A 144,179-nucleotide genomic window follows, 5' to 3' on the forward strand; every position below is an offset into this window, starting at 1 on the left:
CATCTTATCACTGACCTGTATGAGTCAAGATAAGAATTCTCTGTTGAGGTCTAGCTTTGGGGGCTGTAATTATCACAGTCCCAAGGCAGATTCCCAAGTGTTGCATAATTATTGCAACAACTAGCCTTTAAAAAGTAAGAAAATTGGGTCTAAGTATGAACATTTGTATTTTAGTCCTTCTTTCCTCTAAGAATGAAGAAAGCCCTGGGACCCTTGATTTTCACCCTTTTCTAACAACCTTTAGCTAGGATTTTTCCAGTAGTCATGTATGGGTGTGAGATTTGGACTATAAACAAAGCTGAGTGCCAAAGGATTGATGCTTTTGAACTGTGGTTTGGAGAAGACTCTTGAGAGTCCCTTGGACTTCGAGGAGATCCGCCCAGTCAATCCCAAAGGAAACCAGTCCTGAATGTTCATTGGAAGGACTGATGCTGAAGCTGAAACTCCAATACTTTGGCCATCTGATGAGATGAACTGACTCATTTGAAAAGTCCCTGATGCTGGGAAAGATTGAAGGCAGGAGGAGAAGGGGACAGCAGAGGATGAGATGGTTGGATGGCCTCACTGACTCGATGGACATGAGTTTGAGTAAGCTCCAGGAGTTGGTGATGAACAGGGAGGCCTGGCATGCTGTGGTCCATGGGGTCACAAAGAGTCGGACATGACTGAGCGACTGAACTGAACTGATTAATTGTTTTTGATTAACTGCCATTAAAAAATTATTTACTTTAGAAAAGAAAGTGTTTGCCTTGAACAAATTTACACATAAGTCTTGTAGATAAGAAATATCTTTGGTTTTACTGAATTTAAATATTCATCTGTATAAATGGTTTCTAGCCTGGGAATGATTCCCTTGCTCCCAAATACTTTGTCTTCAGTATTTGAAATCTGCAAAAAACAGTAATTCTATGATCCATCAAGATTTGAACATTGAGTTTTGTTATTCAAACATGGAGGGTTGTGTGTGTGTATATGTGTGTGTGTGTATTTGTGGTGGGAATGGGGCTGTGCAGTTCACTTTGAATGTAAATTATATCTTGGGGACTTCCCTGGAAGTCCAGTGGTTAAGACCACAGCTCTCAATGCAGGGGATATAGGTTCGATCCCTAGGCAGGGAATTAAGATCCTGCATGCCCCACAGTGTGGCAAAACAACAACAACAAAAAGATGTCCATGGTATATTCTTACGTTAAAAAAAAAAAAGTAAATTATGTCCTGGGTAGAGCTATGGGATTTACAGGAAGAGGGACTCTTGTTTAGTTCAACACATAATTCCAAGTCAAGGTGACTCATTCGGGCATCTGAAGGTCAGTGTACCCCTGGAAGGAGGCTGACTCCTCCCTGGCTATTTTTCTACAAGTTAGGATGTGAAAACTCTAAATTTCTTCTTAAATGTCTTTTAGTACTTGTCACTTTTGAAGTCATGAAAGTGAAAGCTGAATTTTAAGCATAAAGGAAAAAGCATCTTATACAGTGAGAAAAAACTGGCACAAGAAATTCTCAGAAAGAACTTAGTGAATTTTTATAAATCCTTTGAAGTTATTCTCGAATGACTGAATTCATTGTCCAAAGACTCAAAGTAAGGAGTTGGAATTTCCCACTCTTTGCCACACTCCTGGATCCCAGGCATAGTTTTCAAAATAAATGGGAATAGCCAGGCCCCGGCGCCAGAACGAGGCCGAGGTTTTGTATAGTTTCTCCCTCATGAAGTACAATTTTAGCTGTTTTTGTTTTGAACGAAATTCTCTTGGTTAGTCCAGTTGGTTAAAGCTGGTGCTAGCTAACTTGAATAAGTGCCAGACATCGAGAGGGAGACAAGCTTAGTCTCTCTCTGTGTTGGGGGGAGAGTCTTGTTGATCACTGCCTACCCTCCTCTGCCTCCTCAGCCTGGCTGACAAAGCTCCTTTTTGTTGATGTGCTTGCCCTCTTGTATATGAGCACAGGGTTTAAAATGATCTACCCCCTAAGGCAGGTGGGGGTGGAGGTCATGGGGAGAATTCTCATCAGTCTCTAGGAGCAAGAATCCGCCTGCCAATGCAGGACAAGCAGGAGATGCAGATTCTATCCTTGGGTTGGAAAGATTCCTTGGAAGAGGAAATGGCAACCCACTCTAATATTCTTGACCGGATAATCCCATGGACAGAGGAGCCTGGCAGACTACAGTCCATGGGGTCGCAGAGTTGGACAGAAGTGAAGCGACCAAGCATGCATGCACCAGGACCTATACCAGCCACCTTTTTTTTTTTTTTTTTCACACAATCCCCACTAGATCTTTCCTTTCATTCTGCAAGGCCAGACATGTCCCGATGATGAACATCGGGCAGGGAGCACTTTAGGAAAATCCCTTCACCGTCACGTTCCGGCAGGAAAACCCCACACGAAAGAATAAAGCAGACACAAACCTGGGGAGAGGAAACCAGGGAACCAGATGCAAAGCCAGAAGAGTCAGAACAAAGCTCTGGCCACTTTTATTTCCAGTGTCTTTATGTCTTTATAGCTGTGAGTCTAAGGGCCCAGCTAGAATCCTCTCCATCAAAGAAAGTATTCAAAGGAAACTGACTTGATTCTTTATCTCTGAGAAACTCGGGTAGCTGCTAGTACCCTTTGCTGCCGTGCTGTTCGACTCTTCGTGGCCCAATGGACTGTAGTCCACCAGGCTCCTCTGTCCGTGAGATTTTTCAGGCAAGAATACTGGAGTGGGTTGCCATTTCCTCCTCCAGGGGATCTCCCCAGCCCAGGGATTGAACCCAAGTTTCCTTTGTCTCCTGCATTGGCAGCCAGATTCTTTACCACTGAGCCACCTTGAGAAGTGTCCAGTAGCATTTAAAAGAATTTTGTACAAAGTTTGTACTTATGTTTGAGTATCTTTATGATTTCTTTCAATGGTCTGAACAGAAATGTATTGTTATGACCGATACCACATAAATATATGTCTCCCAATAATTTTATACACACACACACACAGTTTTCTGCTTATAACTTCTGCTCCATCTCCTTGCCCTAAACTTTATAAGAAACGCATTCATTTATAACTTTTCCTGACTGTATAGCTTGGTCATAACTTTCCTTCCTGACCAACCTAGACAGCGTATTTAAAAACAGAGACATTGCTTTGTCAACAAAGGTCCATCTAGTCAAGGCTATGGTTTTTCCAGTGGTCATGTATGGATGTGAGAGCTGGACTATAAAGAATGCTGAGCGCAGAAGAATTGATGCTTTTGAACTGTGGTGTTGGAGAAGACTCTTGAGAGTCCCTTGGACTGCAAGCATGTCCAACCAGTCCATCCTAAAGGAGATCAGTCCTGGGTGTTCATTGGAAGGACTGATGTTGAAGCTGAAACTCCAATACTTTGGCCACCTGATGTGAAGAGACTCATTTGAAAAGACCCTGATGCTGGAAAAGATTGAGGGCGGGAGGAGAAGGGGACGACAGAGGATGAGATGGTTGGATGGCATCACCGACTCGATGGACATGGGTTTGGGCGGACTCCAGGAGCTGGTGATGGACAGGGAGGCCTGGCGTGCTGCGGTTCATGGGGTTGCAAAGAGTCGGACACGATTGAGCGACTGAACTGAACTGAACTGGCTGCATAAAGTTTTAAAAGTAGTCTCAGCTGTTATTTTCCTAGCTAAAAAGAGGTTGTTTGGCAATGGTATTGAGAGAGGAAAGGTGGCCAGCAGGGAATACTACAATGCCAGAAATGGAAGACCGGGAACCAGCAGGGGCTCACAGAGAAAGATCTGCGTCCCCAGTCTTTGCCCAAGAGACAGCGAGTCTTCTGCCCTTTAGATATAAAGATACCTTCATGCCCTGCCTATGAAGAAACGAGACACGGTGTAAGAGGAGAAAAACTGGTCTGGAGAGTATTTTTCAGGCGCGGGATTGCCTCATGGCACTAACATCGCCTAGTCAATTTTCTCACAAACCCTGGGAGAAAGCGGCTTGAACAGGGATGGGTGTTTGGAGCGGTGGGGTGGGGCCAGGAGGGGAGGAGACAGGTCCCCGCCCTCCCAGGAGGCGGGAGGGAGAGGAAAAACCTTTGCCGGGGACCTGCGGCTCCGTCCCTTCCAGCGTCGCCTGCCCCCTCCCCCGGCGGTCGCCAGCGCCCGCCCCCAGCGCTGGCCAAGGCCGCGGGCGGCGGTGGGCTTCCTGCGCTTCGGGACGGCGGGAGAAGAGCAATCCTTGTGTCCCGGGGGACAGAACACGGTCATCCGCGCAGAGGACCATCCCTGGCAGCAGACCCTCGCCAGTCCTCCCGGTGTCCACACCCCGGCGCCCGCGTCGTCTGCGCGCCCACATTCGCTCCGCCGCGCGCAGCTCCCACGCCCCTGGCTGCTGCCTGCCGGGCGCCGGATCCGCCTCCCCGGTTGGACCGAGAGGGTCGTCGGCGGCGTCTTTAAGGCTGGGTCCCCGCCCCTGCCTCCTCCCCGCTCTCCCCCGCCCGTGCTCCTCCAGACCTCCCCGGAGCGGGCGGCGGCGAGGAGCAGGTGCCGGCGAAGCCCTCGCATGCCGCTGCCCGGCCCGAGGTGGTAGCGGCGCCTGGCGCTCCGCCTGTCCTCCTCCGGGCCGCACTCCGGCTCCTACGCGCGCGGGGACATGTCGGTGGCGACGGGCAGCAGCGAGGCGGCCGGCGGGGCCGGGGGCGGCGGCGCGCGGGTTTTCTTCCAGAGTCCCCGGGGCGGCGCCGGCGGCAGCCCCGGCTCGAGCAGCGGCTCGGGCTCCTCCCGGGAGGACTCGGCGCCCGTGGCCACCGCGGCTGCCGCCGGGCACGCTCAGCAGCAGCAGCAACAGCGGCGCCACCAGCAGGGAAAAGTGACGGTGAAATACGACCGCAAGGAGCTTCGGAAACGGCTGGTGCTGGAGGAGTGGATCGTGGAGCAGCTGGGACAGCTGTATGGCTGCGAGGTACCTGGGCGCGGGGCCGGGAGGGTCGGGGTGGGGGGCCTCGCGCACCCGGCTGTGCCAACACAGGAATTCTCCAGGGCTCCGACTCCCGGCTGCGCGCCGCCCTGGTTCCTGGGGACCCAGGGCTGGGAGCGAGACGCGGCGCGTTCTCTCCCCAGGGTGCCCTCTGGTGCCGGGGCGCATCCTGCTTGGGTTCAGCTGCCGGGTGTCCGGAGAGCTGGGGGCCCGTGATGGTCGTGGGGAGGGCCGGGTCTTGCTCAGCGCACTGCCTTTTTCCCACCCCTGGGCTCTCCTCGGCTTCAGCTGCAGCTTCCCAAAGTGGGGTTCGGAGGGGCTCACCCAGCTGCGCGCAAGAACAGGACTCCCTGCTCTGGGGATCCTGGCAACCCCGAGTTTCGTGGAGAGGGAGCAGGGAAGAGACTGAAAGCCGCTTCACCGAGAGGAGAGGTTCTGGGGATCCCAGAGGCCCCTTGCGTTCTTGAAATAACATCACAAAACCATAAGCTGAACGCGTTCCCTGTTCCAGCCAGCCCCGACGCGTGTCCCCACGATTCGTCCTTGCCTTACCAAAGCTGCACGCGTTGGGCTTTGTTGAAGCAGGTCTCTTTCTTCCTGCCCAGTTTGAGTTACTCGCGTTGATGGGCGCAGAATGAGAGCCTTGGGCAACCTGGAAGGGTGCTGGGTGGAGGAAGGGAGCCTGCGGGTGAGCTGGGAATTCCCCAGCTCCCCCTCCGCCGCGACATTTACTTCCCACAGTTCGGGGGCTAAGCCTGTAGCAAGTCTGCCGCGTAAGGAGAAAGGATTGGTGTGTTTTTGGAGAAATATTAAGAACAAACTGTAACAAAACTGTGGTTACCGAAAAATGACCGAAGCTAAAATGCTCTCGCAGGAGAGTCTTTTTAATGGCAGTAGTTGTAAATGAAGTATTCTACTTCTCTTAAGGGAGTGGAGTTTGGAAAGGGTGGAAGGATGAAGAGGGTTAATAATTAAGGATATGGCTTCTGAGTTAAAGCTGGGTTTGCTTTCATCCGGCTGTTACCCTCTTCAGCAAAAATGAAAGCCAGATGAACCCACTGGCTTTTCCTCTGGTTTGGATTTCACACGTTTTATGGCCTATTGTGAATACATATTTTCCTTAATATTCTCATGGCGCGAGGAAACAGCATTCTCATTACGGACTCCTGATGAATGATTATGATATAATGAAGCTTGACTATATGACTAATGGGCTTGTAAAAATATATTGTTCCTCCAGCCCAGCTCTTATAAAAGCATTTTAATTGCGTAAATAAAAACTAGCCCAAAACGAAAGTGTTTATGGTGTTTTTAAAGTAGGAAGTTGGCAAAACTCTTTAAAGAAACAATATATTTGATTTCGATGGGGTTACTGTGGGGGTGGATGGAAGACTCAGTCTTGCCTCTGTAGAATCCAGTTAGTTTTCATTTATTTCATACTAGTCTTTATGCTCCATTTTGGGTTTAGAGAAGATTTGGGTTAATAGAGAAACTGCTGTTGAAATTAACTATGCTTTAGTAATGCTCCTTTTATGGCAGACCAATTACATGTAGCTTGGGAAAGAGTTCCAGCATCTTAGCAAGGTTGGTAAATCATGTCTTTTCAAAAATCTTCAGAGTAACTGGTAAAAAAAAAATGGAAGATTGAATGCTCATTGTATTAAACATGTAAATTAGGTACCTATTTTAAAGGGTAAATATGACCTTGCAGCTTTTCCTTGTGCTTCTCATATTGCAGACCTCCACATATAGCAAACAGCTAAAGATCTGAGAGGTTTTGTGGTAAAATGACACAAGATGCTATATGCTGCTAGCTTGTTATTAAAATGTGGCAGGTATTTCTAGATTCGAGTTGCTTGTTCTGTCATGTTAGGTTGAAGAGCTATAAGTCATGTTGGCAATTTATAAATACTATGCTGATGCTACACCTTCACTGAATAATAAAAAGCCTGTGGACTAATAAGTAGCCATATAAAGGACTGTCTTCTTCCATCTCTTTCTCCACTAGTAGGGCTCTATTTTTAGCTTCAGCTCTCTGGTCTGGTAGCCTTTCCTTGCTGATAGTTTCAAGTATTTCAGCCTCTGGTGTGTAAATTGAGAAGGACCTAGCTGGTTTGTAGCTCTGAATCTCCTGAATATGAAGGTTCGGAAATGTCCAAATGGTGTGTGTATGAAATTGACATGGAAAGCCAACTTGCCAGACTTCAGCTCAGCCAAAGGCTTGAGCTGTCTGCCAGGTTGGGTGCTTTCTAGATGAACACATATGTAATTTCAGAAGAACTTGCATCAGGAAGGTCAGCAGTTAGGTGCCCTGTCCTTCTCAGAATAGGAAATAGTGGTCTTTTAGGGTGCCATAAAGTGCGATATTTTAAATTAGAAAGGAGTCAGGGAAGGGGGGGAGAAATACACAGAATAACTTCCTGGCTGTGGTTTTATCTAGAAGTTTGCAGTGGCCAATCAGTTTTGTATAGAGAATAACACAAAGAGAATTTATGGAGTACTTGTATTAGGTCCCAGATGTTGTTCTAGGCCCTTTGTGTACACTGATTCATTAGTCTTTACAACAACCCATATGGACAGGGTGCTGTTATCCTCTCTGTTTTATAGACGAGGAAACTGGAAGACATAGCTGAAGTAAGAGGCTTTCCCAAGATCCATAGCTGGTGGATGGCACTGGGTAGATGGCATGGACTCTGAGTCCATGTTCTAACCACCAAGCCTGCTTCTAACTCTGCAGGGTCCTGTGTAAGAGAACAGATGGAGGCCTCACAGTATGTGTCTGAATATTTAAAAGTCATGAATCAAGGTATTGAGTGTTTCTTTAAAATGTGGTTCCTCCTACCTTGACAACTGTATCTTCATAATGACCCAGAAAGCAAGGTTTGAACCGTGAATTCCCAGATCTCCCAGAGCTCAGAACTGATCCAAAGAACCTTTTTCTCTGGCCCAGGGCCTGCTTCCTTTGGCTGTTCACCTGTGATACCATCCTACCTGGTGTATTGTGTCCACTTGCACGTCCAGTCTGTCCACACCCTCTGCCATCCCCTAACCATGCCTCTGGCTCCAACCAAGGACCTGGAAGGACCTGGTTCATGCTTTGGAAGTGTCTGCGTATTTGATCAGGGGATGCTGGTGACTTGAAGTGTAGCCTAAAACCAGATAGAGGCTTACCGGTCCTGGATGGGTAAATCCACCTGGTACTCTGCAGGAAAATGCCTGTGGCAGGAGTGGCCCGGGGCTGTGACCCCTCTTACACAGTCTAAACATAGTATCGTTAAACAGCACAGCCTTTTGGATATAAACATAAATGTCTTTATAGATTCTAAAATGGTTATGTTTATAGTTATTTTCCATTTCGTCTACTTGTACAGGTAGTTACATTTTCACCTAGGAATTTGATTATCCTGGAACTGCGAGGTTAACTCTATATCAACATGTCAGGATTTCTGTTTTAAGACATTTTCATATCTCTCCCAAACCCTGATGGTTTTAAAGAGCATTTGATATCTGGCATAATGTCTACTTTGACAAGTATTGCAAGAGGACTTACTGGATAAGTCATGTCAATTTTTTTCATCTTGCTCAGCATCAAGATAACATCAGTACTTCCAGTTTTGCAATTTGATTTGCTTTGGAAATAAAAGCCTATTGTTAATCTCGGATTACTGAAACCCTCGCAGCAGCCTAGGCGTAAACAGACTTGTACACGGAGGGCATCCCCTGGTGATCCTGACTGTCCATTCAGAAGGACTTTCCTTTTCCAGCATCAGTCTGCATTTTTAAAAAATTTATTTATTTTTTTAATTGAAGGATAATGGCTTTACAGAATTTTGTTGTTTTCTGTCAAACCTCAACATGATGTCTGCATTTTAAAAAGTGGTTTCTAGCACATTACACTTTTTCATCTTCCCTTTCTCCCTACCATCTTCATTCTGTAAATCAGTGGTTCTCAAAATATTTTGATTGTGGCCCTTGAAAGAAATTCCCTTGCTTCCTGATACCTACACTGACACATGGATGGATACAGAGATTCACAAAGACCAGTTAATGTTACCATGTACGCAAAAGAAAAATTACCAAGTTAATATAAAATGCATGCATGTATGCATGCCAACTCGCTTCAGTTGTGTCTGACTCTTTGCGACCCCATGGACTGTAGCCTGCCAGGCTCCTCTGTCCATGGGATTCTCCAAGCAAGAGTACTAGACTGGGTTGCCGTGTCCTCTTCCAGGAGATCTACCTGACCTAGGAATCGAACCCATGTCTCTTAAGTCTCCTGCATTGGCAGGCAGGTTCTTTACCACTAGCACCATCTGGGAAGCCCCTAATATAAAATATGACTTTATTAATATTTAAATACAATATTCTGTTCTATTTAATTTACCAGAATTGCTGGCTCTGATCCTCTAAATTGATTTCATCACACATTTGGGGGTTGTGACCTGCCATTAAAAAAGTACTGCTGCAGAAAGGGAAACACTTAAACATATTTAAGAGACAAAGCTAAAATTTATTAAGTACTTTCTGTATCAGGTATGGTTCATGTACTCCTAGTAACAACCTTTGATAGTCCCATTTCATGGATGTGGAAACTGAGGCTCAGAGAAGTCTAGAAGTTGCCTGAGGCCCCTCAGCTGGAACACAGCAGAGCAGGGCTGTGTCCAGAAAGCCAGACGTACCCCAACCACTGCTTCCTGCGATGGGACAGTACCTGGCACTCTCTGTGAACCCCTGTAGGTTGCCTGCTCCCGGATACAGCTGTGGTAACTTCTGGGTTGACTGATGTTGCATGCGGAGGGACACAGGTGTCTGTGGGTTTGTTCCTGGATCAGGCCTCTTCTTTTCAGTTCAGGTCCTTACTTTGTTCTCAACTCCCAGTCTACTACATCAAGTTAGCTTGCTTTGCTGGAAGGTAGAAACTGCTGTCTAGAAGATGATGTGCGGATAATGTGGTGAATCCCCACTTATGTAGCTATTTGAGAATGAATTGACTTTTCAACAAAACTGCTTAACATGGATACCAAGGAGGAAGGGGGGATGGGATGAATTGGGAGATTGGGATTGACAAATATACCCTGCTATGACGTGGATTGCCATTCCCTTCTCCAGTGGATCTTCCTGACCCAGGGCTCAAACCCGGGTCTCCTGTGTTGCAGGTAGATTCTTTCCTGTGTGAGCCTCCAGGGAAGCCCCTAACGTACAAAATAGACAACTAATGAGCACCTACTGTATAGCACGGGGAACTCTACTCACAGGGAACGATAGCTCTGTGATCACCTAAATGGGAAGGAAGTCCAAGGACATGGGATGTATGTATCTATGTCCCTGGTTTCCCTTTGCTGTGCAGTGGAAACACACAGCGTTGTAATGCAACTATACTCCAATTAAAAAAAAAAAAACTGCTTAAAGAAAACACCATAAACTCAATCTGTAAAATATTATGGACTAAATTAAACATGTTTAAAAGTCTATGAATAAAAGAATTCGAAATTGCCAAAGGCTGAAAAGAAAACTGTGCTTAACAAGTTCCCTTTGGAACAATGGTTGGGGAAATCTGACGTGGAGGCAGTGGTTAAGAGAGTCAATGCTTTGAAGTGAGGTGAACCTGAAAGCTACATTGGCCCCTGCATTGAGTAGTGCTGAGATGAGGCAACTTCCTTATTAACTTCGCTGAGTGCCACTTTACCCTGTGTTTAAGGGAATCATCCTGGCCCCTTGGCGGGGTGGTTAGAAGTTCTGAGTGGGTCAGAGCATGGAGCTGGAACTTAGTTGGTGTAGTTTGAACCACGCATGCATGCGTGCTCGGTCAGTTAGTTGTGTCCGACTCTCTGTGACCCCATGGATTGTAGCCCATCAGGCTCCTCTGTCCATGGGATTTTCCAGGCAAGAATACTGGGGTGGGTTGCCATTTCCTCTTCCAGGGGATCTTCCCGCTGCATCTCCTGCATTGGCAGACAGATTCTTTACCACTGAGCCTCCTGGGAAGCCCCAGTTGGAACCATAACCAGCCACTAACTGTTGATCATTCTCTATGATATAGGAGGGCAGGAGTGGGGAAGAAAATGAAGTATTCATACCTAGTTAGTGGTAGAGTTTGGAGATGTATATGGGGTCACAGTTGTTGATGTGTCTTTGAACTTGAACATGAGCAAGTATCATCCCCCCCTTTTTTTCTAGCACCTTCCTTATTCTGGAAGTCCTTGTGAATTTTCATTTATGTGGAGAGAAGTTGCTATTGTTCAGTCACTAAGTTGTGTTTGACTCTTTGCGACCCCATGGACTGCAGCATGCCAGGATCCTCTGTCCTCCACTATCTCTCTGAGTTTGCTCAAATTCATGTCCATTAAGTTGGTGATGCTACCTAGCCATCTCATCCTCTGCCACCCCGATCTCCTTTTGCCTTCAGTCTTCCCCAGCATTGGGGTCTTTAGGCATCAACAGTTTGAAGGCAGCGTTGATTTTAATTTTCTTCATCTGTGTCCCTAGGAGGGCTCAGTTCTTCAACCATTAAGCATTCGCGTGAATGAATGAAAAAGGAACAACCTTCAGAAAACTTCTGAAAAGTCATTGTTGTTTTAGTCCTGGATTATTTAGCGATGCTCCTTTATCATACTTCTGGCTATGGAAAAATACTAATTTAGGGTTTTGTTAAACAGCCATCCATATCAAGCTCTTGCATCTTTACTGTTTGATTTCAACATTTTTGGATATACACCTACCTTCCTTGACTTATTTGTCTGAAATAGGAACTTAAAGACGGTAGCTGCAGCTGATTGATTTTTAAGCTTAGATTGAGAGAATTCATTTGAAAATTGAACTTCTTCCTCCAGTGTCCTGTTCACTCTTTTCCTTTGCTTCTACTGTGCCCCCCACCACACTAACCTACCTGCCCTTCTCATCTCTGGCAGCTGTTTGCTTCCAGTATCTTCTGTTTTTCTCCCATCATTGAAACAACTTGGCTTCCTAGGGTACCCTTGTTCACCTCAGAGCTGTCCTCTCTTTCTAGATGGAGGGAGCAGTGAAGTCTGTTTCATTTTCCTTGTGGTCTGCACACCATGTGCATAATTGCATTTTGTAGTCTACTTTCCTATCTCTTGTCTCCTGCACTTGGCTATTTCACACCTTCACCTGGGTTTGCAAGATACCTTTCTTGTTACCTGAACTGCCCCTCGCAGCCTCCCGTGTTCAAGCCAGGCCAGCTGCCCTCCCAAGTAGGCTCTTAATTTCTCTCCTATCTGGGCTGCTTTTTCAGCCTCCCCTTTTCACCCCAGCACACACACAAGTTGCAGTGTTTCTTTTTGTTACCAACAACCCACTACCACAAAAATGCTTTCCTTTTTCAATCCTGTACTTCCTTTGATTGTGGCCCTATCTTCTCCTTCCCTTACTATTTTTCCAGATCTCTCTTCTCCATGACGCCACTGTTGATCCATTACAATCTGATGTCGGCTTCTGCCACGGTTTCCCTGAGGATCTCCTTGCTTCTCAATCCAGTGGGTTTGTTTGGGTCTCTATTTCATTGACCTTCTGAGGCCTTCGGTGCCCTTCTGCATTTCCTTGGAAGCCTTTTGCTCTAAGCAGATCTCTCCTGGGTCTCATCCTAATCATTAACGGCTCTTCCAGCCTCCTCTCTGCATTTTCTTCCTCTGCCTTCCTCTTCAGTGATATCACACCAGCCCTGTCTTTGGGTCCCTACTCTATTCTCTCTATTTTTCTTCCCACTGCTACATCCTCTTTCTGAGTGATATGAATATTCCTGTGGCTTCAGTCACTGTTCACACACTGACAACTCTTCAATCTCCATTTTTAGCCCTGATCTGTTTTCGGAGTACCAGACATATTCAGATGCCTGGTGGGAGCCTCATCTTCAGCTGCTCTGAAGCTGAGTTTCCTGTCATCCTCTGCAAACCTGCCCGCTTCCTCGGTTCCCTCGGTGGATGGTGGGCATGCTGTCTGCAGGTGTCCTAGCCAAAATTACACTGGCTCCCTTGTCTGACCTCTCCCTGCGGGTCACACCCAGCAGTCAGGAGACTTTGTTGATGCCTGCTCCTTCGAGCCCTGGACTCTGACTGCGTGGCTTCTCACTGCCACCACTTTGGTCCAGCGCCTTACAACGTCTCACCTGTATTATAGCACGAGACACTTGGGTCTCTTGCCCCTCAAATTCCTGCTACTAAGAGTACTAGTACTACTGCAATCCTTCTACTAGAGCTGCTGGTATTACTACTTCTGCTACTCAGATAGATCTCGGTCAAGGGCCAGGTGATGTATACATTTTATCTCCGACAGCCGATCCTGGCAGTGACTTTACGGGGTGGGAAGTATTATCTTCATTGCTTCGCATTATAGAGGAAGAAACTGAGGTCAGAGAAGTTGCTCCTTGTCCCTGTCCAGGGTCACGGTGACCAGAGTCACATGGCCTCCATGCTGCCGTTGCTCCCATCAGCTGCTTGTCTCAAGTTCTTACTGCACACCCGATCCTTGCTGAGCGCGAGTTCTGTCCTCGCAGTAACTCAGGAAGGGAGGTCGAGAGACTGCGGTACAGAGGCCTTGAGCCACAGGTCTCAGTCAGAGGCAACATCGGCTCCAGTGGGGAGGCTGGAGCGAAGCCCTGTCTCCGGTTCCTGGGCTGGGGCCTTCTTCTCTGATCCCTCACCTCCAGCTCTCCCTCCCCACCGGAGCTTCAGAGCCCCGTCCACATGGCTGTAGTGTTTCCAAAATCCTGACCCGATCTAGCCTTCAGGGTACAGCTTGAGACAAAACTCGGGGTCCCCTCTCTGGTCCCATCTCTTGTCCCCACCCCACCCCTGCTTCCCGTCCCCCTTGCTTTCTCCCTCTGCCAGGGTCACCTCTCCCTCCCTCCTCCTCCTCACCTGTCTACCTCTTACCTGTTCTCCTCCAGGAAGCCTCTGTGACAGGTGCTGTCCCCAGCAAGCTGGCCGACCGGTCTTTGCTGGCTTGTGCTTACCCATGTCTCAGCACCTTTCTGTAATCCTGTCCCCTGGCCTTGCTGCCAGCTTCGTAAAGGTGGAATCTTGTGGTCCCTGCAGCCTGGGTGGCCTCTTCATCCTGTCTGCACTCAGGGGCCCAGGACCTGGCTGTCAAGTGAGTGACGCAAAAACTGGCCCAGTAGACCAGTTGGCAGCATCTTCTGGTGCCATGCATTTCAGAAGTACAGCTCCCAAATTAAGTGCATTGATGTAGTATGACTCTGCCTGTATTAAAAACCTGCTCTTCTTGGGACTTCCTTGGTGGTCCAGTGATTAAGACTCCACGCTTCCAGTGCAGGGGACTCGGGTTCAATTCTTGGTCAGGAAACTAAGATCCCACATACAGCATGCAGCATGGCCAAAAGAAAAAAAAAAAAAAAACCCAAAAACTTCTCCTTTATCCTTGATGAAGTTTTGGTTCTTTTTCATGGTTAGGAATTATATCCATGCAGTTTTTTTTTTTTGCCTGGAAAATTCCATGGGCAGAGGAGCCTGGCAGGCTACAGTCCATGGGGCCACAAAGAGTGGGACATGACTGAGCAACCCAGCACACAGTTTTTTGAAACTGTGAATTAAAAGAGTATTATGATGGAATAAGGCATTGATGCCCGGGTCATAAAAGTCTTCAAAGGGAGTAATCACACATTACTGCCATTCTTCTCTGTAATTTTAATTTTTCATTATGTACAAGAATATTACTTTGTTTGCACAGTAATTGTTCACTTCTTTGGGAGTGGAGATGCTTGCTGTACTGGGAAGAGGTGAGGGCTTTTCCAGCAGCAGATAAGATTCAGAGCAACAGGCTCACACATGTCTTGATGGAACAAGGAATGAAAGCCAGGATTCCTGCCTCTGCTTAAAAGTTCAGGCCAATAAATTCTCACCAGGTTTTTCTTAGTCAGCATTGGCATTTTGGAAATCTGTTCCACTGCATAAAAGCTGAGAAACAAGGAGACCAGAGTGTGATTTAGTCTCTAAAGCATCACTCTATGGTTGAGGATAAAATGATCACAGAAGGGCTTTTCCTTTTTGAAAGAACCCTTGGGGCAAACTGTGGAAAGACTTGTGAAGGGCAAGAATATTCATTTATTCATTCATTCCAACAGACATTTGCATAGATGGGGAAAGAGGAATAAGACGCCAACATCCATTTAAATTAGGTAAGAGAAAAAGAGAAAGTAAAGGAACCCTGTCCATTATAGGAGGAGAATGGAGGCATCTACATCTTTGGAAGTCCTTTGATGGCAGCAACTCTCTCCTGTTTGTAGTTGCATTTCTTTATTGCCTTTTCATACTGCTCATAGGGTTCTTGAGGCATGAATACTGAAATGGTTTGCCATTCCCTTTTCCAGTGGACCACATTTTGTCAGAACTCTCCACCCATCCATCTTGGGTGGCCCTACACAGCATGGCTCATAGCTTCATTGAGTTACACAAGGCTGTGATCCATGGGATGATTTTGATCAGTTTCTGTGATTGTGGTTTTCATTCTGGAGGTTGTAGAATTACAGTTCTTGCTTCTTCTGTCTGTCATAAGGGTGGTGTCATCTGCATATCTGAGATTATTGATATTTCTCCTGGCAGTCTTGATTCCAGCTTGTATTTCATCCAGCCCGGCATTTCCCACGATGTACTCTGCATATAAGTTAAATAAGCAGGGTGACAACATACAGCCTTGACATACTCCTTTCCCAATTTTGAACCAGTTTTCTGCCACCCTTTTGGCAGAAAGTGAAGAGAAACTAAAGAGCTTCTTGATGAAGGTGAAAGAGGAGAGTAAAAAAGCTGGCTTAAAATGCAACATTCAAAAAACCAAGATCATGGCATCCGATCCGATCACTTCATAGCAAATAGATGGGGAAACGATGAAAACAGTGCAGACTATTTTCTTGGGCTCCAAAATCACTGCATATGGTGACTGCAGCCATGCAATGAGAAGACACTTGCCCTTTGGAAGGAAAGCTATGACAAACCTAGACAGCATATTAAAAAGCAGAGACACTACTTTGCTGACAAAGGTCTGTCTAGTCAGAGCTATGTTTTTTCCAGTAGTCATGTATAGATGTGAGAGCTGGACCATAAAGAAAGCTGAGTGCTGAAGAATTGATGCTTTTGAACTGTGGTGTTGGAGAAGAGTCTTGAGAGTCCCTTGGACTGCAAGGAGATCAAACCAGTCAATCCTAAAATAAATTAGTCCTGATTATTCATTGGAAGGACTGATGCTGAAGCTGAAGTTTCAATACTTTGGCCATCTGATGTGAAGAACTGACTTATTGGAGAAGACTCTGATGCTGGGAAAGATTGAAGGCAGGAGGAGAAGGGGACTACAGAGGATGAGATGGTTAAAAAGCATCACCAACTCAATGGACATGAGTTTGACCAAGCTTCAGGAGTTGGTGATGGAAATGGAAGCCTGGTGTGCTGCAGTCCATGAGGTCACAAAGAGTCAGACATGACTGAGAGACTGAACTGAACTGAATAAAACACATCAATCACTTCCCATACACCCATCTTCCGATACCATCACATTCAGGGCCAAAGTTACAACAGACGAATTTTGCAATTTTGCAGTCCCTTGGACTGCATGAAGATCCAACCAGTCAATCCTGAATACTCATTGGAAGGACTGATGCTGAAGCTAAAGCTCCAATATTTTGACCACCTGATACAAAGAGCTGACTCATTGGAAAAGACCCTGATGATGGGAAAGATTGATGGTAGGAAGAGAAGGGGACAGCAGAGGATGAGAATGGTTGGATGGCATCACTGCCTCAATGGACATGAGAGCAAACTCTGGGAGATAGTGAAAGACAGGGAAGCCTGACGTGCTGCAGTTCATGGGATCGCAAAGAGTCAGACACAACTTAACGACTGAACAACAACAACAAATTTACTGCCTACTGGTCGTGTCCTTCTTCCTTTGCTCTAAGCCTGCTTTCAGGAAGATTATCTTAAATTCATTGACATTCATTATAATGCAAATGATTAAAAACATGTTATCTTTCATTTTAATAGAAAGTAAGGTCTTAAGTAAGAGAAAGTCATCATTTAATAACTGAACTTCAGGAATGAATAAACAGGGCAGGCTCTATCATTTATGGGCTGTGGGACCTTGCTGGTGTCTATGAAATCTATGACTCAAAATATGTTTCTAATATGATGTTGTGGGAATGACCTGGCCTCTGTTCTAATGGGCAGCCCGCTTACCAGCCAGACGACCTTGGCAAGTCATATTCATGATAGGCTTTTGTTTTCAGGTTTTCTTTCCTCATCTTAAAAAAAAAGGGGGGGGGAAGTCTAGGACTTCCTTGACTGATCTTTAGAGGTTCTATAATAAATCCAGATGGTGCACTGGAGAAAAGGAGATTTATTAAAGGGCGGGTGATGCTGGAAGCAGTACTAGAGGGTCTTTCCTTTCAAGGCAAACCTGAGACAATTAGACTAGTTCACCCAAAGATCATCTGATTTCCATAGTCACTTCAGTAGTTAAAGTGTGTCTCCACCCTTCCTTTGCATAATCTCTTGTGTGATGCCACTTGAATGGGAAGGATCAAATTGAGAAGGCTTTTAAAAAAAGAGAAACCCTCTTTCCCCCTCCAGTACTTTCCCCCTACCATTGACTTCCAAGTTGAATTTGAAATCTAACAGTGCAGATACTCAGAGCTAGTCTTATCTGCCTTTTTTTTTTTTTTTTTTTGCATTTAATTGGGCTAACCTTTAAGAAGAGCTGATGTATCTGACTTAAAGCTTTTAGGCATATAATTTTTAATATTGGCTGTTGGGGACTTTTCCAGTTCTAATTATTTGTCCTTTATCTTGGCAGCTCATAATTAACTAATGGTGGTATTTATTTTAACTTGAGGAGGATTTGTGTTGAGATCTAAAATGAGCATTCGAGAGAGAAAGTGCAGCAGATTTAGGAAATAAATTTTTAAAAAGGCGAGGAGCATAAATTAGCCTAAATAAGAGGCTGAAGAAATCTGTACTCAACAAATTAATTTTCACTGGGGAATTTATTCCTGGAATGTCACTTTATAGTTAGATTTAGAACTAACATGACAGGATAGAAAAATGAAATTAAGATTTTTTTTCATAGACACTTCTGGTAGAAAGTGGAAAGCAGAATTGATTGCTCTTTATAATATTGGTTTATTTTGTTTTACGATAGAATCCATAAAGTCCCATCAGATAATCCCATTCAATCCATGCAAAAGCTCTGTGATGTAAGTGGTCATCCTATTTCTAAATGAGAAAATTGAGTCTCAGAGGGGCTTAGTAACATGCCCAAGTTTAAATTGCCAGTAAGAAGAACAAGACTCAGAAGCAATTCTTGGAAACTGTGAACATCAGTTTCACCTTCACCCACTGATCATTTCCATGTGTTCTAGCATTTTTGACCAATACATCAGGTAAAACTTTCCTGCTTAATTTATTTTATTTATTTTCAAATATTCTGCATCTTAGTTGAACAATTTATAGCATTCTGTTATTTTTCAGAAGAATCATTTACCGGATTCAGCTGTTTCTTTAGAAAAATTCAAATCCATTTGTTTTCAAGTACATATCACAGTTAAGCATATTACTTATTTTGTTTTGCCAGGTTTGCATGCGCAGTTAGCATTGGGGTTCTTATGTTCTCCATTTATCCACTTACATGGAGTTTGGAAGTAAAAAGTTGGAAATTCACTTTAAATAAGCCATAAGATACAGAGTAGGTATTTTATCCTTCATATTTGAAAATTCTAAATATTACCTTTGACATGAAGTAAAGAAATAATGCTTCTTCCAAATAAAATGTGAAAAATCCTAAACAACATCTTTTGCTTCTGCTAAGGAATATTTTTGTCCTGAGCTGCTGTGGTCAACCATCTGTTAATATCTTTTATGTTTTCTTTGTCAGTAGTACTACTGACAGAGCTGCTTTATTCATTTCTGCAAATATTAATTGAATTGAGTCTGTTTCAAGGCAAGCAGGTAAGGTGTTGCATTTTCAGACAGGTAAAGATGACTTTCCTGTTCTCATGAGCTAATATTGCACATAACAGATCTAATTAGTCAACTGGTTTTTCTCCTGCTTGTGATGGGGTGTGGCAGGTCTTTAGCAAGTCGAAAGAAAATGAGTCATTGATTTGGTGCTAAAACATGATTATGCTTGCTATAATGATAACAATCTACAAATATTACAACTAAAAAGAAAATAGCATGTACTATCTCTGGTAGACAAGTGCCTTTTGTTAAGCTAAAATATTCCATTTCTTCATCAAACCCAGATGGTTCAATATTTAGTAATCTTATGCCAGAAGCAGTTTCTATGGATGAATGTTTAGATAATGAAAGGACGTGTGTGTGCATGTGTGTGTGTGTGTGTGTATGTGTGTGTATCTAGGTAAACAGACCATCACCCAAACTAGCCTGAGACTTTAAAAGCATTTAGTTGACAGTCACATCTCAAACTTCTGGAATATTCCCATATTAAACTTCAGAGAGGGATAGTAGGCTGCCTTTAATACGTGGAAGATCTGTCAGTTGAGTTCACTCATTATTCTAAAGAGGAACTAGTTTATTTATCCTTGACACCGTACTATAAATTGCCTTGCTTAAAGCAATTTAGAATAGTCAAGGAGGGCAAAGAATGAGATACAGAGAACATACAAAACAGCAAAGTGCAATCCAAATTCTCAAGCCAACTGTTATGACTAAGACACTATCCTTCTCAGCTGCCTCTACGGTGCCAGCTTGAGTTCTGAGCAGACCTGGTGGGTGTGAGTGTGAGTGAGCAACCCCTTCATCTTCTCTCAGGAGCCTCCATCCTGCTGCTCAAGGAGGGAATTACTTCTTCATCTTCAGCCTTTCCTTCAAAAGTCACAGAGCTAGACACTGAAAATCTGTGCATTTCATGGTGTGAAATTGATGCCTCAGTAAAGTGCCAGACATGCATACACAGAAGACTCTCCCTATTTCTTCTTCTTTTTGCCCAGATCAAAGGTCCCCTGGTAAAGGGCATGGCTACCCACTCCAGTATTATTGCCTGGAGAATTCCATGGACAGAGGAGCTTGGCGGATTACAGTTCAAGAAGTTGCATAGAATCAGACACACACACAACAGGGAGCTTGTCTGCTCCCTTCTGCTCACCCGCAGCCCACTGCTGTGCGGCTGTCTCTCCTCTCTACCAATGGGGCTCATGCCCTCCAGGGAGCTGAGACCCTCATGCCCATCTCATTTCTCGTCTTCTGTGCTCTCAGCAGTGGTTGTCTGCCCTGCTTTCTGGAGCCACTCAACCCATTTTCCATCCATCAGCCATCCTGCCCATCCTCCCATCAGTCATTTTGCCATCCATCTCTCTCTCTTTCCAATATCCATCCACCAGTCCTGCAATCACCTTCTGCTGGGCCCACTTAAAAATAAAAAGTTTATAGATTTACAGAAAAATTATGAATGTAGTATTCCAAACTAAGTTGACAGACTTTATTATCTTGGTCTCCAAAATCACTGCAGAGATCCACAGCCATGAAATTAAAAGATGCTTGCTCCTTAGAATAAAAGCTATGGCAAACCAAAAGAGCACATTAAAAAGCAGAGACATTACTTTGCTGAAAAAGGTCCGTCTAGTCAAAGCTATGATTTTTGCAGTAGTCATGTATGGATGTGAGAGTTGGACCATAAAGAAGGCTGAGCACGGAAGAATTGATGCTTTTGAACTGTGGTGTTAGAGAAGACTCTTGGAGAGTCCCTTGGACTGCAAGGAGATTAAACCAGTCAATCCTAAAGGAAAACAACCCTGAATATTCACTGGAAGGACTGACGCTAAAGCTCCAATACTTTGGCCACCTGATGTGAAGAGTCAAGTATTTGGAAAAGACCCTGATGCTGGGAAAGATTGAGGGCAGGAGGAGAAGGGGATGACAGAGGAGGAGACAGTTGGATGGTATCACTGACTCAATGGACATGAGTCTGAGCAAACTCTGGGAGATGGTGAAGGACAGGGAGGCCTGGTTTGCTGCAGTCCATGGGGTCGCAAAGAGTCAGATATGACAGTGACTGAACTGAGCTGAACTCCATATACTCTGCAAGCAGTTTTACCTGTTAGCAACATCTTAAATTAGTATGGTACATTTGTTACAATTAATGAACCAATATCAATACATTATTTTAACTAGAATTCATACTTTATTCAGGTTCCTTAGTTTTTATCCAGAGTCTTTTTTTCTGTTCCAGAATTCACCCAAGATACCATGTTACATTTAGTTGTCGTGTCTCCTTAGATTCCTCTTAACTATGGTAGTTTCTCAGGTGCTTCTCATTTTTCATGACTTTGACAGTTGTGTGAAGTACTGTTAGGCATTTTGTAGAATGCCCCTCAAATGAGACTTGTGTGATGTTTTTCTCATAATTAGACTGGGATTATGGGTTTGGGGGAGGAAAATCGCAGAGTTGAAGGGTAGTTCTCATCACATCCTGTCAAGGGACTTCTTATCAACAGGACTTATCACTGTTGCTGTTGATCTTGATCAACTGGCTGGTATAGTGTCTGCCAGGTTCCTTCACACCTAAGGAGAGGGACTTATGCTCCAACTCCTAAGATTTCTACATAAGTTATATGGAATTCTTCTGCATGGGACATTTGTCTCCTCTCTCCCACTTGTTTATTTAGCCAAAATTTATTTAAATCTATGTGGGCTGTGGGTATTTATTATGTACTTTGGGTTAAAATTCATTCCTTCTGTATTTATTTTATTGTCTGAATTGTTCCAACTTTGGAAGCTGTTTCAATTGGCTCCTTTGTATGTTTGACATACTCCCATCATTGTATGTGTGTGCGTGTGTGTTTGTGTGTGTTTAATACTTCTTTACTCTCTGGTGCTACAAGATATTCCAAGTTCATCTTGTGTATTTTTTGCCCTAGGCATAGAATCAGCCATTTCTACAAGGAGATTTAGTTCTTTTTGTAGAAGAATGGTATTAGAAACCAAGACATGGATGCTAGGTGTGGCTACTGGAGTCATTGTTTCTAGGGTCTGTCAGCTGTCAGAGTGAAGAAAGGTATGTGTGAATAACTATTGTATATACATATATCTGTAAATATTTCTAGAGGTAACCAACCATCACTCTCTATATTAAGCCAAACATGAGTTCAAGGTGATGTCTCCCACTCTAATCCATTACCACGTGCATTAGTCTAGCCTCTTTCTCTTGCTCATCTGTAAATTTTGATTCCATCAGTGAGAAACTTGAGGTTCCCACCACCTGCCATCCATTCACTTAATTGTGCAGTTGTGGCGTACATGTATAGCAGTTATCAGAATTGTTAACCCATACCCCTGTGGGAAATAACTTTATCAACTGGAGTACAGTGTTTGTGCACAGTTCACTTTGCATTTGGTGTTATAGACTCTACTCATTTCCAGGTATTTAGGTCAGCACCTCTTTCCCACACCTCTTTCAGTGAGGTTGTTTCATACATTTGTAATATAGTTAGATTGATTTTGCCATATTCTGCATTCTATTTTGGGATCACCCAAACTCTTAAGTGATTATTTATTTTGTTATTATTATTTTGGCCACACCATGCAACTTGTGGGATCTTAGTCCCCTGACCAGGGATTGAACTTGTGCTTCCTGCAGTGGAAGCATGGAGTCCTAACCACTGGACCATCAAGGAATTCCCTTAAAATTTTTTCCTGAAATTTGCACATCCTAAATTGTCCTTTGTGCTGTAAAGTATTTTGTGCTGTAAAGTACTTTGTGTTTTGACAAATACATGATGTCATGTATTCATCCTTACAGTATCCTATAGAATGGCTTCATCATGCTGAAAAATCTCACGTAATTTACTCCTTCAACCTTTCCTATGCCCCCTGAGCTCCTGACAACCACTGATGCTTTCACCATTGCCATAGTTTTGTCTTTCCTAGATGTCACTTAATTGGAACCATGTAGTATGTAGCCTTTTCAATCTGGCTTGTTCCACTTCAGTTCAGTCACTCAGTCATGTCTGACTCTTTGCAACCCCATGGACTGCGGCATGCCAGGCTTCCTTGTCCTTCACCAACTTCTGGAGCTTGCTCAAACTCATGTCCATCAAGTTGGTGATGCCATCCAACCAGCTCATCATCTGTCATCCCATTCTCCTCCTGCCTTCAATCTTTCCCAGCATCAGGGTCTTCAATGAGTCAGTTCTTTGCATCAGGTGGCCAACAGATGGGAGCTTCAGCTTCAGCATCAGTCCTTCCAATAAATATTCAAGACTGATTTCCTTTAGGATTGACTGATTTGATCTCCTTGCTGTCCAAGGGGATCTCAAGAGTCTTCTCTAATGCCACAATTCAGAAGCATCAACTCTTTGGCACTCAGTTTTCTTTATGGTTAGCAACATGTATTTAAGATTCATTTACATCTTTTCATTACTTGATAGTTCATTTCTTTTTATAGTTAAATAATATTCCTTTGTGTACCACAATTTGTCCATTCAACTATTGAAGGGTATCTTGGTTGCTTCAAGTTTAGGGGCAATTATAAATAAACCTGGCATAGACATTTGCTCACAGGCTCTTGAGTGGATATAAACTTAAAACCATTTGGGTAAATAAGCCAGATGTAGTTTTGAATGCTAGAGATACGGGTGGTAGGGACACAGCAATGAACCAGAGAGACAAAGTCCTTGTGCTCTGGAACCAAATACCCAAGAGTAGAACAAAATGGTTTCAGCCCGTGAGAAGTGCTGTGGAAGAAATAAAACAGACTAATGGAATAAAGAATGAATAAGTGTGCCTAGCTTGCTGGTACCAGGGGTGGCCTCTCTGAGGAAGCCCATTGCATTTGAACCAGGACCTACACAATGAGAGTTGACATCAGCTGTGCAAAGACAGGAGAGGATGAGTTTTTCTGCAGTAGGATTCAGTTAATGCTGAGACCCCGAGGCAGGATGGACCTTGACATAATCAAGGGACTAGAGACAGAAAAAATTGTGAGATGAGATCATGAGTGAGAGCATTTTTTTTTTTTTAACTTTTTCTTGTAGTATAACAGACAGGGTACACAAATCCTAAGTGTATGGGTTGATGAACTGTCTCAAATTGAATCTACCACGATTCATCCAGATCAAGAAACAGAACATTGCTAGTGCCACACGCGTCCCTGTTCTACCCTCTTTCCATCGTTAGTATACCCCCTACCCTCACTTGCAAGGGTGATTGCCTTTTTAAATAACTGACTGCCTTTTTAAATAACTTTTATGTCTTTTGTTCAGCATTGTGCTAAATACATCCAAGTCATTGCACGCCATTGAGGTTTATCCATTTGAGTTGCTGTACAGTGTTTGATGTATGAATGCATCACAGTTGTTTTTTAATGTGTTCTGCATTTGATGGGCATTGGGGAGGTTTCCAGTTTGGAATTATTCTGAAGTGAACTGCTGTGAACATTATTGCATGTGTCTTTTGGTGAACATATGTCTGCATTTTTGTTGGGTGGTATACACGGCAGTGAAATTGCTGGCTTACAGGGCATACATATGCTCAGCTTTGCTAGATATTCCGAGACAATTTTCCAAAGTAATGACAGTGACTTACATTCCCACTAGAGTATCTGAAAGTTCCAGTTGTTTCACATCCTTGCCATCACTTGGTATTTTCTCTCTTTCATTTTAACTATCTGTTAGGTGTACAGTGTTTTCACATTGTGGTTTTATCTGCATTTATCATGAAGTTCAGTCCTTTTTTATGTTTATTGACCCTCAGGGTATTCTCTTTGTGAAATACTTGTTCAACTCTTTCGCCCATTAAAAAATAAACTTTTGATTGAGTTGTCTTACTGATTTTTATATATCCTGGATACTAATCTTTTATGCATCCTAAATGTCAGTCATTTGTCAGAAATATGTAGTGTATGTATTTTCTCCCACTTTGTAAGTTGCCTTTTCCAGTCTTGTAATGTCTAAGTGTTTTTTGATGAACAGAAGTTCTTAATGTTGATATTGTCCTGTTTACCAGTTTTTTCATTTATACTTAGTGTATTTTGCATCCTGTTTAAGAAATCTTTGTCTGGTCTAAGGTCATGAAGATATTCTCCAGTGTTATCTTTTGGATCCTTCATTGTTTTAGTTTTTATAATTAGATCTATAATCTACCTGAAATTGATGGTATACTATAGACCTCAAGATTCATTTTTTTTCCCTTTGGGACATCCAGTTGACCCAGCACCATTCATTGAAAAGCTCATCCTCTTCCCTACTGTGCTATAGTCAAGAAACAAGGACCTTGTGTGTGGGGGAGGAGGGGGCACTATTTTAGATTCTGATGGTGTGTTTTCTTGCTGGGTTGGATCTTCCCATTGTGCTTACTATACTCTATCTTCCATTCCTGGCACAATGGCCTACACACTGGAAATGGTCAGTAGGTATCAGCTGGTTGATAGTCAGCTCTGAACTTGCCTTTTCAGTAAGAGTATGTAAAATCCCTAAGTTCAGACTCAAACAGAAGGTTCTCAGATTTGATTTTAGAGAAGACTTGCCTTGACAACTTGATTATATTTCTTCAACAGGTCCAAATATGGTTTTAGATAAGTCCTATTGGCCACAGTCCTAGGGAAGGCCAGTTAGCTTCAGACTAGTCAATAGGACTTCGTCTATTCAACCATCCAGTCATCTACCTAATTAATATTTGTTATGGGCCTACTGTGTGTCAGGCCTGAAGTAGAACTATGAAATTAAAGGATTATTTCCAGAGTTTCTGTTTTTGATTTTAGAGCATTTGTTGTTTCTTTCTTTATAAGTTAAATGTTCCAGTGTGAGGAGGGTAATTTTTGGAATTTTCTATTTCTGGGGTAGCTTTGTTGTTCTATTATAGTTATTTTAAAATGTTTTGTATGTGCGACAGTTTGGGTAAACAGGCCACAAGCCTATGAATTAGAGCTTTTATGTTGCTATCAGAATATTTTAAAACAAAACCGTACAGAAGAAAAGAGAGTAAACAAAAACGTTTTAAAGCACATTATTTCATCCCGTGAATTTAGTGAGCGGTGAAATATATTTCTTATTTTGAGAATTCAGTGCCGGTGTAAAGACCACGTTCAGAGGAGCAGAGACGTGCCTTTCCAGGAGGTTGGCATTGTGCGTGGCGGGGGCAGTTGGTGTTGCATAGCAGGCGGGTCTCAGGCTGGTGCCGCCCCTCACACCAATCCGCGGGCGACCGTCAACTGACGGCTTCTCGTGGCCGCCATCTTGCTCCGTTATGCTGGGGCCGCGGTTCATGTCCCAGGGCCTCTCAGCCCCTTGCCTCCCTCCTCCAGGGATGTGAACGAGGTGGGGTGTGTTCAGCAGATGCTGGAAGCTGGGGCCAGTTCCCTCCCCGCACCCGCCCCGCCCCGCAGTAGCTGCTGGAAGGTGGGGCCGCCTCTGCCAGCATTTTCTTGGCCACCGCCGCCTGTTTCTGGTGGTTTCCAGTTCCAGCCGCTCAGAGCCCTTTGTGGACACTGGGACAGGCAGCCCTGGGGCAGGGCCAGGGCTGGCTCTGTCCTCTGCTTCAGGAAAGAGAGACTGGCAGAGAACTGGGTGTCCCTGCTCTCCATTATCGCTTACAGACAGGGCTTTGGTTCCCTCTCTTATTTAGTGAACGCTGGCTTTTTATTTTTGTTTTCTTTTTTTAGTTTGTCTCCATGGAATGTTTTCACCTACTGAGTGAAACCTTACCTCTCTGGGGGTCACTCATTTGGAATACAGAGATGGACCTGGAAGAAAGCAGAAGGAGTAGATTTGGGAAGCGAAGGAGCCACCCTGGAGAATCTGTTCTTCCTTCTTTGGAGGAGCTCATTTCCTCTTCCTTTAGCCAGGGTTCTAACAAGCTTGATTTCTTAGTTCATTCTGGTTTAGAAGCCACAAAGAAGGCTGCTAGATGTAAGTACTGGGATAACGTCTCGAAGTGACAGCTGACAGCCTGACAGTAGGGGGTTGACAGGGAAGCTATAAAAAGCTCAGGAGATTGGCGCCATCTTCCCAGAAGACAAAGAACTGTGTGCGTGCTGGTGGCCTGGAGGGTGGCAGCGCAACGCATACGACGTCTGACCCGAGTTACCGAGAAAATGGTCAATGCTATCGATAGCCTCTGCTTCAGAAGGCACATTTAGGGCAAATTTTAGAGTGTCAGTATTGGTTATCTGAAATAATTTGCTTACACATGTAGAGCCACTGTTTTCCTCTGGACACTAAAGAGAAGAAATGCTCCTCTTTCCCTCTCTGTCTTCTGGTCTCTCCCTCTCGGTTCTCCCCTCTTCCTTAGCCCCCTTCTTGCCTTCTTCCCACCCTTTCTCTGCCCCCTTCCTCTCTCCTTGTCTTCCTCCTCCCATCTACTCTTTCTGCTTCCTCTTCCCTTCCACACTCTCTGTCTCCCCATCAGCTTACCCCAACCCCCAACACAATTTGGATGGAGAGAACTGCAAACATAGTGTTAATTTTTCTCATATCTGTATTCGCTCAGCTTCCTCTGATGCTAACATCTTGTAGTCTAGTGAAAGTGAAGTCGCTCAGTCGTGTCCTACTCTTCTCCGTGATCCCATGGACTGTAGCCTACCAGGCTTCTCCATCCATGGGATGTTCCAGGCAAGAGTACTGCAGTGGGCTGCCATTTCCTCCTCCAGGAGATCTTCCCGACCCAGGGATTGAACCCAGGTCTCCCGCATTGTAGGCAGACACTTTACCATCTGAGCCACCAGGGAAGTCCATAGAGGATGTAATCTAGTACATATAGCCAAACTAAGAAATCAACCTCAGTGTAATATTAATTCTGTTAGCTAAACTACAGTCTTTTTTCGGATTTTCTTGTTGTTGTTATTGTTTCCCCCCTAGATTAGGTCCTTTTTCTCTTCCAAGACCTAATCTAGAATATTTCACTGTATTTAGTGGAGTTTGTTTTTGACTTCTTCCCTCATATTCCTCTCTCTGAGCCACCAGGGAAGCCCACAGAGGATGAGATGGTTGGATGGCATCACCAACTCAATGGACATGAGTTTGAGCAAACTCTGGGAGATAATAAAGGACAGGGGAGCTTGGTGTGCTTCAGTCATGGGGTCGCAAAGAGTCGGACACAACCAAGCGAGTAACACACACACACACACACACACAGCCTACCCAACACATCTTAGTATTTATAGCTATGAAAGTGAAGTCACTCAGTCCTGTCCGACTCTTTGCAACCCCATGGACTGTAGCCTACCAGGCTTCTCTGTCCATGGGATTTTCCAGGCAAGAATACTGGAGTGGGTTGCCATTTCCTTCTCTAGGAGATCTTCCTGACCGAGGGATTGAACCCAGGTCTCCCGCATTGTAGGCAGACGCTTTACCATCTGAGCCACCAGGGAATCAAAAATGAATGTGATAGCATTGCTCAACTGGCTCTTCCCATCTGCTGCCTGTGGTGTGGTTTCTTATGTATATGTATCTTATCTTCCTAATTCGTCTCTAAGCTCCTAGAGGGTAGTAACATTGGTTCATAAGATATTTTGTCCTCCAAAAAGTCCAGCAAATGTTCTCTGTTGAATAGATGTGTTTTAATAAGTAAGTGTGATTTCCTGGAATGTCACATGATGGTAAATAATGAAGGATTTGTCTTTTTGGTCTCATGCTACTTGAAACATACCATGAATGGTTTGAATGTTGCTAATGGTGCTGCTGTGGCACTTAATCTCTATTGAGCAAATAATAAAACCCAAACAACACTGAGCCTTCTTCATATTAACTCTTTATCCTCTTAACAAACCTATGAGGTGTGTGAGCATGCTAAGTCACTTCAGTTGTGTCCGACTCTGCGACCCCATGGATTGTGGCCCACCAGGCTCCTTTGTCCTTGGGATTCTCCAAACAAGAATAGTGGAGTGGGTTGCCATGCCCTCCTACATGGGATCTTTCCAGCCCAGGGATGGAACTTGTGTCTCTTATGCCTCCTGCATTGGGAGGCAGGTTTTTTTTTTTTTTTTTTTTACCACTAGCACCACCTGGGAAGCCCCTGGATACTATCACTGGTCCCGTTTTTCAAAAGGTGGAAACTAGGCACAGAGAGGTTCAGCAACTTACCGAGGGCTGCAGAACAGCTGGTGGGGTGGGAAGGATTGTTCCCTGTGGATCTCTTGGTTCTGATTCACTGGGGTCCTTGCCAGCAGGTGTCACAGAACCCACCTCCTCTTTTCGTGAGAGCAGAGTGATCCTGTGCTAAGGATACAGAAACTTGATACATTGAGCATATTTTGGAGAAAGTGAGTTTGTTTATATTGTGGGTCTTCATAAATATTTAACTCCTCTCTCTTCATGACTGCACAGTAATTTCCTTGTAAAATATTACTTCAACCATAAAAAGCACAAATAAAGTTAAGCTTCCTAGCTTGGCATTTATGGGCATTTCTCACTGCAAGGTCTCGTGGGGACCTGTCTTGGAAGTCACTCTGACATTTCCCGAGTGGTGGTTTGGTTCCCCCAGTAGGAATGTAGCCAATTACCAGAACTCTTACTTTGTCCAGTTTGTTTGTTCTAACGCTTAATCATTTTACAGCATTCAACCCTGCATTACTGGGTAACCATAACACACAGCTTTTGACTCTACGAGGTTTCAGGCTGATTGTTTATTTCAGCAGAAACAGTTAAAGTAAAACTCAGATGTCTTACCACCGGTGTGTTTGGGAAAAGCAGGTTGTACCACAGGTTCAAAAAAGAAAAAAATACTTGTGGTATTTTAATCACCATTTGGTTTGCTCCAGTGGGTCCTGAACTTTCTGAAGTTCTCCCTTTAATAACAGGATTTCTAAACCATCCACACATAAGTCACTAGTTACTCTAAGAAAGAATTTAAAGCCCCTCTGGAAATATTTGCAGCTCTAGCCTGTCATGGCCTGTGGGGATCCCACCCTTTCTTGTGGGTTTATCCTTTGGTTGGGTTACCTGGTTTGAGGTGGGGGGAAAGAGTTCTCATGATTGGGATGAACAAGAGGGTCCTTGTTGGTCACCACTAGGTGACAGAGTGTGGGGCTGGGGTACGACGCTGACAGTCACCTGCTGACCAGTCTGGATAAGCCACCCTGGATGCTTCCGTCTCTAAGGGACACCCATGCTAAGTCGCTTCAGTCGTGTCTGAGTCTTTGTGACCCCAAGGTCTGCAACCTGCCAGGCTCCTCTGTCCCTGGAATTCTCCAGGCAAGAATACAGGAATAGGTTGCCATTTCCTTCTCCAGGGTATCTTCCTGACCCAGGGATCGAACCTGGGTCTCCTGCATTGCAGGCAGATTCTTTACCATCTGAGCCACCTTGGGAAGTCCCAAGGGGCACCCATGGCCTCCTTGAGTTACCCCAAACCAGGAATGGTTCCTAAAAATCAAGCTTGGGAAATTCCCTGGAAACCTTGTAGTTAGGATTCTGTGCTTCCACTATTGCAGGGTGCCCAGGTTTGATCCCTTGTCAGAGAACTAAGATCTCACATGCCACTTGGGGTGGCGCTCCCCAACCCCCCCCCCCCCAAAAAAAATCAAGGATGAAGAAGGATGATTATGGTACAGTGTGTATCTGACTCCCTTGGGGCAAGTACCTCTTGTCTTGTTTCCTGTTTCAAGACAGTATCTTGTGGTTTAAACTGAACTTTCCCCTTGATTAGCAGTCTTAGTGCCAAAGGGATGACAGAAAAGCAGCATCCTGTTTCCGTCGGTGCAGACACTTAAAGTACCAAGTTCAGGCTCCATAAATGCGAGAACTTCCTTAGCTCATGTGAAGGAGTTGTTCCTTGTCTAATTTGTGCTCTGCTTCTTTCTATGGATATTTCAGAGGATTAGTGGGTTGGTGTCGTGGGAGCCAGTAGAGCTCTTATGATCGTCTTCAACTAGTCCGCATTCAAACAAAAGCTTTTTGGGTCACAGAAGTGAGAGTTTTCTTTCAAGATGTTCCTGGTGGTGAGGCACGTGTCAGGCAGGTCCCTGCCATTGTGCAGGTGTCTGGGTTCAGCAGAGGACTTGGAGGGGAGTCTGACTCAGGAGAATCCTGTTTGCTGTGTGGGGGACCCAGGAAGTGGGATGAGAGAGCTGCAGGAATTATTTCAGGCAAGTGCCACCTCAGGCAAGTGACCCAGCCGTACCGTGTGTCAGCTGCCCTGTCTCTCTACTGTCTGGTTTCCCAAGTTCCTGACTCCACGTCCTGTTTGCTGCCTTCCTTTTTACCAGGAATTCTAATATCCGTGTTCCCAGCCTGCAAACGTGACCTCAGTTCCTGACAGATGACTTGCTGAGTTTTCTTGTGGATGTTTCGGGTACCCTCTGAACACAGTTAAGCCCTGTCTTGATGGTCAGCAGAGAGAACTCAGGCTGTGTCCTTGCACTGTGGATTGGCTGAGGGGGAAGTGCTTTTAGGAGAAGCATCTGGACAGTTCTAGAGAAACTAAGATGCACCGCTCTGTACCCGTTGTTTCTGCAAAGGGATCCGGGGAGAAGAGAAGGAAACCGAAGTGATAGTTCGGGTCCATGTGTGGGTCTTACTCAGTGGCGCTTTCAGGTCAAGTCTATATTGGGAAGGGAAGTATCTTGGTAGATAAGAGGTAAAAATCCTTGCCAGTGTGACCAAGGCCTGGACCCTGTCTGCTGACAGCAAAGAAGGGAAACAGGGTCATGTGTAATTGGACCAATTGGACCTACATCCACCCACCAGCAGCCAGGGTGGCCCAGTGACCCTCCCAGCAGGTAGATGGGATGGACCTCATTGTCAAGACCCTGTCTCAGGTGAGGAAGATGGACTTCTCTTGGCTGTCTGTGTCCTTCCTCTTTGCTCCTGGCCTTGGTTGTGGGACAAACTTTGTTCAGTTGCTCATTGGTTTAAGGTTTTATCTTGGTCATGAACACACTTTCCCCTCAAGGCTGTGGGTTGTGACATCATCTCCCAGCAGGGTTCCTGTGTGTGCCCTGAGCTCCATACCACCACCCGCTATGGGAATTATTTAAGGTAGGTGCCACCCCAGGCCAGTGATCGGGCCACACCCCATGTGTCATTTGCTCTGTCCCTCTGCCTTCTGGTTTCCCAAGTTCCTGATTTCACGTCCTGTTTGCTGCCTTCCTTTCACCAGAAATTCTGATATCTGTGCTCCCAGCCTGTAAACTTCATCCTCGTTCCTGGCAGATGACTTGCTGGGTTTTGTTGTAGATGTTTTGGGCCCTCTAGTGCCCTCCAAACACAGGTACCCTGAGGAGGCTCTGTGCCCTCCAAGTCTGGCACCCTCCTGGGAAGGCTCGTGGGGACCTGTCTTGGGCACATCTGGGAACAGCAATGGGAAGTCGGGATGAAGGGTCTGGTCTGTCTGATAACGCACCCCATGGGGGAGACTGGAGGAAAACCCAAGTGTGGGCAGAGGAGCGTGTTGGGGGCCATGAGGACAGTGAAGCCCTTAAGGGGGCTGACAGAGAGGGGCAAGGCCTGCTGGAGAAATCTCAGGAGACTCGGGCTCTGATTTGGGGGGAAGGGGGTGCAGCAGCTGGGGATTTGTCGTTCTCCTTTTATGCCCAACCAGCCCTTGAAGTTCAGTTCTTCAGTGTTACCACAGTCAGTGTGACAGGTGGATAGACCTGCTGGAAGAGTGTCTCAACCCAAGAGATGACAGCGTGTCTGAGGAAAGCCCAGTCATAGACTCATTACCATGATGGCTTGGTTTCTGCTTTCATTTTTTGGAATCGAAGTTACACCTGGCTGTCAGAACAGTCACGATGCCACAAAATCCTGGGTCAGGAACACTGAAGAGGTTCTTTATGCTATTGGTTGTTGTGTTACTATGCGTGGAAGCGATAATATGAGATGAAGGTCTGGCTAACTCTGACCCAGCCTGAAGAGATTCGGAGGCTTCTAGGCCTGCCCTGCTCCCTGATATGTGGGTTTTCAGCTCTCACAGCTGACTCATCTCTCCATCCACAGAGAAGGATTGAAGAGCAGATCTGTGTACCCATTGCATGCTGCAGGCACAGCACATTCTCCAGAGAAAGCCCACCAACTCTGCTCCTTGACTTCTAAAACCGTCTCCATCACTTTGAGTGGACAAGTCCCCTTCAAAGCCCTGTTCTACTTCCTAAGTTACTCTCCCAGCCCACTTCCTCTGAGGAGGAAGGGAGGCCTGTGGTGTCTGCTGTCCTCAGAGTGGGAAGACCTGGGGAGGGGCCGGGGGAGGGAAGAGACTTCCGGCCTTGGGGCCTTCATCCTCAGTGAGGGAAATGGCCCCCAGGGGCCTGAAGAGCCCAGTAAGGAGGCCTAAGTACTGGCCTATCTTCTTAAATGGGAACTAACCCAGCAGATTTACCCTTAATTAGAATCTGAATCCCCAAATACGCATCTTGTGTTAAAGTTCAGTTGTTGGTTCATGAGCTATTAAAATAATTGCCATTATTCATGATGATGATTTTATATTTGGGTGAAGAAACATCCGTCTGATTATTTTTAGTGTGCTTGTGGTGAAACTGAAGGGTAATATCATACGTAGAATGAGTGAGGAAGAGGAAAGTTTGAGTCCCAGCTGGGCCACATAGTGACTGTACAACCTCTGGGAAATTAGCCTCCCTGCTCCTTGGTTTCCTCATCTGTAAAACTGGGAGTCATGAAAGGGATATTGTGAGAATGAAGTGAGATGATTTAGGTGATAAAGCAACCAGGTGGCTCAGTGGTAAAGAAATCTACCTGCCAATGCAGGAGATGCAAGAGACATGGGTTCAATCCCTGGGTTGGGAAGATTCCCTGGAGGAGGAAATGGCAGCCCACTCCAATATTCTTGCCTGGAAAACCCCATGGACAGAGGAGCCTGGCGGGCTACAGTCCATAGGGTTGCACAGAGTCAGATCTGACTTAGCGACTGAGCATTCATGGCATCTGGTAGATACTAGGCTTTCGGTAAATGTCAGCTATTATTATATTTGAGGTTGAATAGCATAAACTGATACAAGGTTCTGGTTGTGTGACTGCAGCAAATAACCTCTTTCTCTGAGCCTCAGTTTCTTCATCATGAATGGGGAAATTAGTTCCCACTTATATGAAAGAGCTATCACTAGAGCAATGCATAATAGCATTTGGGGAAAGTGCTTTAATGACATGTAAGTACTTGGCACTGTCAGGTCTGGTAGTTTAATATTTCATCCAGAATTGCAGAAAGGAAGCCACACATGCAGGAAAATCTCAAGAGCTACTCGTTTTGCCTTTGGTTTTCGCTGATGTAAACCTTGCCACAGCCATACAAACCCTTCTCGGAAGTGATGCTTTGAGTGCGTGTCTGGAGGACCTCCCTGGGGTCACTTCAGTGGGAGATGCAGGAGGAAGCATCAGTATGAGCTCCTAAAGCACGTGTGACGTGGAGATCAGAGTGCCATTGGGTGATTTTGCAGAGATTTGGGGCTGTCGCCAAACAGTGTGACTGGCAGGAAGGGCAGATGAGTGTGAAAACCACAGGCTTGATTGAACTTGAAGGCAGTCTGTGTGCTGTTTGAAGGGCTGAGTGCTGACACTGATCTGTGCCATCCGGTCTCAGACGGGTTCTGCTTGAAATAACAAATGACTCAGTGCCAATCTGCATCGTCACTAGAAAAATTAATGTCCACATTCTTGTCACAGTGCCTCTGAAATAAGGATAGACTGTCAAAGTTTAGGTTTACTTGAGGGAGAGGAAGGTCGACCAACTATAGCTTCTCCCTTAGGAACTCATAGTCACATTTAAATTTAGTAGTAAGTGATATGTATCTTTTAAAAAGTGAAATCAATGAGGCCTGTCTTCAGAAGTGCAGTTTTTCTTCTCTCTGCTTGGGTCTGTTTATCAGTGAGTGGCCGACTGCTTCCGGTGAGGCTGGCTGTTGAGGAGATGGTTTTGATAAGGATCGCTCAGCCTGGTGGGCCATCCGCTCCTCTCCCGAACATTTGAGGGTACTTTTCAGTGAGGGGAGGCACTGGTGGGCATTTTCCCTTCCTTTCTGCTACAGGATTTAGACTGTCCTTAGAGGAGAAATGTTAATAGTATGGTTGAACCTTTAAACAATCTTGACTTGAATATGTAACTGTTAGTTATTCATGTTCTTCTCTGTTACCCTGGCTTGTCACTTTTGCTGTTTCCTGTTTCCCCAGATGTGGCACTTCTCAAATTAAAAAAAAAAATGGTTTCTTGCACATAATGGTTTCCTGGGCTATGCCTTAATTAGGAAAAAATGTCACATAGGAGCCTAGCCTTCTTGTATCTAAACATAATAAGATGCTTTGTCCTTTGCCTTAACTGGAGCTCTCTGGAGAGAGAGGTTGCTCTGAGTCTGTGTGAGCCAGCTACCTGACAAACACGGCACCTTTTGTGGGTATCTTTGTTAAGATCTTTCTTTAATGTGATGATTTATTTTTGAGTTGGGGCTCTGACAGGTTTTCTTTTTCATTGCTCCTCTAATTTGAGACTCGAAATAAAATTACCTTGTGCAGTAAATAGTTTGCAGTATGTTTACCCCTTTCTTCTTTTTCTTCTGTAGCAGCTGCTAGAGGAAGTGGGAAATTGGATGCAAGAGGTAGAATAAGAATCCATTTTTTTGGAAATGCTGGGCTTGACATGGACCATGCAGCTAACTAGCTTGGGAGTAAACGACATTAAAGAAAAATAAAACTTAGTCTTGTCTTTTGACTAAACTGAGCCATTTTTATCAAATTGGTTAGGGTCAGTAACAGAGCACTTTTAGTTTGGTATGGCCAAGGGAGCATACTCAACATTCAGACCTCCTGGATTTGAATCTGGCTGTCATTTTCAAGCTGTGTGCCTTGGGGCCAGTTACTCAGTCTCTCTGTTTGCTTAACTATAAAGTGAGGATAATCAAGGTGTATGCCTACTTTATAGGATCAGTGTGAGGATTAAATGAGATGATATATGTAGAAAGGAAAGTGAAAGTGAAAGTCAAGTCGCTCAGTCGTGTCCGACTCTTTGCGACCCCTTGGACTGTAGCCTACCAGGCTCCTCTGTCCATGGGATTCTCCAGGCATGAATACTGGAGTGGGTTGCCATTTCCTTCTCCAGGGGATCTTCCCAACGCAGGGATCGAACCCGGGTCTCCCACATTGGAGGCAGACGCTTTAACCTCTGAGCCACCAGGGAAGACTTCTATGATATATGTAAGGTACACTGTATAGTGCCTGTCACCAAGTAAGCAAGCCATCACTGCAGAAATTCATAAATGCCCATTTAACGTGCAAATATTCTGCTGGTCTGTGGATTATCCTTTTCATAACTGCTGTATAGTTGAGACTTTTCACATTTCAGTGGGAGTGATTTTTTTAAAATGAGTTATCTTGGATTATTAGCAAGCAACTCTAGCTAATGTTAGTCATAAATTTCACTTGAATTTTCTATAGTACAGCTAGCTCCAGAATTAGAAAAAAGAAAACAAGTTGGTGAAAATGGGTTTATAAATTCTGTCTTTCTCCACAGAATGGAAATAGAATGAAAAATAAAATGTATTTTGTCTTAGGACTTCAGGGAAGTTCAGTGTTCAGAAAAATCCTTCCAAATGTCATAGGACATGGAGAGTTATTACAAACCTATGACTGAGCATCTCAGTGTTGGTTTTTACCTGTGTCACTAAACTGGGAAATTTCTTGAGATGAGTGAGTAAAAGGTAGAAAATTTCAGTGATGTATGTAAAATCTCACACCGATGTAGACGTTACTAAGTCTGTTTACTTTGAACATCTGAGAAAAGCAGGAGAGACGTGCTGTGGTGTAAGGCTCTCCTTTGGACCGTTCACAGGTTTCTCAAGTTCTGAGTAATCACTTAGAGTGTCAGGTTGGTGATTCATCCAGCTTTTGAAGAAGGATTGGTTGTCAAAACTTGATGCGCCACTAAATCGGGCAGGTTAAATATCATTGTCTTCTTTGTCGTAGACGGATCAGAAGTGAGTGTCTGGGCTCTGCATGAGCTAATCTGCAGGTGTCGTCACGTGTCTGAGTTCAGTAAACGCTGCACCTGGGAACATCTTTCCCAGGTAGAATGTGATGTTCTTTCTTGCAAGAGGGACTTAGCACTGGGCCTGTCACGACTTTGAGCTTCGGTGACTCTCGTGTGGGGCCCAGAGGGGCTCTTGCACTCACTGACACCTCCTCCTGCTAGCAGGCCAGCTGCCTTCTCCTGGCTGGGCAGATCCACCCTCCTCCAGGGAAACGTGGATGCCCGGTTCTTTGTCCCCACCCCCACCGCATTCCCTTTAAGGCCATGTTTGTGATTTGCCATCGCTTGCAATTTGGGGGACGTTACTTTTTGGCACGTTTAGAACTTCTCTTTGCCAAAGATCTGGATAAGTGACCTCTGTTTTGCCCAGGGGAGTCCTCACTCCTAGTTTGTCTTCTTCTTTGGAGGAAAGGCCTTTGGAGTGCAGCCACTACATGGGTCACTCATGATTGTATATTTGAATGTCCAACAGTTCCTTGCGCATGGCAGGTGCCCCAAAAGATTTGTGAATGAGTCGGTGAATGAATGAACTCTTTGAGCAGACCTCAGCTGGCTCACAAGGCCTGGCTGAGATACAATCAAGAGAGGTTTTGGTTGTGACTCATCCTTTGGGGGAGAGGATGACTCATTCTCCCTTCTTGCCCTTGATTCCTGGGTGAGCTGCCAGGGCCTTCTCTTGGCTAACCATACCCTCTGTGGTTGGATCTTAGCTGTCACATTCTGTTACGGATCTCTTCCCCTTTTAATTTCAGATTATTATTAAGATAACTAATTTCTCATGTCTGCATTCCCACATCCCTACCTCTCAGCCTCGCTGGATTGCAAGAATCCAAAGAAGTTGTTGAACTTCTTTCCTTATCACTTTCCTTATCTGTGAAATGACAACTGTGGTTTCTGCCTATCTGATAGGCTGGCTGTGAGGTTGAGAGGAGTTAATGGTGTGAAGTACTTAGAAAGTGCCTGGTCATAGTCAGCTCTGATCACCCCCAAGTCATCTCAATGTCATGGACCCATGCTGAGCTGCTCTGACTGAGGTCCCAGGCTTCTGTCCTTTGCTCTTGGCCCTGCCAGATACGTCACTGGTCTCCCAACTTTGTTCAACTTGCCACGGGGACCCTCCTCACAGCCACCAGAACAGTTTTCCAGCAACAGTCAACAGTATCCCTCGAATTTAGCCCCGGGTCTGACGATGTGTATCAGTAAGTAATTGTTGATTGGAGGAAGCTGAGGTTCCCTGCCGAGTCCCCTGCTGGGTGTGGGGCTCAGGGCTCCCCAATCTGAAGGCTGCTACTGCATAACAGTTCTGCAGGCTCCTAGTCTGTAATAGGAAACTGATGACGATTTTAAATTCCAACAATCAGTGACGAATCAGCATTATCCGTCAAGATAGGTTAGGTTATGTTGCAATCAGCTTGCCTGTGCTGCTGTAATCAGCCGTGTCTGACTCTTTGCAACCCCATGGACTGTAGTCCGCCTGGCTCCTCTGTCCATGAGGTTCTCCAGGCAAGAGTACTGGAGTGGTTTGCCATGCCCTCTTCCAGGGGAATCTTCCCGACCCAGGGATTGAACCCATGTTTCTTATGTCTCCTGCATGGGCAGGCGGGTTCTTCATCATGAACGCCACCCAAGAAGCAATCAGATGTGACCCCAAATTTCAGTGATCTGAAACAACAAATCATAGCTCTCACTCGTGAGATGTATCCAGTGTTGGCTGATGTGGGGGTTCTGTTCCTCGTTGTCACTCGGGCCCAAGCCGATGGGGCTCCTTCTTGGACACGATTAACAAAGCAGATCCAGTGGCATGTGAGTCATCCATGGCTCTTAGAGCTTCTAGCAGACAGGGTGCATAGCACTTCCCCGCCCAGTTTATTAGCCCTAACAAGCCACTCCCCATCGCCAACCTCAGAGGGAGCAGCAAAGTGCAGACCCGCCCTATACCAGAAAGGAGCTACCAGAACGTTTGCAACCAGAGAGATTTTGCTGATACATGGAGTGTTACAGTCATTCTTCAAATGGATTGCTCCTGCTACATCTCTACCCTCATATTAAGTCATTATTTAATGTAGTCAAGGAGAAAAATTAATCCCAGGAAGCTTCACTCGTGGGGTTTTCCTTTGTGAGGATCTTCCAGGGCTCTCGGAACAACCTTCCCGTCCTTGTTGAAGGAAGTCACTCTGCAGTCTGAAGAGCACGTGTCCTATATAATCTAGAACTGGGCTTCAGAGGGGAGTGTTTTACAGGAAAAGCCACTTAGAGGGTTGCAAAAGAGTCAGACACTACTGAGCGACTGAACTGAACTAACTCAGCTGTTTCATCAGGCTTTTGCCAGGGGTTTATATGGCCTTTCCTCATGACGACTAGGTGGGCTTGTCATTGTATGGATAAACGCCACGTCAAGTAAGCCTGCTTTAACAGTCTCATGGTATTCTGTGGTTATGTGATTAATAAACACAACAGCGGCGGCTGGGAGAAGCAGCTGAGGGAAGCCCTGGGCTGATGAATAAAGGGAGGGTTGGGTCCCCGGAGGCAGTGGGCAGATCAGACCTCTCCCAGGCGCTGATTGGGAGGCTGTGAAGCCAGCTGGCCTGCAGTGAAACGGGGACTGGCCCTCCGGAAAGTGCTCAGTGGCCTGCACAGCTGCCTCAGGCATAAAATGAAGCTGGTGGAGTCAGACCAGGAGAGCATTGGGGGCAAGTCAAGGAGGCAGAATTTTGAGTTTAGTCAGACACTGAAGCAAGGGAGTGAGATGGTCAGGTTGGATTTTTTTTAAAGTTGTTCTAAATGTATTCATGATTTTTTGCTTCACATGCTTTACTTCTTGGTATGATTTATATTTCCACAACTAATGACTCTTCACAATATTGCTGTCTTAAACCTAAAGTTTTATTTTACATTGAGTGTGTGTGTGTGTGTGTGTGTGTTAAGTCACTTCAGTGGTGTCTGATGCTTTGTGGCCCTATGGACTGTAGCACACCAGGCTCCTCTGTCCATGGGATTTCCCAAGCAAGTATACTAGAATAGGTTGCCATTCTCTTTTCAGGGGATCTTCCTGACCCAGGGATCCAACCCATGTCTCTTGTATCTCCCACATTGGCAAGTGGGTTCTTTACCGCTAGCGCCACCTGGGAACACATTTAAATATCATCTTTTCCAGTATTTTTCACTCACACAGAAAATTCAACTATGTGAAAAAACCAAGGGAGAATATTATATTCTCAGATTCAATTACAGGGGAGAGAGATCTGTTTATTATCAAGGTTTATTTATCTTATTAGGTGATGGCTACCATTTGTTGTCTTATGAAAATTTAACTTTGTATGTTCTTAAAGCATTAAGTGTTTCTAATTTAGAACAGATTAATCTACTTCTGGTTTTATGATGGGATAATCTACTTGAATCTTTCTTCTTTTGGTTAAGAGTTTAATTAGATGGCCAGACAAATATTTATCCAACGCACTCTTAAATGGTAAGTTCTGTTTCTAAATGTTTGAAGGCAAATTCGAATTTAGAGAAAACCCGGTGTGGTTGCTGTGGGGAGAACAGGCCGAGTATACAGGGCTGAAGGTCGGAGAGAGTTAGGAGGCTGGAGGGGGTGTGTGGCCTGGACCAAGGGGATGGAAGTGGGGGAGGGGAGTGGGTACAGATGCTCCCTGGAGGTGGGATTGACAGGACTCGCCCGCCTGTGGATGGCTGATGTGTAGCAGGAAGACGACAGTGGTCATCTGCTCAGGGCAGCTGTCCAGGAGGGCAGGGGTGCCTGGGGACTGAGGAGGGACATCAGAAAACTGGTATTGAACAGAACAAAGGGAACTACCTTCCCTTTGTAGGAGGTGTTTTCATTACCCCTGTTCACTCTCTTAGTTCTCCCTCCTTTGAGTTATTTTTTATGGATGTAACTGAAATCAGTCCTTGAGAGTCAGTGCCATCCCTTTCCCTCCAGAATGCCAGATGAAGAATGATACAGTTAGCATGCCTGTGTCCCCATTCACCACCTCTGTGCTTCTTAATGTATTTCCTTCTGTTTACACAGTGCCAGCTCAGATGGAGGTCAGAATGCAATAGAGCAGAACACAGTGTTCTTTGATGACTTAATTGACATCCTTGTCCCATTTTTCATGGTCACTGTTATTGGATTTGAGGGAGACTCTGGTCTCTCGATTGGATAAGGAAGATACCTGTGTGTCCCTGATCGAATTTGGCAGTTCTGGTATCCTTGTGGGGGACTGAGGAAATGCCCGAGTCTCATCTGCAATGTATCATCAAGCCGTCTTTTACCTGGGAGGGATTTCTGGGGATGGCCAAGCTCATCATGTGGATGTTGATTGTTTTAGCTTTTTTTTTCTCCAGAGGGAACATTTTCTCACCTTACTTTCTAGGGCTGCTCCCATTGGAAGCGTTAAAAACTGATGTTTACATATTTGTTGTTGATGTTCAATCACTCAGTCATGTCCAACTCATTGTGACCCCATGGGCTGCAGCACGCCAGGCTTCCCTGTCTTCACCATCTCCTGGAGCTTGCTCAAACTCATGTCCATCGAGTCAGTGATGCCATCCAACCATCTCATCCTCTGTCATCCCCTTCTCCTCCTGCCTTCAGTTTTCCCCAGCATCAGGGTCTTTTCCAATGAGTTAGTTCTTTGCATCAGGTGGCCAACATATTGGAGTTTCAGCTTCAGCATCAGTCCTTCCAATGAATATTCAGGATTGATTTTCTTGAGGATTGACTGGTTTGATCTCCTCGCAGTCTAAGGGACTCTCAAGATGTTTACATATGGAATGCTTTGTCATCAAGCACACCTCTACCTCTGGGTAGAGTTTAAAAGTTGTAGACATCTTAATACCAACAACCACAGTTTGGAATCTTAATCCTGGCTGATTCTGTACTGAATTTTATCCCCTTCCTGCTCATCTTCGGAATCTGTGGAGTCACACAGTTCTGTTCTGGATTGTAACCTCCCACTGCCCCCCAGTACCGACCACCTCCAGGAAGGTGAAGGCCAAGTAGGTGACTGCCCAGCAAGGCCTTCTCACCTCTTGCTTTGAGTCCTCATCCCACTTGCAGGTTACAAGGGGTAAAGGATATTTTTGGTCAAATCACCTTTGGGCCAAGCTGCCTGACCCAGGACAAATCATGTAACCCCTAGAAGTCTTCATTTCCTCACTTGTCATATGAGCACCTACAATTAGGTTGAGATGAGAAGTAATTAAACTCTTGATTGTAAAAGTTATAGGCACAGTGCCTGGCACAAAGGTGTTGGTAAATATTAGCTATTATTCTTTTGAAGAAAAAAGAAAAAGAGAGGACCACCTTATTTAGTTTTGCACTATTCAACCAGACCCAGGACTATGCTTTGTGATGGTTTGTGCTTTACCCAAATTTCTTGAAGAAAATAAACACGTAGGTTCTAAGTCACTGATTCATAGCTGATTTGTGGTTCAGGACTTTGCCTTTTTATTATTAATCAGTGGATCTAACACTCTGTACTCTGGGATTCTCAGAGGCTATAGACGTAGTGTTTGCTAAGCGGTCTTCTGGACAGAGGCCAGTCTCCCTGTAAAGCTGCATAATAAAATGTTTTGAACTCTGTAAACAAAGGCATCACTCAGATATGATAAAGAATTTGAATCGAGACTAATCTTTTCTCTGGCCTGGGTCCATGGTTGACTTCCTCAGACTCACAGAAGCTCTTACTGGAGAAGCACCTACTAAACAGCAGGCACTGTGTTAAGCCAAGGACATGCCATTTAATCCTTAAAATGGCCCAGTGAGGTAGGCTCTCTCATCCTTATTCCCATTTTATGGATGAGGAAACTAAGGTGCAGAGAGCTTAAGTTTCACAGCCTGTAACTGGCAAAGCTAGGGCCCAAACCTTGGTCTGCTTGGCTCTACTGTCTGTTCTGAAATGCCGTTATGGCTTGAAGGTGCAGGTAATGTTGAGTTTGAGAATATTCTCTTGGGAGCAAATATTGAATGGAGTGTCAGCAGTGCGCCAAGTGATGTATGAGGTCCACTGAAAAGGAGCCTGCTTCACTTGTGTTCAGCTGGGGCTTCTGCCTCCAGCACTGCACCAAGGCCGTTCTTGTCAGGGAGCTGTCACGTCCATGGAGCTCAGAGCAGTGGCCTAGTCTCACTTGCGGGGTCTGATGCAGCTGATCAGCCCCTCCTCCTTAAAACTTGTTCCCCTCCATTGGTTTTCCAGACACTGTACTCTTCCCACTCCCTTTGCTGGTCCTCTGACATCTTTCTAATTTCTACACACTCGAGGCCTTGGGGATTAGCCCTCAGACCTCTTCTCTTTCTACATCCCATCTCTTGGGGTTCTAGTTTGGTCTCATGGCTTAAAATATTATCTATACACTTGTGAATCCCAAGTTTATGTCTCTAGCCTGGACCTCTCCATCAGAGTTTATCCTTCCATATCCAATAGCATCCTACATCAACGCTTAGATGCCTAGAAGGTGGTTCAGCCTCAGTGTATCCAAAACCAAGCTCCCATCTGCAGCTCCATCGCCCCCCCACCCCCACCTGCCCTTCTAGCCCATCTCACCCAGCTAAGACATGGCAGCCCATCCAAATGGCTCTTCAAGTCAGAAACATTAGAGCCATTCTCTCCTTGCATCCTGTATTCTGTCAGTCAGCAGATCCCGTTGGCTCTGCCTTCCAAGTATCCCAGATCTGACCTCCTCCTCCATGATCTGTGTTACCCACCTTTCTTGCCTGGATTACTTCAGCTCTGTTGCTCTCCTTTCTTCCTCCTTTGCCTCCTCCCCCTTCATCCTCAACACAGGAGCTAGAGCGATCTCATTACTGTAATTCAGATTATGTGTATGTCCTTATACTGATCTATGAGATCTGTGATCTGACCCCCAAGCCTTACCTCTCCCATCTTCCCCTTCTTTTCCCTGCACTGACTCTGCTCTCCCACACTGGTGTCCTCATTTCCAAGCCATTTGTGTCTCCTCTTTAGGGTTTTGCAACTTGCTTTTCCTCTGCCTGAAACATTCTTCCCCTGGACATCGTCACAGTTTAATCCCTCACCACCTTCAGAGCTTTACTCGCAATGAACCCTCAACATTTGAGGAATTGCAATACCTCAACCATTCCTGCCTCCCTTGCCTGCTCTAATTTTCCTTATGGCACTTATATCCATTCAACATTATTTTGCATACCTATGTTCCAGGAGGGTAGCATTTTGTAAATTTTGTTTCCTGCTCTCTTCCCAGCACCTAGAACAAGGCCTTGCATATAGCAGGCACTCAATGATTATATGTGGAATGAATTTATCTGCCAAATATTTAGTTATTATCATTATGTGCAAAGAACAGTGCTTAGAATTGGGAGGGACACAAAAATAAATTAGGCATGTATAATGCTCTCAGAGTGTTCCCAACAACATGACAGAAAAGACATGTGCCTAACATCTACTTTTAGAATCATTATTTAAGTCCCATTCTGATTGTTGTTGTTGAGTTGCTAAGTCATGTCCAGCTCTTTGCACCCCCATGGCCTGCAGCACAGCCAGGCTCCTCTGTCCTCCACTAGCTCCCAGAGTTTGCTCAGATTCATGTCCATTGAGTCAGTGATGCTATCTCTAACAGTTTTATCCTCTGTCGTCCCCTTCTCCTTTTCTCTTCAGCTTTCCCAGCATCAGGTTCTTTTCCAATGGCTTGGCTCTTCACATCAGGTGGCATAAGTACTGGGGCTTCAGATTCAGCATCAGTCTTTCCAAAGAATATTAAGGGTTGATTTCCTTTAGGATTGACTGGTTTGATCTCCTTGCAGACCAAAAGACTTTCAAGAGTCTTCTCCAGCACCATAATTTGAAAGCATTAACACTCAGTGTTTTTTTATGATCCAGCTCTCACATCCATACACAATTATTGGAAGAACCATAGCTTTGACTAGATGGACCTTTGTCAGCAAAGTGATGTCTCTGCTTTTTAATACACTGTCTAGATTTGTCATGGCTTTCCTTCTGAGGAGTGAATGTCTTTTAATTTCATGGCTGCAGTCACCTTCCAAGTAATTTTAGAGCCCAAGAAAAGAAAATCTTTCACTGTTTCCACTTTTCCTCCTTCTATTTGCCATGAAGTGATGGGACTGGATGCCATGATCTGTGTTCTTTGAATGTTGAGTTTTAAGCCAGCTTTTTCACTCTCCTCTTTCACCCTCATCAAGAGGCTCTTTAGTTCCTCTTCACTTTTAGCCATCCTGATATGAGACTTTAAAAGAGACCTTACCCTGCCAGCTATGCTAGAAGGAAGTGGTTTCAGGCACTACAGTGATCTTAAGCTGGGAGTGGGGTTTAGATGGGGAGAGAGGAGCATTCCAGGTGTGGACATTCACGTGCATAGAGATGGGAGGTTTCAGACTCGGTGTGTAGAATGAGTCACTGGGTTTGCGGTTTCACTTGGTCTGTTTCTAAGCTTCCTGTTTGGAAGGTACAGTGTCTCCTTGGAGAGGTCCTGAATACTTTCCCTAAGGTCCACCCAAAGCATAGAAACTCAGTGCTTTAGATCTGATTGACTAAGTTTGGACTGGTCCATTTTGACTTTGCCTATCCATTCTGTGGACTTGATCTGGATGCCAGCCTCTCTGTGTGGTAATTTACATGTCTCTAAGTCCTGGCCTGAATTGTTCGTGTTGTACTTGAGTGTTACTTGAGTATCCTAGAGGATGCCATGGGCACAGTTATACACCTAGTTGGCCTTTTAGTGGGAAGGAGAAAGATCCTGAAATATTCTGAGTGCTCACTTCTCTTTTCTGCATGTCTCCTTTCTTAATGCCCTATTTTACTGCAAAGTAAAAGTCATTTGTGTAGGCTGCCACTGGACAACAGGTAAGGGCCAGGCTTTGATTCATGGAGAGAAGAGCTTAGAGGTTACCAAGTCCTGTATTTCCCAAACTTGTTGCTTATCAGAGTCATCAGGGGAGCTTTCTTTTCAAAATACTTTATTTTTTTATTGGAATATTTGCTTTCTAATGTTATGTTGTGCTGTGATTCATGGGGTCACAAAGAGTTGGACACGACTGAGCAACTGAACTGAACTGAACTGAATGTTTTGTGAGTTTCTGCTATACGGCCAAGTGAATCAGCTATACATACACATATATTTCCTCTTCTTTTGGATTTCCTTCACATTTAGGTCACCACAGAGTGCTGAGTAGAGTTCCCTGTGCTGTGCAACAGGTTCTCACTGTCTATTTTGTACAGAGTAGTCTCCCATTTCATCCCACCCATCCCAGGGGAGCTTTCTAAAGCTGCTTTAGTCACATTGCGAGCAAAAGGGCACAAGAATCAACATTAATAAACACAAGGAGACTGTAATCTGGAGGAAGAATGGCACCCTCCATCAGCCTCTGCTGATTCAGGTCTGGAATACCTTCCAAGTCATCTCATTCTGATTTTGAACAGTTCTTCTTGATAATAACTCATTCCTCTTTTCCTTCAACTGTTGTTCCAGTGATGGAGCCCCTGAACCCACTGTCCTACGCCTCCTTACCCGGCCTCTCACCCTGGCAGACATTCACTGAATGCCTGATGTGGGCATGGTTTCCTTATCTCTTTTCCCTCAAAATCCCTCTTCCATTTTGACTGCCCTTCTCTTATCCCAAGAAACAGTTACTCAACTGATCCATAGGCCTGCTGAGGATTTGGACCGCAGCCTGAGCCAAGATTTGTCTTTGTATTGCACACCTCTGTTTTTCCTTTAAAGAATGTGTACAAAAGGATACGGTTGACCGGATCTTTAAGTGGTATGTGTAACTTAGTGACTGAGAACCACATAATGTCCCACTACAATTTGTATGTCAATTACATATCAATTTCTTTTCCATTAATTAAAGGCAGAACCCTCCAACTGTCTACCAAGTAATACTTTATTATCCTAGAATGGTTTTTTGAATGTTACTTTGAAATGATAAAAAAAAACAAACAACTTTTCATTTAAAGTATTTTGGGGCTTCCCTGATGGTCTAGTGGTTAAGAATCTGCCTTGCAGTACAGGGGACGTGGGTTCAATCCCTTGTCGGAGAAGATCCCGCATGCCGCAGAGCAACTAAGCCTGTACACCACAACTTCTGAAGCCTGCCTGCCCTGGAGCCCATGCTCTGCAACAGAAGCCACCGCAATGAGAAGACCAGGCACCACAACTAGAGAGCAGCCCCTGCTTGATGCAACTAGAGAAGAGCCCCTGCAGCAGCAAAGACCCAGCATAGCAACAAATAAATATTTTATATTTTATTAAGTTACATTGGCCTCCCCTCACTCTGAAATGACTAACCCTTTTACTCAGTAGGAGGCTGGCTACTCTTGCTTCATTTCAAACAGCAAGAGTTTCCAGACATTTCAGACAGTTCTGGCATTTGTTAACCTGATAAAATATCTGCCTTGGCGAATTGCAAGATATAAAAGATGCTCTTATATAATTTGTTCCATAACTGAAAACCCTGTTTCATTTAATTAAGCTCCTTGGTGGTAGATATTTTCTGTTCTTTAACATCTCAGTGAGTCAAGGGGAAATCCTCTTGTTTAAGCACTGATGCTTGTTGAATTTAATTATTGACACAAAATTTAAAGGTGAGACAGAGCCAGTTCATAAATATAACAATTGATCCAAGAGGTTCTCTGTCTGGGTTGAATCATTCAACAAAGGCAAGAGTTATAAAAAGAATATATGCCCACTTTCCCTTTGGACTAGCTTTACTTACATACCTAGAGCAGTTACTATTTATAGCCTCTCTTATATAACCTGCATGATTATCTTATCTCCAATTCTGGGTCAATTTCAAGAGGAAATTAAGTACCCATGCAATTATATAGGTTCCTCGTTAACTTGAATCGTTTAGAAAATGTGTTTAATGGTAAAGTTTTAGGCCTGATCATTTTATTTGGAAGAGGGCTTCAATTTATTCACTGACAATAAAAAGGTCACTGTGTGTGTGTGTGTGTGTGTGTGTGTGTGTGAGTTGAATACCGTGCTCTGTATAGGCAGGGGAGGAAATTACAAGAATAAGGAAAGCACAGTCCCGCCTTCCCAGGGCTCTGAGTTTGCTGGTGGAGACAGCAGGTATACATCTTGGTGGGTTTTGACATGCTACTGACTATCGGGAGATGGAATCTACCAAGGACCACAGTGTGTGGGCAACCAGAGAACGGGAGACTCTGGATGGTAACACAGTGTCCGGTCATGGGCAGTGGTTGGCCTGAATGGGTTGCACCCATCTCTTCATGTGCACTGGGTACCAAGGGGAGAAGACCTGAGACCCTTTGGCTTGGTCACTCTCTGGGCAGAAGAACCCGTCTCAGGGAGTGGAGAAACGGGGTTCTCCCGTCCCGTGTCATAGACCCTGAGAACTGTCATCCTCGTAGACCCTCCTTTTCTAAGTAGGAGTAACAATGGGACTTTCAGAAGGGAATCATCACATTATGCTGTCTTTATGCCTGCCGAATACTAGCTGGATTGCTTCAAGCAGCCTAGAGGCTGGCAAAGACTTATGGTCCTGGAGGCAACTGGGCTATCATAAATCTTCATCCCTGCTTGCCTTTATAACAGCGGAGTTAGCTTGCTAGAGCAAAGACCCACTGGGACTCAGAATAAATCATTCAGGCAGTCACTCAACAGATAATTATGGAGTGGCCACTAGGTGTGAGGCCTTCTGGTCCCTCTTTCATTTATGTCAATATTTAGCAGAGTAGGAGCAAGGCATTGGATTCTTCAATCTCATTTCTGTTCTAAGCACTTAAAAAAAAAAAATCGATAAGGTGCACTGAGGGGAGAGGCTTCCAGAATTGATCTCTGCACATGCAGGTGTCTTCCATGGCCAGGGCAAGTGCCAGGATGTGGGTGCTGAGATGCACAGCATGGATCAGGCTTAATGATATATGGCATTTGTTAGTATTTATGCAGAAAAGAAGGGGCTTTCTTGGTGGCACAGTGGAAGAGAATCCACTTGCCACTGCAGGAGATGTGAGTTCGATCCCTGGGCTGGGGAGAGAACCCCTGGAGGAGGAAATGGCAACCCACTCCAATATCCTTGCCTGGAAAATCCCATGGACAGAGGAGCCCAGCAAGCTACAGCCCATGGGGTCACAAAAAGCTGAACATGACTGAGCGACTGGGCACACCAGGTGGCCTTGAATATATCATCCTCAATCAAAACTGTTCCCTGCTCACGACAAAATAAATGAAGCTCTGGGGAAAAAACTGCGCATTCAGTAGCTTTCTAGGAATAAAATCAGAGTAAGTGTGAGAAATTTGTCCCCCCTGTTATTTATCACCATTTTTTCTCCTCTGAAAAATAAATCTGTTGTTCAGTCAATTCTTTTGTTAAAATTAAAGTATGAAGCCCCTACTCCTTTTCCATCTGCCACTATTTGTGATCTCTGATGAGTATCTGTCCTAGGAGCAGAAGTCACAGATGGAGGTCAGGCAGCAACCTACTGCCTCACTAGCGGAAGTTAGCTTTGTGGTTGAATCAGAATAACAGAATCAGAATTTTGACAATTACTGGAATTGTGTGTGACTCGCCTAGGGTCTAAGTCCCAGAGCTGTTACTGTAAAGGGGAAACTGTATCATAATCAGGGCTGACAGCATTTATGGAAGACAGATGAGAGTTCCCAGGTTTCAGGAAGGCCTGGGCGCCCTCCCCTCCCCTCCCAGCAGCACCATATAAACCTAGAAACTCTCTACTCGCCACCCACTAAGCCTTGAACTTCTCTGCTTGCTTCACCCCTTTAGCTCCCCGACAGGTATCCTGGGGGAATTATTCAGCTGCAGAGGGTTACAAGGATCATCAGCTAGACTTGCCTTCCTCTGGCCATGCACAAGTAGAGGGTGGGGGAGTATCTTTGTGGGAAAAAGTCAGGAGTGCAGCCCAGACTGAGACCTCAGCCCCACCTGAGAATTTAATCTGCAGGTTCAACTCAGGTGAAGACTGCTTTCTGCTTCCTGTTGTTTGTCTAGGAAGTTCCACTCTGGACCTCTTCTCGCCAGCACTCGCTTCTAGAGGCCGTTCCAGCAGTGGCTCAGGGGGGCACTTGGCTTACATGTAAAAGGCATCAAGTGTTTGAATTGCATTTAATGTTTACAGTGTCCCCAGGATCTGTGAAATTAGGGAAAAGGTGGCTCCCAAATTAAAGGGATGCTTTGTAGGTTGGCAAATTGCTGAATTCCAGGCTGTTATGGGCTGACTGTCCAATGTGATGGCAATCTGCCTATGACATCTGTCCCCTCATTGATTGCTGTGGTCAGTGAAGAGGAGGACGTGGGTTGGATCCTGCTCTGGCTGCACTGTTGCCAGATGACCTCTGACTGCTGGGGGAGGAGGGCTGCTCCTCGGTGAGGGCTGTGTGATAGCTCAGGTCCCCTGCCACAGCTTCCTTCATCCTGGGCTTTTGACTGAGCGTGCATCAGTGTGTGTGTGCAAGACCTGCACAATTACAAAAGCTAAGGAAGATTTTGTTTTTTATGGGCAGGGAGACTCATTTTCAAAACAGGGTTACCAGCGGGCGGTGAGGAACACTCAGATGATGTCTTCACCGAGGGTCCCAGAGGGGAGGGAAGTTGAGCGATAGTAGAGCGATGGTGGCCTTGGGCCTGGAGACAACCTCCCGGGCCGGATTTGGTGGGGACAGTGTGGCCGCACTCACTCAGCTGAGCCTCAGTGCCTGGCCAAGCAGCAGTGTGCCTTGGGTCATGGCCATCTGCCTCCATTAGCATCATCTCTGCACGGGTGTGGGTCTCCTGTCTTGTTGATGGTTGTTTTCAGCACCTAGCCCCTGGCCAGCCCCCAGTAGGCAGCCAGTGCAGAATGAAGTTTCTACCATGGCTGTGGAAATCAGTGATCACGCATAAGAAATGGCTTTTCCCTTTTTTGTTGTCACTGTCTTAAGTTACACTCAGAACCTCCTGAGGCAGGATTTGCAAGCTTTTGTTGTTGTTGTTGTTAGTTGCTCAGTCATGTCCTACTCTTTGCCGCCCCAGGGACTGTAACCTGCCAGGCTCCTCTGTCCATGGGATCCTCCAGGCAAGAATACTAGAGTGGGTTGCCAATTTCCTTCTCCAGGGGGGTCTTCCTGACCCAGGGATCAAACCCAAGTCTTCTACACTTCAGGCAGATCTTTACTGTTGAGCTACTGGGGAAGGGAAGCTCTGCGAGCTTTAACTGACTTTAAATCCCCTGGGCTCCAGTTCCCTGTGGGGGTCCTGACTTCCTCCCTACATGTCAGGGTCCAGTGACCCTGAGGGGGGTGCCCAGGAATCTGCATCTTCACAAGGGGCTTCTCAGGCAGGTATTCCATGAATCAGCACTTGAGAAAGAGCCCTTCAAGCTTCTAGCTGGGAAGCACTCTGGAAAAATCTCTCTGGACTTCCCTGGCAGTCCAGCGGTGGACTGGACTCTGAGCTTCCACTGTAGGGGGCATGAGTTCGATCCCTGGTTGGGGGAACTAAGATTCCACATGCTGTGTGGTGTAGCCAAAAAAAGTATTAAATTTAAAAAAGTGAAAAATGTCTCCAAGTGCGGAATCAAGAGTTGGAGAAGGGAGTTCTGGCCCTTGCTCTTCTTTCATCTTGCACCTGGGGTTTCCCAAACTTCGATATCTTGTGCTGCCCCACATTGAGCTCCCGAGGCATACTTTAAAATTCTCTCCAAGTGCACTTTAAATTTTCAATGACATTGTTGAAACCAGTTGACATTTTAAAAATTGAGTGCTTTTATAGGAGAACAGTAGTAAAAAATTACTGGACATACATTAAAAAAAAAAAAAATAGTTAAGTATCCAAATATCAGATCTTAAAGAAATTTGATTTTAGCCCTGGGAGACTTGGCAATACCTTACAGCCACCCACCCCTTATGGCATCAAGGTTATAATTATGTTTCTATGGAACAGTTGCTCTTTTTTTCCTCTGTAACCTTGAACCCCTCTCTTCCCAGGTCTCCAGACTTAAGCTTATCTTTTGCACTGTAAGGAAATCCATCCAGTACCAGCTTCCAGCCTGGGGGAGATGATTAGCTTAGACTTGGGAAGTAGTCAAAGTGCGGGTTCAGGAGACACTTAAGCTGTAGAATTGATAGACTTGGTGATGATTTGATGGTGGGGACAGAGGGGGAGGAGGCTTCAGGGGCAAGGCCTCTCTGAATAGTCACATGGCCTGCACAGAGCAAGCCCTCATTAAATGCAGATTATTATGGTAATTGTTCGCAAAGCAGCTCTCTCTCCCTTTGGTCTGCTCTCACAGAAGTGCTCTCACAGAACTGCTCTCACCAGTTCCCACAGAAGCTCTGGTTAAATGGCTTTTGGGGGTGAAGAGGAGACTGGCCGGTTCCCTCAGCCTGGCAGTTGACCCACGGCAGTCAGGACCTTTCGTAGTTGTTCGGTCGCTCAGTTGTGTCCGACTCTTTGCGACCCCATGGACTGCAGCACACTAGGCTTCTCTGTCCTCCACTGTCTCCTGGAGCTTGCTCAAACTCAAGTCCATTGAGTCGGTGATGCCATCTCATCTCCTGTCTCCCCCTTTTCCTCCTGCCTTCAATCTTTCCCTGCATCAGGATGTTTTACACTTCCGTATGTTATAATAAGGATTCTCAAGGCTATTAGCGAGAGGGTCAGCCTGTCACATTGCTATGTGTTGTCACCATACGACAGTAGTCATTTTTTAAAATTATAAGCACATTTTAAAATTGAAGTTTAGTTGACATCCCTTATGTTTCAGGTGTAGAGCATAATGATTTGATATATATACTGAAAAATGATCACCAAAATAAGCCTAGCTTTCATCACCATACATAGTTAACAGAATTTTTTTCTTGTGATGAGAATTTCTAAACTTAGCAACTTTCAAATATGCAGTACAGTTTGCTAACTGTAGTAGCTATGCTGTGACATTATATCCCCATGACTTATTTATTCTATAATTGGAAGTTTCCAAGTTTTGACTCCCTCCCCCCATTTTACCCCTCTCACCCCACCCCACCCAATCACCAGTCTATTCTCTGTGTCTGATAGTCATTTTAAAAAAAGTCAATAGGCTGTACTTTTAGAACAGCTTTATATTAGTTGAAAAACTGACTGGAAATTACAGAGCGCCCCTACACCCCCTCACCAACCCCACCGCTCCCTGTTTTCCCTGTTATTAACCCAGTTGTGCTTATTGCAGTTGATGAGTCACTATTGATACATTATTATTAACTGAAGTCCATAGTTTCTATTAGGGTTCAATGTGTGTACATTCTATGGGATTTGACAGTAATGGTGTGGATCCATCATGACAATTTCAGAATGATTTCTCTGCTCCAAAAATGCCCGTGCTCAGCCATTCATCCCCCCTTTCCTGTGAGCCTTTGATGCCCACTGATCTTTTTACTGTCTCCATAGTTTTGGCTTTTCCAGCATGTCCTGTATGTAGTTGGACTTGTACAGTATATAGTCTTTTCAGATGGGCTTCTTTCACTTACCATGAAGGCTCCTCCATGCCTTCTCATTACTTGATAGCTCATTTCACCAAGTCTTTGGAATTCCATCTGCACGGTGCCTATCAGTTTGCACCTGGAGGTCTCCATATGGGAATTACAGTTTCTTTTCGGTGCCTGGCCTCTCTTCCAAGTGCGTTTCCACATCGTTTTCTCCACCATCTTGTTCTTCTGTGCACCTTCAGTCCTGGAGACATCTGGCCATAGCTGATTTAGGAAGCTTCCCGAGATAGGAACTGGAAAATGATTGGATTCAGTGTTCGTGTTCAGGAAATAAGACACCACAGTGACTCCATATTCCCAATGAACCATTCAGTGAAAGTTCTGGTAGCATGGGAGAGCTGCCTTTTCTCTAAGAATGGGGTTGTACCAGACTTAGAGTTATTATTGCCTTTGTGACACCCTGGGGGTAAATTGATGGTTTCTAGCCAAAGGAGTTTGGCTTGGCACCTATGTAGTTTTATTGCAAGGGGGAGTGTATGCCATCTTTCATCAGAAGACAGCTCTGGCCAGGTCACTGAAGATGGGAAATGGGACACAGACAAGTATGACTTCCTTGAGACAGGCTGCACGGCTGTGGGCTCTTGCTCTGTTTGGACACCACCAGCCCTGTTCTAGAACACTCCTTTATTCTTCCCCAGGGTCCTCAGTCATTGCCTGCAGTCCAGGACTGATTTGAGGTCACTGCTGAGTTGCCTTGCTCATGGTTTGCAGCTGCCCGGTACCCCCTGTCTTTTTATCGTGTCCTAAAGTCTGGGTCTTCCACCTCCCTCAGGACCCGCTTACGTGTGGTGTTCCTCGTGATGTAGGTGCTGCCATGGAGAGTGAGGGTCAGAGGTGAGACATTGCTGTCAATCAGCATGGGGGCATGAGGATGGTGGCCATCCACCTCCTGTATCTGGAGCCTTTAGGACGTCCTGTCCTCACCATCCTCAGATATGCCACAGCTGAGAAGGTTATCCCTGCCATCCTTGCCATGTGCCTCAGCCATCACTGGTTTCAAATCCCTTATTAGGAGCCATCTCCCCCTCTTCTTGTCAGTTTGGTACTGTTAACGGCCAGCCGTGCATCTTTAATGTTCACATGCAGAAATGCAGAACCAAGTGTTATTGTTTTGAGAAAGTGCTGCATCTGGAGATTCTTGCCTATATTTCCTTTCTTTTTTCCTCCTTTGAGTCCTTGTGCTTTTGAACAAGTTGGTAATGTGTTAGGTCTTCACTTGCCCTTTTCAGGCATCAGAAATGAAGGATTCCTTGGAAGAGACTTTCACATTGAACTTTATTTATTGAAGAGAAATCCAGCCATCAGAAGCACCCAGTCAACTGAGCACCCTCTGAGGTCATGTTATCATCTGCTAGTTTGTACTGCCCAGCCGGGCACCTTCAGGCCAGCGTCTTATTCAACCCTGAGGATTATGGGCGTGGGGGGCCCGGGTTGGGAGATAAATTATCTTGCCTGATTTGCAGGTTGTAAGGGACAGGGACAGAATTTAAACCTAGGCCTGGCTCTTTCCAAACTTGGTGCCCTGTGCCACTTCCTGCCCGCTGCTGGAGGGGTCTCATCTGTACTGAGAAGCAGGGCCACCTGGGCCTTTGTGGAAAGAAGCAGCTTTTGAGCCCTGGTCTCCCAGATTCCCCTGGTGTCCTTTCATCACCATTGAGACCAAGGATGGGACACATAGCATCATTTCTGCCCTGACTCTGAACCTTTTTGTAACCGTGTTTGGAGAGCTATGATTATCTCTCCAAGGACAATCGTTTGTTAAAAACGAATTGCTAAATTTTTTAGGGAGGGCAGAGATTTGGGGGTGGGAAAGACCAGCTCCTCAGAGTCCTGTGGAGGGGGAACAACATGCTAAGAGGGGAGGGAAGGGAACTGAGGTGCAACCCCTCGGCTGACTCCACACTGGCTTGCTGCTTTTCTGGGCGGCTCCTAGCTTCTAGGTCGCCTCTGGCCTGGGCGCCCACACCAAGTGTCCTGCATTGCCAGTGGCTTACACCCACCATCTCACCCACCCAAGCTCAATAGGGTGCCTTTATGCATGCACCTAGAAAAGCGCTCAGGCTCAGCCCACCTTGTTAACCCATGCAGCTGCTTTTAGAAGCTTGTATAGAAGCTCGTATAGAACCAAACCCCTTGAGGTTTGGATTCAAAGTGAAAGTGTTAGTCGCTCAGTCATATCCGACTCTTTGCGACCCCATGGACTGTCGCCAACCAGGCTCCTCTGTCCTTTGGATTCTCCAGGCAAGAATACTGGAGTGGGTTGCCATTTTCTTCTCCAGGGGATCTTCCCTACCCAGGGAATGAACCCAGGTCTCCTGCATTGCAGGCAGATTCTTTACCGTCTGAGCCACCAGGGAAGCCCCTTTATCACCATTTGTGCATGTTGTACTTAGGTGTTTATTGTCTGTCTTCCCCATCAGGGCTTAATCTCCTTGAGAGCAAGTATTTTTGCCCGTAATTCATTCTTTAACCCCGGCATCTAGAAAGTTTTAGAAAATAGCAGGTCCTCAGTAAATGTTAATGGTTGTCACGTGGATTTGCCTGGGGTGTTTAGATCCCAGTGTAGATGTGCCTAGATCTGGAGTATGCTCATGTGACCTGTACTGTGAATCTTTATATCTCTGAGCTAGCATTTGTATTGTATTGTTTTATTTTTTAATTATTATTATTATCTTTTGGCCATCTTGTGCTGCATGTCAGATCTTAGTTTCCTGATCAAGAATGGAACCTGCGCCCCTCTCAGTGAAACTTGTTGTTCAGTCGCTCAGTCATATCCGACTCTTCCTGACCCCATGGACTGCAGCATACCAGGCTTCCCTGTCCCTCACTGTCTCCTGGAGTTGGCCCAAGTTCATGTCCATTGAATTGGGGATGCCATCCAACTGTATCTGCCCTCTTCTCCTTCTGCCTTCAATCTTTCCCAGCATCAGGATCTTTTCCAAGGAGTCAGCTGTCAGGTGGCCAAAATATTGGAGCTTCAGCTTTAGCATCAGTCCTTCCAAAGAGAATTCAGGGCTGATTTCCTTTAGGATTGACTGGTTTTATCTCCTTGCTTTCCAGGAGACTCTCAAAAGTCTTCTCCAGCGCCACAATTTGAAAGTATCAATTCTTTGGTGCTCAGCCTTCTTTATGGTCCAGCTCTCACATTCATACATGACTACTGGAAAGACCGGAAGCGCAGAGTCTTAACCACTGGACCGCCAGGGAAGCCCCTGTTTTGTATGTTGACTGGGCTTCCCTGGTGGCTCAGATGGTAAACAATCCTCCTGCAATGCAGGAGACCTAGGTTTGATCCCTAGATGGGGAAAATCCCTTGGAGGAGGGCATGGCAACCCATGCCCTGTAGAATCTTGCCTGGAGAATCCCCATGGACAGAGGAACCTGGTGGGCTACAGTCCATGGGGTCGCAAAGAGTCACACACGACAGAGTGACTGAGAACAGAACAAGGTGACAGTTCTCAACTGGATTGCTGTGACACAAGGATGCATCTCAAATAATTTATTCAATGATGATAGTGAAAGTACCAAATAAAACTGGTGAACTATCAGAAAGTTAAAATATATTCTAGGTGTTTGTGAGATGATGTCAGTCTTGCTCGCTATGCAGGATAGTGGGGTGTCCGACCTGGGAGGCAAGGAGGGCAGCCTCTCTGCCTGTTATTTAAAACATCCCTTCACTTTATCACAGGGTGAAGCTCAGTCAGGCTGTCCTAATCTTTTTAAAGGAGGAGTTGGACGGATTTTGCTGTTTGGCTCGGAGGATGCTTCAACCTTTGAAGGTTATTTACCTTTCAAAACAAGAATTGGGAAATTGGGACTGACATATATATGCTATCAATAGTATGTGTAAAATAGGTAACTAATGAGAACCTACTGTATAGAACAGGAAACTCGATTCAGTGCTCAGTGGTGGCCTAAATGGAAAGGCAATCCAAGAAAAAGAGGGGGATATAAACAAACAAACTAAAATAAAATAAAATAAGTGTGTATTAGATATGTGCTAGTGACATGGGGTTGTACCATTTGTCAGTGTTGAATTTGGAATGGTGTATGCTTGTTTAACCCTTTGAGTTCTGTTACAGGACTCTCCTATGCCAGCTCCTCTAAAGCGCCTGGCGGATGTGGGCCCATCAGGGACTGGACCTGGTGCCCATATTAAAAAGAAGCTCATCACCTCTCCTTTCACTCAGCTTTCCAGCTCTTTACACCTCCCCACTCAGTCTTGATTCCTTCCCAATTCTTCATGCCCCCCTCTTCAGTCCTGATCCTTCTACGCCCTCTGGCCTCCATGGTCCACAGTGACAGATGACTCTCCTAGTTTATTTGTTTCACTGGAGCACTTCTTCCTGAAATGGGAGATAAACATATTAAGATATAAAACCTGATGTGTCATAAAATGTCTGTGATTTTTCCCTACCTCTTAGTTGACAGTCCAGGGGGATGTAGGTGTCCAGGTTAGAAGTCGTTTCCCCTTAAGGATCTTGGCATGTTTGTTCTCTTGGTTTCCAGCTCACAGCACTGTTGTTGAGAAGCCTGGTGACATTGATTTTCTGTCCTTGTGTGTGTGACCTGTTTTCTTTCTGAAAGCTTCCCAGATCTCCGCTTCATCTCCAGTGTTCTGATATTTCACAGTGATGTGCCTTAGGGTAGGCTGGGCTCCTTTTTAAGTAGAAAAATTTCTTACAAATCCCAGAGCTTTAAAGGTTTACTATGATGTGATTTAAAGGTTTAATATGATAATATTTAGATGTATACTGCTCAAAACCAAGCATGAACGTTTTATGCTTATGGTTCTTCTGATTACAAAATCAAAATTGCAAATTAAACATAAAGTACCCATAAAGTACCCAAAGTACATTTGTACAACTCAAATGTACAATGTGAATTGACTGGGATGGCTGATGTCATTCTTTCCGTCAGAGGAATTAGGCACAGTTGCCTTCCCTGCTGGCTCAAATGGTAAATAATCTGCCTGCAATACAGGAGACATGGGTTTGATACCTGGGTCAGGAAGATTCCCTGGAGAAGGGAATGGCTACCCACTCTAGTATTCTTGCCTGGAGAATTCCATGGACAGAGGAGCCTGGTGGGCTACAGGCCATGGGGTCACAAAGAGTCTGACACGACTGAACAATTAACACAACGGCAAGGCACAGTTGTGGGCAGCAGCTTGGTGTGAATAACTCAGTATTAAATCTGCCTTTTGGCCTTTTTCTCATTAGGCCATTAACATAATTCTGCTTGATGATAAACACAGAGCTGGATCTGGTTATGGGATGGTCATCCAGACAATTCTTAGAAGAAATGTGCTTGCTTACAGAAATGGTTTTGGGTTGTCATTAATGAAAACTTGGAATGTAAATATTTTCAGAGAAAATAATAACACTCACGACTCACGTAGTCCCTGGGTGTGGGGACCTTCTTTGGGTTTTCCCACTCCAGTTTCCCCGTAAACCTGTGGAGGGCAGCTCTGGGGAGTGTGGGTATCAGAGTAGGCGAGTGCCCACCCGGCCCTGCTGCCCGAGTTTCTCCCTTGCTGGCTCCGTGCTCACAACACTCTAATCTCACGGTCCTTCACGTCCTTATTTTGGGACGGAGACTGCGGAGAACAATGAGCCACTGTCACTTTCGGGAAGCCCTTGGCTGTGTGGTGGAACCTTAAAAACCATCCTCCGTTTTCAAACTGTTTGAGGGTTTTCAAGCTGCTTTCGCATCTTCATTCCTGCCACCTTCCCTGTTGCGGAGGGAGGCGAGCATTTGTACTTTTTAACGGCTGACACCACTCTTGTCGGGGTTCATGGTGTAAAATTCCTGGTTAGCAGTGTATGAGTGTGTGTGTGTGTGTGTGTTCCCCACAGGCTGTCTGTGTTTCAGGAACACAATACGAGGTTGCCTCACTGTGTCCTGGTGCGTGAGTCGGGGGTGGTCACAGGCCCTGCGGAGTCCTGCCTACAGGGGGAAATGGCAGCGTGGGGGTCCCCCTTTTGCTTAGGGATGGGGCTGCTGGAGATGGCTGCCCTCCGAACTGCCTTTTGATTTGTGAGGTGTCCTCAGGGTCCGAGGCGTGCTCTGTCTTTGCGTGTTTCTTCCAAACCGCGCAGGCTTGGGACTTCCCTGGTGGTCCAGTGGCTGAGATCCTGAGCTACCAATGCAGAGAACTCAGGTTCAATCCCTGATTAGGGAACTAGATCCCACATGCTGCAACTGCAGATCCTGCATGCCACAACAAAGACCTGGCCTAGCACCAAATAATAAAATAAATTAAAAAAAAAAAAAAAAAAGAAATTGTAAGCAAGACAAAACAAAAAACCTCTCAGGCTGGCAACCTGCATCTTCTCTTTCCCTCTTCCAACTTCCAGTTCATCTCCAAATTCCATCTCTTTTCCCTTCCTATTTATCACTTTTGAAATCTTTCCGTTCTTGCCTCAATTGGCATCCAGGCCCTGTTACCTCCCACGGATGAACGCAGCAGGCTCTCAGCAGCACCCCCACCCCCTACCCTGGGCCCCCGGGCCGGGACTGTGCAGCTGGGCCAGCTCTCCCAGCATCATTCCCCACCCTTGCTCTGGAGCCCTCCGTTGCTACAGTCTCTGCAGGGAAAGACTGGCAACATGAAGGGGATGGATTTTGTTTGTCTTTCACAATATTTTAAGGACTTGTAAACCAACTGGAAAAAAAAAAAAATCGGGATATTTTAACATTAAAAAATCCATCTTTTCAACTTTTCTGAAAACTTGGAAAATCTGGCAGCACTGAGCATTTGTTCCTAAAAGGTTACAGTAGTCGGGAATGGAGGGTTTGGGGGGTTTTTTTTTTTTGGTTGTTTTTTTTGGCTGCTTTTCCATGGGGCATGTTTTCTCTTGTTTGCTTCACTCATACTCCTTACAGCCTCCCACCTGCCTCTGCTCTCATTTCTGGCTTTCATAGGCATTAGTATTAATATTTGCAGCCCAGAGCAGTCTGACTCCCAGGCCAAGATCTTTCTGTATCCTGTGTTTAGAACACTTCTTGTATTTTGCCTCCTGTGTACCATCCTGTCTCTTTTGGGTGCTCTCTGTCCCCCTCTAAGCCTGTCCAAATCCTGCCATTCCCCAAGGCCAGCTTCTCCTCGGTGAAACCGTCCCCGCCTGCCCAGGTGGAAGCAATCCCCTTCCTTCATCATAAAGCCCTTTGGTTTGTCTGTCTTTCGGTGCCTCTCAGTAGCATTTCGTGTTTGTGCGTTGGCTGCCTCTCCAGGGCAGGGCCTCCCAGGGTTGACACAGAGAGCCTCACGTGTGGTGAATGCTCAATGGATACTTTCTTCACCAGCAGGATCCAGGGCCTCGTTCTGTGGGTACCAACAGGAAGATCTCTGTTTCAGTGGGGGATGATGTTAGCTGGTGGCTTACCCAGCCACTCTGAAGAGGTTGTTTGATGTCTTGTCACCTGAGCCCCTGTTGGCAGATCTATTTTTAGTGTGGGGAAGTCCCCGAACACAACTAAATTCTGGCAAACCAGAGTAGGTCATGGGTGGAGCTACTTCCTTGTAAGTGACTTGATCTGTCCCCAAGGTTATTCAGTGATACAGCTTTATACAGAAGATAGAGCTCAAGAGAACATCAATTGAATTTGGACTATGTCCATACTCCTCGTTAAAATGATTAAACCCAAATATATGCAGGATTCTATGCTTGATGCTAGATCTGTTTTTTCTTTTCACATGTACCTCCATGGCCCCATCTCTCTGTCCTCCCCGGGGCTTTGGTTTCAGTATCACTGACCTTCAGAATCCACCCTGCTGTGTGCTCCACGCCCTGCTCTGGTCCACACACTCAGCCTGACCTCCTCCTGGCCTCTGAGAGAAGAAGGTGGGGGTCCTGAGAAGCCCATAGGTTGGTAGAAAATGCTGATGCCTAGTGATTCACTATAATTACTCAGCGAGTGAATACTTAGTTTGCATCAACCTTCCCACTTAGAAAGCCAAGCCCAGGATTGCTCAGCTACCTGCCCTTGGGGCATGGCGGTGACCTTGGGATGCTGGCTGTTTTCTTTGGGGCTTTGCTTTGTCTGGGCCAGAGGATGAGTGGACCCTAGGGCTGTGGTGTCCAGTGAAATGAAAAACCCCATGTCACTTGCCACGTGTGGCAGCTGAGCCCTGAAATGTGGCTGAGATGTCCAGGGAACCAGATTTTTAATTCTATTTCATCTTAGTGAATTTAAACATAAATACCACATGTGGTGACCACGTTGGATGGCCCAGACCTCAAGGGTGGGGGAAATGGGTCACATAAGGTCAGAACCTTTGGGGAGCCCAGTACAGTCGTGGTGACAGGAGACCTAATTGCAGACGCTGCCGTGTGGGCGAGACTCTGCCGCTGAGCAAGTAAAAGCTTGTTTGACCAAATTTGGCCTCAAAGCTGAACGATGTTTGCGGGGAAACCTGTGCTGTGCTATGCTGACGAGGGCATTGTTCACTTCTTCTTTTATTTCCTTTCAGAAGAGCAGACACGGAGCTTCCCTCAGCTGTGATTACTTGAACGAGTCTCTATATCCTGTTTCCTCTACTTGATTTCATTAAACCGTGACATAAATGCATACTTTGCACCCAAACCACTGAACCCAAATGACTGCTTTGAGAGAGGAGTCAGGGAACTTAGAGCAAGGCTGTATAGACTGTTACACAGATGGAAACTTGTGGGGTTATCACGTTTACTTGGTTTTTCTTGAATAGCATCAGCTGAAATGGGCTCTGGGTGTTTTGCCCTTACATGGTGGTTATTAAAGTCGTGCTGAGCTGCGGGCATAGGTGAATTAATCTTGCACCACATTTGCTAGAATATCCTCACCGTGTGTGCCATGACTTCAGTATTCACTGGCCCCAGGGAGGGTCCATGTGTTCAGGCGTCATTTGTTCCACGCTGCGGCTTCCCAGCTGCAATCCGTGTTCATGGGCTGCCAGTTGTTCCGTCATCTAGTGAGTTTCTTTGTTGGTGTTTCGGTTCCCACCGGTCCTTTCACTCTGGAAAGTCTGGCAGCCCCTTGAGAGCCACACCGCTCTTTGGGGCTCTCCCCAAATGGCTCCCCTCTCCACCCACAGCCTTCCTTTCAGCCACAATGTCAAATATACACAATATAGGAAGTCAGCGCAGGCAGCCCTGGAGCAAGAAAATACCAGCGTGAAAGGTAGATGATGAACAGGGAGGCTGCCACCCACAGAGGGGAGCATCAGTGTGGTCCTCCCCAGCATCCTGACTGAGTGGAGTGCAGCCTCGGGGTCCTCCGGCATCCTCCCCCTGGTGGAGGCCACGTCCGTCCCCATCTCTCTGCTCTGCCCTTTATTCAGTTGCTCAGTCATGTCCGAATCTTTGCGACCCCATGAACTGCAGCACGCCTGGCTTCCCTGTCCTTCCCCATCTTCCGGAGTTTGCTCAAACTCATGTCCATTGCGTCAGTGATGCCATCCAACCATCTCATCCTCTGTCACCCCCTTCTCCTCTTGCCTTCAGTCTTTCCCAGCATCAGGGTCTTTTCCAAGGAGTCTGTTCTCTTCACATCAGGTGGCCAAAGTAGTGGAGTTTCAGCTTCAGCATCAGTCCTGCCGATGAATATTCAGGACTGATCTCCTTTAGGATGGACTGGTTTTATCTCTGTGCAGTCCAAGGGACTCTCCAGAGTCTTCTCCAGCACCACAGTTCCAAAGCCCTGGGGAGAGCTTAAAAATGGTATCTCATTTGAAAGAGTGGCTCTGTACCACTCTGAGAGACAGACTGGCTCGATAAAAATGTGGGCTGGATGGCTTCCAGGGAAGGAGGGAAAAGGCACGGCAACCTAGCCAGCTCTAAGTGGAGCACAGTGATGCTGTGTTCATTGCCTCATGTAGCCTGAGTCTTAGGGCCGGGAAGGTACTGTCACATATTCCTATAGGCAGATGCACACCTCCAACCCTGTACTGCTTTTCTGATGCCCTGAAAGGCCAGGTGATTATGTTTTAATTTTATTCCTACCACTACTCTCCAGCAAGAATCCTTCTTCCCCACTTCTGAGGTCATTTGACTTCTCTAGGGAGACTTGCTTTTTCCTTCCCATTTTTTGTTAGTATTATTAAAAAATTTTAAAGAGATTTTAACTTTAATAAGACTAACCTCCCTCTATTTTGGGTTCAGCTTTCCTTCTGCTTTATCTGAACTTTCCAATATCGACTTCATATCTTATAATAGTAAAAAAAACCCCACAATAGTCAGCACCCCTATTTACAAGGATTTACAAGGATTTCCCTGGTGGCTCAGACGGTAAAGCATATGCCTACAATGTGGGAGTCCTGGGTTCAATCCCAGGGTTGGGAAGATCCAGGGCAGTCCACTGCCTGGCAACCCACTCCAGTACTCTTGCCTGGAGAATCCCATGGATGGAGGAGCCTGGTGGGGGACAGTCCATGGGGTTGCAAAGAGTCAGATGTGACTTCACTTTCACTTTCACTGTTTATAAGGGTTTGAAGAGCTCTGTGTCAGGAAATGGGATACAGACAGCAATAAACATTTTCTTATTATTTCACAGTAGTATATCATCTGCCTCAGTTTCCTCAAAACACGTGGGTCCTCACTTTTGTGTAGGACCAGGAAAAAGAACGGTTGAGCACCATTACCTAGTAGATGCGCTTTGCTAGAAAGGAAATTCTCAGAAAGTCAGCCTTGCCTCTGAGGACCAGACAAGGTGGCTGGCACAGAGCAGCAAAACCCAGGTGGATGCACAGGTGTCCCCACACAGGTTTCTCTCTGACTTCTGTAAATACTCCTCGCCATCCCTGAGGCTGGGACGAGTTGGCAGGCAGGTGACTCCTCATGGCAAGTGCAAAATTAAAGCACTCTTCTAAATGCGATCTTTCTCTCCGCTTTCTCAGACCAAGACGTGGGGAAGAGGTAGACGAGAGGATACCGGGATTAACCAGGCACTGGAGGTCAGATTCCAGATCAGGAGGTCTCTCACCGCATTGCTGCTGGACTTCCTCGCCCTCTGTTGTGGACAGGATGTCCTTGGCTGCAGGAATTTTAAACTTGACTCCCAATAATAGGGCTCTACTGGGATGTCGGTGGGCTTCAGAGGTGGTTCGACTCGGCGACATTTTTTAGAACCCTCTTTCCTTACTTCTCCCATCTGCCCACCATGAGTCAGACTCTCCCTTCACGGTTGCACAATGGTTGCAGCAGTTTCTAGGTAACAGGCTCCCTCAGCCCACTCTCCAGCCGGGATGCCGCTGTTGAAAGAACTTCTTTTCCCCCTGATCTGAGTTGAGTCTATAACTGGGGCTGGGGTGACATTGACCCAAGAGCCCTGGCTCAGAAACCCCTGGACTCAGGTTTTTCCAGACCCAGAGCTGGGAAGGGAGATGCAGATCCATGTCCCCCCGCCCCCACTCTCCAAAAAAAAAAGACCAAGTAGTCGCCAAAGTAGGAAACTGCAAGTCACACTACTCTTCCTGTAATTGATCAAACCCCCCCCCACCACCATTAAATACTCAGAAAGGCAATTTCCTCCCAGAAAGTAGAAAATCATCATTGTTGAGGTAGCATTAGTGTCTATGCTTTGTGACTCTAATGTCTCCTTTGCTCCCACTCCTCCTTCTGTTCCTTTTCCCTCCTTCCCCTTCCCACCTCTTCTTCCTTTTTCTTCTCTTTCCTACTTCCCCTTCCTTCTTCTTTCCCTCCTCTTCCTCCTAGTCTCTTCCCTGTGCCCCCACCCCCATTAATTGTCAGCACATCTATATGATTCAACAACATTGGTTGGATAAAGTGCAGTATCTCACTAAATAGAATGTTTCCATATTTGTTCCCCAGGAAGAAGAAATGCCAGATGTGGAAATTGACATTGATGATCTTCTTGATGCAGACAGTGAAGAAGAGAGGGCTTTAAAATTACGGGTAAGTAGTATTCAAAATCTAGATCCTTTGATGAATGCTTGAATCCACTTGGGTCTCCAGAGCATGGCTCTCACTCATCCTGCCCTGGGGTGGTGGTGGCACCAGCGCTTGGGCAGTGGCAGGTTGCAGAGGGAATCAGTAGGATGCTGAGTATTCACCCACATAAACTGCATATCTGGAGATAAAACAGCCCAAAGGACCTGACTATAGTCAGATCTTAAATCACGTTATGGATGTGAGTTTCTCCAGCTCCAGCTTCTTGGGAGAAAGATGGTTCTGCCTGCAGAGATCCATTTGCCAGAGAAGAAAGGCATGTCCCACAGTTGTATGAGAAGGAGAGGGACTGAGCTAGAACTGGAATACCTAAGCCCAGGATTCTGGTCTTGCAGTTGTGGATTATAGCATTCATGAAATTCATTCCTAGATAAGATTGCTTGCAACATAATTCTAATAAAATATCTTTTATTGGAGCATGCTCACCTAATACAATGGATATTGAGATACCGCCCCCCCACTTCCTTTGTCCAGAGCAAAAAAAATACTTATTTCCCTTTCCACAGGAAGTCAAATCTATCATTTTAAAATCTGCATTTGGGAGTTTCTAAAACCAATTAACCTTTGACCTCCCATGGTTCTCACTGTTCATTGATAATTACTATTAATGGCTGTTAGTTATCACTGATGGCAAATGATCACTAGGGGCAAGCAAAGGACACGTTTGAATGTGTTAATGTGTTTAGTGTGTTAATAATTACTGGTGCCCCTTGAGTGGTGAGCAGTCTCAGTTTAATGATTATTTCTTGTTGTTAAATTTAGTTGGGAGATGATAGCATCCCGGTTATGAAAGTTACAAAAAGCAAAACAAAAACAAACAAAAAACCCCAGGTACCAGTTCTATAGAAAATGTAATGACATAAAATTTTTTTCTAAAAAATAATTACTTGAAAGAGGCTTTAACTGCCATCAGATCACCCTGGCTGGTTCTCAGGGGAGGACAACCAAAGCCTGCAGAGGTGAGACAAGCTACTTTGTGGTTGAATCACAGCCAGGTTCTCATTCCCCACGTCCAGTGTGACTGTCACCATCTCTCACAGGCTGTCTCAACTTAAGTGTATCCAGATTATTATGAACCACATAGGCAGCCCGAAGGACAGATGTATATGTGTGTATTCTGAAGAGTGCAAATGAAAGGTACAACGTTGTGTCTTCAGAGGGCTAACAGATACTGAAATACAGTATGATTCTTGGTAGTCAGTATGAAATATTGATTTACCCTATTAAGAATAATGTTATAAAAATGAGATGATTTCACTTAAATGATGTTGAATTTTAAAATAAAACTTCTGTGTATTTTCTTCTAGGAAGCTCTTGTAGACTGCTACAAACCAACAGAGGTAAGCAAATCACTTTCCCTAAATGTCAAGTTTGAGCTGGCTTTTTTCTTCTTTTTTTTTTTAATTAAATCAATTTCTCTATTTTTAAAGTGGAACCACAATAAGTAGTTTTGATTATGTGTACACTAAGTAGCCATTATATCTATAAGTGAAGTGCATGTGTTTGAATAACACTGACTTCCTTATTTGTAAACCTAAACGTGTCTGGTTCTAGAAGACTTAAAACTAATAGAATTGGGTGTGTTGCATGCTTTTATATCATATAAAAGCCAAACTTCAAAGGAAATTATAAGAAGGTTTGGAATCATTTTAGTAAAAATTTTAGATTTATAACTGGAGAATACATTCTATTAGTGTAGAGGTATGTATTTTTAAAAAGCTTAAAGCTGATTCTGTCATTTATAATTGAATGGTTGCCTATATTGGAAGGATAAATTTTATGCTTCGTGTGGATATTTGTCAAGAACATAAGCATTAATGTAAAACACTGATATTAGTTTGATCAGACCAAAACATTTAATGAATACTCTAGTGACCCATGTACAAATTAAGGATTTGATCATTTAGGAAAATATTTGTAAAAGAAGTATTTTCACTTTGCTCCTATGATAAATGAGAGAAATTAGAAGATCTATCAGATGTTTTCAAGTTAATTTACAGTATCAAAGCAATAATGAGAGGACTTCTGTTTTTGAAGTGGCATAACTACAAAGTGAGAGGAAAGCATGTTTTAAAGAGTATGTAAAATTTAAATGAATGGGAAATTTTAGGATCATTTGGCTTGAGGTCAGTTACTTATTTGAACTTTATTCTTACAATCTCCATTTTCCCTTATATTTATTACATACTGTATTCATAGAGATTTTAAATTTTTAGGTATCAAAACATATATATATATATGTATACACATATATATTTTAATCAATGCGATATATATATTCATAATTTTGAAAACCCAAAACAGGCTTATGGTGAAAAAGTAGCCATGTCTTTCACATTCCTTGGTTCCCCTCCCTAGAGGTATATATTTTATATTTATGTATCTTTGTATAACAACAATTTTGGCTGTTTCCCTGCTGTTTACTCTTATATTGCTAAGTATGCATTTACCACTTTTTTTCACTCCTTGACTTAAGAAGAATATGATAGATCTCTTACTCGCCACACAATTCATTTCCTTCCATCCCCTCAATAAAATTATTTAACAGTATTGTTTTAACTCAGTAGTCAAGATTAACAGTACCATGATTTAAATAAATGTTTTTCACTGATAAGTCAAACAGTGAAATATTGCCAATGTTTCTCTCTTGCATAGCCATTTGTTTTTCCTGGAGTTGATAAGTACCTTGTCATTTATTTTTGTCTAGTGCCTATTGGTATTTTTTTTTGTTGAACTCTCCGGAATCTTTGTCTATGTAGTATATTTTTTATATGCTCAAACACATCATTACTGTCACTCCACACCAGGCTTTCCTCCTGGAATCCCTTTGCAACAATATGGAGAAGTTATTCTCTGGGTCTGCTGAGTAGTTATTGTGTTGAGACTTCTGTTCACTGCTGTCCCCTGTCAGATGCTTTGTTTCTTAAATCTGTCTTCCTCATTTAAATTTGAGTACATCATCCTACAATAGCTTTTTGGGAAAGGATGTATAAAAGGTAAATTTTTTGAATCCCTGCATATATGAAAATATATCTTGATTGATAGTTTGGATGGTATACAATTCTAGATAAAATTCATTTCTAAAACTCAATTTTAAGGGCATTATTCTATTGTATTACTTTAGTTGTTAAGAATTCAGAAGCCTTTTCCATTCTCAGAATCTAGGTGACCTATTCTTTTCCCTTCAGTTAACCTGGATTATCTCTATATTTTGGAATTTTACAATGATATGCTCTAGTGTGGGTCCTTTTCTGTTCATATGCTGGGTACTTTGTAAACTCTTTTAGTCTGAAGATTTATGTCTTTCAGCTCTTCAAAACTAATTTTTTTAATATTTATTATTTTTATAAATTTTTCCCCTCGGTATTCTATATTTTTGGCTCTCTTATTATTTAGATGTTACCTCTTCTAGATGGAGCCTCTAACTTCTTATCTTTTTTCCTTTTGTTTTTCACCTCTTTGATCTTTTGTTCTACTTTCTGAAAGATTTCCCTGACTTTATCTTCTATACTTTTAATTGATATTTTAAAATTTCAGCTATCTTATTTTTAATATTCAAGAACTCTTTCTTGTTCACTGTTCACTATTTTGTTTGAGTATTTCTTCTCATATTATGGATGCATTTATTTCTTTTTCCTCCTTGAGGATATCAGTCAATGTTTTGTTTCCTTTTGAAGATTATGCTGCTCTCTTCATTTTCCCTTTTTTCTCTGAATCACATTTTTTCTCTGTCTGTTTTTGTCCATCCTTGCTAATTCTGGGCAGTGTATTCATGTTTGAATGTTAGGACTCAGTAAGCTGATTGGAATCTGTGTGTATGAGCACAACTTGTCCATTGGTGGGTCTCAGTGTGGAGTGACCAGGTTGCAAATCAGATTTTTTTTTTTCATTGTATGTGGGTATGGAGAGGGGGGTGCATTCTAGGTGGTTCAGTGGTAAAGAATATGCCTGCCAATGCAGGAGATGCAGAAGACGCAGGTTCTATCCCTAGCTCAGGAAGATCCCCTGGAGGAGAAAATGGCAACCCAATCCAGTATTCTTGTCTGGAGAATCCCATGGACATAGGAACCTGGTAGACTATAGTCCATAATGTTGCAGAGAGTCAGACACGACTGAGCGCATATACATACACACACACATATTTGGAACAGGGGGCTTCTCAAACTATTGCTGTTTGACATCTCTTTTCTGGAGAGGTTTTTCTATTTGTCTGTTTTGTTTATTTTTTTTTTTTTTTAAGATTTGACCCAGTAAACTCCTATCTGAGGGTTGATAATCTGACTTTAGGCTTTGTTGAAGTAAGGACAGAAAGGCAGCAGGTGACCTCACCCTTTAGCTCTTTGGGGACTAGAACTCCTTTATTTATACATAGTTGGGAAATTAAGAGTTAAAACAATTAGATATTTGGAGAGCAGTATCGAATTGTTGCGAAGGGTTGGACAAGCTTAGTGGAATCTTAGTCAGGAAAAGTGATGAATTATGCCGATGAATTAACATGTGATGTGGGGGTGGGGGGTGGCTGCTGAGAGTAGATGCAGGCTGGTGGGTGTAGACATGCCCCTTACTCACTTATCATTCCTTTTTCCTTCAGTTCTTCTGGGTGGGGAAGTGCATCTTTTGGTATTTAGGTAAGAAAGGTTGGATATGCATGAGAGCCCTCCGCCTCTTTCCCTCAGGTTTTGCAATGTTCAGGGAGAAAAGTATTTACACTCCTCATAATTAAATGAGATGGAGGGTCTTTTCCTCCTGCAATAATTGTATTCCTTAAAGCAGAAACATTACTTTACTGACAAAGGTCCGTATCGTCAAAGTTATGGGTTTTCCAGTAGTCATGTATGGATGTGAGAGTTGGACCATAATGAAAGCTGAGTACTGATGAATTGATGCCTTTGAACTGTGGTGTTGGAGAAGACTCTTGAGAGTCCCTTGGACTGCAAGGAGATCAAGCCAGTCCATCCTAAAGGAAATCAATCCTGAATGTTCATTGGAAGGATTGATGCTGAAGCTGAAACTCCAATACTTTGGCTACCTGATGTGAAGAACTGACTCACTGGAAAAGACCCTGATGCTGGGAAAGGTTATAGGCAGGAGGAGAAGAGAATGACAGAGGATGAGATGGTTGGATGGCGTCACCAACTTGAGATGGACATGAGTTTGAGCTAGCTCTGGGAGTTGGTGATGGGAACTCCACATCAGGGAACTCCAACTTCCACACCAAGGAAGCCTGGCATGCTGCAGTCCATGGGGTCGCAAAGAGTCATACATGCTAAGCAGCTGAACTGAGCTGGTCTCTTTGAAGAGGCTTATGAGATGAGAGGATGTGGTATTTGAATGTTCCTCAGAGTCCCAAAGGAAGAAGGAAGGAAAAGGTGCTGTAGTTTATGATGGAGCCTATCTTGCCCGCTTTTTTAGCTCATGGTTCCTAGGAATGGAAATGGTGTAAAACACTGGGGAATTTCAGTCAAGGTCATTGATGTATTAAAGGATCATTTCAGAAAAGTTTGGATAGTTTTGTCTTTAAGCTTATGTGCATAAGAAACAGATTTTACTGGCACCTGGATTGTGATAATAAAATTAATAGCTTGTGTTTCCCCCGAGCTCTAGAGTTCATACTGAGGGAACAAGTATTATCTTATTTAATCCTCACAACCATCACTTGAAGCAGAGAATTTGGGTGACTTGTCTAAGATCTCGCAGCAGTGAGCAGAGAGACAGCAACTTATCCTTGAGTTTCTGACACCTGATCTTGTGCTCTTTCTTTCCATCCTGCCAGTCTTCCTAAGCTGCTTGACACAGCAAGACATGTAGGACATTAAAGGACTTTGACTTATCTCAGCTAAATGCCTCACAATTAATGATGTTCCTTTTCAAGTCGCCTTCTCTGGAGGTACTATTTTTTGATCAAAAGAATTTTACATACAATTATTATGCCTCTTTGAAGTTAGAAATGTAAGGAAGCCGTCTTTGCTGAATCAGACAGATCTATTTATAGTCTCATTGCAGAAGATGAGTTGGCAGTGGCGGGGCTGGGGGGCAGGGAGTGGAAAGAAGACTGGACTTTGAATCTAGAGTCTTATACCAGCACCAAACTTGTGTGACTTATAGCAATTTTCTCAACCTCTCTGAGCCTCCTTTTCCTCCTTTATGAAAATGGAGGTAGTAATAACCACCTCCTTAGATTTTAGTAAGGGCTATTTGCAATGAAAATATTATTAGTGATAGCAACAATATTAATAGCTTAGTCATCTCTGAGCACATGCCAGGCACTGATCTAATGCATGTATTAATCATTTCATCTTCACAGCAGAGTTATGAGGTTGGCACTATGATCCTCAGTTGAGACACAGAACAGCCTGTGTAAATTGCCTCAGGTGACATAGTTAATAAGTAGAGAAGTCAGGGTACGTAGGAAAGCACGTAACATGAAGCTTGCCACATGCTGGTTGAATCTGGCTCCATATAAGGCAATACTTCTCCATTACATATTAATCGCATAAAATGCCCAAATTCACTGATAATGATATTCTTGCATTATTTAATTTGAAGAGCAGGTTTGAAAGAATCTTCTGATTTCACAGAAGTGATATTGTTCTGTCACAGACTTTGGGTCCGTGGTTTCATCCCGTGTGGGTCCCTGGCTAGGAAGAAAGAGACTTGTGTTTCCCCATTTTGATTCATATGCCAAACTGTGGACTCTTGACATTTAAATCTTTCCTGACTTGGGCCCTTTAGAAAGCACAGCAGTGTAATTGAAGTCCCCACACTAATGGATTAGTGATTGACTAGTCAGAATGGTGCTTTCATTTTTTCCACTTCAATAAATGCCATTTCTGATGTAGTTGATACTAAAATAGAGCTGATAGGTAGAAAATAGGATAGAAAATAGGTAGAAAAAGGATATTTCTATATAAAACATGAAGAAAATGAGTAATTTTGCTTTGGTTATTACTTGGATTTGAAGGATGCAAGTGGAGTTTGTAGGGCTTCCCAAGTGGCTCAGAGGTAAAGAATCCACCTGCCAATGCAGGAGACACAGGAGACACATGTTCAATCTCTGGTTTAGGAAGATCCTTTGGAGTAGGAAATGGCAACCCACTCCAGTATTCTTGCCTGGAAAATCCTACAGACAGAGGAGCCTGGCGGGCTACAGTCCATGTGGTTGCAAAGAGTTGAACATGACTGAGTCACTGACCATGCACGCAGTGGGCTTTGTAGAAATCAAGGATGGGGATGTCTTGGCCAACTAGCCAGGCTAGGGGGAAGCTTCTTCTCCTGTTGCTCAGTGTCACTTTGGATGGTTTTCAAATCTCAGGATCACAGAGGAACACTTCCATTGACTGGGATGGTGGAAAGAAATTGCATTTAATATGGGCTGGAGGGCGTCTCTCTTACCATCTGTTAAGAGAATTGCCAGTTGGACTTACGGACTTTTAGAAATCTCTTTTTTATAGTTAAAGGTGGCTGTGCCATTGCTATCTAATAAACATCAGATTTTTCTTTCTGGATTTATTTCTTTTTTGTGAAATAGAGGTTGAGGTATTACCTATCATCTTAGCCATCAGAGTCTGTCCATTGATACGCATGAGAAGTTCACGCAGGATGACTCAGTCTGTGAGGAGGCGGTGAGAGGCATCTTTGGTCCCAGTAGTTGGCTGGGTCATAGAAATGTCATGCCATGTGACGGTACAGAAGAAGGATGTCTAATTATTGTTTGCAAATGGGAATTGGCCAGTGTTTTCAGCAGGACGGGTCTGCCCTGTTGTTCATTGTGTGTTGGTAGGAAGGCAGATTCGCTTTCCTTGCTCTGATGTCACAGTGACTGCATCTTACATTTCTGATAGGCTTTGGTGCTGGCCATTGTCACCTTCCTACTCACACCCACCATTTAGTATCTTAACTTGTCATTTAAAATATTGTTCAGTTTATGCGTACATGGAAATACTCCCAGCCCTGATTACTGAGCTGACTGCAGCAGAAAGAAAATGTAAACTAGGAGAGTCGGTGTGAGTGGCTGGAGGAAGTTTGGCTTGGTGTTTTGCTATGTTCTCTTTGTTCATCCATTCAACAAATATTTATAGAAGATTTCTGTAATCTAGGGACTTAGAGAGGGTGGCGAACATGTGTGTCCAGTTTAAAAACAATCTCTTAGGGACTTCCCTGGTGGTCCAGTGGCTAAGACTCCACGCTACCAATGCACGGCCCGGGTTCCATCCCTGGTCAGGGAACTAGATCCCACATGCCAAACCTAAGACCCAGTGCAGCCAAAATAAATAAATAAACACTAACTAATAAATAGAAAATAAGATCAATCTCTTAAAAGGCCACAGCCACTATGGTGAGAATTTCAATGCTCAAAAAATTTTAAAATAGGGATAAAATGACAGAAGTGCCAGGGTGTCAGCTTATCCCATGGTTCTCTAAGTTAGAAACCAAATTGCTGAATGGAGAGTGATTTTATGGGATCTATACTTTGCTGGAAAAAGCCGAGGAGGCTGCCGTTTTGCTTGTTTAATAGATCTGAGAGCCTGCATACAGGGAAAACTTTTCATCTAGCTTCTCAAGGGATTTCCTCAAAAAAGACTGCTGTTTAGGGCTGGGAAAAGGAGTAGAACAAGAATGTGAGATTAATGAGTTGAAATCTACCCTTTGAAAACTGTCACCTTCAGAATGATGTCTCTGAAGGGTAAGAATTGGGAAATTACAAAGAAAGACTGGAGTCAGATAGGAACGACTAGCCGTTGGAGCCATTGGCTACAAGAGCCTAATTATGTGTTAGGGTAATTAGGCAGGTAGATCATAAAGAGTTCAGATTGATTAGCCAGAAACATGGGAAGCTTTATCTAGTGGCCAAAAGGATTTTAGTCCCAGTATGTCAGTTGTTCACATACTTTCATTAGGGCTCTTTAGGCTCCAGGCCTCTTCTGCCCAGGGAGAAAGAGCCAGGACATGTTGGAGCTGACTTTTGGACTCATTTTTAAAGAAGATTTATTTATTTACCTTATTTTTTGGCTTTGCTGGAAGAACCACATGCGTCTTGCCATTGGATGGTCCCCTTCCCCCCAGACATTAATGATTATTATTTTATAAAAGACTCAGTGGAGGAGGTAGAGGCTTTAAAAGGCAGTGACTTTAAACAGTTGGCATTTTCCAGTGATTGATTGTGCTTTTTTGGCCTTTTCTTTTTCTATTAAATTCAAAATGAATGATCATGTGACACTATGATCATGTTTTAAAAGCTAATCAACCCTATATTAAAATCAGCTTTATGTTTTCTTCTTGTGTTTAGATTTATCTGGGCAAGAGAAAAACTATGTTAAAGGCAATTTGACACATGATTTTTGATTTCTATATCTTTAGCAAAGGGAGTCACAATCACACAAGTCTCAAACAGTTTAGAAATGGATTTCTTTCCTTTAGACAAGATTCAGGTGTTTGTACTAAATAATATTGTCCTTCATTGATAATAGAAGCCTTGATGAAATTAGTTTTCTTAGGGATTATGAAACGGGAATTCTGCTGAGTGTAGTCCATGGATTATTTATTGGAGTTGGATTACTTATTTGGACTTTATGTGGTGTGAATTGCAGGTGTACGGTGTGTGAGAAACCCATTAGTAAGTGAAGGAAGAATTAAATGCCAGTTAGGTTGGATCTGGTGAGGGCAAATGAACTGTTCTGCTGCATATACAAAAAGGTTAGAATTTGGGTACAAAATAAATTAATCTAAGAGCAGCGGTTTGAATCTCTAAAATAGATTCATGAGACCACTCTCATCAGCAGAGCAAATTAATCTTTAATGGTGGATAGTCAAGGAAATAAATGGACAAAATAGTGTCAGTGGTTTTTAAGTCAAAGGAGGGGGAACCAGGATGCAGTTAAGGCCTTCAGGAATGTACGCTGGCAGAAGTCATTATAAGCACAGCAGGTACAAACCCTCACCCAAAACAGATTCATAAGCCTCTCTTCAGATCATGAAAAATAGGATCAGTTCTGGTGTGGTTCTGTCGGCAAATGAACTTCTATGAAGAAAAACCCTCTCCCCTCCCCCACCCCCCAAAAGACGGGGAAGTGAAGTATTTCAGTGCTGAGTGATGAAGGCCCCGGTGCTGCTGAATGATGCCACCGACTGAGGAGAGCAAATCCCAGGGTCACACAGGGATGGGCTCGCCCCCAAAGCCACGTTCTTCAGGACGGATTCACCGCCTGCCCCTTTGGCGTCCTGTGTGACCCGGACAGTCAAGCCAATGAAAGTTTACAGTGTGATTTTTGAATGCTTAGCTGGTTCGTTGAGGGAGGACATTTTGCCATTTGGAATAGTTTTCAGGTGTTGCCATCATGTTTAAGAAGAGGCATGCACTGCCTACCCTTCCATTGTTCTCACATATCTAATCTTTGCTGGATCTTGAAATTCTTCTCATAGAGCCTGGTGACTACGGTTCACAGTGCCGTTTTGTGTATTTGAAAGTTGCTAAGAGAAAAAATTGTAACTGTGTGGTGATGGATGTTAACCAGACTTACTGTCATGATTACTTTGCGATATATTCATGTATCATGTCTTATGGTGGTTTAGTTGCTAAGTCGTGTCCAACTCTTGCAATCCCATGGACTGTAGCCTGCCAGGCTCCTCTGTCCATGGAATTCTCCAGGCAAGAATACTGGAGTGGGTTGCCATTTCCTTCTGCAGAGGATCTTCCCAACCCAGGAATCAAACCCGGGTCTCCTGCATTGCAGGCAGATTCTTTACCGACTGAGCTATGAGAGAAGCCCATTATGTCGTATACTTGAAACTAATATAATGTTGTATGTCAATTACACATCGATTAAAAAAATGAAATTCTTCCATGTCTACCAATCACAACTTGCCTGATTCCCATGTCATCTGTTGAATGCCAGGCTTTTTGGAAGGAGTGTCAGGTAGCTACATAAAACAGGTGCAAGTTGACTTGATTTGCCATCGTTTGGCAGCGAGGCTCAGGGACAGATGGTCCCCGAATGTGCCTTTTTAGGAAATGCTTGGTGCAGTGACTGGGGTGACAAAGAGGAGGCACACGGGAAGTTGCTGATCCTCATGGGCTCCAGCCTTCAGAATCCTCCCCTGCTGTTTCTTTTCACGCCACCTAAGCAGTGGGTGGTATTTTTTGGACAAGCAGGTAAAGCCCCCAGAGTTCTGCTGGGCGTCCTTTGTCAGAACTTGCATGTGGCACACAATCGTTCTCATTGGTGACATCATTCACCAAGCGGCAGTTTTAAGCATTTCTTTGGAAAAATCTGTTTGTTGGGAAATATTTCTCATCAAAGGGCTGCGTCATAATATCCATTTATCTTGTTTATCTTTTCCAATGACTTGAAACGCTTGAAAGAACGACATGAGTGAGTGCAGCTTAGTCACGCACACAGCAGCGGTCTGTAGTGACACCCAGATTTCTCCTTCTCCCACTTTCCGATGGACCCACCCGAAGCAGCGCAATGTCATCACTAACAGATGAGTCACTTCGAGCGACTAGGGAAGGGCCGCAGACGCCTGGCTCTGGTGATAATTGCAAAGTGCGCATCCATCTGCCGCCTCTGGCACAGACCCCAGCAGGCGAGAGAGGGTGGCAGCTGAAAGCCACGGAGCCCAGGAGGAATTAGGAACGAGAGCTCAGAGTGTGGCCATCGCGAGGCCATGCCCCGTGCCAGCCCACACCGCCCAAACTCCAGAGCGAGGACGGACCTTCTGTTTTCACGAAGCTGCCAGGTCCCCTCAGAAGCCTGCTCTGCCTTTTCATTCCTAGGAGTCTCTCTGTAAATCCGATGGCCTCATGTCATTGAGTCAGGTTTCCAGGGTCACTGGAGATGTTTCTTTTCTTTCTATTGTTCTTTGATCTCTTCTGTGTGTGTGCTTGTGCAAACCTCTCCTCTCTTCGCTGCCCTCCCCACCTCCAGCATCCTAGGCTCCACTCTCCCTCAAGTGTTCCTCCTCTTCCCTAACTCTCCCAGGTGGCCTAGTGTTCCAGCGCTGAAAGGAGAACCTCTGGAACCTTCCTCCAGAGTAGCTGGGGCCAGTTAATACTTTGTACCGTTCCAGCCTCCTCCATTGATATACAAAGATTCTCGTGTTTTCTCTCCCTGCTGCTTCACTTTAATGCCTCACTGTGTGGATTAATTGCTTCATGTACATATTTCTTGGCTTTACAAACCTTTGCTGAGCACCTCCTGTATTATGCACCATGCTAGGAAAACAAAAAAGAGTTGGATTCATGCAGCCAAGTAGAAGTGACAAGTGTGCTCAGGGATTATCTTGCATCCTTTATATAAATGATACTTTGTAGTTTTTCTTCTTCAGCCTGCTTATTGTGCCCAACATGAGACTTCTGAGATTTGTCCATGCTCATACAGAAGGCTCTAGTTTATTCATTTTTATTGCATTCCTGTGCAATAACATTGTTTAAATGTATATAATCCTCTTTACTATAATTTATGAATACAAAACTGACATGGATCTGTTTGTTAAGACACTAGATTCTTATGGGCATCTGCTTTCCACTGGTTAGAAAATCTACTGTTTATTTGAGAATGATAAAAAAAGGAAGAAGAAGAAAGAAAAGGCTAGTATCTTAGTCATTATGTCTTCACCTCGTAGGAAACCTAGAAAGGTCTCTGGGCCTCCCAGGTCATGAGACTATATTGTTTTATAGTCTCATATGTCTCTCTACCCCCACTCAAGTGTCTTCTGAAATTTCTTGTAAAATTCAGTGGGCACCTTGGCAACAGAACTTTCTATTACTCTGCTGTCTTTTAAGAGTTAAATAATTCCAAAATTTAACATTTTTGAACTGTCCAGCCTTATCTTCCTAAAATAGTGTGTCACTCACCAACTCTCCTTGCCAAATAAAGGCCCCTCAGATACTAAGTGTTAACTGCAAAGAAGTTAGTTGAGGCTCCTCTTCTCTCCCCAGATCAAGTTATTTGGAGTTTCAAGTGAATGTAAGCACCACAAACACAGGTCTTTCCCAAAGAAGGCAATAACATTATTCTATTACAGTATACTATAACATATTTATCCCCTCTTCTGCTATTCACTTAGGCTATCTTTATTCACAGACAGCATGATTGTCTATGTAGAAAATCCAAGAGTATACCCAAAAGTTACCAGACATAATGAGTTCAGCAAGCTTGCAAGATACAAGATAAATATATAAAAATCTATTGTATTTCTATATACTAGCAACAATCAAAATTGAACTAAATCCACACCACTCACAGTAGCGTCAACAATATTAAATATTTAGGAATAAATCTGACAGAAGATGTGTAATATTTGTACACTGAAAACCAAAAATGTTGCTTAAACAAGACTTAAATGGGTACAGAGATATACCATTTACATGGGTGAGAAGATTTATTATTGTTAAGATGTCAGTTCCCTCCAAATTGATCTATAGATTTAATGCAGTCTTAATGAAAACCCAGCCAGTTTTTATTGGTAGGCATTTACAGGCAAAACAATTCTAAAATTATTAAGGAAATTTAAAGGACCTAGAATAGTTTTGAAAAAGATTAATAAATTTGGCTGATTAACATTACCTCATTTTAAGACTTATTATAAAAGTCTACACTTTCCTTATCGGTGTAAGGATAGACACATAAATAGATCAATGCCTCAGCTATTCTACTCCTAGGTATTCACCCAAAATAAGTGGAAGCATATTTCATACAAAGACTTGTACATGATGTTTTTAGCAACTTTTTTTTATGATTTGTGTAGTTTTCTATTTTTTAAATTGCTTTACAATATTATGTGAGTTTCTGCCACACAGCAACGTGAATCACCCATAGGTATATATATGTCCCTCCCTCTTGAACCTCCCCTTCCACCTCCCACCCCATCCTACCCCTCTCGATTGTCACAGAGCACTGGATTTGAACTCACAGCATCATACAGCAAATTCCCACTGGCTATCTATTTTACATATGGTAGTGTATATGTTTCAGTGTTCAGTTCAGTTCAGTCGCTTAGTCATGTCCAACTCTTTGCAAGCCCATGGACTGCAGCATGCCAAGCTTCCCTGTCCATCACCAACTCCTGGAGCTTGCTTAAACTCATGTCCATCAAGTTGGTGATGCCATCCAACCATCTCATCCTCTGTCGTCGCCTTCTCCTCCTGCCCCCAATCCCTCCCAGCATCAGGGTCTTTTCCAATGAGTAGGCTCTTCGCATCAGGTGGCCAAAGTATTGGAGTTTCAGCTTCAGCATCAGTCTTTCCAATGAATACTCAGGACTGATTTCCTTCAGGATTGACTGGTTTGATCTCCTTGCAGTCCAAGGGACTGAAATGTGTTACTCTTTCAATTCATCCCTCCCTCTCCTTCCTCCACCATGTCCACAAATCTGTTCTCTACGTCTGCATCACCATTGCTGCTCTGCAAATAAGTTTATCAGTACCGTCTTCCTGGATTCCATATATATTTGTTAATGTACGATATTTGTTTTTCTCTTTCTGATTTACTTCACTCTATATAGTAAGCTCTAGGTTCATCCACCACATTGGAGCTGACTCAAATGCATTCCTTTTTATGACTGAGTAATATTTCACTGTATTTATGTACCAAAACTTCTTTATCCATTCATCTATTGATGAACATCTAGGTTGCTTCCATGTCCTAGCTATAGTAAAGAGTGCTGCAGTGATACATTAGGGATACATGTGTCTTTTTCGGTTATGGCTTCCTCAGGGTATATGCCTAGTAGTGGTATTGTTGGATCACATGGTGGTTTTACTCCTAATTTTTTAAGAAATTTCCATACTGTTCTCCACACTGGCTTTTAAGCCCCAAAGAGGGAATAACTCAAATTCCACCAACAGGTGACTGGGTAAACAAATTGTGATACTTCTCTGAAGGAGTATGCCAATTGGCAACAAAGTAGGAATGAACAATTAATACATGCAGCAGTATTGCTGAACCTCAAAATAGTTTTGCTGAGCTAAAGAAGCCAGACTAAAAAGTATAGAGTGTTATAATTGTATTTATAGAAACCTCTAGAAAATGCAAACGAATCTAGAATGACAGAAAACAGATCAGTGTTTCCCTGGGGCAGGAGGAATAAGAGGAGGAGGGGAGGAGTATCAAGGAAAATGAAAAATCAGCTGGAGGTATTGGATATGTCCATTATATTCATTGTGCAGATAGTATGCTCATAGTAGTTGTATACTTCAACTATGTGTATTTTGTGGCATATCAATTATATTTTAGTGAAGCTGTTTACAAAAAAGTCCCTGGGGTCCTTTTAGTGTTGAGAGCTTCCATCCCAACCATTCTATTAAAATTTCTCTCCTCCAGGGCACAGTGGCCCTTTTCTTGCCTGATTCAATATCTTTGTCTTTGACTTAATCTCTCATCAGCAATTTCTTCTTTTAGCTTCTTAACCACACAGTTTCTTTGCAATATTGTAAATCAACTATACTTCAATTTTTAAAAAATTTTGAAAGAAAAACCAGAACACTTTCTTGAGTTTCCCCCAATTTCATTGGTTCCTCTTTTTCAGTCTCCTTTGCTGGCGCCAAGCCTTTGCCAGATCTCACTTGTTAGAGGGCCTCTGACCATGGTCTTTGGCCTTTTTTTCCTCTCTATTTGCACTTTCCTCCAAGGTTTTTGCATCTAGTTTTGTGATTCCAAGTATTGTCATCTTGAACAGTTCAATAGAATTTTCTGAGATGATGGAAAAATCCTGCTGTTCAATATGGTAACCATTAGCTAATTTAATATATTATATATGGTGACTGAGCATTTGAAATGTGGCTTGTGTGACCAAGGAAGTGAATTTTAATTTTTATTTATTTTAATTAGTTTAAATTGAAATAGCCACATGTAGTTAGGGGTTAATATATTGAATAACCTGGGTCTAGATCACTGTGTTTACAAACTATGGGTGGTAACCATTAAGTGATCTTGATCTGTATTTTTTTTTCAAAATAGAATAAAATAGAAAATATCTTACAGATAGTAAGAGTTACATTTTTATGTGAAGCTTTTGTTTCAGTCTTGCATCTCTGTATACTAGGTTGCTATAACTATGTATAGATCACAAGATTTTTAGGGCTTTTTGTTTGTTTTGTTTTCAGTTGAAAGTCATTTAGATCAGTGCTCGTCATACCCATATTTATGTCTTCTGTCCAAGTTCAGAAATGGTGGTGATTAAAATGTTTATGTCCTTTGACCTACGACAGAATAGCTCTCCAAAGGGAATAATCCAAACTGTAAACAGAGATTTATACACAAAGATGTTAATTGTGGCATTGTTTATACTTTTGAAAAGCCAGAAACCAGCCAAATATCCAGTGATGGAGGAATTAAACAGATTGTAGAACATCCATATAATAAAGGACTGTTTAACTATTAAAATTAATTTTTAAAAAGACTACTTAATGTTGTGGGGACAAGACTTGACATAATGCTAGGTGTGGGCTTTCCTGGTGGCTCAGATAATAAAGAATCTGCCTGCAATGCAGGAGACCTGGGTTCGATCCCTGGGTTGGGAAGATCCCCTGGAGAAGGGAATGGCTACCCATTCCAGTATTCTTACCTGGAGAATTCCATGGACAAAGGAGCCTGGTGGGCTACAGTCAGAGTCCGTGGGGTCACAAACAGTTGGACATGACTGAGTGACTAACACACACACACAATGCTAAGTGCAAATAAAGAATATATTTATACAGTATGATCTTAATTAGGTAAAAATAATTTCCATAGAAGAAAACGTGTTAATAGTGGTTCGTTCTGAGGAGTAATTGTTGTTGGTTTATATTTTCTAGGTTTTCTAGAAAAAGCACATGTAATTTTTATAATAGCAAAAAGATTATTAAAAAAGAAATCATGGCAGCTCCTCATATATTAACTGTTTAAGCATATTATGTTTTAGAGATGGATAGAAGCACAGGGGCTGTGCTCCCAGAAGTCTGGGAGCTATGGCTGGGGGTTGTAATTGGTGGGTGATTGTCTGAAAGCTGTTTTTCAAAGGTCTTAAAAGAAAGGAAGTCTCCTTAACGTTTTAGCTCCGGGATGTCCCTGCTGTGCGCAGTTCTGTCACTCACTGGCTGTCCTTTGCTGATCAGAAAGTCTGATTGGCTGTCAGCTTTGTTTCAACAAATCTAAAAAAGGAAGACAAAGTAATTATTATCTAATAAATGCGACTTATTTAGTAGCCAGAAACTTTAACACATGAGGCAACAACGAAAGATTGCTGATGGCTTAAAGTGAGAACTATTCGAGATTGTTCTTTGGGTTCTGATCCATGAATAGTCACAGCATCATTTTAGTGGGTCTTCCCCAGTATTACATTTTAAATGAAATTAGAGTGGAATAAAAAAAGAGTCTGTGGCATATAGTAAGTATTCATTCTTTAAGTTTTTATTTCAGATGTATTTTTGTATGTACTGGGTTGTATATATAAATGTGTCTTGTTTTCCTTTTCAAACTGTGATTTGCAGTCCAAAAAAGTCAAGAGACTTCTACTATGATCTAGACCCATGGTTCTCAGTAAGATCCTGAGACCAGAAGCATAGGTATCACCTGGAAGCTTGTCAGAAATGCAAGTTCTCAGGCCACAGCCTGTATCTACTGAATCAGAAACTCTGGGTGGGTGGGCCGAGCACTCTGGAGTTTATTTAATAAGCCCTCCTTCCCCACCAGTGATTTGATGTGCACACCCGTGGTGTGAAAACCATGGGTCTAGTTTAGCTCTTTCAAGTGAGGTTCAGAGACTAATGCTGGCATCATTTGATGGCCAGTTGGAAACACAAAATCTTCAGCCCCAACCAGACTTATTCATTCAGAATCCACACATTTCCCTGGTGATTTGTAAGCAAGTGTTAAAGATTTAGTGAAGTTAGTGAAACATTGATCTAAACCACATAGGCCTTCAGGGGCCAAGTAGATAATGTCAATGAGTGAAGGCAGCTTGGTTTTTTTCTCTTTAAAGAGAGTACAGCAGTGAGAAGGCAGGATGGTGAGAAGTTTAAGTATCTTCATTTGTTTAAAAATGTCCTACCAGTTGGGTTAACACATCCAACCAAGCTCATCAATTGAGGTTAGCTGCAGATGAAGTCAGTGACTTCAAGCAGATTTTAAACCCTTATTTGAATATTGTGACTCTCTCATAATAACTTCTTCTGATCTCTTTTAGGAGTTCATCAAGGAGCTGCTCTCTCGGATAAGAGGCATGAGGAAGTTGAGCCCCCCGCAGAAGAAGGCTGTATAATTCCAGCCCAGGTGGAACTCTGCTGGAGACCCAGGAAGGAATTTGGACTTCAAGAAGACTTTTCTTAAAGAACTGTTGTCCTTATGAGCAACTTTTTTGGGGGGTGGGGAGGGGTGGTATCTATTAGACATTTATTCAAGAGTGTTCCTTTTTTGGTTTTTAAAGGGTTGGTTGGTGTAATATTTTAATAGCAAAGATATCACAGACTCTGGCTTCAGCCCAACCAGAGAGCATCAAATCAGGCAGACATGCAAGGAGGGGCTGGACCAGGCAGCATCTTCTTGGAGAAACCAGATACAGGGATGATGGTTTTCTTACAGCTAGTTTGGTAATACTTTTTTCTTGAGTTGTACATTTGACACAGAGGTCGAATTTCTTGTACTTGTATATATCTACAGGCAACTAAGTTAAAATGTGGATGTGAGTTTTATTTCGCACGGATGGAATAAACTTGTGGTCATCCTTTTATTGGAGGTCATGGCACGTGTGTTTTCAAGAGGCCACTAGGTCTTCTTCGTGTGAGTGCTGGAGACCTCCAATGTTCACTTTCTGCACCAAAGTGAAAAGAACTCAGCGTATCTTTAATGAGCTACACTACGACAATGTGGAGTTGGTCAAGGGCTTAATTTATGGACTTTGTATTATTCTGTTAATCGGGATGCTTTGCCAGGTCATGTACTTATTGCCTCATTTGTGGTATTTTAAAGTTTTCTGAACCCTTTCTTTGAATGACTATTCGAATTTCTTGGGAAATGTTCACACTATGTGAGGGGTGTTTGGCGGTGGAACCAGAAAGCGCCCTGTAGCAATTCATTCTGTGCTTTCTACCAAATACCATGTATTATTCTCTCTCCATGAAAGCAGGTCATAAGGAAGTGAGCAGATTCAGTATCTTCCTCCTTAGAAGTAGATCTGGTCACTTCTGTGCCTGGGGGGCATCAGACCAGGGTGGGTGAGCTGAACGATGAGCCGGTGTACAACTGAGAAAAACCTCAGCTCTGCTGGAGAAAGTCGATGCAAGAGCGTTGGCTGGTTTAGAAGTGTGGTAGAGATTTCCTTTCTGGCTTCTCTCAGTGGCTTATGCTGAGGACTGTGGCCCTAATTGTGCACCCCGATCCAATCCCTTTGCTTGGAGCTGAGCCTGGGGCACCTGCTGAGCCCCTCTCAGTTCGATACTGGCTCCTTGGAGAAGGATCAAAATGCAGCTGGGTGTGGGTGGGGTCAAAGGTCAGAGTAGAAATTCTTGGTGTTCTCCGGGAAGCCCCCACTGCCTCCCATAGAAACCCTCCTCCCTACCGTAAGGTGTCTCTAGGTGGCCCTGTCAGAGGAACAGGGGTCAGGCATTTTATATCAAGGGTGCTCTGAACATATTTTATTTTTTAAAAGAACTATGTTTGTGAATTTTATGTACACTGGCAAGCTTTTGAAAATGTATTTAATTTTGTAATGTTTACCAATGATTTATTTACAAGCTATTTACTCGAATAAACGAAGCTGCTTACACCTCTGCTTACATGTTTGCCTTGCAAAACCACATGGGTGTGATGACTTGACTTTGTCAGATGCTCTGAAGACAAGGGTGTGGGCGCATATGCTCAGCCGTGTCCAACTCTTTGCAACCCCATAGACTGTAGCCCGCCAGGCTCCTCTGTCCGTGGGATTTCCCAGGCAAGGATGCTGGGGTGGGTTGCCTTGCCCTCCTTCAGGGGATCTTCCCAACCCAGGGATCAGACCCAGGGATCGAACCCATGCCTCCTGCATAGGCAGGTGGGTTCTTTACAACTGAGCCACAGACAAGGGTACCAAGCACCTATACCTAACTTTTCATCTTCAGGTCTTTTGTTTATTTGATCCTGGACCTCACCTGAGGCATCGTCAGATCAGGTGATGAAAGGAGAGGAGCTGGGACAGACTCCCGGCTTGAGCAGGAAACAGAAAATAACTCTGTGCCCTTGGCCCTGCCTGCCTTCTACTCCAACACTCCCCTAGGCCTTGCATCTTTCATTTCATTCAAACTCCCTTTTGCCCATCTGGTGTATATTCTCAAGATTTCAGATGAATCAGATATTCCAATTATTGTTAGAATGCCTTGCACTCTATGAGTACACAAAAATTGGAACTTGCAGCAGTTCTGTTAGGTTTGACCAGCGCAAGTTATAATCTTTAGAATTTTTCCTTTGAAGGCCTCTGAGGCCTACCACATCACACACTTCCTGCCCCCTCCCCGCCCCTTACTCTTGGCCTGGCATCACCTGACTCTCCGGAGTGCTCAAGTCACAAGCTGGGATCTCCTCCTGGCCTCCCCATCCCAGTCCCAGTGCATCCATAGTCACCAAGCTTTTCCTCTGCTAGTACTGCTTAAATCTGTCCCGGTGAAATCTTGCCATGATTGCTGCAACTATCTTGGAATTGACTTCCCTGTGTTCTGTCTTATGTCCCTCTGATCTGTTTTCCACCCAGTAATCAGAATAATCTTTCCCCAAAACAGCTCTGATCACTCCACTCCCCTACTTAAAACCCAAACCCCTCTGACTTCTCTGCAAGGAATTGGTCCCTACCTCTCCAGCCTTCTCTATCAGGCTTTCAGACTAACATCTGGTCCTACTGAATTCCTTGGGGTGTCTGAAATGTTCTCTGTATTTTTTTTCCTCAGAAGCTTTGCAAAAACTATTGCCTGAGTCTGGTACACCCTCTCCACCAACAGGCTGTATCTGGAGAGCTGGATTGGTCCCCTGCTAATTGTGTGCACACAGCCTAGTGGCATGTCTCCACTATATTACTACTGGCTATTCATTCACCTGTTGTCTCATCTGTTAGACTCTAGGATTCTTGAGGTTGGAACTGGATCTTATAAATCAGGCCCCTGGTTCTGTGCTTGACCCATCAGAGGGATCCATATGTGTTTGCCAATTGAATAAATATGATAAATGATTCTTTGAGAAAACTCAACTGACTCCTTCCCACCTCGGAGAGCATGCGCATATTAGACCCGAGTGTATGTTTGAACTACCTGTGAAGATTTAAAAGCAGCTAATGCCTAGACCCTAGTCCTGACCAACTTAATCAGAATCCGTAGGTAGGAGCAGAGATTAGACATTTTTAAGGTCCCCAGGTTGAGTCCCCCAGGCCACTGGCCTTTCTTGCGTAGCCCAATGCCCACGTCTGATGGCAGGGCATCAGCTTGTGCTGTTACGACAGGTGGCAGCCATGGCGTGAGCACACCACTTTTCATTTTATTTTCTACTGGAGAACCCGGGGCCCCACCTGCTCTGGAGCTGTGGCACAGCCTACTCTGGGCTCTTCTTGTTTTCTCCCCTAACAAAAACCTCCTGGGCTTGGCCTTGGCAGCAAAGCACAGAGCACCCTTTCTTCAGTTTTCTGAGAAGGCAAATTTAGGAGAAAGGGCAGCCCAGGGTGATGTGGTTTCCAACTCTTGTTACACACAGATGCTTGATTTTCCTTTACAAACTGGAGTCCCCATGAAAGGCTGTGTGTTGTGCAGAAATCAGTTGATCAACAGTAGATGAGTAAGTCATTATTTCTGGTTCTTTCCAAGAAGACGAAGTGGCTGGGGACACGAGGTCTGTGCAAGCCACGACTGCCCTTTCACTGAGGGGTACAGACAGAAGGGGTCAACGCCAAGAGACTGCCAGGCAGGTACCAGGCCCCCACCTGGAGACGCAGTTGGGAGAGAGTCTGGGAGGTGACCTCATCCCTTCCCATGGTCAGAGTGGGAGCTGTGTGTTTGCTTCATTGCTTAGAGTTGCTCTGGGTGCTGCTCCACACCCAGCCTGCAAGCACGGGGCTTGTTCTTGTTCCTGTCCCTCCAGTGTTGCTCAGCGAGACGCCCAGGCTCAGAGCCAGCCCTCCGTGTGACTGCTGAGTGACACTCCGGCACCTGCACCACGTTTCTGCTTCCGAGTTAAAGCTGCTGTGGATGCCCTCTGCTTCTCAGGGATCTTCCTTGAGTGCCAACACTTTTGGGAACTTCCTACCACCCCCTTCATCCACATCCTTCCACCTCTGCTTTAGGCACCACCCTGAGGACACTTTGATGGCAGAAATTCCTAAGATGTCTTGGGTGGGGGAAAGTACTGTGAGTGGGAGGGCCCCTTGTCTATGGTCTAAAAACACACAAAGAACTCAATGTATTTGGTATTAGAACTTTGGGGAAGCCGGTTTCAGATTGAACAGAGATGGGGTCCTGGTGATTCTCCCCACTGCTGTTTTCTTCTTCTTTGAATTTATTTCAATCCAAAGGATCCTGGAGAGTTATCACTGAGAGCTGGTGACATTCTCTCTGAGGTTCGGGATGTAACTAGCTGGGTGTTTTTAATTTGCCTGTGAAAAGCAGGTGGCTTCTCCCAGTCTTCGGTGAGTGAGAAAGATCCAGACTTCCTGGAGTTCCCCTCCTCCCCGACTCAGACACCAGGGCTGGAAATGCTTCACTTCTTCAGTGTTCTGATGCCACTGTGGTGTCATGAACCTGGGAATGAATGGCTTGTATAAGACTGGATTGTTCTCTACTCCTCTCGGCTGTGTGGGTGTTCCCACCACAGCACACTGGATGAGCATCTCAGTGGAGTACTGTTACAAGAACAACTGCAAACTAGGCCCTGGAGATCTGGTCTGATGCTTTTATTGGGTCCATTGGATAAATAAGACCAGATTTATCTCTGGTACATATTTCCTTCAGCTTCAAGCTCTTCAAGGTAGGGTGCATTAAATGACCTTGCTGGGTTTGAGTTCACCTTGTTCCAGTGGATTCTAGAGGTAGAAAGTCCTATCAAGTATATGGGGGTTTAAAAATATGTTTGTGCTATGTTGACTTGATCCCATTTTACATTCACACATATGCACACAAATTCAGTGTTATCCTTTTTGGGAGACAATTCTATACAGGTCTCTAGTGTTTCTGGGTGTTTGTGGCTAGACACTGCCTTAGGGGTGGACAAGTGTTTTCAAGTATGATTGTGTGTGCAGCAAACTGTGTTGGAGGATAAAGATTGCTTCTCCCTCTAGAGTAAAAAACAGGTGAGCTTACTGCCTATTATAAAAGATACGGGTTCCCTAAGTTCAGAGTTCTTTCTCCTGTAGTGCAGCCCTTTGCAAGTATAGTTGTCGCTCAGCCTTCTTTGCAACCCCCTGTGCGAATTGGGACTTGCAAAATCATCATTCCAAAATGCTGCTGCTCTAGCTACCGCTCTTGTGGATAATAAGCTGTCCTCTCTCTCTGATCCAGGAGTATTGGGTCTTTGATGTATTCCTGGCTCTCGGGCAGGCTAACTTTTCAGCTTGGAAATAGGGTCAAATCTCATACGCCACCCAAGTCTTGGCAATGATCAGTCTTCCTGGTCTCTTTGAGTATGATTTGCATCATTCGTGTAACTAGTAGATACTTTCTTTTGTTTGGACCCTAATTTGATCCATCATTTTCAATTATAGAGAGTCAGAAATTTTCTTTAGAGGGATTTCTTGTCTGGAAATGATTTTCTGTTGGCAGAATTTACTTTTACTTTCACAAAAGCTATTTTCTCTCTCTCTCCTTGTTAGCCACAAAAGGAGGATGCTGTGTGGTAGACATAAGGCAAAATGGACCGATGGAAGAGAGACATAACAAATTTACAGAAAAATGACACTCTAGAGTGAAGCTGAGAAGACAGGCATGTGGCAGTTCTTATCTTGAATCTTCCTCTTTAAAATAGGTACTTAAATAATATGAGTGGCAGTTTATCACATGCTACCTTGACATCCTCAAATTAAACTCCAAAAGCAGTTTAGTGACTGTAATTTATTTGCAGGATCACAGTCAATCCAGTGGTCCCTGAGCCACAAAATAGAAAGTAAGCTCATGGAATGAATACCTGGTGCTCCCAGATCGCAAAGTGATCCATATAAAGTGTAATGCATCATACCCGTTGGGGTCACAAGTTGCTTGAGGGTAAGTGATTTGCAGGTTGGTTTTCCTCTTATTAGTAGTAGGAAATTACCCCTGGTGTGGATTAGATGTGTAAAAGCGGCCATTACTGACTCAAACCCCCTTTCTGATAGCTATGGATTATGGGACAAATAAGGCAATGTATCTTAATTTAAAAAAAATATTTTTATAGTATTTAGCACCTCACTCTTTTTGGCTGTAAACCCAACATGGAGCACCAAAATGCATAATCTATAGTGTAGGCTTAGAGAATCATCTCTTTCTGAAATTAATGATGGGTGAGGAGTTGAACAAAACCTCCCAAACTGCTTTAAAAAAAAAAGTGTAGTTGTTTTTTAATCTTATATTCTGTTTCAAACATGTGCTCCTTTTTTTCTTTTAAAAACTTTTTTACTTTTTGGCTATGCTGCGTGGCATGTGGGAATTTAGTTCCCTGGCCAGGGACCAAATCTGCACCCCCTGCATTGGAAGTGTGGAAGCTTACCCACCGGGCCACCAGGGAAGTCCCACATGCTCCTTTTAGAGCTGAGAACACCCTGCCTACCTCTTTAAGCTCATGTTTGTGCTAAGTCACTTCAGTCGTGTGGGGACTCTGTGAACCATATACCCAGCCTGATTTCCACCAGGCTCTTCTGTCCATGGGGTCCTTCAGGCAAGAATCCTGGAGTGGGTTGCCATGCCCTCTTCCAGGGGATCTTCCTGACCCAGGGATCGAACCCATGTGTCTTATGTCTCCTGCATTGGCAGGCAGGTTCTTTACCTTGGAGCCACCAGGAAAGTCGCATCTTTAAGCTAGGAGCTCTTAGAGCTACAGCTCATGTGGCCTGAAGGGGAGTCTTTGAAACCTCTGAAATTTTGTAAGAGAGAGAGCAAGAGACCAGAAGGAGATAGAGACACACACAGAGCCACAGTGAGAGTGCTCTAAAGGAGAGGCATAAATTGCTTCGGAGAGGGAAGAGCAGAGAGGTGGGAACCTTTCGGGGAGGAGAGGGTCTAGGCTCTCCTCAGGTTCCCACAGTGTCCATCCCTAGAACAGGCGAAGAACCAAGCTCTGGAGGCCGTAGTCCCGCAGGAAGCCAGGGCTGCTGGCTGTCCCAGAAGAGCTGGGCGAGCCCAGCCTCCCCTCCTGGGCCCCAGCCCTGCCTGATTCCCTGGTTTCCGTCCTTCCCACCTCATCCTCAGAGGTTCCACTTGCTGAATTGCTTCTGTGAATATTAGCTTCTCCCTGAGATGCTGCTCCCAGAGCAAACAGCAACCTGCCCAGCAGAGAAGCCGCTGGGGATGGCCCCGTGCTCCACCACGCACATACACTGACTTGTTCAGGAGAGGAGCTCCATGTCCCTTTCCTCTTCTGCTTTTTTGGGACGAACTTCACTCATAGGTTCTGAGGATCACACGTTTTTGATGCAGATTCACCTCCAACAGGCTCAGCTTCACACGTCTGCTTCAGGAGCCAATGCCTTTTGCCTCAGCAGGGCACACCCTGAGCTGACAGAACATCTGGAGAAATATCTTTCCTCCCCCTCTTATCCCTTCTAGAATCTTGTTTAGGTCATCAAACAAGAAAATGCATGAAAACAAGCATGTGAATATTGGTATACAATGCACTGGAAGAAGTGGAAGAAAATTCCACACTTTGTCATCCTGTCCCTAGGAAAAAAGAAAGAAAAGAAAGGTAGGAATAGTGCCTTGGCCTTCAACAAACCACTTCTCTGTATATGCTTCTGTTGTTCCAGAGGCATTACAAATGTATTTTATTATATTTGGGCTGGGACTTTAAATTCCATAAAATATTTTATTATTTCTAGGAGGAAGTCAACCCTTAATTGTCCTTTTTGCTCATGTTTTATCATGAGTCTCATTTAATCCAAAGTGTTGCTTCCTAATTTACAATCTTTCTGTGGGGGAAACACAAAAGATGCTTCGTAAAGCCACTCTGCAAGCAGGATGCACATTTCAGAACAGAACTTGCTTCCTGATTAAGTAGTTGCCTTCCACCTCCCGAGATCAAGAATGACTCATTCGTGTACAGGATGAACCAGACAAAGCAACATTTCTAATGCGCCCCAGACCCTGAGGGCAGAAACCCTTTAAGAATTGAAATTCCCATTTTATTGCCAACAACAAATATTAGACGGAATGTCCATTCAGTGATGATCACCCAGAGAAAAACAAGCAGAAGCAAAGAGCTCTTAAGATTATAACCATCATCAATTCAGTCAATTCCCTCAGATACCAACTTCATTACTAAAGGGTCATTATGTTTGTGTTGTCAGGGTTTTCTTGAAAAGTCCTTGGGGCCTATTTATGGGTCACTGGGAAAGTAAGTGTTGCGGTCTGCCTTGGATGCTTTAGGACTGACTCTTCAAATGCTTATATGGGATTGGCTGAGTCTGGAAGTTGCGTTTGTTTTCCACCCAACGCTTCACAAGAGCTTTTAAATTACCTGTAGCTGTCAGAGCGGATCATCTCCTTAGGAAAGTGGATGGAGCTTGCCCATCACACCATGGTTCAGGTTTTTACAATAATGCTGTTGTGGCCTCTGGTCTCCCCTTTCACTTTAAATGGTGGTTCTGAAGTCAAGCTACAGTGCCGCTGATTTGGGGCTTCCCTGGTGGCTCAGATGATAAAGAATCTGCCTGCAGTGCAGGAGACCTGGGTTTGATCCCTGAGTAGGGAAGATTCCCTGGAGAAGGGAATGGCAACCCACTCAGGTATTCTTGCCTGGAGAATTCCATGGGCGAAAGAGCCTGGTGGGGGGGTGGGGGGCTGTAGTTTATGGGGTTGCAAAGAGTCAGACATGACTTGAGCGACCAAACACACACATAGTTGATTTACAATGTTGAGTTAATTTCTGCTATAAAGCAAGTGATTCAGTCATATATATATATATTCTTTTTTTTTTCATTTATTTTTATTAGTTGGAGGCTAATTACTTTACAATATTGTAGTGGTTTTTGCCATACATTGACATGAATCAGCCATGGATTTACATGTATTCCCCATCCCGATCCCTCCTCCCGCTTCCCTCCCCACCCCATCCCTCTAGGTCATCCCAGTGCACCAGGCCTGAGCACTTGTCTCATGCATCCAACCTGGGCTGGTGGTCTGTTTCACCCTTGATAGTATACATGTTTCAATGTTGTTCTCTCTGAACATCCCATCCTCGCCTTCTCCCACAGAGTCCAAAAGTCTATTCTGTACATCTGTGTCTCTTTTTCTGTTTTGCATATAGGGTTATCGTTACCATCTTTTAAAATTCCATATATATGTGTTAGTATACTGTATTGGTCTTTATCTTTCTGGCTTACTTCACTCTGTATGATGGGCTCCAGTTTCATCCATCTCATTAGAACTGATTCAAATGAATTCTTTTTAATGGCTGAGTAATATTCCATTGTGTATATATACCATAGCTTCCTTATCCATTCGTCTGCTGATGGGCATCTAGGTTGTTTCCATGTCCTGGCTATTATAAATAGTGCTGCGATGACATTGGACCCAGCAATCCCACTCCTAGGCAAACACACCGAGGAAACTAGATCTGAAAGAGACACGGGCACCCCAATGTTTATATATATATATATATATATATATATATATATATATATTCTTTTAAAAATTCCTTTCTATTATGGTTATTCACAAGATATTGGATATAGCTCCCTTAGTGCTGTGCTTCTGATTTTATAAGAATCTTATAGGAAGCAAGATTGGGTTACTAAGAGGGGAGGGGTTAGCACACACCTTCTAGAAGAGGCTTCAGCAGCCATAGCGAGGCCCCTGGGCCCCTGTCCTCCTCCACACAGTGACCCCCCTACCGATTTATCAGAGGCCCCATGGTCAGGCATTCGTTCTCCTTCAAGTTAACCAGCACATACTGCTGGGATCTTAAGCTTTAATCATCTTTGCTTTTGTCAAGTATGGACCATCGTGTCTTTTGGCCCACACTGTGATATGGGGCTCCTCAAACAAAGTACTTGCTTGGCGGCTCAACCAGTAGAGAATCTGCCTGCATTGCAGGAGACCTGGGTTCAATCCGTGGGTGGGGAAGATCCCTTGGAGGAGGAAATGGCAATCCACTGCAGTATTCTTGCCTGGGAAATCCCATGGACAGAGGAGCCTGGCAGGCTACAGTCCGTGGGTTGCAAAGAGTCGGACACAACTGAGTGACTAAGTCACCACCAAACAAAGTAACGGCGTCTCTTGTAATTAAAAATGCTAAAATAGCAAAACTAAATATGTATCGAGGCAGACCCTGCCTTGGTACTAGATGAAGCAGTCTGTGATTCTGGTATGTGGATCTGAATATTTCCTCCACAGAATGTTTCATGTGATGCAAATATTGTAGAGAAAGGGAAAGCTCAGAAAACTATCAGAGGGGCCTCAGATAAGTTTGCAAAGGGGAGGAGGGGGCAGGTATGGTCTTCACTGTGATAAAGTCCACTGAGGACCCCACATGGGTCCTAGGAGGTTGGTAGAGTGAAAAAAGCACTTGAATCTGTCAGAACCCAGCCTGGTCTCTTTGGGCAAGTGATTCTGTCTGGGCTTCTGTCTCCTCCTCTTATTTTTTTTTTTTTAGAATAACAAAAAATATTTTACTAAAACATAAGATTTACAGAAGTTTCCAGACAAGCCATACAAAATGGTCACAAGCTTTTTCTTGAAGGGAGGATTCTACACTTGACAGCAAGGTCACAATGTTATTAGTGAGGGCTGTGATGTCTGTTTAATGTTCCCATTTTGGCTCAAACAATCAAGCTTGTCCATCTACAGCGTCTAAATAAAGTTAGACTTGGCTAGAGAGCATATTCTAAAGAACTGGTTAGCTGCTTTTAACCAATGCAATTAGATCACCATAAAAAGGGGGAAAGGAGCCCATAAAATTAAAATAAAACTACCTTCCCCCCCACCAAAAAAAAAATAATAATAATAAAATAAAGAAAAACACCCACACCCCTGCAGCTAACCCTGACAACTACCTTCATTCACAGTGCTTTATACTTAAACCATGATGGGGGAAATGAATAAAAGCAGAGAGGCGCCACTGCTTTTAAACGTTTCGCAACAATCCAGATGGTACTTCTAGCCTCTGCTCATGCTTTACAACAGTGAATCAGGACAAGACATAGATTTGCTAATGTGCATTTAATCACCAAAGGGTTGAAGATGTCTGGGTTTTTATTCTGTAATGTTTCTAAGACTGTGTCCATTAAATGCAAACAAAAAAGGAAGAAGTCTTGGCAGAACAGGAGAAGTGATGCACACTTGAGGATCGAAGCGATTTAAATATTATTCATGGCATATGGCCTAGTCCATGCTCTAGCTGTTTCTATGGCTTGGGCTTCATTGGTCTTCCATTGCTCCGCTACATCATTTGCTAATGGATCATCTGGATTGGGAGCACTTAACAAAACCTGGATGGATAGCAGAACTGTGCGGATCTGCAGTGCTGGGGGCCACTTATCTTTCAAAATATCTAAACATATTCTTCCCAACTTGTCTACATTAGGATGATAAATTTTGGTCATGAAACGTACTTTAGGGGCTGCCATTGGGTATTCTTCTGGAAGGAATAGTTCAAGTTTAAAAGTCCCTCCCTCAAAGGGGGAATCCTGAGGGCCGGCAATGACCACATGAAAATAACGGGCGTTGCTCTCATCTGGTTCTGCTTTAATGCCAGGAACTGGTTCTGCCAGCAAACACTGGGTTTCCTTGATAATCCTGCGGGGCAGCCCGGCCATCTTGTCAGATCCCGAGTTCGGCCTCTGTCTCCTCCTCTTAAAATTAAGAATATTTGCCTTAACTATCTTGCGGAGTAGAAACAAGCAAATGAACAATAAACGTTAAAGGTCCGCCACAGCATTAACGTCTACTGGAAGCTTGACTGGTTTGATCTCTTTGCTGTCCAGGGGACCTTATGAGTCTTCTCCAGCGCCACAATTTGAAAGCATCAATTCTTCAGTGCACAGCGTTTTTTTATGGTCCAACTCTCACATCTTACATCTCACCCAGCACCTTATTACTATTACATGCATGTCATTACTTAGAATACCTTTCTTCCTCATTCTCAGTTTCAAAAATGATGATCACTACCCTTAGGGCCCTTGCTTTTTCTCCTTCCTCTTCCTTCTCCATCTGTTACCATTATTGATCTGATTCAGCTCAATCACAAGGGTGAAGCCGGAGGAAGTCAGTGGAGTTGACAGCACAGCTTAAGTCTGTGAGGCCACCATCAAGAGTTTGCAGGGGCAAGGCTGGAGCACCTGCCCATGGGGGACAAGGATCTGAACCCCACGGTTCTCCAGGTTTTACAATTCCATAATTAAAACCTTGGAGGAACTGAAAGAACTTTGGGTTGATCCTTGCTGTCTGTGTATTACATTTTGTCCTCATTTGTACTGAAATGTATTTGTATTACTTCTTCTTGGTGTCATACGTGGCTGGGGGTGGAAATGGCCTTTGGGTCAGTACCCTAAATCCAGCAATCATCCCAGTGGGGCAGAATTATGGATGGGAAAATGGCCCTCCATAGCTAAGGCTCAAAGAAGGTGAAATCCATATAACAAGGCACACAAGTTTTTTTTCCCCCAGTGTTTCTAGAGGCCAGTGTTTTTTAAATCAAGGACAAGGTTATGGAAAATCATCTTTAATTAAACCTGCATCAGTCCCTCTAGGGCTTTGTGCTGTGTTCACCTCTTAAATTATCCACTCCAATGAGCAGAATCCTTCCTCCCAGCCTCGAGGTTTTATTTTCAGGTCTCACAGTGCTCTGACAGCTCCAATCTGTTTCATTGTGTGTGGAAGCAGCATCTGTAGGATTTCTTCCCCTGCTGCCTCAGGCTGCATTCTTTTTCTCTCCCAGTGTGTCTTTGTTGTGAGCCCAGCTGAGGCCACAGCCAGCTTTGTCTCTTAAACCACCACCCCCTGCCTATTGCTACCCTACTGACTTTTATTCCCAGCTCTTCCTAGAATTAGTCTCCACCTGTTCATGTATTTAATCAAGATATAGACCAGCATTCCTTGCTACTTTCAGAAAGAGGCTTATGGAAGCAATGCTCCTTCCTTCAGCCAGAAAAACCAAAGTGGAGGAGTCTTCTTAATCGAGCATCCACCCCGCTGATATTGCGCCCTAAAATGATTAGAAAAAGGCAGTTGATATTTTAAATCATAATTCAATTAATTAATCTAAAAAAAAAGGGAACAGAAAATGTGCACTTTTTTTCATGTGATCCACATATTGACCCTTAAATACTTCAGCTTCCTGGAATATCTATTGTTGTTGTTCAGTCACCAAATCATGTCTGACTCTTTGTGACCCCATGGACTGCAGCACACCAGGCTTCCCTGTCCTTCACTATCTCCCGGAGTTTGCTCAGTTCATGTCCATTGAGTCAGTGATGCTATCTAACCATCTCATCCTCTGCCGCCCTCTTCTTTTGCCTTCAATCTTTCCCAGCATCAGGGTCTTTTCCAATGAGCTGGCTCTTGGCATCAGGTGGCCAATGGATTGCAGCTTCAGTTTCAGCATCCGTCCTTCCAATGAATATTCAGGGTTGATTTCCTTTAGGATTGACAGGTTGGATCTCCTTGCAGTCCAAATGGCTCTCAAGAGTCTTCTTCCGCACTGTATTGAATATCTATTAAGAGCTATAAATTACTGAGCAGTAATTTTAAAAAGAAATCATTATAACAAAATACTTCTAGTGTACAAAAAAATCCAAGGAACAATATTCAAATATGTTTTATACTTGTATCTATTTATGTCTGTGTAAATATCTGTATCTATTTATCACCTGTATATCTACAAGCCATTAAGCTTAAGATGTGAAACATAGATAAATTGAAGCCCTCTTTATACCCCTCTGCTGATCTCTCTCTCTACAGCAGTAACTATGAACCTGACTTTGGTGCGTATCCTTGCCATGTATGTCTTCATACTTTCACTACTTATGAAGGATCCGTAAATAATACTACATTAAAACCTTCGTGTAAATAGCATCATATTCTATGTATCTGTCTGCAACCTGTTTTTCACATGTGAGAATTTCCTGTGTAAATATTCATAATTTGGCCACTTCATTTATTCTAAAGGAGGTGTGCCCATTCTCCCCTGGATGGATGTTTAGGCCCTGACTTTCAGCGATTATGAACAACGCTGTGATGGACTCATCATTACAGGGGATCTATGTGTGTGACCATCTTCACAAGTCAATCAAGGTGATCAGGCAAGTCTGGGAAACTCTAGAGCAAACTTTTCCTGTAAAAGGCCAGATCATAAATTGTTTCAGCTTTGTGGTGACAAAGCTCTTGACAGACCCTGTCGACTCCCTCCAGTCCACCTTCTTCACAATCCTCTAAGAAATATAAAAACCATCGTTAATTTGAGGGCTGCCTACACTATGCTGGCAGATTCGGTCCACTAGCCTGTGCCTGACCCTTCTCTGAGTACCACTGAGATGAGGCTACCTACGTTCGTCAACCTATTAGATTCTGTTAAACGCTCTGAGATGACTTTGGAATGTCCTAAAATCTGTCACCTCCCCTGTCTCCCTGATATTCTATGACTTTCTTCCTCCTTCCTTCCTTCTGGTATGGTCACGTGTTGCATGATTTATCATTTCTATGGGAACTTCTTGCTTGAACTCAGAGGTTTACTTTGGAGGAGCAGAGTGCCAGAGTTGCTCTCCCTCTATAAAATTCTTACAGATTGAGGTTTATCCCACTTCTGAAAACCAGTGTGGGGCCGGGGCAGGTGGTAAACTGCGGGAACAGTGGAAATGCTTTCCGCCTCTAGAACGACAGCCTCAGAACAGGTGCCACTTGGGGACAAGGGGAGAAGACGGTGTTCATTGGACGCAAAGCCATAAACGTGCTTAGAAAACCTGGCATCGTTAATGGTGCATGCTAATGAAGGCTTTTAATTTTTATGATTATCTAGGGGAGAAAGCATATGGGGAATGGTAATGTTCTGGAAGACAAAGAAAACACTAACACAGAACAATCTTGAAAATACAAAAGAAAAATATGACACTTCCTGAAGGCTGAATACAAAATCAATATTTGTCATGAAAAGTGTGTGGTAAAGAGCTTTGAGAAAACAGAGAAATTCCAGACCACGGGCTGCAGGGCATCAAACAAGCTCACACCAGTCACACTTGACACATTTTAAATTAGAGCAACAATATTAGCGGAATGGGTTGGTTCTGTTGGATTTGAGAAGAAAATGCTTTGTTCTCAGAAATAATTTGTTGGCTTGGATAAAATCCTGAAGACGAGAGACACAGTGGCCCTGTGGCCCTACAGGTGTGGCGTCATTTGGCTTTGGGGGTCATTGGCTTAAAGAGGAGTAGAGAGAAGGGGGTAGATGGAGACTGCCCCCGAAACACTGGAGAGGGTGACTGCCGAGCACTCTGTAATACATGAGGCTGAAGCAGGTGGAGTCACTGGGGCCTTCCAGGGGAACTCAGCCAAGCCAGCAGCGTGGCATCCTTGTTGTGTAGACGGAGAAGTAACTGCAGGGCGTCCCGGACACCGTGAGGAGGGTGCTGTTAGGTGGCTAGCTTGTCTACACCTTTCTGAATGCAGCAAATAGAGTGCTCCTCTCATGACACCCTCGCTGGGGTCCCTGGCACCTTGCACCCCATCTCTCATGCCCTCCCCATGTCTAACCCACCAGAAGGCTCCCCTTCCGAGGGATATCACTCCTAACCCAGCCAAATGCTCCACACTTCTGAAGGCTTATTTCAGGCCCTGTATTGGGTCAGGGGGGCTCCCTCTCCACCTCTCATATCATAGGGGGCTGCTCAGCTGGAACTCAGGGACCTCTGGACCCAAGATGCCGAAGCTTCAGAGGGCAGTTTCACCACACGACTCTGAGCAGGCTCTCTGCCTGCTGATTTTCCTGGTCATGCGTCTCCTAAGAAGATTGCAGGGCTCATGTAAGATACCTTCCTCCTCTGTCTCCATGCCAACAGTGCGCGCAGGTCCTGCCTGCCTCTGTCCTCCTTCCCGCCCGCCCCACCCCCACCCCACGAAGGACGCCCCACGGTGTGTATTGATCACCTTCTGGCACCAGCGATTCACCATGACCTCCAGTCAGCTCTGTCTCCATTCATTCCCTCTGAGGCCCAGCACGCCTTTTTACTGTCCCACTTTGAGGCCAGTTGTGCAAAGTCGGAAAGAAAAAGAAATAGTCACCTACACTTGTAAGAATTACGCCCTTGGAATGTAATAAGTGACACTGGTTTGGCATTTTGTTTAAAAACTGTTTCTAATCTGTGTCATTTGACATATCTCTAGGAAGCAGGTGAAGCAAATTTTATTCAAACATTTAAAAGATTTTCATTTTATAAATAAGGAATTTAAAGCTTGAAGAGAATTTCTGAAGATAATTTTTAGGCCTTCCAGAAATTTCTGAAGTTTCCAGAGCTGGTATGTGATGAATCTGGGACTCAGACCCAAATCTTCAACCCTTAATCTTGTGATTTTTAATGAGACTATTATTCCCTCATGTTCTCCAGAGAAACAGAAGCAATAGAATACACATATACATATATACATTTGCATATACCCATACAAATGTGTTTGTGTATACACAATTTTTAATATAATGGTATGTTTTAAATATATTTTAGGTTTCAGAATTATATATTATGGTATTATTATTTATTAATATTATCATTTTATTATCTTAAGGATTATCTTATGTGATTACAGGAAGTGGTCGGTTCAAAAATCTGTTGAGCAGACTGGAAGTTCAGAACTCAGATAAGAGTTGATGGTGCAGTTTTGAGGCAGAATTTCTCTTCTCTAGGAAACTTGAGTTTTTGTTCTTGAAGTCTTGAACTGAGTGAATGAGGCCCACCTACATTATCGAGCTTAATTTCCTTATTTACTATCAACCACTTGAAAAAATTATGCACATCTACAAAATACCTTCTCAGCAGCACCTAGGTTACTGTTTGATGAAATGACTGAGTATCATAGTCTGGGGCTTCCCTGATGTCTCAGCTGGTAAAGAATCTGCCTGCAATGTGGGAGACGTGGGTTTGATCCCTGGGTTTGGAAGATTTCCTGGAGAAGGGAAAGGCTACCCATTCCAGTATTCTGACCTGGAGAATTCAATGGACTGTATAGAATTCCATGAACTGCAAAGAGTCGGACACGACTGAGCAACTTTCACTTCACTTCACTTCACACCATATTCTAGCCAAGCTGAAACGTAAAATTAACCATCACAGCTATATGATAAAAATTTTTCCTAGGGTAAGTCTCAATTCTGTGGTGGGCAGAACCAAGAGTTATCAGAGAAACGAAAATAAGACTGAAGATGTATGCCCTAACCTGTGTTCTATGGCCTGTACCCACTGCAGGCAGGGTCTGCATCAGGTTCAGCTTTGCTTTCCCAGTGCCTGGAATGATGAGAGGCCATGAGAGGCCATCAGTGAATATGGGCTCAAGGGATGTACATGAAACTTCCTCATTATCTCAGAGATGCTGATGATGGAATTAGCCATATATATGTATGTGTATATATATGTGTGTGTGTGTGTATTTTTGGCTGCACTGCAGGGCATGTGGTATCTTACCTCCCAGACCAGGGATGGAACCCATGCCCCCTGCAGTGGAAGCGCAGATTCTTAACCACTGGACCACCAGGGGAGGCCCTGGGTTAACCATATCTTATAAAACTAGTGGCTTCCAGGTCTTTCTAGCCATTAGAGTGTGCTCTGGAGCCTGACTGTCAAGGACTGAAATTCACAGAATTCCCCCCTACTAGCTGTGCTGCCTTAGGCAAGTAACTAAACCTTTCTCACTGACTTCCTCATTTGAAAAATGGGGGTGATGATTGTGTCTACTACATAAAGTTGTTGTGCAAATTAAATGAGTTAATGCACATGAAGGGCTGAACTCAGTGCCTGGCACGTAGAAATAGCCAGTAAATATTAGCTATAATTTCCTTTATTATTTGTGCATCTTCCTAGACTTTTTTGCTTTGAGCTCCACATTCCTATATGAAGGCCAGAGTTCTACAAGTTCTTCTTTCTCAAACATTTCCTAGGTTATCACTGCTAACTACACACTGGAAGCTGTGTGCTATTTAAATAATTGAGAAGATATTATCTTATGGAAGAAAGTCCCTCCAAATTAAAAAAAAAAAACAACGAGGGTAGCTTAGTATATTAGTTTGGTAATATGCAAGCAATATACCTGCTAAGACAAAGAGCCACAAACCACGGGGCTTAAACAGAAATTAATATTTTCATTGTTCATTAGATGGGAAGTTTAAGTTCAAGTGTTGGCAGGATTGATTTCTTCTGAGGGCTGGGGAAAAAAATCTGTTCCATGCTTCTTTCCTAGGTTTGGTAGCTTAGCCTCAGCTCTTCCTTGGCTTGTAGAAGGCTGGCTCCTCCCTGTGTCTTTACATGACTGTTGTCTTCTTTCTATGCGTGTCTGTCTCTGCATCCATTTCCACTTCTTGTAGGGACACAAGCTATGCAGGGTTAGGGCCTGCCTTAATGACTTTGTCTTAACTTGATCATCTGCAAAGACTTTGTAAGACCATATTCACAGGTATTAGGGTTAGGATTTCAATACCTTTTGGGGGGACACAAACTCACGACACTCAGCTTTCATTTTGGGTCTAGTGGATTATAATCAGCTTATGCTCTGGCCTGGGCAGTGCCCTCTAGCTGATAAGTAAATACCCAGTTTCAAGCCACACAGTGGTATATGCTGAGGAAAACCTCAGCCAGAGTGAAGTCGGGGGCCATCATGCTGTTGTTTAACATTCCCTGTCGTTTTAACATCTTTTTTGTATCTCATAATAAACACTCACTTGGTGGTGTTCATGCTGAAAGATGGGTTGGAACAATTTAGAAATAAAAAGCTATGACAAAGTCCAAACACCCTGACACACCATGTTAACTGGTTCAAAAGACAGCTCACTGACGTATTAGAGAAAAGGCTAGATTATTCTTAAAAAGCATGACTCCATGGTTTTTGACTTACATGCTGTGAGAAGTTATTTCTCCCACTTTACATTTATTCCAGTGTTGAGTCCCTTGGACTGCAAGGAGATCCAACCAGTCAATCCTAAAGGAAATCAGTCCTGAATATTCACTGGAAGGACTGATGCTGAAGCTGACGCTCCAGTACTTGGGCCACCTGATGTGAAGAACTGACTCATTGGAAAAGACCCTGATGCTGGGAAGGATTGAAGGCAGGAGGAGAAGGGGACGACAGAGGATGAAATGGTTGGATGGCATCACTGACTCGATGGACATGAGTTTGAGCAAGCTCCAGGAGTTGGTGATAGATACAGAGGCCTGGCGTGCTGCAGCCCATGGGGTCGCAAAGAGTCGGACATGACTGAGCAACTGAACTGAAATGAAAAATTAGTTTGGGTTATGGAAGACCTTCAGGCTGAGTTCCTCCCGTGTAAGCTCCTGGCCTGTATGTGCGTAACACTGCAAACTCTCCCAGGCTTTTTCACTAGTACCGCTCAGCTGACATAGATACTCTATCTGTCCTATCTCAGATGTCACTCTGACATCTGTGGGGAAGGTGATGCTCCCTACTTTACAGGTGTGGTCACTGAGATGCCAGAGAGTGAGCGGCAGGGCCAGGATAGAGGTACCATTCCAGGGCTGATTCCATGACCACAGGTGGAAGATCTTGGTAGAAGGACAGGAAAATCCTTTCGTGTCAATAGACAGCCAATGGGAGTTTTCTGTATGGCCCAGGAAACTCAAACAGGGGCTTTGTATCAATCTAGAGGGCTGGGGTAGGGAGGGAGATGAGAGAGAGGTTCAAAAGGGAAGAGCTATATACCTTCCCTTTTGTATACCTATGGCTGATTTATGTTGAGGTTTGACAGAAAACAGCAAAATTCTGTAAAGCAATTATCTTTTAATAAAAAAATAAATTAAAAAATTCCTTTTGTGTCTGTTCACCACTGAGTTCACACTACACAAAGGACTGGTTCAGACAAAATTCTAATTTCAAAAGATACATGCACCCCTATGTTCATAGCAGCGCTATACACAATAGCCAAGACATGGAAACAAACTAAATGTTCACCAACAGAGGAACGGATAAAGAAGATGTGATACATATATACATTGGAATACTACTCAGCCATTAAAAAAGAATGAAATAATTCCATTTGCAACATGGATGCAACTAGAGATACCCTACTAAGTGAGGTTAAGTCAGAAGGAGAAAGCACCATGTGATATCATTTATATGTGGAATCTAAAATACGACACAAATGAATCTATCTATGAGACGGAAATAGACTCAGGGACATAGAGAACAGATTTATGGCTTCCAAGGGGAAGGGAGTTGAAGGAGGGTTGGAGTGGGAGACTGGGGTTAGCAGACGTAAACTATTATATATGGAATAGATAAACAACAAGATCCTACTGTATAGCAGTGTTGCGTATACTCTGAAAAACTATAAAGGAAAAGAATACATAAAAATAATGTATATGTATGTGTAACTGAATCACTTTGCTGTACAGTGGAAACTAGAGTGATATTGGAAATCAACTATGCTTCAATAAAAAAAAAAAAATTAACTAAGGACTTGTTAAAAGCTCCCAGAAAGGCAGGAGAGGCCTTAATGGTGGGAAAAATGAAACTGCACAATGTCAACTCATTCCCCTGGGTCCCATTTCTCCTCTAAATGGAAATCAAATACTGGATAATGAGTTGTCCTGAGGTCTCCATCTTTTGAAGGTGATTGGTCAAAAATCAATTTCCCTACTGAAGTCACTCTTACTATTAACTGAAGGTCAAGCCAGTCACTAAAGACAACCGTTTGTCACCTGTTGGGAATAGTTCTCAGGGCAGCTGCTCCAGGCACTTACAGCCTTTCACAGACATCTATCTTGTCATCACCTTCTTTCTGGCAAGACAAGACATTTCCCTTCCCACCGCTCCTGCCTGGGGAGATGCTAGCAGCATTCTGCAAGAACAAGGCCCTGAGATGCTCGTGGGCACAGATGCAGCTGCTGGCAGGATAGGAGAGGAAGTCAAGTGGCAATGTGCAGGTCTCAACAAGAACCTGTCATGCTCTGGAAGCCTGCTGGGTGCTGGAGTTACACAGAGAATGACTGTTAGAGTTAGTGTTTTCTGGAGACCTACTGTGTGCCAGCAGACCCTCAGCACATTCTGTGTTTTGCTTCATTTAATTCTCTCAATATTCCTGTGAGGCTGCTAGGCATTAATGCCATCCCATTTTACAGATAAGAAAACTGAGGCCCAGGTGGGCCCAGTTATACAACTCGTATACTTTGCCCAGCTATACAACTAAAAGTAGAAGAGTTGGGACTTTAGCCCAGTAGGTCTGACTTCAGAGCAAGGTCTCAATAGCATTTTAACAACGTCGGGAGAGAGAGAATACTAGCCCACAAGAATTAACGGTAAGGAGTGTAGTGAGGGCTGTTGGAACAGAGAGAAAGGACTCTAGATGGAGTCTTAGGGGGTGGTCACAAAAGCACTTTCAGAGTCAAGGGCCTGGCTATGTGTCCCCGCAGCACCCCATGATGGTTGCTGCTGTGTGTCAGGTTGGCTGGATTACAGGATAATTAGGTCAGGCATCATCCTGGGTGTTTCTCTGAAGGTGTTTTGGATGAGATTAACATTTAAATGCGTAGACCAAATAAAGCAGATGGCCCTCCCTAGTGTGGGTGGACCTTATGTAATCAGCTGAAGGCCGGGATAGAACAAAAAGCTGACCCTGCCCTGAGTGAGGGGGGATGCCTCCTGCCTGCCTGCCTGTGAGCTGGGACATCGGATCGTTTTCTGCTTTTGGACTAGAATTGAAATGTCGGCTTTTCCCGGATCTTTAGCCTGCTGGCCTTTGGGCTGGAACTCCACCACTGGCTGTCCTGGTTCTCAAGCTTTCGGAGACAGACTAGAACTAGAGCCAATGAGCTCTTATGGGTCTCAGTTTGATGACTCACACCCTGCAGGACTGGAGATTTGCTCACCTCTGTGATCACACAGCCAAGTGTTTATAACACATCTCTTTATCTATATTTCGGTCTGCGCACACACACACACACACACACACACACCTCTTCTAGTATCTATTGGCTCTGTTCCTCTGGACAACCTTGAGTACACACCCTGTTCTAATTCTGTCACACAACCTACCCCAGCATCTTATCACCGCCTGTTTACTTATACCTCTTCACTGGGCTGTGAACTCTGGGTGGCAGGGACCAGTCCCCTTGTTCTTTGTTGTATCCTCAGAGTCCAAAGACACCACATAGGGAAAGGACTAGCAGAATGCCTGTGGATTGATTGAATGAGAGGGTGAATGGGGTGCTGGAACCCTAAGGATGAGTAGAGATGAGCAGGAGGAGGCGTGGGAAGTGGTGGGTCAGCAGCTGGAGAAGGAAGTTCTAGCAGCAGTAATGGCATGGGTCAAGTGTCCAGACCTGAATGATTTGAGCAGGGCTGGAGGCTGCAGTGTGAGGTCAGGAGAGGTGGAGTCGACAGCCAGGTTATAAGGGGCTTCACACATGTAAGCAGCTTGGACTTTATCCACACAGGGATCCATTGTAGTGCCTGAGGACTGAGGATCCATCTTGCAGTGTGACCTTGGCTAAAAAATTTGCTTACCCCTTGGAAGGAAAGTTATGACCAACCTAGGTAGCATACTAAAAAGCAGAGACATTACTTTGCCAACAAAAGTCCGTCTAGCCAAGGCTATGGTTCTTCCAGTGGTCATGTATGGATGTGAGATTTGCACTGTGAAGAAAGCTGAGCGCCGAAAAATTGATGCTTTTGAACTGTGGTGTTGGAGAAGACTCTTGAGAGTCCCTTGGACTACAAGGAGATCCAACCAGTCCATCCTAAAGGAGATCAGTCCTGGGTGTTCATTGGAAGGACTGATGCTGAAGCTGAAACTCCAATCCTTTGGCCACCTCATGTGAAGAGTTGACTCATTGGAAAAGACCCTGATGCTTGGAGGGATTGGGGGCAGGACGAGAAGGGGACGACAGAGGATGAGATGGCTGGATGGCATCACCGACTCGATGGACATGGGTTTGAGTAAACTCCGGGAGCTGGTGATGGACAGGGAGGCCTGGTGATGGACAGGGAGGCCTGCGATTCATGGGGTGGCAAAGAGTCAGACACGACTGAGTGACTGAACTGAACTGGGCCTGGGTTTTGTTGTTGCTTGTTTTGTCTGTTCTTTTGCATGATCTGGCTTCCCTGGTGGCTCAGAAGGTAAAGCGATGGCCTGCAATGTGGGAGACCCGGGTTCGATCCCTGGATCGGGAAGATCTCCTGGAGAAGGAAATGGCAACCCACTCCAGTACTCTTGCCTGGAAAATCCCATGGACGGAGGAGCCTGGTGGGCTACAGTCCATGGGGTCACAAAGAGTTGGACACAACTGAGCGACTTCACTTTTCTTTTCCTTTTGCATAATTAGACAGATAAGGGGAACCTCGGCTTAGAAAGGTTGTGAGCCTGCTATGGGAAATATCACTGTTGGGTGGGGGGAGGCCTGCTGGGGGTCCAAAGGGGGCGGGGCCCAGCGCTCCTGTGTGCATGGCTCCCATCTCACCCTTGGCAGCTGGATGCACCTGCATGACATCCCTCTGCTCTGGGAAGCGGATGATCAGCAGCCTGTGATGAACGAGTCTCCCGGGGCAGCAGAGAGTTACCACGCCTGCCTTCAGAGCCTGACACTGAAGGGAGTAATTTCTGTCTTGGGAGCATCTAGGTAAATAAGTGGTGTCTAGAAGAGTCCTTAGGGAAGAACCGCAGTAGTGTGAGTGAGAGTCTCCGTGTTAATAGCAAAGGCCATTGAGTTCTAAGTTAAAAAAAACAACAACAAAAGCCCTGGATCCATTTAAGGGCCATGCATCTTCACACGCTGGTTTGGTGTTTATCTGTGCTTATAGCATATTCAGCTCAGCTGCTGATCAACCTTTTCATGGGTCAAATGTACTGCTCTATACGGGGAGATGCGGAGGGTGGAGAGATTAAATAAACACTGCAAAGCCTTCCAAACCTGGTTTGCTGCAAGGTAAATTCTTGCTATAGCACTATCTGGTTGTAATTTTTGGTCTGTTTGTTTACTCCAATGTAATTATCAATAAGGTCTTGAAGGGAAAGGATGTCAGAGTGATCTGTGGCATATAGGAGTTGCTCAATACAGATGAATGAATGCATCTACTCTTATGTGGAAGATAAACAGGTAGAAATAAATACTGCAAAGACTTCCAAATCCTAGTTTACTCCCAAGAGAAGCATTTTGCTTTTCTTTTTGGTTCATTAGAAGAAGAGAGGCAGATTGGTTTCCCCGGCAGTATGGTAGACAGAAAAGAATGGAGAGGATTTTGTGTTTGGTACCTGGATGATGGAAATAAAGCAAATGCTTGGTCTGCACCATTGCAACTGATGCGGATTGTGAGCAGCAGACTGGGGTCATGATTGGGAACTTGACCTCTATTGACATACTCATGAGAGCATCAGAAGACTCTAACATGGTTCATATACTCTAAACAGGCACTTAGCAAGTCAAACGGTATCATCAAGAATGAAGATGATACCCGGTGGAAGATAGAAATGTGTTGTCTAGCCTTAGGACAAAGTATTTTTTCCCTTCCTTTTTTCATTTGATTTCTAATATATTACCTTCCCCATTTTCTGCCTTTCTTGTCCTCTTTTCATTCTTAAACTGAGTACCCCACTTCCTCTTCTCCCCTGAATTCCTATTTGTGTTGACCTCATTTAGGACAGCAAGGGTGAGGGCTCTGTGGACAAACAAGTGAATCATAAACAAAGTGTTAACATATCCAGCGCCTTCTTCAGTGACTGCCATGTGCTTAGTGTAAAGTTCCTTGTTTCCAAGGGCTGGTGAAGCAGGATAGCAGATGGGTAATAATGACAAACCATACAGACCTCTCATCTGGAAGACTGAACACAAAACAGTGAGTGTGGAACCCTAAATGGTGTAGGAATTCAGAGAAAGTAGAGATGAATAAGCAGTCAGACTGGATGGGCAAAGAGGAACACTCAAAGTATGAGGGATAAAATAAACAAAGGGGGTGAGGTGAGACATCATGAGAAGACCAACCTGGCTGGACTGAAATGTGCTAAGCCTCAGTAGGTGGACAGACAACCAGAAAAGGAAGAGGGCTTTAGGAGCAGCCTAGGAGTTAATAGCAGTGTTACGTATAGGGCGTATGGAGCCCCACTTTTGAAAGCTTACCCAACTCTTGATCTCTGTCTTCCCTTCTGTTACATACCTCTGTTTAGAGCTCCTGTTATAGTATTAACTGGTTGTATCATAATGTACATTTATAATTATACTTGTTTATCCAGTTGTAATTATCACCAATAAGGTTTTGGAGGAAAAGAACATTAGAGTGATCTGTGGCACATAAGAGGTACTCAATACAGATGAATTACTGTCCATGCTTTCATCAAGTAGCACATGGCTTGCCCTATGGGGCAGTCAGCACATCTTTGCTGAAAGTCAGGGTTCAGTTGCGGATAACAGTGTTCATTATCGTTTAAGCACAAAGGGATTTGATACAGAGCATTAGCTGCTTACATAATTGTTGGGAGGTCTAAAGATGTGGGATTTTAGGCTGGGTCCCCAGAAATGATTTTTAGGAGAACATGATTATAGGATTGACCCGTCAAGGGTCTGGAAAATTCTACTTTTAAGCCTTCCAAGTGATTGCAGCATATGACAGCCCTTAGGTTGGAATAGATAAAGAGCTACCAAGCTACCATCTCCACCTCACTCAGAAAGTATTTGAATATTCCTTTATCCAGTGCATGCTATTAAAGAGCAATGCTGGGAGTTACTGTATAGCACAGGGAACTCTATTCAATACTCAGTAATGACTAATATGGGAATAGAATCTAAAAGAGAATGGATCTATGTATAACTGATTCAGTTTGCTGTATGGCAAAACTAACAACACTGTAAATCAACTCTACTCCAAAAAAAAAAAAAAGAATTAAAAAAATACCATTAAAAAGAAGATCAATGCTGGGAGCTGGCAAGAGAGGAAATTCTCATTTGCTTCCTATTTTTAATATATTTGCCTAGAAAAGTCCAAACACTTACCCTCTTCCTTGCCCCCAATTTGTGCTCAAGCTAACCGAAGTTTGGAGACATGATTTGCTAAACCAGGCTGGGGCAAGCTCCAAGAGAATTACTGACAATGTTTCTTTTATGGGCCAAAGACACAGAGTCAGATGGGTCAGAAGCAGCCCATTCATTTCTTTCTCTTTTCATCACTCCTGGATCACTTAGCCAAGACTGGATGACTGATGGTAGCTCTCATAGTTGTGGGTCTCAAATTTGTAAGGAGGTTTCTGGAAGGCTGCATTTAACTGGTTTTATAAATGTTGCTGGGCTTCCTAGGTGGTGTTATTGGTAAAGAACCCGCCTGCCAGTGTTGGAGACATAAGAGACTTGGATTTGATCCCTGGGTCGGGAAGATCCTCCTCCCCGACATGGAGGAGAGCATGGCAACCCACTTCAGTATTCTTCCAGGGACAGAGGAGCCTGGCGGGCTACAGTCCTTAGGGTCGCAAAGAGTTGGACGCGACTAAAGTGACTTAGCACACAAGCATGCATAAAGGTGGCTGGGAAATAGCTCAACCATCTCTGCTTCCAGATCTAACCCCAGGCCCAGGTGAATTTGGGCATATTCCTGAGAGAGGACAACTCTGCCCACGTAGAAGACTTGACTCTGGATTCCAGCTGCATGACTCATGGAAATGATGCCACCGTGCCAGCCCTTCCCCATCCCTCACGAAGCATCTGCCACTAAGTTAATTCATCTGCACAGTATGACCTATGACTGTCCCAGCACCAGGACAGTGTCTCCCCTTCTTTCTGATGATAAAGGTAATATACGCTTGTTCTAGAACATTGCAAAATACATCCAATAGGAAGAAAGGGAAAACGAATCTATAATTGTACCACACACTGTTTGCCACACATTTTGGCACTTTTCTTTTTTCTTTTTTCCCCCCCACAGGTCACAGGATTTTAAAAGGAATTCAAGAAAACAAGTTAGTCTATGCATATCTGCAAACATTGGAGTGAGGGCTTCATCATGTAGCTGGAGCTCTCTCTTCTTGAAGGAATATAATCAAGGAGGCACCACCACTTTTCATTTCAATATTCACCAGTCTCTCAGAAAACTCTTCAAAAAAAAAAAACCTTTTTATTTATTTTGTGCTGGGGTATAGTCAATTAACACTGCTGTGTTAGTTTCCGGTGAACACCAAAGGGACTCAGCCATACATATACACGTATCCATTTTCCCTCAAACTCGCCTCCCATCCAGGCTTCCTCATAACATTGAGCAGAGTTCCCTGTGCTATACAGTAGGTCCTTGTTGGTTATCCATCTTAAATATAGCAGTATGTACAAAATTCTTTTTGTTTTTAATAGTTAATTAAAAAAAACTGGTGTGGTTATAGCCCGTTTTCTCAGGTCCACGGTGATAGGTTAACATCTGGCCCCCATTCTCTGGAAGATATGAAGAAAGGCCCACCGACTCCTTCAGAAGATGTAAACCTGCTTGGAAGAATCGTCAGGAGGCTGACAGACGTCCGGGGAGTGGGAAGAGGTGGATAAACTAACAAGGGCGTTTGTTCTAGAAAGTGTGTAGACCAAAGTCTCACTCAATGGGCAGCAGCTCCGCAAGTCCCTGGACATATGTTTTGACTCTGCTACTTAAGCCCATGAGAAGTTAGCAGATGGCTTTCCTTCCCTGTCTGCTGTGGACCAGGACAGGCTGGGGTGTGTCCGTCTAGCCCGTTGTGGTCTTTTCTCCGGGAAAGGAGTGTCTGTGGTGTGGCTGCGAGCTCGTGATCCCCAGAGGGCCTCCCTTGGCAGGCCTGGCCCCTCGAGTGAACGCTGGGTGAGAGCAAAGTCCAGTTTGGCCGGTTCCTGGGGGAACAACGAACCCTCACTGGAGGCTGACGTTCAAATTTGGGCCTGAGGTTAAATATAGCCTCACCACACGTTCTAGAGTTGCATTTGGGTAGCTTAAAAGGGCAAATCAGTCTTAATGTGATTCTCTCAGGGGAAAGACCACGTACGTCCATTCGTGTTACAAGGACGTGAATGGCCTTCTCGATCTTTCGAGCAGAATGATTTGATGTAAAATGACCCAGCTGTGAGGTAGCAGTCACCTCAACACGTTCCTTCTCCCCACCGGGATTTCGCCTCTGGCTTTTCCTTTTTATTACTGATGCTTCAGAAACATCCAGAAACACCGCCAGGGCTGGGAGGAGTAAACCAGGAAAGAGAGAAAGCCAGCCAGGGGTGGGGAGAGGGTCTGGATGGGAGGTTTTCGGATCCGATTAGCACTGTGAGCTTCAGCCTTTTCTGAAGTGAAGCATAGTCTTTCAGCTGTTCCTGGATAAACCAGCCCTGAATTGACAGTGGGACTTTGATAGAGACACGTGGATATGACAACGTTGCATTCTCATTCCCTTCGTTCAATAGCAAGCAAGCTAAAAGCACTGCTCCCTGCCCCCCTTCACCAAGTTAACCTGTGAAGAGACGGGGTGATAATGTGCTTTATAATTAAAATAAGATATGTATTTGGTCTGTGTCCCTGTTTCTGGCACAGAGCTGCTAAAACCCTTGGGATTTTTCAAAAGTGATTATTAAGTATAAAGTTTAAAAAAAAATGGATGAGAATGATAAAGGTGTCTCTTGTTATGTTAATGAAGTGACTTTTGAAAGCCCCTGGGTCACCTAAGGATGGGGGTTGGTTGCCTGGGGAACTAAGTGGGTGAATAGATGGCTGGAACTTTTAGTGTCAATCCCGAATTTGAGAGGATGGGAGGAGGCTGGGGGTTGAATCCATCAACAATGGCCAATGATTTCATTGATCATGCCTATATAATGAAGCCTCCAGAGAGATGCAAAAGGATGGATTCAGAAGAGCTTCCAGGTGGGTAAACATGGGGAGGTTTGGGGAGGTTAGGGCACCTGGAGAGGCGTGGACGCTCTGTGCCCCTTGCCCATGCCTTGCCCTGTGCATCTCTTTCATTTGGCTGTTCCTGAGTTACATTCTTTTATAATAAACCCATGATCTAGTAAGTAAGATGCTTCTCTGAGTTCGGTGAGCCACTTTAGCAAATGAATCAAACCCAAGGAGAGGGGTCATGGGAACTTCTGGTCTATAGCTGGTCAAGCACAGGTGACCTAGGCTTGTGATTAGCGTCTGTAGTAGGTTCGGGGCATTCTTACAGGGTTGAGCTCTTTAATCTGTGAGATTTGATGCTATTTCCTGGTAGGTAGGGTCAGAATTGTGTAACACCTCGCTGGTGTGGGAGAATCTGTTGGTGGTGGGGAATCCATGCCACATACACACCCACACAGGCATTAGACTTGAATGCACAATCATTAGGAGGCTAATAAATATGCTTTCGGTGGAATAATTATAGTGTTTCCCAATTGTTTTCACCTCACAAGATGCATAGAGAGATACCTGAAGGCAAAGTGGTGCAAACGGACAAGTTGGCCTCTGAAGAATCAGACCCACAACACTAGAGGAACATTCTGAGTTAATAAGCCCAGTCACATTGTTTTACCTGGGGAGGCGAGGGGAGAGGGTGTTCAGCTCAGAGCAGCTGGAAAAGCTTCCAGAGACCCATGCTCACGGGATTGTTCTTCTCTTCTTGCTCCCTTTGCCCCTCTTTGACTGATTGCCTGGTTCTTTCTCATCAGAATCTGTCTTTTGGGGATCTCACCCTTTCAGTTCTAGGAAAAAGGCCTGTTAAGCCACCACAAGACAGTATAAAAAGTACAGAGAGAGAAGACTGGTCAGAGTGTATTTATTGAAACATGTTTCTAAAGCAGTTTCTCCCCAGCATGTGGTGCCTATTAGAATCATCTGGAATCTTCTTGGTAGACGCAGTCTCCGACCTCGTCCTCCGGCTTCCTAGGTGGTTCTAGTGGTAAAGAACCTGCCCGCCAATGCAGGAGATGTAAGAGACGTGGTTTGTCCCTGGGTGGGACAGATCCCCTGGAGGAGGGCATGGCAACCCACTCCAGTATTCTTTTCTGGAGAATTCCATGGACAGAGGAGCCTGGTGGGCTACAGTTCATGGGGTCTCAAAAAGTTGGACACAACTGAAGCGACTTAGCACACACGACCTTGTCCTCAGCTTCTCTGTGGGAGGGAGATCAGGAACCTGCCTTCTACCACGCCCTTCAGGTGGGTCCTTGGGTCACTTTGGGGGATACCTGCTCTAACAGTCTCTCCCCTCCATTCTTCCTTTGTTAACTGAACATCAGAATGGTTAGGGTCACAGTGTGTTTCTTCAGCCCATGTGATGTTTACCTCTAACTCTCTCTTGTCCAGAAGGTTGTGTGACTGCTAAGTCACTTCAGTCGTGTTCGGCTCTTTGCGACCCCATGGACTGTAGCCCGCCAGGCTCCTCTGTCCATGAGAGTTCTCCAGGCAAGAATACTGGAGTGGGCTGTCATGCCCTCCTCTAGGGGATTTTCCCAACCCAGGGATCCAACCCGAGTCTCTGAGGTGTTCTGCATTGGCAGGTGGATTCTTTTTTTTTGGCAGGTGGATTCTTTACCACTAGCACCACCTGGGAAGCTCAGTTCAGCTCAGGTCAGCTGCTCAGTAATGTCCAACTCTTTGTGACCCCGTGTACCTCCCCATGGGAAGCCCTACCAGATGGTTAGGTACTTGTTTTTCAATACCAAGTAAAAACATTTCTAGTCTTTCTGTTTCCCAGAGGACATCCAACTTGGAAGCCATACCATTCAGGTGAAAATGTTGTCTGCATTTTGCTGAGGCTGCTCTCCCGGGATGGTCAGAAGGGGCCGGGGCTGTTCCGAGGGGAGGGGCCGGGGCAGATGTGCTGAAAGGCCGCATCTGCACTGAGCGGCTCCTGCTCCTGAAAGGATCCAGCTCCAGAGCACGAAGAAGATGCCTTCAGACTGCGCAGGACAAAAGACTCTTTGAACTTGATGCCTCGGCTAAGAACTGGGTGAGGAAAATCAGAGCACTCTGAACAGAGGCTTCTGGCCAACCCAAGGGAGCCTGCCACCCTAAAGCTGAATTTGGGGATATCTCCCCTCTGATTAGTCTCTGGAATCTGGCAGACATTGGCCGTCTGTCCAGCCAAATACTAGAGTGACCATGTCATTTATTGTTCGGCCAGACACTGTTGAGAGTGAAAAGGGTACTGTCCTGGACACCCACCCTAATGCCCTCTTGCTTAAGTTGAAGAACATGAGACTGTCAGTGTAAACAGATATAAATCCTATGATTTCAGCCAGTTTGTTAGTAGAAGTCTATGCCGGATGTGTACATCCCAACCGGGGACACTGAGGTCCAGCCTTCATTGTACCCGCTACAAGGCCAGTGAGCTTGGACAAACCACCAACCTCTGTGGCCTCGTCTCCTTCTCTGAAAAATGGTCCAGTTGTGCAATCTCAGGACTGATTAAGGAGCTCCGGCTCCCTTTCTCCTTTTCTTTGTTAACTCCTGTTCATCTAGCATCTGTTCGCCATTCTGCACCAAGGTGTGAATGTCAGCACCTACCGTTACTGTTACTATTTCAAATTTCCTGTTTCAACATGCAGGCCACTTGATTACAAAATCAAAGACTATTTTAATAGTGGAGGCATCACGACTAGATTGAACCATATCCTTGTTGTTTACATGTCATTTTCTTCAAGCACATCCTAAGCTTACCCTTCCCAGGAGGCTGGGATCTGAGAGCTTCCGTCTAGTGTAACACCTTGCCTGCCTGGGAGGTGCTATAGAAGTGAGTTATAGCAACTAAATTGAGCTCATTCAGCTCTGGCAACAGTCATGAGGCTAAAAGAAGCATTTTCGTAATAGTGGCAGGAGCCCAGAATCACCCCAGTTGAGAGTGATAAGGGTTTCTCTGAGTTTCCTTCTCCTGCCATCTGAGACAGCAACTGCTTATAGAAAGGAGGGGTGAGATGCTGTAAACAAGGAAGATGGATGAACAGAGTAAGATGAACTGCCTCTCTGATGCAGAGAACCCTCTCTGCAGAGAAGTTGTTACCATTTGCCCCAGAAAATATAGAGAAGAGGCTTTAGGTCTGTAGTTTGCTGATGACTTGATAGAATTAAGGCTTTATTTAAAACCATTCTTTATACTTCGTGCTCATGCATGCTCAGTCGCTTAGTCACGTCTGACTCTTTTGCAACCCCATGGACTGTAGCCCGCCAGGCTCCTCTGTCCCTGAGATTTTTCAGGCAAAAACACTGGATTGGGGTGCCATTTCCTCCTCCAGGGGATCTTACTGACCCTGGGATCGAACCCACATCTCTTGCACTGGCAGGCAGATGCTTTACCACTGAGTTACTAGGAAAGCCCATCCTTCAAAATAGGAGTGGGCAAGCTATGACCTGAAAGCTGAATTCATCTTGCTATCTTTGTAGGGTTTAGGAGCTAAGACTAGCTTTTTTCCAGTTTTTTTTAGATGGTTGGGAAAAAAATCAAGAGAGGAATGACATTTTGTGGCATGTAAAATTACCTGAAACACAAATTTCAGTGTCTGTAAATAAAGTTGTGTTGGAACACAGCCACCCCATTGGTCTACAAGTTGTATTGTTGCTTCCTGCCATGGCTGCAGAGAAGTTGCCAGGAGCCCAAACCATGACCTCATCACTTGGCTCTGCTGCTCTGTGAACTGCAAATCTCAGGGGTGCAGTTGTAACTCAGCAGTATTTGGGAAGTCATCCCTACTGCCATACCAGAGCATTTCATTCTACTTCTTATTGCTAGCTATTCCAAAAACTTCAAGGGAGGGAGAACAGGAGAGCAGAAGTGAGTGACTCTGAAGCTCTGGGCTCTAACACAGTGTTGACAACTCTAGACCAGCAAATCCTGCAATTTATATTGGTTGTTTTAATTCTTACGCCTATACTCACATTAAAGTTTGCGGGGGGTGGCATTTGAGATGGGGAGGAATGAAGTCATCTGATGGCACTAGACTCACCCAGGAGTTATTTACAGGCAGACCTCTGAGACATTGCAGTTTTAGGTCCAGACAACTGCGATAAAGCAAGTATTGAAACAGAGATAAGACAGAGTAACATAAGATAGTTCAGTCGCTCAGTCGTGTCCGACTCTTTGCAACCCCATGAACTGCAGCACTCCAGGCCTCCCTGTCCATCACCAACTCCCGGAGTTTACCCAAACTCATGTCCATTGAGTCGGTGATGCCATCCAGCCATCTGATCCTCTGTCATCCCCTTCTCCTGCCTTCAATCTTTCCCAACATCAGGGTATTTTCAAATGAGTCAGCTCTTTGCATCAGGTGGCTATTACATGTGTTAATTTAAAACATACCTTAAAACGAAAAAATGCCAAGGGACTTCCCTGGTGGTATAGTGGTTGGGACGCCTAGCTTCTACCATAGAGGGTGTGGGATCGAACTCTGATTGGTAACTAGAATCCCATGTGCTGCCTGGCGCCACCAAACCGAAAAAATAAAAAATAGAAAAAAATTAAAAATGCCAAAACAGTTATGATAGTAACATCAAAGATCACTAATGGCAGGTCACCATAACACATCTGATAATAATGAAAAAGTTTGAAATGCCATGAGAATTACCAAACTGTGTCAAAGACACGAAGTGAGTAAATGCCCTTGGGAAAGTGGTTCTCACAGACTTACTCGGTGCAGGGTTGCCACTAACCCTCAATTTGTAAAAATGCAACAAAGCAAAGCATGATAACATGAAGTATGTGTGCGTTTATCATTACATATCAGAGATGTATTGTATCCTTGATTTTGCCTTTTAGCATGCACAGGACTTTCACAGAAAAAGTCTGTCTACCATAGCTCTTGGAGAAGGAAATGGCAGCCCACTCCAGTTTTCTCTCCTGGAGAATCCCATGGACAGAGGAGTCTGGCAGGTTACACACAGTCTATGGGGTCACAAGAGTTGGACACGACTAAGCAAGTAAGCACACACACCACAGCCTTGATATGTCCTGTCTCTCCCTAGAGAAGTATAGAAACCCAGTGCTCTTTGGCCTCATGGCTGAACTCATCTCTGCTCCTGCTCTTGCCTGTCTTCCCACATGTGCCCTGGACTGCGGCCACAGCGTGGACGTGCCCCCTTCACTGCCTTTCACCTCCTTATCTCAGCAAGGGCTGCTTCCTGGGCCCTGTGAAAGGGACGTCTCCCATGCCAACTCCCAGGTCAGGGAGGGCCCCTCTTTCCCTGGCTTTCTCTTTCTCTGAGAGTAATAGTAATAACATACAATCATCAAGCACTTACTGTGTCCTCGGGACTGTTCCAGCCACTTTTCTGTAGTATCTAATTTAATCCTCTCCAGTCCATTGAGGTAGATACCAATGCCATCACCATCTTACAGATCACAAAACTGAGGCTCAGTGATGTTAAGCCACCTGTGGGGGTCACTCAGGTAGAAAGTGGCAAACCCAGGCTTTGAGTTCAGACAGCTGAGCCCAAGCATCCACAAGCTGACTGCTTTGCCTTGAGCCTCTTTGGACACATGTCTGGCTCCTTGCAATGGTTCCCTGACCCTCCATGGAGGCCATCTTCGTGACCTGCTACAGGGTCACAGCTGGTGGCCCATGGTTGGGTGGAGTCAATCAGGGAAACACCTTTAAGTCTTGGGGATTTGGTTTCCTCTGTCTGTGGTCCTGGGCAGCCATGTTGGGTCAGGGGGTCTGCTCTGCAGTTCCCAGGTAGCTGCCCCACCATCTACACTTGGATGAAGGGCTGGAGTATATTGGCATGGCCCACCTCTTTTTCTCTTCAATCCTCTGTTTTACACAACAGTTCAAAATTTACAGAAAATTTGAGAAGATGGTACAGAGAGAGCTGTATAATTGGTATTGTTTCCTTTATTATTAATATCTTACATTAGTATGACACATTTGTTAAATTAAAGAACCCGAATTGATACTTTCTTATTGACTAAAATCCATAGCTTATTTAAATTTCCTTAGCTTTTACCTAATGTTCTTTTTCCATTCCAGCATCTTTTGGTCACCTCTGCTTGGGCTCCTCTTGGCTTATGTCAGCTTTTCAGATTTTGCTTGTTTTTGAGGAACTTGATGGTGTACTGGTCGGGTATTTTGCAGAAAATTTGTCATGTGCAATTTGTCTGAAGTTTTTCTGATGACTAGGCCAGAATTATAGGTTTTGTGGAGGAAGACCTTGGAGGTTAAGTGTTATTCTCATCATACCATACATGTCAAGGGCACATGTATGTACATGGTTTACAACTGTCGATATTGACCTTGATCACCTGGCTGAGACAGCATCTGTCAAGTTTCCTCACTGTCCAGTTCCTCTTTCTTGTGACATGCTCTTTTGATCACAGGCCTAACGCCATGTTCTCTAATAGACTTTCTCAGCAATATAGCTGACATTTTGACCTCCTTTGTCTACCTCTTGCATTTTGTTCTTCAGTTGAAGAAGGGAGAAGGGAAAAAAATAAGTGGATATTATACAGTGAACCCCTAAGACCTCAGTGGGGCTTCCCAGGTGGTGTTCGTGGTAAAGAACTCGCCTGCCAATGCAGGAGACCTAAGAGACTCAGTTTCGATCCCTGCATTGGGAAGATCCCCTGGAGAAGCATATGGCAACCCACTCCTGCAGTCTTGCCTGGAGAATCCCACGGACAGAGGGGCCTGATGGTCTACAGTCCATACGGCCGTGAAGAGTTGGATGCAACTCAAGAGACAGAGCACTCAGCATGAATGCAAGACCTCAGTACGATCAATCTGGCAAAATACTGCTCTTCCTTTAAGGCTCCTTGGGAAGGAGATAAAATCATGTAGACCCAAGTGCCTTGTCTAGCTGTTGCAGCTGGACTCACATTCAAGCCCAGGACTTATGTTCAGCTATTGACAGATATTACTGAATGAGCAGCAGGAGGAAGGTAGTCTTCCCTGGGTATTAGGCTTTCTCTTGGTTGAGGTTTAAAAAAAAAAATCTCAAAAAAGAAGTGTAGTTTTAGAAACTGATAAATATATAGTAAATACAATAATAGTTATCATTCTTGAACAAATATGATAAGCACTGTGCTAGGTGTTGCATAGGTGCTATTTAATTCTTACAACTCAGAGAGGGAAAGCAGCTTCTTTAAGACCTCACAGCTATAAAGACCTGCAATCTACTTTGAATTAGACCTGGATCTAATTCAAAGTTTATTTTATTTCCACTGATTCTACAATGATTCCCTTTATAAACTTTCTGCTTCTCTTCATCTTCTTCTGTAATTAGCTGAGTCTAAGCAACTGACGTGAGAAAGGACACAATACTGGCCAACAAAACATAGCAGATGGACCAAGGTTCTGTTCCTTTGTCAAAAATAAGACTCCATTTTTGTGATTCTGCCCTAAAGAATGCTGACTCTCAACCATTTCTGTACATTATACCTGAATCCTCACTGAGGTGACTTACTATGTTTTCTTGAGTTTAAGATACACATTTTCCCATATTTTAACTTTGTTTAAAATTCGAATGTCTCTTTCAATTTCATTCAGCCTGATTGAGGTCAAGTTTCTTAAGAGGGGATTTTAGGTTTTATTTAAAGCTATCTCAGTCTGGGGGCTCCTATCCACTTGAGTTCAAATTCTCTAGGGAGTACTTTTTCCCTACCTTCACCCCATGCAAAGTGAGACTTACAAGTCTTCTGCTGTTTCTTTCTGTGGGGTAGATTTATTATTATTTACCCCAAAACTGAAGGTGTAGCTTTGGTGGGCCAGCTTTATTTGGAGAGTCTCCCAATATTGGCCATTTTTTCTTTCTTGTGATACATAAAATAAAGATGTATCTTACAGTCAATGGTATTTTAGATCCGATGAAATATGTGTTTTTTGAGGTCTGATGGGCATTTTAAGTAGTGCAGCAGACAGTCTTCAGGGTGCCTTTCCTATCCACCATGGTTCTTGCTCCTGATTCCTATGCCCTTGTGTGTCCCCTCTTACATTGAAAAAGACTGACCTGTGCAAGCCAACAGGATGTTACAGACGTGACAAAGTATGACTTCTGATAAAAGACCTTGCTGCTTCTGTCTTGTTCTCTTTTGGATCACTCATTTTAGAAGAAGCCAGCTTCCATGCTGTAAGGATACCCAAGCAGTTCCATGGTGAAGTTGATGCAAGGGGTAAGACCACTTGTCAGCGGCCAGGACAAACTTGCTTGGTCACTCAGTCGCGTCCGACTCTTTGCGACCCCATGGGCAGGAGCGGGTCCATGGGATTCTCCAGGCCAGAACACTGGAGTGGGTTGCCATTTCCTTCTGCACGTCAGGCATGAGAGTGAACCATCTAGAAAGAAGATCTTTCAGCCCCAGTTGAGCCCTCAGATAACTGTAGTCCTGGACTTGACAGACCCCTCATGAGAGACTCCAAGCTAGAACCACCCAGTTAAGCTACTTCCAGGTTTGGGATTCACAGAAACTGTGAGACTATAAATGTATCTTATTTTAAGTCACCAAATTTTGGTGTAATTTACTTGGGGCAATAACAACTAACACAAAAGCTAGAAAAATATTGTATGGAGGGATAAAATATGTATTGCTGCATTTTTTTAAATGGGAAAGTAGTGATTGGATTATTTTCAATCCAGAAGAAATACTTAACTTGCAAAAATGTCCTTAATTACCCTATAATGGCTTAGCTTGAGGCAGCAGCTCACATATATTAAAGAGATCTTGTGTGGAAAAGAAAGAGGAGAGGGAGAGAAATCCAGGGGATGGGGAGGAGAGTGGGAGTGGGGAGAGAGAAAGAGAGGACACTGTAAGGAATACAATCCCTTTGAGACTCCCAGGACATATGGGACACTGGGTTTCAGGCTTCATAAAGAATGTGCAATGTACTCAAGCTTCCTTTTTTTTTTTTTTTTGGATCTGAAAGGAAAGAGTGAACTCCCAGGAGAAAGACTTGGGAACTGACATCCCAAGCAGACACTTGGATTGCATCACAAGTTTTCTGTGAAATGGAAGGGTTTTTATCATGCCACACACATTCCTGCCACAAAGAAATCTCAGGTCCTGATGGACACTCTCTGCAGAGGCTGAGACTGCCCTCTTTCTTATATATCCAGCTGTTCTTTAGACACTGTCTTTAGTGCTCCCCAAGGAATAAGCCACAAGTACTCCATCATAAGGAAGACAGGTCTACAATAACTGGGGAGGACAGTTTAATTTAGCTCCAAGGAAAGGGCCAGAGTTGTCAAAGGAAAATTGAGGGCAGCCCCAGCTCTTCCCAGCCTTTATATTCTGTGATTCTTAGGAAGAGAGGGGCCAAACCCCGGTTTTGTGCCACAATGAATAAAATGGCCTGGCTGGGGGTCAGCTGGCCTGCCAAATCTGGCAGCTGGCAAGGAAGAAACAGAAAACTTCCAAGGAGCTAGCTCCACTTGCATGTATAATGTGTTCATATATGCTGTGTGCATATAGATTATATAACATCCATGACATAAAGAGGAAGATTTGGGATTCTTGGGGAAAAAAAGCTCAGAAATAGACACAAATCAGGGTATAGATTCTCACATGCGGGATGACCTCAGCTACTAGAGGACATTTAGAAAGCAGGAAGGCACACATGGGGACAAAGGAAGTCATTCCCACAGTCAGGGCCCTGACCTAAAGCTCAGAGAGCTTTAGGGCTGTTGCCTGGCAACAGGAGAGACCTAGTAGGGATGCTGGGGGGATCATTTCTCATGGGGGAGCTGAGCCCTAAGGAGCCAAATCCCATTTCACTCAAGCATTTGGTTGCATGGAGTAGGTTTGCCAACTCCTACCGGGGCAAAATGTGATGACAAAAGCTCACAGCTAGGAGAAGAGAGGTGACATGGTCCCAAATGCCTGCAGAAACAGCAAATAATTGATCCACTATGTTGTATGATTATTTCTACTGCAGGCAACCCTGAGAAACAGGCACAAGCTTCTAGTTGAAGATTCACCCCTGGCTGTCCATGGTCACTTTTCCTCTCCAGGCTTTACAGGAAATGGACAGCCACCTACCCCTGGAGTGGTGCTGTTTCAAGATGTGGTGTGAAGGACACAGAAAACTCACTGGATTATAAAAGCTCTTGAGGATGGGGCCATCACTTTTATTTTTTTAAACTCTGTATTTTATAAACACCTAGCATTGAGTCTTTTAACATAATAGGTCTTCAAAAAACATCCATTTTGTTGAGTAATCAGAAACACCTATATTTCCTTGGGGCTCCATGGCATCTGGCCTTTCCAATTACATCATGCCATTTTGCTTGGATATTAAAGGCAAGGGTGAGCCCCAGGAGAAAGGTTTGGAATACAATATCTCAATAGCAAGCACTTGGGTTATATTATAAAATATTTTCTACGAAATGGAAGAGTTTGGATCATAGCACACATGCCCTTGTGTAGCCGGAGGAATTCAGGTATGCCCTCACCCAGTGTATTCCTGCCGGTGGAATCCTGAAGGGGTCAAACGGGATTTAATACTACTGGTTGCTTCAAGTTTTATGGAAAAGGCAGTTTATTGTACTTTGGTGTGTCAGGTCAGTTCTTCCCAGGATTATTTTGTGAGGGAGAGAAATTCTTCATTTCTTTGAAGCTTTGAGTGTTTGGATTGGGGAGAAGAGGAGATATATGCAGGGGAGAGAAGGGACACCACTAACTGCTGGGGCTTCCCTGACAAGAAATGAGAAATAAAGGGCAGGAGGCGCTGTGGGAAGCATTAGACTTGGAGATGAACAAGTGAGTCTGCAGGATTGGAAGAAGAATCCTACCTAGGGACTTTTGCATTAAACCGAGATTTTATTTCGAGTAGTATGACCTAGCAACATTTTAAAATCTCTCTTTTCTTTCTTGTTTGACATAATAATTTCATTTTCCTGCTAGATCTGAACCATTGCAAAAAAAAAAAAAAAAGAGTGAGCATTTATTCTTTACAAGCACCTTTGGTTCCTGAGTCTTGAGAAGAATGTTTTAAAATGAAACTAGTTGTTCAGTCGCTAAGTTGTATCCAACTCTTTGTGACTCCATGGACTGCAGCACACCAGGCTTCCCTGTCTTTCACTATCTGCTAGAATTTGCTCAAACTCAAATCCATTGAGTCAGTGATGCCACCCTAGAGTAAAAGCAAAGTTGCCTCTCACTTCCTACCCGGTGTGGACCAGCATCATCCCAAGACCCATGTGTGCTGGGATGACCAGGCAGAGTCAGAGGTTAGGCTCAGGCAATTGAGCCAAAGCCTAATCTTTGTTCATTCTTTTGAGAATAGAGGATTTCATTGGTTTGTTGTTTCTTTAGGGGGGATGGTGGTGGTGGTGATGGTGGTTGTCAGTTTTGCTCCAATGTTGGTGCATAAATATTTACAATGGTGACATCCTCTTGGGGAATTGATCCGTTTATCATTATTTGTTGACGTTTTTGTCTCTGGTTACAGCTTTTCTTAAAGTCTATTTTTAAAAATGCATGTATAGCTACCAGTACATTCTTTTAGTTTCCACCTGCATGAAATATCTTTTCCATCCCTTCACTTTGAGCCTATGCATGTCTTTATAACTAAAATGAGTCTCTTTTAAGCAACATACAATTGGATCTTTTTTAAAAATCCATTCAGCCACTCTGTGTCTTTTAATTGTTGAATTTAGACCATTTACATTTAAACAAATTATTGATAGGTGTGGAAATACTATTGCTATCTTGTTAGTTGCTTTCTGGCTCTTTTGTAGTTCCCCTCCTCCTCCCTAGTTCTCTTCCTTTGTGCTTTGATGATATTCTGCAGAGGCATGCTTGATTCCCTTCTGTGTACAGGTATCCTTTGTGTATCTGCTATAGGTTGTTGCTTTGTGGTTACCATGAGGCTTACCTAAAACATCTTATGGTTATAACAGTCAGTTATGTTCAAAAACATACAAAAGTTCTACATTTTTACACTCCCTTCCCACATTTTATGATTTGGTATCACAATGTACATCTTTTTTATTATGTCTATTAAAAATATTGTAATTAGAGTTATTTTTAACACTTTTGTCTTTTAATATTTGTATTAGATTATACATGATTTATGCACCCCCATTATATTATTAAAACATTCTGAATTTAACTATATATTCATCATTATAAGAAAGTTTTATTTATTAAATTTCAAGATACACACTTCTAGGTATATAGCCTACAGAAATGGTGCCTATGAACACAAAGAGATATGCAAAGAGTGATTATAGTATCATTATCTAAAAATAACCAACCATCATCAGTAGAATGAATAAATGATGACCCATTCATACAGTGGAATCCTGAACGGCTGTTAAAATAAAGCAATTAATTGTGCTCACACTCAGTTGCTCAGTCACCTCTGACTCCTTGCGACCCCATGGACTGAGCCCACCAGGATCCTCTGTCCGTGGAGTTTTTCAGGCAAGAATACTTGAGTGGGTTGCCATTTCCTCCTCCAGGGAATCTTCTAGATGCAGGGATCAAACTGGCATCTCCTATGTCTCCTAAATTGCAGACAGATTCTTTACCCACTGAACCATTGGGGAAGCCCAAAACAATTAATGCTTTACCAAAAAGATAAATTTTAGAAACATAATATTATGAAAAATAAGCCAGAATCAAAGAAAATATGTGAAATTATTATACACTGTGTCCGGTTTGAAGACAGGTAAAGTAAATATTAGTATTAGAAGTCAAAATGGTGTTGCCTCCAGGAGTAGTGAGGAACTGGGTAATGACTAGGAGATGGGGGCCCAGGAGGAACTTCTGGACCACTGACAACTTCTCACATCCTCACCTGTGTTTCACGGGTGTCCACTTGGTACATACAGGAAATTCTAGGGGAAGATCTGCCAGGTGGCTGCTTTCTGAAAGGACTGCTTATACTTTTCAGGTTTTTATGACTTCACTGTTTCTCACCTTTTTCCTGTGCCCACACGTTGGTGTGAGGGCCCATCTGTTCATAGCTGTTACCTTTGGGAACAAGTCTGAGGCTCCGTGACAAAATTTCTTGAGGTTCGCCAAGGACACGTGTGAATGATATAGGCCACCCGGGACCCTCTCCTGACCTCCCAGGTAGGTTCTTGGTGCTGGCTGCCCTCCACCCTCCACCCTCCACGGGCCTGCAGGAGACCTAAAGGGATTTGGCATGAGACTAAACAACTTCCCCTTGCCAGTTATTAGCTCTTCTCTTGCTCTCCCTTCCCCCATCTTTCTCTCTTTCAGTTTTTTTAATCACAGTCCCTCGGAAGCACTGGGAAACACATTTTTGCAGGGGAATGTCTTTCCGGCCTCTCTTGATGCCAGTGACAACAAAAAAAGCCACACAGCATGCTCTGGCTCCGTGCGTCTTGGAACAGAGTGCCAGGCACTGTGGCCGACGGGGACAGGGTAGCCGGGGTAGCACGGGGCCTTCCGCAGTCATATGCAGACGGTCACCCACCACGCAGAGGAAAGAACCTTCCCTCATGTTCAATGTTGCTTTTGCTGTCTTTCTTGACCTCCTCTGTCACAATTCAACACAATTCACACTTTATTATTGCGTGAGAGAAAAAGAAAGTCTTCTCTTTTTCTCATGAGATCCTGAAGAGAGGAATTTCTAAGTGTCTCTCCTGATATGTTGGGAGAAAGTTGGTTTTGATGTGCTTTTCTTCTCTCTATTAAACTTGCATTTTGCTCAGCTTACTGAGCAATAGACAAGAGGCTGGGAAGGAGTCAGAGTGATCCTTACAGGGGCAGAGAGGAGTTGGGACTGCTTTCTCTGACCAGGTTTTCATGTCAGTTGCAAATGCCAGAAATTTTCAATACATGCTAGAGATCCAGGACCACAAGAACGAGAATATATATGCCAGGGAGCTCCACGAGGTTTCCTGACAACTGCTATGGAAATTAGCCTTTCTGAAAAGAAAGTAAATATGGGTGGAGAGCACCAGCTATGCTACGCCAGCCCCCACCCTCATGTCCCTTACGGCTGTCACTCTGAATATCTGACCTTCTCTGTAACACAAGGATTTCATACCCAGCTGCAGGGGTGGGTATCCTCAGTAATATCCCTAGGCAACAGGCAACCAAGATCTAGAATTTGCACTGTATGTGTCTTAAAAGTTTAACTAGAGTATCTGTTATCTATGGCTGCATAACAAATGATCCTAAAACCAAGTGGTTTAGAGCAACAAAATCTTATTTCACAGCCTCTGTGGGTCAGGAATCCAAAGGTGGTCTCACTCTGGTTCTGGCTCAGGGTCTGTTGGGAGGCTACAATCCAGATGTTGGTCTAGGCTTCCCTGGGGCTGAGGATCAGATTTGTGAGATGGCTTCCTGCGATGACTGCTGGCAACAGGGGAACAGCAATGGGGCTTGGCTATGGAGAAAGCCTTCCAAGCCATCTCTTCCAAGCCTTTTCTGCAGAGCTTGTCAAGGGCCAGTATGGGGTTCAGCATGGGGGTGAGTCAGTCGAGGGGTGAGCAGGGGAAATGCAGGCAGCCGTGAGAAGGAAGATGAAATGAATTTAGGTTAAACCATCCCAAAGAGCATTGTTACTGAGTCTGTCTTCTTGGGCACAAAGAGGTCTCATTTACAAGACTGAGCACACACACCTGGGCAAGAGGCCTGGCAATCTGATGGAAAGGGTGTCGAGTAAGATGGAAGGTCCTCAGCGGCAGTTTTCAGAGCTTGACAATGACCTACTTCTCTACCCTTCCCAGGTAATTACTGGACAAGTGAGGCTGAACCACGTGTAAGTCATTGCCAGAAAGAGAGCTGAGTGAAAGCCACTCGTGAGAAAAGAGCTGCATTCAACAACTCCATTTTCTTTTCTACACACTCCAGCACATTCTGGCTTTTATGCAACAGACACACGTGCTCTGGTATAACAGTACCACAGAGACACGGGTCATAAAACATTAGCAGACTCATTCTTAGTATGGAATTTAGGGTGACCCTCTTCCAACAATGCTGTCCGATTAGAAACCAGAGTTCTAAGAGGTTAGCTGATATCCTCAAGGCTGCTGAGTTATGAGTGGCAAGTCTGCTCCTGGACTGTTTTTCTGACCCACAGGCCAGCACTCTCTCTGTTATTTTACTGGAGAGATTCAGGCAGTGTTTTACTAGACAATGAGCTGCCTCATCCCCATAGACCCAGGGGAAGAACAGGGCTCACCCACTACACAGCTAGAAGCATCCTTTTATCAGCACACTCGAGGGCAAGGAGACAGTGCAGGGTTGTTTAGGCTGCTAATGGATTTCCCTCCACGTGCCCTGTGATGTCCCCAACCTGACCCTGCATTGTGCCACAGGACACAGTGGAAGCCTGCTAACACTGGCACACCCTTATGAGGGAGAAAATAATTTGTGCACAAAGCCTCCAGCTCAGAGCATCTAACAGCCTTGTGCAGTGCTCCTGGACTCCCAGAAGCTAGCCTTTCTGTGACCTCGGGAGTCAGAGAGCCCGCGTACATTCTTCCATTCCCTGCAGGCCACCTCAGAGCTCCCTGATGGGATGGACTGTTGCTGCTAAAATAATCCATATTTTTACCTCCCTGGGTCTTTGAAGTCTTCGCATGGGTGAAGAGAGGCTCCGGGCTCTCTTCTGATGAGGCTGAGTTGATAGACGTCACCAACATATTAGTGTCAGCTTTTCAAAATCACATTAAGATGTGTTCATGACAAATCAGTCTGGACAATGACTCATATGAATTTGTGACTTGCTTTTTGAAGGCTGAGCCGGGAGAAAGAGTTTGTACAGAACCAAGCGCTCACAATGCACAATGATGGTTCGTTCACAAGCAACACTTGCTTTTCTATTCTGTTCACAAGTCAGGGCTGTGGGTAGTTGGACAAGGAGGGAATGAAGTCAGTATATGAGGCTCCAGCTGGTGGGTCTCACAGGTGTACCTAAGGCGGTGATGGTTTGTTTTATTTTATTTTATTTTATTTTTTAACTTTTGGCTGCATTGCTATGGGATCTTCATTCCCTGAACAGGGATTGAACACGTGCCCCCTGCAGTGGAAGCATGGAGTCTTAACTATTGGATAGTCAGTAAGTCCCACGATGCCGATGGTTTTAGATGTTATCATTTGACCCTAGATTTTGACCACAACTCATTTCTAACCCTCAAGTAGACATCCATAAACATATGCTTATTGAGATAATCTTTAAGTGTGTGGTCCTGATTTAGTCTTCCACCCAGTTCTCTATAGGAGGATGGCTATGACCACTTATTGCTCCTTCAGCCCAACAATTCTCTCCCCCGATACAGCTGTGACAGTTAAAACTTTGGGGGTCTGCTCCTAGGTGGAGGGGGATTGGCCGGCATAAATCAGTGGCTTCGGCAGCTCCAACAACAGAGATCAAAGCCAGCCACACAGGTTTATTGCAAGCAAGAGGCTGAGTTTCACTGTGACACAGGGAAAATCAGCAGGAATCAAGCCGTTGGGAAGTGTTGCCGACTGCAATTACAGGGTGACAGTTCTGACTGGTTTTACAGGCAGGGCTGTGCTAAATTTAGCATGTGACTTTATTGGTGTTGACTGGCAACATCCCAAGGATGCAAGGTGTGAGGTACAGTTTCCAGCGGCAAAACCTTGTGTTGTGGGTGGAAAACAGCACCAACTGGGAAGCACGTTGGACCCAGGAAACAAGCAGAGCTGGGGGCTGATCCAAAGCAATTCTCTGAACTGGGACTGCAGTGCTGGGCCAGCTGGAGCTTGTAGGGGCTCATTTCCCCTTCTCTGTACTCTGTACCGCCTGGGCACCTGTGTGGTATATGCCTACTACAAGGCACATAGGGAGCGAGGATATTTCTGGAAGATTCCTATCACAATAAATTTCAACTTAAATAGTTAAAAATAGCTTTCTTTTCTTTTCTTTTCTTTTAATTAGGCAAACCAGACTGATCAGATAAATGTCAAAAGTTTCCAGAACAAGACACTCTACAGAAAGGGTCAGCAAACTGGTCCACAGGAGAACTGCCTGATTTTGTAAATTAAGCTTTATTGAGACACTGCAGCACCCACTAGTTCATGAATGATCCACGGCTGCTTTCAGGCCACCACAGAAGAGCTGGGCAGTGCAACCAGAGAGCCAGTGGTGTGCAAAGATTGAAGCATTTGCTATCTGGCCTTTTAAGGGGGTTTTCTGACCCGTGATCTGGAGCAATGGCCCCTGGTCCAGTTCTTTTCAAGACCATTGACCCTTGAACAACATGGATTTGAATTGCATGGGTTCACTTATACATGGATTTTTTTCAGCAAATACGTTGGAAAATTTTTCTGAGATTTGCCACAATTTGAAAAAAATCACACAACCTAGAAATGTAAAAAAATTAAGAAAAAGGTATGTCATGAATGCATATAATATTTGTAGATACTAGTCTATCCTCACATTGGCATAAGGTGAGTGATATTTAATATAAAATTAATACTGTGTCTGTTTTTGTACTGTTTTATCACTTTGCTTTCAAAGAATTACATTACCATACAGTTTATCTCACTTTCTAATAATTGGAGAAATTGTGAATTGGTCTATCATCACAGGTAAGTGATTTTCAAAAAATGTAACAATGTTTCTAATTCTATGGTATGAATATGATTGTAATATTGTTTGCCATAAATATTTTATAGCAATTCACTCCTTATTATAGAGGCTAGGCTACCGTGAAGCAGTTGTATTGATTATACCAGGTAACAATAGGGCAGTTACATTGCTGCTTCTTCATAGTCAGGGCATGAATCATTGTTCCTGTAAATAAATATCTGAGTTTCTTTTTCACATTATCTTTTCATTTTGGATGTCTAGTGTTGGTAATATGTATAATATCTGCAACATTTTGTATCATAAGACAATATAGATGTCAATATATACTGACAGATGGACAACTCAAACAGATGACATAAATTTACAGTATGAATAAATACAGAACAGTACTGTATTTTCTCTTCCTTATGATTTTATTAATAACATTTTATTTTCTATAACTTATTTTAAGAATGCAGTATATAGTACATATATATATATAATAATAAAGGGCTTCCCTTTTGGCTCAGCTGGTAAAGAATCTGCCTGCAATGAGAGAGACCTGGGAAGATCCTCTGGAGAAAGGAATGGCTACCCACTCCAGTATTCTGGCCTGGAAATCTCAAACCCAGAGCTTTCACTTGCAAATGTCTGATTTTTGTCTACTCTTGAAAAACTGAGCAATCTGGTTGGTCATGTTCCTGCATGGCAACCATAGGCTGGAGCCCGGCAACTGCAGCCTTCTTTAGAGGGGGAACATCCTGTTCTATAGACACAGTTTGCTATTGTCTCCTTCACAGAAAGACAGTGTCAGCTTCAATTGGTCATGATTCTTGCTCTACTGGGTTCACACCCCTGGTTGCTTGATTAGGTATGACCTGCTCTTTAGCATATATTTACAACCCCATATTTAAAATCAAGATTCTTTGCTTTGGGCCTGAATTTGGGTCAGGTTATTCTCAAGTCCTGGTTGTGTCATGCTGGTCAGAAGCTCTGTTTAACTATCAAAAAATAATACAAATGATACTTCATAATGACAAGCTGGGGAGCCATCACTGTAAAACAGCTAAGAAAACAAAGTACATTCTTGTGTAATTGAAATCTTTTTTTTTTTTTAACCAACTGAAAGTGAAAGATCAGTGTGAAAACGCCGGCTTAAAACTCAACATTCAAAATACTAAGATCATGGCATCCTGTCCCATCACTTCCTGGCAAATAGATAGGGAAACAATGGAAACAGTGACAGCTTTTATTTGTTTGGACTCCAAAATCACTGCAGATGGTGACTGCAGCCATGAAATTAAAAGACACTTACTCCTTGGAAGAAAAGCTATGACAAATATAGACAGCATATTAAAAAGCAGAGACATCACTTTGCCAACAAAGGTCCATCTAGTCAAAGCTCTGGTTTTTCCAGTAGTCATGTATGGATGTGAGAGTTGGACCATAAAGAAAGCTAAGTGCAGAAAAATTAACTTTTGAACTGTGGTACTGGAGAAGGCTCTTGAGAGTCCCTTGGACTACAAGGAAATCAAACCAGTCCATCCTAAAGGAAATCATCATAAAGGAATATTCATTGAAAGGACTGATGCTGAAGCTGAAGCTCCAATACTTTGGCTACCCGATGCAAAGAACTGACTCATTGGAAAAGACCCTGATGCTGGGAAAGATTGAAGGCAGGAGGAAAAGGGGATGAGAGAGGATGAGATGGTTGGATGGCATCACCGACTCGATGGACATGAGTTTGAGCAGGGCCTGGGAGTTGGTGATGGACAGGGAAGTCTGGCGTGCTGCAGTCCATGGGTTTGCAAAGAGTGGGACACAACTGAGCAACTGAACTGAACGAATAAACCATCAACTCCAAGAGGACAGGAGGTCAGGTTGCTTCTGATGGTTTTTCCTCATCCAGGTGATTCATTTGATTTGCTAACATTTTCTCCCAGGGATTGCTCTGGATGGGTCCCCCCTCCCCCACCCCAATACTGATGCCACGTGCCTGCATGGGATTACCTTGATGCTTGTGAAGATGCACACTCCTGCAATCACAGTCTGTTATGACCATCATTAATGCACACAGGATGGAGAAAGAAATAGTAACCCACTCCAGTATTCTTGCCTGGATAATCCCATGGTCAGAGGAGCCTGGAGGGCTACAGTCCATGAAGTCACAAAAAGTTGGATATGATTGAGCATGAGCACAATGCACGATGCCTCCTATACATGGAAAGTACCCAGAGAGTAACTCCCCAAGGTGGCTTAGAATTTAGACTTAGATCAGCAAGAGAATTTGGGTTTGATCCCTGGGTCAGGAAGAACCCCTGGAGGAGGGCACAGCAACCCACTCCAGTATTCTTGCCTGGAGCATCCCATGGATGATAGGAGCCTGGTGGGCTACAGTCCACAGGGTTGAAAAGAGTAGGACACGACTGAGGTGACTTAGCACACATGCACATGATCTTAATAAGGAAAGGGGTGAGTGTGTAGGTTTCTTAAGGAAGAATAATTTTTAGGAGAGATGAGAAGACTCCCTGGGAGCTGTGGTTGTCTGGGATGAAGTTCAGGTGTTGTGTTAACCTCTAACCTCCTCTCCTGTGATGACTCAGTCCTCTGTGGTCGACAAGACTCCCTAAGAGGAGAGGTGTTGACAGCTGAGTGTCTCTAGACCAAGAAGGGGACCTGGCAGAGAAAGCTTCATCCTGCATTTGCTGTTTCTCAAGTGTCTACAGGTCAAAATAATCAATCCATCAAAGCCGCATATTTGGGGATGGTATGTCCTGAATCCCTGCAGTCATATTTTGGGGTGGCATATGCTACTACCCTGCACTTACTCTCCTTAATCCAATTTGACCTCTTTTTTTCAGTCTTTTTTTTAACAATTTGGGTCCCTCCATTGTTTTTCCTCACCATCTTCACCCTGATGCTTGTGATGTAGAAAATGCTATTCCTAGGATTTGCTTCTTCTTCCTCTTGAGCCTTCTCCTGGTAAGATTTTATTCAAAGGGAACATAAGGAATGGTGCTGACTTTTTCTTCTGGTAACCCTTCTCTCCTCCGCCCCCCACCCCAACACCTCTTCCTCCTCCAAGAATATGGGTGACTGTTTCACTGCTTTAGGTTCACTCTTTTCTACTCTAACATATGCTGCCTCTTTCATGCTGAATTCCAAGACTGAGACCATTTTTCTGTTTATGGCCTCATGACTCCAAAGTGCCTCCATCCTCATAGACACCTAGGATATGGAGCCTTGAAATCCCCCAAGGGGTTTTCTCAAAAGAAGTCTAACAGCATCACAACTTGCCTCGTGATGGGATCCTGTGACACTTGGAACATTGTCTCCAAGTCAGCACTTTTGCACTCTGCAAAATGTCTACAGCCCCCAACCCTTCTATCTGTGAGTTAACAAAAAAGATGAGTTCAAATATAGAGAAAAGCTGGATTTACTGCTTAACAAGTGAAGTGAAGTGAAGTGAAGGTCGTTCAGTCACGTCCAACTCGTTGTGACCTCATGGACTGAGGCCCGCCAGGCTCCTCTGTTCATGGGATTCTCCAGGCAAGAATACAAGAATACCGTGGCTCGCCCATTCCCTTCTCCAGGGGATCTTCCTAACCCAGAGATCGAACGCAGGTCTCCCGCACTGCAGGCAGATCCCAAATGAAAAGATCATAATAATTAAAAAATAACAAACCAGTTTTGAATTTATAAACAAAAATCTTTAAAACCTTGCTGGATTAAAATTTTTAAAAATCATGAAAAATCTATAGGTCTCTATTCTGGTTCCAGCAGTGACATGTAGCTCTGAGACCTCAGGCGCTGTGCTCCCTGTCTGACTTAGCGCTTTCTTATGACTGTGAAATGGCAGCTAAACATTCTAAGGGCCAGCGTTCTAATTGCCCGTGAAGGTGTCTGAAGAGGGAATGGGTCACCAGGTCACTCCCCGGTCTTCTGTGAAGTAGGAGAACCCCTTCTCTCTGAGTCAGAGCAAATCATTTCGTCTGCTTGGTTTTGGCCTCGGTGGAAGTGGCACCTATCACATCATATTAGAGCCAGCTGTTGGCTTGCAAGTTTTCCCAGCCAAATAATGCTCAAGTTCTACTATTGTGTTGCAAGAAAGAGAAAATACAAATCAAGCAGGCTCAGGTAGTGAAGCTGATTCATTTATGTAACTGAAAGATCCAGTTGTCTGCCTGGCTTGAGGTCTGGTTGGACTCAGGTCCCCTGTAGTGTGACTGGGCCCCACTTTCCCTCCTCGGCTCTGCTTCCGTGATGTTGGCCCCATTCCCAGGTCTCAGATGGACTGGAGGGGGCTGAGAGCAAGTCCTGCCGTTAGATCCACCGTCCGCCCCATCCAAACGGAAAGAGAGCTTTTGCTCCTGTAGTTCCAATGGAAGAAAGACTTTTTTTCTCCCTTCCCCGAAGCCCCCTTAAATCTCCTCCTGCCATATTGACCATTTGAGTCAAGTATCTATCCCTGAACTGATCACTGAGACCAGGAAGAAGAGATACAGTAATTAGCATAAACCAATCAGGTGCCCCTGCCTCCTGGGGCCTGGGGGTGGAGTCAGCTCCATCCACAGGCCTGGCTGGCGACACGGGAGCAGTGAATCTTCAGATACCAGGGTGGTAGAAGCGGGGCGGGGGGCCCGAGGCTGCAGTTCCCTTCATACCTGGTGGGTACCTCGGCAACAGCGTTCTCTACTGCCTGCTCTATACGCAGTAGACCTTAGCAAGTGAACATGGCGAAACTGTGATTTACATCTGACTTCCCTGGGCCCAACGTGCAGTGTGTTCAGTAGAGGTTTTCGTGGTCCTTTTTTTCAGATGCCTCAGCATCTGAAAGCGATGCCTTTCACATGCCTTTCAGATGCGTTCACTATCAGATGATGCCTCTTGGCTGTTCCCAGAGACAGTGGATTCCATGTCTGGATGGAATAGCTGGAGGGCAGTGGCAATGAGAGGGAGTAACAGTGAGACCAGCAACTTCCGGGGTCTTTGGGGTGTTTCCTGCCGGCCATGCTGAGAACTCAGGGGTTGTATTTACAACACAGGAATGCTAGTGCAGAATCACGGGTACCAAACGACCCCCACGTATGATTTTTGATGTGACATTGACCACAAAGGGGGCATAGGTGGATGTAAAAATAAAACACCAACCAGTAGCCTGGATTCCTTCTCCCAGTGATAAAATTGCCTGCACTGAGCTTCTAATAGAAAGAGACGGGTGAAAGACTGGAGTAGAAATTAGCTTCCCCACCCCCATTCTTGAGGTGCAATCTGGCATTTAGCTGGAGGCAGCTACTGTAAAAAGGTTTGTGGCAGTGACTGTGAAAGAGAAATGAAATGTCAGGGTTTCCTTCCCGGCGGGGCTCCAGTGGGCCGGTGCAGATGGCACCCCACCATGCAGTATGCTGAAAATATATTTTAAAGGCTATTTTGTAGACTTTGCAAACTATGCCACTTGAACATAATGAAATACTAGCTAGCTAATAAGATGCTGTGTGAAAATGTTGATTAATATAGATACAGCATTTGAAATAATGCAAATTAAAAAAAAAAAACCCACCCAGAACTCAAAATAGCATGAACACACTGATGATCGCTCCATTATACATGGGTTCATTTTTAAATATTTGAAAGAGTTTTTGGAGTATAGTAAATAGACTTTATGAGATTGGAAATCTTAGTTCATGGTTAATTTTAAAGGAATTCTGCAGAATGGTCTTCTTTGGACAAATTGGTGATACATTTTCCAGTAAATTAATTCTGCGGATCCCAAGCCAGCTGGATGTGGGCACTGGTTTTAGTTTAAAGACGAGGGTGGGGAGTGAGAGCGGAGGATGAAAGGAAGGGCAGGAGAAAGGAAAGACTAGTTCCTCCGTTTCCTTGACCGAGGAGACCTGAGTTCAAAATGATGTTTTTGCAGTGTTGCCAGCCTGGGAACTTTCTGAACCTGTGACAACAACTCAGGGTGACTCCAGACAGATTTACATCCCTGGTCACCGAAGCCCCAGTCTCAAGCAATAGTGGTACATTTATTCAGGATTTACTGTCAATCCTTTGGTTAATATATGGTGTCCAGCCGTGTAGCTCAGAGCTACAGAGGGGACCACAAAAGTGAGCGGGACAAAATGCCTGTCATTAGTACACTTTCTGTCTCGTTAGAGGGACAGCTATGACATATTAAGCAGCTGGGAAAAACACATAGAGAAGTGCAAGATGGAAAAGTACCGAGAAAATTAAAAAGTACCATAAATGAAAAGGGAGAGAAAGGAATGAATACTAGGGCAATCAAGGAATTCTCCTGAGAGGAGGGGTCAATTATGTTGGGTCTTGAAATGTAGCTATGATTTGGATTATTACATTTAGAAAAAATTAAAGCTCAAAAAGGCGGTGAACAAAGGGATCCCAGGGCAGTGAGTCCTACCCAGCCAGGGTAGGGGTGTGATAGAGCAGAGGGGATGTAAAGCTGGCCAGTGGAGGGGAGGTAGATCCCAGAGGGTCACGGGAGCCAGGTGTTTAGGAACTCAGGTGCGAGTCAGTAGGGAAGAGGTAGTCACTGGAGGCTTTTGAGGGATTTGCCTGAAAAGACTTTCAGACAAACACCAGAAGGGGCTGTGAGCTGCAGTGATGAGAGAGCAGAGGGAGGAAAGGCCAGGCAAGACCCAGGGCGAGACACCGGCTGTTTGAATTGTGATGATGCAGGTTTAGTTCTTTCAAACTTTAATTTTCTACCCACTAGACATGAGGGTGGCTTTCCTGGTGTCTCAGATGGTAAAGAATCCTCCTGCAATGCAGGAGACTCCAGTTCAATCCCTGAGTCAGGAAGATCCCCTGGAGAAGGGAATGGCTATCTACTCCAGTGTTCTTGCCTGGGGAATCCCAGGGATGACTGGCGGGCTGCAGTTCATGAGGTCTCAGAAGTTGGACATGATGGAGCAATTAACACTTTCACTTTCAGACATGAGGATGATACCTCTGATACCCAGGGCTATGTTTAGACTGATAATATCACTTGAACACTCCCATCTGAAAAAATCAAATTTCATGTAATCTGAAAGATGATTTGCTCACTGGGGAAGGGGTTCCTGGGCCTGAACTTTTGAGTGCCTTGCTCTGTCTGGGACTTGTGGCCTCAGCAAGACCCCCTGAAGTCTGCAGCTGCTCCCCAGGCCCCTGGCAGCACCTGTGAAATAGCAGGCCCTCAGTAAGTGTCCACTGAAAGGAGAGGTGGAACACCCTTCTACTTGGGCAGAGTTTTGATTTCTCTAAGGCTTTTGTAAGGAGGTAGGGCTGAGTGACTGAGATGGTTAGATGGCATCACCGACTCAATGGACATGATCTTGAGCCAACTCTGGGAAACAGTGTATCCTTCTGGAGGCCACATCTTCTCAAAGATCACCCTCCCTTGTTTAGTAAGAGATATATACGTGGCCAGGCAACATCTACAGTGTGATAAGTGCAGTACGTCGGTCAAATCAGACTCAAAATAGAGTCTTCAGGGAGATGACCCTGCGGATAGTCTAGGACAAGAAGGAAGTACATGGTCTAACACGGCAGCCGAGGAGGCCCGACGCAGTGCAGTGTCCAGGTAATGAGCCAGGCCGTGCACTGACCCCATCCATCAGGCCCAGATACAGTTTCAGCCCCATCAGCAGTGGCTTCTCTGTGTCTCTTACTAATCCTGCTGCAGGCCAGATAGAGCTTGGGTGGTTTATGGGCGACAGAGTGGCATCCAGGGTATCATTTTACAACTCATACCTTGGTTGTGATGTCTTGCAAAGATGCTGATTTTCCAGGACTAGGAGCCCTTTGAGGCCTCTTCCTGCAATGCAAAGTTGGCATAGGGACGGAATTAAAAGCAGCTGATGTCCTGAGAATTGGTGTCCAGAGAAAATTCACACTGCTGTGTTACTCACCATGCCTGTGGTCAGTAAAAACACAGTCACCCAGCTTCAACGCAAATACCTCAGGTTTTACAGAATTTTAAAGCCAGAAATTCAGAGAGCTTCTATTCAGTCCTTCCTCATTTTTTTTTTTTAAACAGATGAGAAAACTGAGACTTGGAGGGAATGAAGTGACTTGTACAGGGTCACACATTTCATAGCAAAATCTTGATTAAAGTTTAGAGTTTCTAACTTCAGTTCAACTCTTGGACTGTCTGAAATCTACTCCTTTTTAAAAGTTTTGTCCCCTAATATTACTAAAGATACATTTTACCCCCCAAGAAGCTTGTTTGCATGTTGTTTTGAGATGATAGCTGACTGGGATTTTTTTTTCCAAAAATAAATGTATAGAATATCACCACGATCCACCGAGCTACTGAAACCAAAAACCAAGTTATCCTTCATGCAAACCCTTCCCCCCATTCCTTGCCCGGGCAACATCTAATCTGCTGAGAGCTCTTGCTTTTTCTACTTTTAAAATGCATTTCAAATCCTTCTACTTCTTTCTACCTCCATCTCTGTTCTAAGCCCCAATATCTCTTTCTGCACCTCCTGCAAAGCTTCCCATTCATTCTCCCCACTGGACTCGGAATGATCATTTTTATAAACTTTTTATTCTGAAATAATTATAGATTCATAAGAAACTGCAAAGAACAGTGTGGAAGGAGATCCCATATACCTATCACCCAGTTTCCCCCAATGGTAAAGTCTTACATAACTATCAAATAGTATCAAACCAGGAAATTGACAATGGTGCAACCTACAGAGTTGATTTCAGCACTTTTACCTCCACTCTTGTGTGTGTGTATGTGTGAATGTGTGTGTGCATATTCATGCAACCACCACCACAATCAAGAATAATCTTCAAAAACTGTAAATCAGTCATGCTACCTCCTTGCTGAAATCTCTCAATGGCTTCCCATCCTTTTAGAATACACTCAAGCTCCCGCCCAAGCGCCTTCTCAGCTTCCTTGCAGACCCCAGCACTGCTGCCTGGTTGGGGCCCGCAGGCCCTCAGACCTTCGACACCTGCTGCTGCTTCCATCTGGTTTGCTTGTTCTTGGCTATTCCCTCCTCTGCCCATTCTCCTCCTTCAGGTCTCAGCCTGCAGGCCATTCTCGGTGACTGTTGGCTATGTCACAGCACCCTGGTCTTTGCCCTGCAGCACTTGTCACAGTTGGCACAGCTCCATACGCTAGCTCACTTTGCTTCTTTGTTCCTCGGGGAAATAAATGCCATGAAGGCAGACACCTTGTCAACAGTTATCCCCTTAGATCTGAACACCAAGCCTGGTGATCAGTAAACATGTTGAGGATGAAGGTCAGGGACAGGTCTGCGTCTTAACGCCCACAATGAGTGAGGGCAATTCAGGGACTAAATTTAATTAATGAGAAAAGAAAGCATATTATATATACAGAGGAAAATCTCATATTTTAAAGAGTAATTGCCCTATACTGAAAACAAACAGTACTCTAAGAATGCAAAGGTATGAAACTTTGTAATTTTTTTTTTAAAGTTTGTATCCAGTCCTTTTTGAACTATGGAAAAGAAAGTTGTACTTGCTATTCTTTATCATATAAGTTTTTTTGGTAAATGTTGAAGGCAGTCTGTTTCTTTTTACATGTTATATTAATATTTTGTATCCTTAAGAAGACTATAAAACCCATCTCTAGATATACTGAAAGTAAATATTCCAATAGTATAATGTTGCATTGAATACGAAGTGTGTGCTCATGTGCCTGGGAGTTTTCAGCTACTTCCCACACAGGAAGTATTGTGATTGGTGACAATGGTTAGGTTCAGTCCTGAACCCACGACTGCAGAGGCTCCTGGGTCAAGCAAAATTCAATGAAGATGTCATTTCACCTCGCCAGGAACGTGACATTCAGTACTTCCTACTCACCAGGTCCTTTATAAAAGCTTTCCTTTTCAATACCAGTCTTTCGGATGCATTCATGTCATAATGTAGAGGTAAAAATTAAAAAAACAAAAGATAGAGATATATATATATAGCTGCCACAGAAGGCAATGGGAACTTTGTTGTCCTTTTTTACTTTGAACTGAGGGAATAATCCTAAGTGACACGAGCCATTGAACACACAGGCCCTTCTGCCACACGGACTGGTCAAGTCTCCTATGGGGACACTCTCCTGTGTAGGAGCCGCTCTGGACAGAACTGAGAAGTGGAAGGAATTTGCCTTTCCGTTTCTCCATATGTTTCCCATTTTCTGTGTCTTGAGGATGTTTTCACTCTGATTCCTGCAGCCTCATCTCCATCAGAAGCCCGCAGGCAGGGACCAGTTGGCTTGCTCCCATCTCCTTAGGCAATCTAGACTTCAGTGCTAATCCCTTGTATCAAATACCCATCAATTGGCACTACCATGGGTTAGGCAGAGACACACAGATAAAAGATATCCACTTTCTGGCCAGCTAGAAGGGCCTGCCGTGAGCATGGATAAGTGGGCAGGCCGTCTAACCAGTCAGACATGAAGGCTGGTGCTGGTTGTGTGTGTTATCCTGGCCAAACCAACTGAGGAGGAAAAAGGGAATGAGCTCTGAGGGAGCAGCTCCTTCAAACTGTCCTTTGCACAAGAATCAAAGCTGGCAATTGAGCCCTTCTGCTGGGACAGCAGAGGCAATTGAGCTCTGGGACAAGTGGCAGCTCCTTAACTTGTCCCCCCTTTCCTGACCCTGCAGCAGTGAAGTGACCAGAGGGGATGGACAATTCCTCTACCAAACCTCCTGGGCTTTCTTCTCTTTTTCTTAGTTTCCATTCTGCATTTTTATTTACTAAAGGTAGCATCCCCGTTTATAACAATGATTTTATTTATATATTTTTAATTTGTTATTAAGTTTTAGTTGATTTACAATGTTGCATTAGTTTCTGCTGAACAGAAATGCGATTCACTTATATATAAATATATTAATATATATGTATTCCTTTCATATTTTTTCAGTGATGGTTTTTCACAGGATATTGAATATAGTTCCCTGTGCTATACAGTAGGATCTTGTTGCCTATCCATTTTATATATGATAGTGTGCATCTGCTAATCCCAAACTCCCACCCCACCCCTCCCTCACCTGCCCTCCTTGTTGGCAACCACAAGTTTATTTTCTATGTCTGTGTGTCAGTTTCTTTTTCATAGATAAGTTCACTTATGTCATATTTTAGATTTCACACATATATTTAGATTTCTGTCTCTTTCTGACTTGTTTCACTCAGTATAATAATCTCCAGGTCCTTCCATGGTGCTGTAAATGGCATGATTTCATTCTTTTTTCTGGTGGAGTAATATTTCATTGCATACATGTACTGCATCTTCTTTACCCATTCATCTGTCGATGGACATTTGGGTTGTTTACATGTGGTTTCCATATCTTGGCTATTGTAAATAGTGCTGCTATGAACATTGGGGTGCGTCTATCTTTTTGAATTATAGTTTTGTTTGGATATATACTCAGTAGTGGGATTGCTGGATCATAATGGTAGCTCCATTTTTAATCTTTTTGAGGAACCTCCGTACTTTTCTCCTTAGTGGTTGCACCATTCCCACCAACAGCGTTATCTCCTGGGGTTTCGATTGCATTTGTCATCTTCTTAAGCAAAGCCCAGGTCGCCTGACAGCGAGGACGGGAAGCCCAGCACACCCCGGGCACTGCCGGCTGCGTCAGAGGAGGCCTGGCAGGGGCCCCAAGCAGAGGCCGCAGGGCTCACCGCCTTCTCCCTGTGGCTGAGTTCTACCCTATGAAGGGGCTTCTCTTTGCAATGTTTGGGTCACTCCCCCCCCCCAGGTTTATCAGCGTGCATTTCACACTGAAGATTTGACTCCATTCCTAACAATGTTTTCTTTCTTTACTTTTTCCATGCCTGATTTTTATTTTTCTTCAGTACTCTATTGTTTTATAATTGGGACATAATTGCTTTATAATTTTGTACTAATTTCCTAAAAATGTTTTCTTAATTGCATTTTAAGAATTAGTTAAATAGTACCTGTTTGTATTCCTCCCTTCCCTTCCCTCCCACCCCCTGCCTCCAGAGGGCAAAAGAATACACATTCTTTCCTGTCAATTTTTCTGCTCTGTCCTCATCCCATCAGTGATTCTGCTGAAGCTGAAAATGTCATTATTTGTCACTAATCCACTCTGAGTCGGGAGCTGCCTCTTCTCCATCTAAGGTCACTGAGCACTGTGGATCGCCCAGCAGCTGCTCAGATCCGGTGTGTGTTTATTTTCCTTCAAGCCTTTCAGAAGGACCAGTAGATGCCTGGTGCTGAGGAAGAAGTGAGAACGTGGAAGTGACTGACCCCAGGATTCAGGTGACCCCAGGGATCTGCCCCAGGGCCCGCCACTGCTTTTTGACTTCTCTAAGCTTCAGTTTCCTCATCTGTGGAATGGGTGCCGTAAGAAGAACCACCTCACTGGGTTATTGACCTCACCTGTGTAGCAGTAAGCCCAGAATCTGGAGGGTGAAATCTCCTCCAAGATGGTGATTCACAGGTAATGATACTCGTTAATTTTTAAAATTGAAGTAGAGTAGGCGTGCAATATTATACAAGGTATAAGTACACAATTCACAATTTTTAAAAGTTATATTCCATTAATAGTTCCATTGGAACTATTCCATTAATAGTTATTATAAAATATTGGCTATTCTTTTTATGTTGTACAGTATATCCTTATAGCTTATTTTAATTCTTATTTTCAAAGGAACTTTTAATTTATTTTGATTTAGCTTATTTTTATTTATTTAGTGAAAGTCACTCAGTCATGCCCAATTCTTTGCGACTGCATGGACTGCATGCGACCATATAGTCCATGGCATTCTCCAACCAGAATATGGGAGTGGGTAGCCTTTCCCTTCTCCAGGGGATCTTCCCAACCCAGGGATCGAACCCAGGTCTCCCACATAGCAGACAGATTCTTTACCAGCTGAACCACAAGGGAAGCCCAAGAATACTGGAGTGGGTAGCCTTTCCCTTCTCCAGAGGATCTTCCCAACCCAGGAATAGAACAGGGGTCTCCTGCATTGCAGGCGGATTTTTTTATCAACTGAGCTATGAGGGAAGATCTTACTAGAAGGCAGGTGGTTAGTAACTTACAGGAACTGTCCTTGCTCTTCCATTTTACATTAAGATGCAACCCTGGCTAAAGGGTAAGCAATGGGAATAATGATGCGGGAGATGCCCCTCTTTGCTCCTGGCACTTTCTCTTTTATTCTTTGAGAGGTGCTGATGAGGGCTCGTGGCTAACAGGAAGAGCCCTCTGAGCTTGAAGGAAGTGGCGCCATATTTCTTTTTAATCTGCTGGAACTTATTCTGGTGTGTCTGCTGTCCCAGCGGTCGATACTCCTAACTCACCCAAGTCAAAATCTGCACGTTAAGTATTTTAAAAAATTGTCAAGTCCCAAGGTCGATCCCGGGGTCAGGAAGACCCCCTGGAGGAGGAAATGGCAACCCACTCCGGTGATCTTGCCTGGAGAATCCCAAGGACAGAGGACCTGGCGGGCTGCAGTCCCTGGGGTCGCAAAGAGTCGGACACGACTGAGCATGCGCGCACACATCTCAAGGGCGTGGTGTATTTTTGTTGGCATCTTCCTGACAGAGACTTGAGGACCTGTCCTCCTGTCATTCATGTCAGCAGACGGAAGTCCCGCCCATAGAGGGGAAGTCCTAGAATATCTTCCCTTTGTAAACATGTCTGCCGATTAGGAGCACTTCCTTTACATATTTCACTTGAGTTTTCACACCCACCTGTGAGGCAGAAAGAAAAGAGTTTGTGGTCCTCGTTTTATAGAGAAGATAAAGCGGATTGGAGAAGTTGAGTGACTTGCCTAAGGTCAAACACTCTGTCAGTGGTTGAACAGGAATAGAACTCCAGGCTGGGTGGGGAGAATATTCAAGACATCTGATTAATGTTTTAGATCTGCAGGTTTCTAGATGGTGCCACCCTTGTGAGTCACTTGTCAACGGGAAAGCAAGAGGCTGGGGTCAGCTGGGTAATCCCTGTGGTTCTTTGATGTTGGCTGGTGGGAAGTGGGGCCAGCCACCTTTTCCCTCCCACTGACCCCCATGAAGTCGTTCTCAGATGTGGGAATGAGGAGCCCAGGATAATACTTTCAGGGGGATTTCAGTTCTTTCCTCTAAGTACAGAGAGGCTGAAAACTCACTGGGGAATCAGCAAAATCCCTCAGTAGCCCCAAACCTCCTTAAGCAATTTGTGCTGCCTAAATCCAAAATTAAGCTCTGGCTTTGCC

At 44.3% G+C, this 144,179-nt stretch overlaps 2 protein-coding genes across 2 annotated transcripts; one reads left to right on the forward strand and one right to left on the reverse strand.

Annotated features, from left to right (window-relative positions):
• The first annotated feature begins 4,597 nt into the window (after window positions 1–4,597).
• Window positions 4,598–85,030, forward strand: PPP1R14C (protein phosphatase 1 regulatory inhibitor subunit 14C). Its single transcript, XM_061130098.1, has 4 exons — window positions 4,598–4,906; window positions 65,148–65,231; window positions 66,593–66,625; window positions 83,448–85,030. The coding sequence occupies exons 1-4, from the start codon at window positions 4,598–4,600 to the stop codon at window positions 83,520–83,522; spliced, it is 501 nt and encodes a 166-aa protein (XP_060986081.1). The 3' UTR covers window positions 83,523–85,030.
• Window positions 85,031–94,589: 9,559 nt separating this feature from the next.
• LOC133047299 (ubiquitin-conjugating enzyme E2 N-like) lies at window positions 94,590–95,225 on the reverse strand. Its single transcript, XM_061130481.1, has one exon. It carries the CDS (start codon window positions 95,202–95,204, stop codon window positions 94,746–94,748), a length of 459 nt encoding a protein of 152 aa, XP_060986464.1. The 5' UTR covers window positions 95,205–95,225; the 3' UTR covers window positions 94,590–94,745.
• Window positions 95,226–144,179: the final 48,954 nt, after the last annotated feature.

The sequence above is a fragment of the Dama dama genome, chromosome 26 (genome assembly GCF_033118175.1).
Source record: "Dama dama isolate Ldn47 chromosome 26, ASM3311817v1, whole genome shotgun sequence".
In the NCBI taxonomy this organism is placed as follows: domain Eukaryota; kingdom Metazoa; phylum Chordata; class Mammalia; order Artiodactyla; family Cervidae; genus Dama; species Dama dama.

Coding starts and splice junctions, on each gene's coding strand:
- PPP1R14C (XM_061130098.1), top strand. CDS start 4,598: ATGTCGGTGGCGACGGGCAGCAGCGAGGCGGCCGGCGGGGCCGGGGGC. Junction 4,907..65,147: donor GACAGCTGTATGGCTGCGAG/GTACCTGGGCGC, acceptor TTTGTTCCCCAG/GAAGAAGAAATGCCAGATGT. Junction 65,232..66,592: donor AGAGGGCTTTAAAATTACGG/GTAAGTAGTATT, acceptor ATTTTCTTCTAG/GAAGCTCTTGTAGACTGCTA.
- LOC133047299 (XM_061130481.1), bottom strand. CDS start 95,204: ATGGCCGGGCTGCCCCGCAGGATTATCAAGGAAACCCAGTGTTTGCTG.